The sequence below is a fragment of the Diadema antillarum genome, unplaced genomic scaffold, assembly GCF_040938485.1.
Source record: "Diadema antillarum isolate AM-2024a unplaced genomic scaffold, OU_Dant_1.0 seq00000460_RagTag, whole genome shotgun sequence".
Taxonomy (NCBI): Eukaryota; Metazoa; Echinodermata; class Echinoidea; order Diadematoida; family Diadematidae; genus Diadema; species Diadema antillarum.
This window is the reverse complement of record NW_027271431.1, coordinates 3,687,595-3,829,331: the sequence shown is the minus strand read 5'-3', so window position 1 is coordinate 3,829,331 and position 141,737 is coordinate 3,687,595. Positions and strand designations below refer to the sequence as shown.

Genomic DNA, 141,737 nt, shown 5'->3' with positions numbered 1-141,737 from the left:
TTTGAGGACTGTTCACTTGTGCATCTAGTAATGATCCGCCACCCCCCCCCCCCCCCCCCCCCATCCCCACCACCCCCATCTCGGGGCTTAGCAACGAGCTATTGAATTCACCTGTCACTACATTTGTATTGCAATTCAAAACATTTCAATACCGAGTGTCCCTTTTGCATGCTTCAGTTGTTGTTACATCACAGAAAAATGTTGGCATGTTTCCTGCTTGTTGTCCAATAATCTTGGCTTCTTGGAACTGTTTGCACAAATGGATTATGAATAGCAGCTAACAAAACTGGTGTATAGAACACAAAAGTGCCTTGAAAGAGATTTAAGGAGAGTTTAAAGGTACTGTTTTCCAATGGGAACACTCAGTGATTTGAAAAAAAAAAAAAAAAAATGTTGGAAATTTATCACGTTTGATGCATATAAATGTGTAGGTCCTTATATTTATATAATATTGACTGGCCCTGAGGGAGGTACCAGAAAATATTGCCCAAACTGAAAGCATATTGCCCGAGTCGAAGACGAGGGCAATATGTTTTCAGTGCGGGCAATATTTATCTGGTACCTCCCGAAAGAAAGGCCAGTCAATATCATAATTATTACCTATCCCTTCGGTAAATTCAGAAAATATGTGAATACGGCTATACACTGATACAGATCAAGCCACATTTGACTACCTGTTAGACCATCAACATGTTGAGTAATTGCAAGATTGTTCATCAACGTATATCATTCAACTCCAACTTCAAAGATACATGTAGTTGTAACAGGCAAACTTTAAACTTCTGAACGCTCTTACACTCTATTTTTACTTCTCTGTTTAAAGTTGGAGAGTTGTCACTGTGCAATTACTGAGCACAAATGGACTAGTCATTGCCTAGTGCTGCTGTAAGTGGTCGACCTTGTATGAGCTGATTTATCAGCGTTCTTCTGCGGTGCGTGTAACTGACACCCTGGACGTCCTGGAAAGTTTTCTTTTCGTGGTCGATCGGAATGTTTATGTTTAAAGCAGGGAGGTGGGGAGAGAGATTCCACTCTCTTCCAACCTCCCTAAACCGGATGACTGCACTGTTTGCACACATTGTTTTGTGTACGGTGCGGTGTGTGTAACCGACACGCAGCGACAGTGCGAAAAGCATATTGACTGCTGACCTCTAACCCTGCAAAATAACAACTGGAATTGCCTCGCAAAACTCCCTCGTATAGGTAATAATACGAAACATCCCACCATAAGAAAATTTTGCAATAATGCCTATTTATAAGGAGATACTATTTGCATGGCACGCAACACAACTCAACAGCTGTAAACTTTCGTCCTTCATTCATGATTTTAAATGAATGGATACTGTGTTAGATATCTCAAGCAGGGAATCACTAATGAACGTACTGTGGAGGGGTATACTATTATGTTCACTGTCCTTGGCAAAATCATTATGGGATATAAAGAACAACTACAAAGAAAATCCACAAAAATCGATCCACCAGTCTAGGACCTGTTACTGCCTGCACAGGTACTGTAAAAGTCGAAATTTTCTCGCATTTCGTGCTACCAGAAGCTAGCGCAAAAATAAAAGCATGCGAATATTTTTGCGTGCCATATGTTCCAGTAGCTGATGTCTTGATTTCACGGAATTAAAAACACACAAAACTCTTCTTACCTGGCCAAGCGCGAAAAATCCGTTGCGCAAAAATATTCGCTTTTACAGTACACCGATTTTACGGTACACCGACCACTACACACAAAGACACACAAACCACACACACACACACACACACACAAGCCTCTCCTGCCTGCGATCGCGATGAGTGGTTTGCACAAAATGCGATGGCTGTGGATGGATGAAGGAGGTATCAAAATAGAGGTCTATCGTATTTGATGTTTGATCGTAATTGATGTGGCTCGCTAGGATGTTCAAGGATTAAAGCTACTGTACTGTATTGCAGACTTCTTTACACTTTGCGCCATGATCATGGCAATTTTCTGCAATGCATGATATGCAATGTTATTTTAGTAAATAATGTAAAGCTCGATAATCCTGTAGTGGCGAGCAAAGACACGCGTTATCACACAGTGTTCGACACATCAAAATCGCAGGGTATGGAGGGCTGCCTTTAGGGATGTTATAATTTGTCAAACAGTGTTCCATAAGAGCAGCTCGCCGGCTGCTCAGTGCGTGGTGGTTCATCAGTTCATGGAATATTGTACGAGCTGAAATTTTCGCGGTGGTTTTATTTTCGCGAATTTCATGAATCGCCTTTGAACTGCGAAAAAAATGCGCCAATAAGTAAGTTCAGTTAGACCCTCGCAACCGCGAAATTAACAACACGCGAAAAAAACGTCCTCCAATAATCCAAGTAGCAATTCGCAAAAATATATCTGCAGACCTACGCAAAAATTTCAGCTCGTACAGTATGTGGTATCACTTTGGCACACGGGGAATACCGATAATATTGGGCCATACAGGCATGATCCAAAATAATGTTATTATGTTGACTGAACAACTTGACGGTTAATAAGATACTTGCTTCGATATGGCTATCACACTGAGATTATAATTGTGCAGCGCTCCCGGGCGGGCGCAGGCCCAGATTGGGGTAACGTTGACTGGATCAGACCGGGAGCGCAACCCCGAGGAGACAGCGACAGCAGGGGTCCACGGACCACGGTGGCTACCTTACAGTCACCCGACTGGAATGAAGACCCGCCTTTCGCTGTAGAGACTAGAGTGTTTTACCAATCCAGTTTGATCATTTCGTCTTACAATTTCGACACAAATCTCTTCAATCATTTATTGTTGAGTGAATGAGATAATAAATTAAAGATACTTACAGACAATTAACCTTCGATTTTGGCTTCGTTTGTTCCTCTCTTGTGTGTATGTTTAGGGATGGGCTGCTGCTGACCATTCCGGGGAACTTACCCTACATTGCGCACTTGCACTGTCAACGAGGGATACAAGGAGCGCAATCAGTGTGGGTCGTTCCGCCCGCATGTGTTTTCTGAATGACTTCCGTGTATTTGCTGAAGAGAATCGCGCATGTGATCTTGAAGTCATTCATTTTACGCCTCGGTCGGTCGACAGGAAAGTTCATTCTGTGTGTTCTTGTTGTTTGTACGTCAGAACGCGCGGAGGGAGGAGACATTTTTCGATTTGTGTCTGAGGTGGATTCAAGTTTGTGCTCTTTTTCGGTACCTTGCAGTAAATTCAGAGTGTGGTAAGCTTGAAATCATATTATGGAAAGTTAGTCGTTACACATGGTCAGACTAAGTGTAGTTTAAGATCTCCTATAATTGAAAACAACGCTCTCGCACGTGACAGACGGGTACAAGTGTCCCTGTAATAGTCCCATCCATTTCTGTCTGTGTATTCTTTACCATGGGCCTTTAATTTATAGGTCCTACTCCTACGTCCTAACGATACTAAGATTACTAGGTCTATAGCCCCGGAGACCGCGCCGCAAGGCGCGGTCCTGGGGCGGCTACCTCGCAGTTTAGCTGGAGCAAAAATCACGAATAACTTCCTATTGCCACATACGGCGACTTCACAAATAAAGCATGGCTAAATTTCTATCATAAACACAGTGGCAATAAAAAATGAAATATATTTTACATTAGTTTACCCCATTTGCCTTGGTTCTTCTCACCAATTAATGATCTGGAAACTGCAAAATTTTCCACATTTTTTAGGAGTAGGCCTAAGCGACCTGCCCTAGTGGAGAGCCTTGCTGTCATTTTGAACGTGTATATCCATCATTAGTACGCATCTACGCATGCGTGAACAATGATGTCAACGTTACGGAAGCTCAATGAATAATGCATCATCGCACAGTGCGTAATTACAAGGTGAAATGAATTATTATTATTATTTTGTAAGCGATTCAAGCAGCATTACTGGGTTCTGGGACACATTTCTTCGGCGCATTAAGGGTACGATATAAAATTGCAACACCATGTTGTTGTTGTTATTTAAATTTTTTTGGCGTGTATCATTCATTTATGAATATTTACGCCTGTAGCGAGTAATACAGTAGCTTTTTGTCAAGGCCCTCTCACTGTATGGTGTAGAGAGCCCAGCCAAGTGTGGTAGCACTGCGCACTTGGATGGACTCACTTCGCTCGTCCGTTCGCTCGTCCGTTACAGTGAGAGGGCCTTGACAAAAGGCTAGCAATACAGCTCATGCTGTGCGCATGTGCAAGTTATTGTGAGTTTAATGAGCATCGGTGAGCTGAAGATAATTCGCCTTATAAGACAACATTTTCTGCATCATAAGCAATGAAATGCATCAAACAGTCGCCGATTGGAATCATTTAGGTTTAATCGACCCATGTAAGTATTCCTAGTAGTTTTTGTTGAAAAATTAAGGAAATATAGCGCCGGAACGACACCCGTTTTGTATACAAAACATTAAGATCTGAATGCGAAAACGGCGCAGCCGCCACACTTCGTATGCCAGCTGTCGCAGTTAGGCCAAGTAAAAAAAGAAAGTAGTTTCTCGTCCGGGTTTTTTGAGCAAGGCGATGAGGGAGGTCCTTACTATTTGATATCTTACTATTTTTTCGAGGATTGTCAAAATGAAAGTAATATGTGTTTCTCGTCCGGTAATTCTGAGAAAGGTAACGAGAGAGGGCTTTACTATTTTCTATATCCAATTTATGAAATGAAATATCACTCTGGCAGCTGTGTTATGAGGGACCAGTTCCCAAGTGTATGTCTTGCCTGCACTCTGTGCATTTTCAAACAAATAGATATATGTACCATACTTGAAATGAAACTTCATGCTTGCAGAAATACATTTGCTTTTTCTTTCCACACAGATGTCAAGGGAAAATGACCATCTTAATACTGGTACAGTGTATTCAGTGTTGTAATGGCATTTCTGATACCAGTGTACTTGCAATTCTGATGTATTGTGTTATTAATTGAAACAGGTATAAAACATGTCTTTCAACAAATGTACGACTGAAATAAATTCCATGATATTCAAAACACTGCTTTATTTATCATTGGTGTTTGTGACTTTTTGTGTCCACACAGCTGGTATGTATCTGCATTTCTTCACAGTACAATTGTAGCACATTCAACTGGAAACTGGCTTGTACAATTGCAGATGGATGTCAAAAATGATACTGATATGGCATTGTAGCATTAAACATTTAAAGATGTCCCTTCATGTTCTAAAAAGGCATTTGATAATCACTCATCATTTAAATGATGAATGATTGTATACCACACTACAGATGATACGCCTCACGGCCGTGTCCGTGAATTTACATCGTAAAAAAAAAAGTATCCCGCAGAAATACGAGACAAACCAGAATCCGTGGAAAAGTTATTTATTTTGTAGATGTACACCCATTTAATAATTCTACATTTGCTGGAAAAGCGCATTCATTTTCTCTTCAAAATAGAACTATACATTGCCGTCAGATGCAACGTTACAGAGCAGAGTGTACGATCCTCTCCACATTCGAATGTGTTCATGCGTGCGTGCAGACAGCTGACAGACCAGGGGATGAGGACCCTGGGCCCTGTTTCATAAAGCTGTTCGTAAAGTTACGAACGACTTACGAGCGACTGGTGATCAGTTCTGTTGTGCTATACTTATCAGAATTTCCATAATTCAGCACAAGAACTGATCTCCAGTCGCTCATAAGTTGTTCGTAACTTTACGAGCAGCTTTATGAAACACCCCCCTGGACAGCTAGCTACAGCTGTACAGACACGCACACTTTGCCAATACGGTGCGGCACGACCAGCACCACTGCACTGGCACCGTACCTTCCGACATTGCACACACATGCACATAGTCACAATGACATGAAAATGTATACAAACTCGATACAATCCTCACAAGCATTTGTACAGTACAATTCATCCGCTTAAGATAGGAGAAACGGGGAAAAATACGAACAATGCGCGAAATAATTATGCGTGGAATAGCAGCGATTGTTCGCAATTATGTTGCCGCTATCGCGTTCACGACGTACCGAGTGCGCTGTACATCACAACCCAGGCCGGCCCGCGCCGCCCGCCCATCCAACTACAGTTCGACTGCTTTGTGGGTCATTCCTTCTTGCCAAGCTCGCAGTGTGAAATGCATGCGTTATTACATACGCACTACAGAAGCTACACCTGTACTACAGCGAAGTAGAGGACGCAAGGCGTAATTAGAAATGAGACATCATCACGATCGGTAGGTGTTTCGGCGGCCGAAAAAATAGTAAATATCAAAAAAGTCGATGCGGCAACTGAAAATCGATGCGGGCGGGGAGCGGGCTGGGACGAGAATTATGAATTTCTTGGTATTTTCAGCGCCATTTTGAAAATAGTTAATAGTAAAAAAATCGACGCGGCGGCCAAAATCGATGCGCGCGAGGACGAGAAACTGGTTTCTTTTTTTACTTGGCCTTATAGATCCTAGTGCTCGTGCTCCTCGCTCAGCTCACACGCTGCACTGCGGCAAGATCAAACCAAAACCCTTGGTCTTATACAGAACCTTAGGTACTCCATAGTAAATCTTAATCTTAATGAGCCATGCATGTATGATGATACATGCCCACATGCCACAATCAACTCCGTCGCGTTGCTGATTATATTGTCGCTCTTCATTTTTTTTGGGGGGGGGGTCCCTCTAACTTTCTAAGTTAAATTTATGCGAGTCTTCAAAGGGTTCAAGTAGTTGCAGAAATAATTATCTTTCAAATGAATGCATAAATGAATAATCAATAAACTGACAAGTCCATTAACGATAGTAATTATGATAACAATCTTAATTATAAATGAAAAATGAGTTGTAAGCAACTACTCCTATGATCCTATGTACAATATGTAGGCCAAGGCTCGCAACACAAATGGGCCGATGTGATGGTATTGCCAACTGGCCTCAACCACCTCCTGGGGTCATCTGTTCCAGTCTTTGATGGTTCTTGGTAAGGAGGAGTTTTGGTGATAAAGAGTTCTGCTTGGTACATATTGGTGGGACCAGGTATTAATGGTTGTGAGTTCTTCTTGGACGTGTTTGGGAGTCGTTGAAGTTGTTCTTTAATCATATGTGCAAAATTACTGTAGGGTATGTGTTATCTTGTACAGCATTGCTAGTCTGCAAGAGAGGGCCACTAGACTGCAGTTCCTCTAGTATTGCTGTTACAGTGGATGTATTGTGGTATTGTGTGTCTTCTTCTTTTTGATTATTCTTCCTCCGGTAGTCCAAGATCAGCAGTTTTCCACGTCAAGCTGTTTTACCAAGGTGTAACAAAGATAATGTTGGGACGACCAGCAAAGATGTATTTGAGGAATGTATCGGAGCTACGGAGGAGGCAGCTAGTTGGACATAATGTTGGTAGAAAGAGAGGTGGATATTGGTAGAAAAGGGAACAAATTCCTAGTGGCAAGGATGGAGATGCCATGTGTAGTGAATGCCTGGGTAATCTGATCTGGAGTGAGTGCAGCATGATAGTTTGGAGGGCTGGGCAAGAGGCAACAAAGTGGATCACTGGATGGTGTTCTCTTCCTCAATGCTGCAGAGTCTACAGATGAAGGTTGAAGACTTGCCTATGAATATTTATTATCATCAGTTGGTACTGCGTGGGATAAGTCAGGGCCACACACTAACCCATTTTTTCTACTGGTCCGACATGTCTGTTGTACCAGTGTAGTAGGTACCCAGTTTTTCCATTAATACTGATCCATACCTGAAAAAGTTACTGGTTTGACAGTGATTTTTACAGGTCCTGGACCATCGGACCAGTGCCAGTGTGCAGCATTGGGTAAGTGCAAGTTGCTAGCTGGGAGCGGAGTCTTGAGGTACTACAGAGGGAGATGTGGGGGCAGGGCAGCTGGGAACATTCAAGGGCTGGAAGGCTGCTAGTGCTACATTGCTTCCATGGAGCAAGGGTGCACTTATTTTCTATGGCGTCGCAAGCCGGTATAGCATTGTGGTGGTCGTGGATAACCGACGACACAACCTTTTCCAGTTAGGGTAGTCAAAGCCTTAAGGTGCCAGAGAGTATTAAACAGGCTTAAATTGAGCTTGGCAAGAAGCCGCTTCCAGTAGGGGATAGAGGGAGTGTTGTTTGCCAGTGCATGAAGGAGGATCCTGTGCTCGAATCTGTCTGAGGGCAGTGTGACTAGTTGTCCCAAGGAGAGAATAGTACAGAGATCTACTTGAAGGGAGAGAGGAAGCTTGCCTATTAAGAGGAAGACAGCTTCATTCACCGCACTTTTCAGGAGACCAAGATGTTTCTTGAACAGGTCCTGTGCAGAGTCAAGCTTTTCCTGCGACCTTTTGTCGAACTTCACAATGGCAACCTCGCACAACATCCTGTGGATACAGTATGCAGACCACAACTTTGTGATGGTGGGAGGCCAAAAGTTGTTCCGTGAGGCTGGTCCTCCAGTTAGGGAGAACAGGATGTCATGTGACAATGTTTGGAGCTGAGTCTTTACGGTTGCATTGGCTTGGTGACACCTAGGTGAGGATCTGGGTCAACTTCTTGATTTGTTCTTTGTTCAGATGCTAGGTGTGTGTATTACTTCCTATTTGTGGCTGTAGACTAGGATGGCACTCTTCGCTGGATTTATCCTGTATTTCCTGGTGGTAGCATACAGTGTAGGTGTGGGTGATGTTGAGCATCAATTGCAGCTCCTCCGCTGATGAAGCAATTAGGGCAATGTCATCTGCCAAGACAATTACTCCAGCAAGTAGATTTAATATGAAAGTGGCAACCCAAGTCTTCAACTTTCAGCATCTTTATCAGTCCGTCAATGAAGATGTTGTAGAGGAGAGGGGAGAGGATTCCTCCATGCCTAACTCCATTCTGAAGTGGGAAAGTGGAGTTAAAAACACCTTTCCACAGAACCCGACTAGCAGCTCTGTTGTGCATTTCTTAGAGACTGTTATGGTATGGTATGGTATGGTTTATTAGATAAAACGTTCTCGCAGCCAAATGGCTGAATTGTAACATTTCCTCACAAAGACATAATACTACAATGTACAAGTTTGATTAAAAAACAAAGTATTTATGAATTTCAAATTATTCATCACTTAAAAAAAAGAATATCAATTAATATCATTCACAATATAATTCATTGTAGAGTGCTTTGAGGTTCACTTGGGATTGGTGTGGTGGAGAGCTTCTGGAATAAGCCAGAATGCCACACACAGTAAAAAGCTTTGGCTGCATCTTGGAGTGCTAGGTATATGTTGATTTTCTTTTCTGGGAAGAGTTGAGTTCAATGATCAACTGGGGTCATTAATATTAGCAGGCAGGAACTGGTGGCTTGAAATCCAAACTGAGGTTCATCTGGAATACTGGTTTCTGTTTGAGAGTCTTCTCTCTTAGGCTGCAGAGCTGTTTCCAGTAGCTTAGACAGAGTTGGGGTCAGCGAGATTCCTCTGTAGCTGGATGGGTCATTAACTGGCTTGTTTCCTCCTTTGTGCAGTGGGATGATAAGAGCCTCTTTCAGAGATACAGGAAGATGTGCAAGTGTAATAGAGTTCTGGGGCAGGAGAAGCAGCCTGCGGAGGATCGGTCCTGAGTGGACCAGGTGCTGTGTCGTAATGTTGTCGAGGCCCCAAACTTTGCGTGGCTTCTTTTCTTCTTCCAGTCTGGTTTTGTACAGTCCGCCTCTGGCATATCATTGTACCTTGTGCTTGTCAAGTGCTGGGTGTACAATGTGCAGGTAAAAATCCTGTACAATTTTCTATGTGCAGCTAAAAACAAGACAAAAGCTCATCGGAGCTTTACAAGTTGCACCTTCTTTTTTGAAGATCTCCAAGGAGGTGCAGCTAATGGTGGAAGGTGGTGGGGAGTTCCACAGCCAAACAGCATCTGGGTAGAACGTGGCTGGAGTTTCTGAGTGGTATCATCAACATGGTGTAAAGTGAGAGTATAATCTCCTGTGAGAGTATGATTTCCTGTGCCTTGTCTGTTGTAACTGAGATGTGATGCATTGGAATGCTGAGCACAGGATTGTAGTTGGATATCTGTGCCCTCCTGATGGTGTGTGGATGGAGATGGTAGAGCATCCCTACTGGCACCAGATGAGAGGTCTTGGAAGTAGGCCTGCCAACCCTCCATGATATTCTTACCATGAAAGGTGATGTCCTTGTATGTCAGGAAGGGGAGGTCTTGTGTCAGAGATCTGCCACACCTATTCAACTTTTTTCAGCTCAAAGTGTAGAATAAGGTGTCATTTCTTTCACTGGTAAGCTCTAACTTCCCCTGTGTAGCTAAATTTTAGGATGCTTCTGATTGCCTGAGAGATCTTCTAAAGGACTGTTTGACCTCCAAGTATGACTTCCACAGAAGGTACCCATCTTTTAGTTTCTCGGCCAGCTTCCATTTTTTCCAGGTTGATATTCCAGGAGAGTGAGTAAGCGCTCTTCACCTTCTGCAGGACTGCACGATAACCCTGTTTTTCTATTGGTCCGACCTGTCTGTCGGACCAGTAAGTACCCAGTTTTTTCTATTTTTTACTAGTCCATTCCTGAAAAAGGTTACTGGTCCAAGAATAATTCTTACTGGTCCTGGACCATCAGACCAGTGCCAGTGTGCAGTGTTGCCTTCTGTGTCCACTGGGGTTTGCCTTGCTTCCTGTCTTTGTGGACTCTGTAGGGAAGCTTAGGTGAGTGTTCTAGCATCTGCTCTTGAAGATGTATTGATAGACGATCTATGCCATCCTGGTCCAGTGGCAAATCAAATGGAATGAATTAACCTGCAAAACAGCTCTCAATATTAATAAATCTTAGTGTCATCATGCATGTTCTTTGCTTGTCATGAGGAGAAGTAACTACCAACTACAGAGTATGGTAGGTAGTACTAGTAGTCACTAGTACAAGCACTTTTCATCAAGCAAACACAATGCATGATGTCTGTATTTCTTCTTCTTTTTCCCCAGAACATGGCAGACACCACAAGTGGACGCTTTGATGCTAATCTTGGAGACATTATGCAGAATGTGAGACAGATAGATTCTTTCTTGGATGTTGTCTTTGAATTCTTATATAGGAGGTAAGCAGTTTGGCGCTAATGTACTTCTGTATCCATGAATATCTCAAATTCTCCTTAACCAAATTACACCAAACTCACAGCACTTACTATGTAGCTTATTTCCAATCATTCACCTGAATCTGAACCAAAGCAGTTGCTGGAAAGCATCAATAATATCAATGTTGACTTTCGTGTCATTGCTCAAAACAACTCTTGAGAGATTGTGGTGTACACTGCCTACACAATCTGAAACTGAAGTTGGCCATATAATATTGTGCAATGTACCATATTTCAGGGCCAGGACTCTACATGTTAGCTAGATATCAATGTACAATGATTATGGTAAGTTGAAAGAAGTCAGTTGAGAAATATGCACACGCATAAATTTGTCTGTCTATCTTTGTTTGTTTGTCTGTTTGTGGTTGTGTGCTCTCTATAATCTAGGAAATGCATTTCTCAAGGCACTTCATTCATCTTGCTGTAAATCATTTGAACACTGATTATTAGCCCCTGGCTACTTGAAAGATTTGTCACATAATATTAGATGACTATTAAACTTCTACTTCAGATTGTGCAGACAATCATAATTTCTCTCAAAACAGGGTAAAATAGCTCTTCTTCTTGATTTAATGAATTTAATGACAGGGGGTTATATACCGGTACAAATTTCAAAAGAACATTATTTTCCATTGGTGTTGAAGTTTTTATTCCTTTATTCCTTCTTATTTGCACAGGACTGACTTCTACCACATAATGAAGCGTGAGGATGATACGATTGGATTGCCGCCAGGTATAGCTCGCAAATATGTGATGCAGGTAACATTTCCATCATACTCTTCTTGGGTCGGATTGTCATAGAACAAACTAGTATGTGGTAGCCTTCATCGGTTGGTAGCATTTTTTGCATCAGACAACAAACCTTGGCAGTGTTTGTAACTCCTGCATACTAGGCATGGTTATCTTTAGCTGTGATTGTCCTGAATAATTTCTCTGAAGTCATATTCTATCATTGAAATTTTTGGAAAATACAAAATATGGCTCTCCATGCACTGTATTGCAAGAGCAATAGCAGGTGTAGCTTTTTATATCTTGTTCATTTACTATGTCATTATTAATGGTGTTATATTTGGATACATTTTTTCCCACCCTTGCCTAATGTTTTGAAATGTTGTCTTACTCCAGTACTGATATGGCTAACATTTTATGAACCTGTTTATTCACAATGCTTCTGGTCATACTATTTGTTGTACAGGCAACTCCCATTATAACAAAGTCCTCAGGACCAGCAGTTTTGTTGTTGTTGTTGTTGTTGTTGTTTTTGTTGTTGTTGTTGTTGTTGTTGTTGTTGTTGTTGTTGTTGTTGTTGTTGCTGTTGTTGTTGTTGTTGTTGTTGCTGTTGTTGTTGTTTTGGGTTTTTTTTGGTTATATCGAAATTTCATTATAGCCATACAGTAAAGTACACATTCTAAGACACATTAATATTTTGGGGGGACCTGAATTTTTACCTTGTAACAAGAATTTTGTCATAACTGCGTTTGTTTTAACAAGAGTACACTGTACACTGTACAAAGCAATGAGTCTGAGTGTTGTACAATGTTTTCCCCTCCCATCTTTTCTTGACATGCATCTAGGCGTATATGAAGTATGAACGCATGTCACAGGAAATAGAGAAGAAAGTGTTATCCAAGGGGGAGAGAAAAGGCACTGCTGCTGAGAATGTGGATGGTGAGTCAGCCTCTCTATCTTCTATCTTTTGCTACTTTACACTCTGTATACTTTAGATGATGCCCCTCCAAATGATCATATCAGCAATTAAAAAAAAAATGATATGTGTCAACATTAGGCAGAGACTAGTAAATGTAAATGTTGACACCAGATAACATCTTCAGATGAAATGGGTAGTACAACACACCTCTAGAATTTAGAAAATGTAAGATTTTTTTCTTTTCTGTTTCTTTTTTTTAAGGAACTGGACAGTTATCCCATTGCAGTCTTTATAGTCGCACTCTGTGTGCAAAGACATTTGACTTTTATAAACAGTTCATATTGTATTTCGAAACAATTATTATCATTGAATAAATGTATGAATTGAATTGAATTGAAGACTCATTTCTATGTATATGTTATCCCAGAGCCAGTAAGCAAGACTAGGAGATGAAGTTGTAATAAGAATTTAAGACATTGGTGACAAGAGAGTTATGACTGATGATGTGAACAAAGGCTTCTGCCATATGAAGCAATCACTAAACTGTCATTCAATATCTGCCTCCAATACAAAGAGCCACCTCCTGCATTGGAGACAGTGGAAGTGGCCACCACGGACACCTCAGAGCTTCCGGGTGGTCCCAGGCCAGTTGGCGCTACCTGTGCAGAGACAGGGGCCAGTACTGATGGCCCGCAGCCAGTGATGACCAACCCAGACACCGGTGAGGTCATTCAGGGGTGTGGTGGAGCAACTGGAGGTCAGAGGTCAACAACAACAACAACAACAACAAAGGATAAGACTTCAACTTCCAAAGGGTATGTCATTGAATTCATTTGATGTGAACTCAGTCCTGGTAGTAGAGCAAAGATTCTTTGTCTGTAAATAGGAAAGTTGTTGTTGTTGTTGTTGTTGTTGTTGTTGTTGTTGTTGTTGCTGTTGCTGTTGTTGTTGTTGTTGTTGTTGTTGTTGTTGTTGTTGTTGTTGTTGTTGTTGTTGCTGTTGCTGTTGCTGTTGTTGTATTGAAATGAGAATTTATGAAGGCCTGTTGGATGAAGAGGGAACTTGTCTGCATTTGGTTGTGCCAAAGTCCAACAGATAGAAAGGTGTTGCTTAATGAAGCTTTAAATATATGTATCAAAAGTGGCTATGTATGATATCAAGGACATTTTATCCATGGGCATAGGTCTTCTGGGAGGTAGTTTAAACAGTGATGAAAGTTAGTTTTAGTGAAAGCACTTCCCGAAATGATATTGCTAAATATTGCTGGTTGTGGTAAACCATGAACACTCTTCAGATTTCTAAGATTTACATAGACTTAATATGTATACTCTTTCAGTTTCCAGTGGGTAAATTTCCAATATTTCCAATGGTGCTTTCTTTTGGGTATTTGCCAATGAGGAAATAACAATGATTTGAAGTGATTTGTTTTACATCACCACCAGGAAAGCAATAAATGCTTGTAAACCAAGCAGCCATGAAACCAATAGCTTTAAGTCCCTCTGAAAGACAAAACAAAAGTATGAAGCACCATGCCTAGCCATAAACCATAGCCTGTTTATTACCACTTGGTCAACTCTCAGATGGTCTACTTCCCAGTTTGGCTTCTTATTGCATCGTCTAATGACCAGATGGTCTAACTGCAGTTTTGTCTCCTTGGACTTTTTCCCATTTTGTCTAATAAACTGAGGGTATTAGACGAAGTGGGCATAGCCCATCTGGAAGTAGACCAACTGGTACAGTTATTAGGTTAAATTGGACTAAATGGTCAATAGATGAACTGGTTGTAGATGGAATGGGATTAGACTATGTGGGTTGAGACCAAATGGCTATTAGACCAAGTGGGAGTAGACCAACTGATAGATTACCGCATAGCCACTGCAGCCAGAGAACTTGAACCAGGAACCTTATGATTTCAGGACTACGACAGTTTTGCGCTTTTGCAGTAATACAGATTTTAAAATTAGTTATCTTTGTTATCATCTTGTCACACATTGATGGAACATCCACTTCTTCTTGTGTATGCAGCAGCTAAGTAATGTCTCTCAGTTGTTCTAGCCAAGTTACAGTCTCTGGAGTAGGGTGTGTTAGGTCCATGTGGTTAGGTGGTCGGAGATCAGGGCACTTACTCAAGATGTGTGGAGCAGTCTGTTCTGGTGCACCACACTGGCAAGCTGCTGACAAGCGCAGCCCCCTCCGATGCATGGCTACGTTGAAACGCCCAACTCCCGTTCAAATCCGATTCAATGGCACTCACTCCCTCCTTGGGAGGTTCGGACCTGGGGGACAGATGTATTGGGCTTGATAATGAGTTGGGCAGGTCGTGGAGTGTCTTGCCAGCTTGCTCTCCACGCCATGCCCGGCAGATGTTGAAGTCTGATCCCCTCAGCGTTGTTGCATGGCGGGAGAAAGGACGACGGGACTTCAGTCGCTGCTGCTTGCCCAGAGATAGAGAGCCCTCAACTACGTCGTGGAGGATGTTGTTCGGGTGGCTGGAGGCCTTGGTGACCAGCTTTATGGGTATGGAGTTCTCGACGTGTGGGAGCGGGAGCAATGCCTTAAAGAATAGGGAGAAATTCTGTTGGTGTTGGCCGGAGACATCCTGTAATGAGCCTCATGGTGTCATTCAGGACCGTGTCAAGTTTCTTGGTGTGAGAGCTCATACACCACGCAGGGGAGGCGTATTCCGTGGCACTGTATACCAGTGCTAGCGCACTGGTGCGAAGAGTGGTTGCACTGGCACCCCACTTTGAGCCTGCAAGTCGGCAAAGGGGGTTGTTCCTTGAGGACACTTATGGACTTACAGCCTTGAGGTGCTCCTTGTAGATCAACTGCCTATCCAACTTCACTCCAAGGTAGGTTGGTGTGGCATTCTAAGGGAGAAGTTTGCCAACATCCACTGACCCAACTGACCAGTTTCCACTCTATTAATTTATACAACTTTTTATCTTCTCCTGTATGCTTGATCACAGAGTGCTGATTTACTATGCTCTACCAATTTTATCTGCTATTTCATGAATGTAGGCTGCAGCTGAACAAAGCCGACACATACAACGGTGCGCTGAGAGAAAACTATGCATGGTCACAGACACTAAAGGATGTGGACATCAAAGTATTTGTGCCGTCAAACGTTACCAAAGCCAAGCAGGTCACCGTCGACGTCAAGAATGATCAGATAAAGGTTGGTGTTCCCCCTTCTGTGAATATATGATCATTGCCTTTTCTTTATTGGTGTGGTCAAACTGAAAGACATGATTTGATTTCATATTAACTTCACTCAAGCCATGAGCTGTTGTCATTAATTGTATAAATCACTCATCGTCCAAGGGTTGTTGTGCATAATGTCTGATTTTCCTCTGTTATGTATGCATGAATCATTTTGCAATCAATTCTATAACAAGTAACGATAATTGGCTAAGTAACACAATTCTAGTACTTCTAGAACTGAGTTTCTTTAGTCGATAACTGCGTTGGTTGTCAATTTTTTGAAATATGTAGTGGTTGCTTTTCATTTTGTATTTTTGTAGAGGGGGTTCATAGTATGGAGGAGAAAATTCAGCTCATATTCAAAACCTTCTAGTGTCAGTTCAGAAGTGATACAGTCAAGAATGCGCAATGTGAATATGTTTAAGTGCAAAGGTGTTCATTGGATGAAATTCAAGAGGTTTTTGTTTTTGTTTTTGTTTTTTTTTGGGGGGGTCTGGATCTATTTGCCTCGTTGATAAATATTGTCTTATTCACATTTATATACTTATGCATATTTCATGAACGTGAAGCACATGATAAATGTTTGTGCCCTTGACCTAGGTATCCATGAAGGGTTCCTCGAGTGACGGCCAAGGAGAAAAGGTTCTTGTTGAGGGTCAACTTGTAGAGAAGGTCAAAGGTGAAGAGTCAATATGGAGCCTGGAGCGCGGCAAATGCATACAGGTGGTTATTATTGATTTTTTTCTGCCATATGTGATGACATTTCAAAGTTAATGTACTTATATGTAAATACAGGCCACCTGTCGTGTACAGCCACAAAATAGATTCCCCCCTTCAATAAATTGTCAAACCTTCAAGCAACACATAAATCCCCCCACCCCCCTCGAAAATCCACTTAAAGGGATAGTACAGTATTGGTGGAGATGAAAATTTGGCTTAAACTTTTTTTATGCCTCCGCAACGAAGTGGCCGGAGGCATTATGTTTTCGGGTCGTCCGTCCGTCCGTCCGTCCGTACGTCCGTACGTCCGTACGTCCGTACGTCCGTACGTCCGTCCGTACGTCCGTACGTCCCGTTTTGTTTTTGTCGATATCTCAAGAACCGTGTGGTGGTTTTACATCAAACTTGGTATGAGGGTATATCCTTGGGGGATAATACTTTGTGTGGATTTTAGGGTCACAGGGTCAAAGGTCAAAGGTCACAGGTTTATTTTGTGAAAAAAAATTGAAATTTCATGTTTTTCTCCATATCTCGCAAATGGTTCAAGGTATCTTCGTGGAACTTAGTATATATGCTTGTGCCGATGGGCAGTGATTATCTAGGGAAGTTGGGGGTCATGGGTCAAAGGTCAGGGGGTCAAAGGTCAAGGTCAACTCCTCAAAATATCACTACTTTCCTTAAAATGCAATAGGCTGAAGGTTTTTTTTTTAAAACTTGATGTATGGCATGTATTACCCAATATATATTTTTTGGGAAGTTCCTTGCCAAAAGGTCAAAGGTCAAAAGGTAAAAGGTCAGTGAAAGTGCTAAATTGCACTTTTTCCTCCATATCTCGAAAGTAACTCAAGGTATCATCATGAAACTTACATATTTATGCATGTTCAACCTAACAGTGATTCTCTTTGGAACTGTGAGGTCAAAGGTCAAAGGCCAGGTTTAGATAATGCTATTTTCCCATGTGATACTGAAATTATACTTTTTCTCAATACCTTGAAAATTACTAAATGCATAAACTTATAAAAGGGTCAAAAGTCAAGTAAAAATCATCAGTTCCCCAAATACCTGCACTCTGACATTTTAATCATTCATCCAATTGAACCTAGTTCTAGGAAAGTGAACATTCAGCACATTTGTGTCAAACCTGTCATTTTAATATTTTGCCAATTGTGTGAAACTGTCATCACACATTGTCAAGGCAGTGTACTATAGACCTATTAGGAGAACCATGCATTATGGCGGAGGCATATCAGTAGCCGTAGCGATATATCTAGTTAGAGATACCAAGAAAACACTTATGATATAGTACAGAGCATACCATTTTAAGAGGAATTCAAAGTTGATTTAATGAAAATCGGGTTTGGAATGGCTGAGACATTCAAAAACAAAGTAAAACAAAGCGATCGTAATAAAGTGTGGGTCCCACACTTTATTAGAATTGCTCTTTTTTGGATATCTCAGCCATTTCAAAACCAATTTTCATCAAATAAACATTGAATTCCTCATAGAATTACATGCTCTTTCATATTTCATAAGAGGTGTCTCATTATTTCACCAAAAAATGTTAGAAACCTGAAATTAGGTCTCAACCAAAACTGTATGATCCCTTTAAAAAACCCTGTCCAGAAAGCGACCACCTGTCTATTATGGCCACTTTTTTGTTTCCCTTGGGTGCTGCTATAGATAGGTTTGACTGTGTGTATGTATTACTATGTATATACAGGGCTTGACATCCGTGGCCCAGGGCCACTAAAAATTAATGTTGGGCCATCAAATTTCCAAAAGCGCTATATTTCAGTAACCAGATAGGGCAGCTAAGATTGAAATGAGATTTTGATATTTCCTTCATAATGGGCCAGTACATTTCTTTTTCGGCCACCAGAATTTCAATTTCAAAGATTTTAGTGGCCCGAAAGAGCCACCAGAGAAAAAAGTTAGTGCTGAGCCCTGGTATAGGTTGTATGTGTATATGCACAAACTACGGGACACAACAAGAGGTTTGTCATCCCCAGAACCCGCACATCACTCCTTAGAGGGACGTTCTTCCCAGACACCATCCGCCTGTGGAACCACCTACCTCCAGATGTAGTGAACTCAACATCACTTGACATCTTAAAATAAAAAATCAAAGACGTCAACTTCAACTAAAAACTCGGGGCAACGCAGAAGGATTTTAACTTTGTAATTTTTTTTTTCTTGAGAAACATGTATATATTTTGGGGATTTTTATGCCTGGAGTCTCATGTCTGTCATGTAGGAGAGCCCACCAAGTGTGTGAGTATACTCTTGGGAGGTTCTGCACAGTATAGGAAGAAGGAAGAAGAAGATGCAATGCACATACGTATACAACAAAGCGTTTATGTATCTGATTTTTATCCGTTGTCAGCCATTGATATGATTCTGATTTGTATTGAAAACAGCTGAATTTGGAGAAGCGCAAGCAGACATGGTGGAAGGCGGTGTTTGTGGGAGAGCCAGAGATTGACCAGAAGAGCATCGACAACATCCAGTATGTCCATGAGATGGACGATGAGTCTCAGCTGGACTACCAGAGAGTCATGTACGACATGGAGCGCAAGAGACAAGGCTTGCCATCGAGCAAAGAGCAGGTAACGAAGGATCACCAACCAACTTTTATTGTTCATAACTTGTGAAGAGTTATGTTGACTATTTTGTCCTGCTATTTTATCTCGTAATGTACGGTAGAGAATTCAGCCATTGGCTGCGCATTAGCCATTGGCTGAATTTGCGTAATATGAGAGGCCGTTCCGCGCGCAATCGCCATCTTCGTTCCAGCGCAATGTTCGATCGCGAAGCGATTTTTATCTGACCGAAAAATCGGAAAATATCATCGAAATCTGCGGAAATACGGAACTGAATTCGTGCTCTCTTACAAGCGTGATTATCGTTCTCAGCATGGATGAACCAGCTGACAAATCGGAGAAGGCAAAAGCCAAAAAAGATACCGAGCTGTGTGAGCCTAAGGCCAGCCCAGCTCCGGCAGCAAAGAAGAAGGCTGCAGGCAAAACTCTGTCTAGCGGCGGGAGGCCTAAGGCATCCCGCCCCGCGGCTTCGGGGAAGGCACAGCCGAACCCGCCCGCACCAGCTGCTACCGCTCCCAACCCGACTGTGACTACAGCGGAAAATAGCACGGAGGTTATGTCCCGCATTGGGAAACTCGAGTCAATGTTCGAAAAAATGATCGAGACTTTGAGTACTCCTCATCATGGAGAACAACATGCCAACACGCCGCGGGATTGTTTTAGTGAATATGGCGACTGCGACACACAAAGGGGAAGCAGCTCACCACCCGTCATAGAATTGGCGGATAATCGCAGCGTGGCTGATTTCCTATCGGCAAACCGCGATGACGCGGTCAGCTTGTTTTCGGACGTAGGCCTACAGGAGGCAGATAAAGACAAACGGCCAGAATTCAAGATACCACGAATGGCTCAGAAATTCGTGGCTCCGTCCGGGATAGGGGAACCACTAGATGAGGATGTCGCGGACACCATTGTGTATATGATGGGACAAAAACTTGACCAGAAATCTCTCGACGAAGCAGCAACTCGCTACCCCTGCCCATCTAACTGCACATGTCTAGAAACCCCTAAAGTGAACAGCACTATTTGGGAGAACATCTCGACGGGGACGAGACACAGGGATCTGAAACTACAAATGATCCAATCATCCCTCTTGAAAGGGATAAACGCGTTTGCTCGTACCCTTCCAGCAACTTTGTCTGAAGCTCAGCAGGATGCTATGGCTTTTCTCTGCGATGCAAACTTCTCCCTCAACTGCATGAGAAAGGACAGCATAAAGCCTGACATGAACTCAAATTTCCACCACCTGTGCAAGCCCTCTCACAAAGTGACAAAGTACTTGTTTGGAGATGACCTGGGGCGCCAAGTGAAAGAGATCCAAGAACAAAGGAAAACAATGTCAGGCATGATGAAATCACGCTTCACACGAGAGCAATCACGGTTCCAGCCGTACAAGAAACCGGATGTGACATCTCGCCGTCAATACACGTCGACTGGGTTCACCCGCCCGTTGGGGAGGGGTTATGACCGCCGAACATCACATTCCAACCCCATGGCCGGTTCATCTGCACAGCCTTTTTTAGGGAAGGCTTGGAGGGGGAGACCTCGAGATCCTCCTCACACTTACACACCGACAGCAGCAAGGGAGGGTGGCAACAAGCAGCCAACCTACCACAGGCAGAGCCAAAGCCAGGGGAGGAAATAGAACAGGTAGGTGACTATGAACACAACATAGACAACGATCTAGTTACAACACCAGCTGTCGTCGGAGGTCGTCTGAAGCCATTTTTCCCTGCTTGGGAAAATATCACGAGAGACTCACACATTATTCAAGCAGTTCAAGGCTATACAATAGAATTTGACCCAGAAAAATTTCCCCCTTCTCGAGAAAAACCTCTGCGTTCTTACAAGCGGAATGCTGAAGAAACAGCCAAGATTGACCATGAGATTCTTGTTCTGGAAGAAAAACAGGTCATTGAAAAATGTGCCCATGAAGAAGGGGAATTTATTTCAGAGGTTTTCACGAGACCAAAAAAGAACGGAGGAGTTCGATTAATTCTTGACCTGTCCGAACTCAACAAAAGTGTTCAGTACCAACACTTTAAAATGGATAATATTCAATCTGGTATTCTACTCCTCTCAAAAGGGTGTTATATGGCTTCAGTAGACCTCCGTGATGCATACTACACAATTCCCATTCACTTAGACTCTCGTAAATATCTCCGCTTCGTATGGAGAAACCAATTGTGGCAGTTCAAAGCTTTGCCAAATGGCTTATCTTCCGCCCCAAGACTGTTCACCAAAATACTGAAACCAGTGCTTGCCTTACTAAGACAACAGGGGCACACAGTTTTGTCGTACTTGGACGACACACTGATAATTGGGAACAATAAAGCAGACACTCGCTCAGCAGTGCAAGCCACCACTGACCTTTTGACTAGTCTAGGGTTCATTATTCACTCAGAGAAATCGGTACTTGAACCATCCCGTGAGATTGAATTTCTGGGTTTCCATTTAAATACATCTGAAATGAGAATCACCCTCCCAGCCAGTAAAAGCAATGACATTCAAGATGCATGTCGATCCTTGCTTGCTAATAACAAACCTAGTATCCGGGAGGTAGCTAAAGTCATTGGGAAGATTGTGGCTGCCTTACCAGCATCTCAGTACGGCCCCTTGCATTACAGGCAGCTGGAAAGGGAAAAAATCAGAGCCCTGAGAAAACAGAAAGGACATTTCGATAGACATATGAGCCTATCAAATAGAGCCAAGGCGGAACTAGTTTGGTGGTCATCCCATGCACATCTCGTGTCTAAACCCCTGTACCCAGGGAAAGTATCAAAAGAAATAAGAACAGATGCTAGTGGACAAGGTTGGGGTGCCACAGACCTGCAATCCAAGACAGGGGGTAGATGGAATGCTCAAGAATTAGCAAGAGCAGCAGGTAATGAAATAAACTATCTGGAAATGCTAGCAGCCGGTTTGGGACTCAAAAGCTTCTGTTCAAATGTCAGAGATGCACATATACTGTTGAGATTAGACAACACCACAGCGGTGACATACTTGAATAACATGGGCGGCGTCAAGTCTGAAGCATGTAACGAAATGGCGTTGCAAATTTGGGATTGGTGCAGTAGACGACAAATTTGGATAACAGCATCTCACTTGGCAGGCTCTAAGAACACAGAAGCTGATACGATGTCAAGGAAATTCAATGACAATATAGAATGGATGCTAGACAAGACAATATTCAATGAGATAGTGCAGAGGTATGGGTTACCAAATGTAGACCTTTTTGCCACCAGACTGAATGCCCAGCTCCCAACATACGTCTCCTGGAGACCAGATCCAGAGGCATGGGCAGTAGACGCATTCACTATTGACTGGGGACCCCTAGTATTTTATGCGTTTCCCCCATTTAGCTTGGTTGCAAAGTGTCTCCAAAAAATCAGACAAGATGGCGCTAGGGGAATTTTGATAGTGCCAAATTGGCCAACACAGCCCTGGTATACCGTACTACGTAACATGCTATTGGAGGAGCCCTGGGTATTGCGAAAACACCAGTTGTTAACCCAACCCATTACAGGTAGACCCCATCCACTTACACATCTCTCCCTCTTATGTTGCAGGGTTGGAGCAAACATTTCATAGCTCAAGGACTGACGGAGGAGACTGCTGATATAATGGCAGCGTCTTGGAGGAAATCCACCAAGGAGCAGTATATGGTGTATATTAGGAAGTGGCAAAGGTTTTGTCATGAGCGTCACTTATGTTGGACCCATACGAAGGTGGGAAATTTGTTTGCGTTTTTTAATTCTATGTACAAAAATGGAGCAAGCTACAGCACCTTGAATACATCAAGGAGCGCACTAGCATCAGTTGTTCTTCTACGGGACGAGAAATACACCATTTCTACACATCCTTGGATTTGCCGGTACTTCAGGGGCATTTTTAATCTCCGACCACCCACTCCGAGATACAGCTTCATATGGGATGTGGGCAAGGTGCTGAGCTACCTCAGACAAGTAACTCCAGCTCATAAGATTTCGCTGTGTCAACTGACACACAAAGTATGTTTTTTACTAGCGTTGACTTCTGCCCAAAGAGTGCAAACACTTTCATACCTAACCCTTGACAATGTGAAGGCGTCCAAAGATTGTGTGGAAATAGCAGTGGCTGATTTGATAAAGCAGAGTCAACCTGGGAATGTGGGAGTGAAAGTAACACTAAAAGCCTTTCCCGAGGATAAGAAACTCTGTGTTGTACACTATGTTAAAGAATACATTAACAGAACAAGCACATTGAGGAAGGAGGTGAATGCACTATTTGTCACCTACAAGCAACCCCATGGGAAGGCATCAAAGCAAACCATCGCTCGATGGATAAAAACTGTGTTGAGAGCATCAGGTATCGACACCGATCTCTTCAAAGCACATTCAACGAGATCGGCGGCAACCTCATCTGCCAAGAGGAATCATTTTCCAATAGCAGACATTCTCAAGCATGCTGGGTGGAAAAATGAATCCACGTTCAGGAATTTTTACCTGAAACCGGCATCCCAGGCAACATCTTTTGGACAAGCAGTTCTGGGACAACAGACCTCTAGGAAGGGACAAGATTCAGTCCTGTAAACATAGGTAAAGTTGCCCAAAAACTTTCTCTGACAATATATTCTGTGAAAAATGACTACTGTGAAAATCTTTGAAGTCTCATATTACGCAAATTCAGCCAATGGCTAATGCGCAGCCAATGGCTGAATTCTCTACCGTACATTACGAGATAAAATAGAAAATTAAATGAAAAACATTGAAATTTAATTTGTATTTTATGAGTAATGGGAGGATAGAGAATTCAGCACCCTCCGCTCCCTCCCTTACTCTGAACAGCCTTAAATGTGGCTTATACAAGATCTATTTTATCTCGAAATATTTTTTCACAGTAGTCATCAGCTTTTAAAGATGGCGATTGCGCGCGGAACGGCCTCTCATATTACGCAAATTCAGCCAATGGCTAATGCGCAGCCAATGGCTGAATTCTCTATCCTCCCATTACTCATAAAATACAAATTAAATTTCAATGTTTTTCATTTAATTTTCTATTCATAATGATCTTGTCTTAGGGAAAAAAAACCCAATTTAAAAGTTACAAACCCCCTAACTTCACTGCAAGAATCATGCCAATCTCATTCAAGTCAGATGTTTGATTTATAGTTTAACCCTATTCTAACTGGGGGGGGGGGGGTCAAATTGACCCCCCCTCGACATTTCGCGACACGATTCCGCAACGCGCAAAGATTTTGCCGCGTCGTTTCATGACTTTTTTCATTGAAGTCTCCCGCATATTTTGAGACCAAATTTGCGACGTCCGGGTACACCGTTCTGAAGTTACGCAATGTTTTGCATATGCATGTCAACCCAAAAACAGCTCAAATTCATGATTTCGTGTGCAAATCCAATGCAAATTGTGTTTTTTTGTTTAATTGATATAAATTAGATTATTTCAACTTTTGAACATTGAAATTAATCAATTCTAATGTAGATAAGCTTGAAAAAGTGCCTGCAACAAATTTTGGCAAAAAAACAATAGAAAACAAAAGGTCGAAAAAACAATAAAATACATAAGAAATTAACAAAACAATAAAAAACAAAAGAAATTGATTTTGATTGCGCTATTTTTCTACAAGAAAATTGTTTGATGTGTCTTGAGGAACTCTGACACAAAAATTTAGCAATCTTTCATTCTTTTTGATGGAGTTATAGGTGAAAATATGATTTCATGCATAAATTTGCATAATTAATTTATTAAAAAATATAAAATCAACATTTTTCTATTGTATGACCATGTAATCTTTTAGTTGACATCCGGCTCTATGTTCAGGCAAAATTTTGCGGCGATCGCGCGATCGGCGGCCGAGATCTGAAGGGGGGGTCAAATTGACCCCCCCAGTAAAAACTTGGTCTCAAATAGCCCAGTTAGAATAGGGTTAAGACAAGAAAGGGAGATTAATATTTCAGAACTCACAGGATTCTGGTACAGTATGTTCAGCAATCTGCTCAGTGATTTCAGTCGCATATGTTTGTGATATGGATGTCAATTAATTTTGTATAATTCATAGAATTGTTTGAAAAGTAGTTTATTCTCATGCTTATATGATCTGGTCGTGACAGAAAATTGTGAAATTTGGATGAAAATATGTGACCCGCTACAACAAAAGGATCCTAAAGTCGCTGACGGCTGACCAAAGAAAATCGAGTTTGAAGGCACATCATCAAAATTGGTCAAAACAATCGGATTTCTGTTTTTAGCATAATTTTGTAGTCTAAGCTTTTGTCTTTCATCTGCCAAAATTTCGAAGCTAGATGATCAAAGAAAAGGCAAGAAATCAGCGTTTTTCTGGGCCATGATTTTACGACTTTCGACGTAACAGAAATGTGTCCGAAGATTTGGATTTAGCGCCGCAGCTAGACTCCGCCCTTAGCAACGTGGGAGTGATCTTATTGGTCATTGCATGGCATCCTGATTACTGATTGGTCGTGCTTAGACCGCTGGCGCTAAGCTTGAATGAACATCGCGGAGGTCGCTTGGAGCATACCTTCAATTGTCTAGTGGTGAAAACTGTCTCGCCTCCCCTTGATCATGATAGCGTCGGAAGTGAAAACTTGGAAGCCGTTTTTCTCGAAACTCTGATTTCCACAACCACTTGACATATGCTAGTAAAATCATCGATATCTCCGCAAACGTGTACTTTTATGAGTTGTGCTATATATGAAATTAAAGTAGAAGCGTCCGGGAAAAATGTCATGCCTTTTTCAGAAAATTGTCCTGCCTCGATTTTCGGATCCTTTTGTTGTAGCGGGTCACATATGTTCCATGGAAAATATAGAGGTCTCTTATCTGTCAGTATTTTCTTGTCACCTTCCCAACCCTCCCACCAGAGTCCCACCCAAGTGAATAACCGTACATACCACGGAATGTATAAAGAATCTCAGTGTCACAAAAGTACTGAAAACCAATAAACTCTCATCCTAATCTCAGTGTTACTTTATATTCCGTACCATTATAAGAATGATGTACCACTTCCCGTCCCATTCACTTTTGATTGGAGGATAGTGCACCCTTTGCTGGGCTTTATTCAGCATATCCACCTGCTAGCTTTGTTGTCTAATCTGCATGGCTGCATGGATGTCGGAATTTGTCGTGAAGTCCAGAATTCCTGGTCAATAACCCAATAAAACTGGACTTCATGATTCCATGACATTTGCTCCTGCGACCATTGCTCCGGTCGTATTTTCTACAAGGACTGAGGATTATGGTTAGGGTTATATTTGTGGGTAGAATTAATGTTTGGCTTTGCGCACAGATATTTCATGGGAGCAATTGTCACAGGAGCAAATGTCATGGAATCGTGAAGTCCAGTTTAATTGAGTTATTGACCAGGAATTAACAAAATAGCTTGACAAGTTGCATCTAAGGTCACAGGCACATTAAGAGTTTATGGTGAATTGGCTCAGTGGTCAGAGCTCTCTCTCTCTTTCTTTCTCTTTTCCAGGAAACCCACAACATGCTGAGAAAGGCTTGGGATGCCGAAGGGTCACCGTTCAAAGGGACCGAGTTTGACCCTTCAAAGGTCAACATCTCTGCATCCTGAGTGGACCTTCGGCATCGTATGACATTCCAAGTTATGGCCGACCCTTGACCTGTTCCATGAACTGTGATTTGTACGTCACCCTCTTGGGGTGTACATGGTGTAACTGTGGAAGTGGAATTACAGGGTGAAGTTGCTACATCTGGAAAATGAAGAGTGACTTATCTGATAGCAGCCATCATATGGCTGTCAATAGTGGCAATAACTGTCTTGAGTTAAGTGCATGTGCATGAAATGAACTATACGAGGCTGCCCAGAGGACTTCTGTACACTCACATCAACACAGTCATGTGTACTGCAGAAATGAAGGCACATTTAATGAACTACATGTAGAGATACCTGCAGGTGCCAGCTGTGTTCATTTCATAGCTCTTTCAAAGAATGATCCAAATGTTGGCATGATCATATTGATGTATTCTTCTAATGGCTCATTTACATACTGTAAAACATGTTATTTTAGCAGCATGAAATTTTCACAAATTGGAGCTGACGGCCTTTTTCACAGCATGAAATTTTCGCGAAGTCCCTCTGGCATTCAATGCATATAGTGTAGACAAGAGCCTTCGCGTGCATTTTGATATCGTGAATCTTGGCTCTCGCGAAATTCGCGAAATTAAAATGCATGCGAACATTCCTCATTTTACAGTACATGCAACGGAATGCTAATGTTGATACTGCTTGTACGTAACTCTGCCACTTTTGTTGTAAAGGCCATTGCGTTTTGACGAAGCGAAATGACAAGGGCTTGGTCCTTGGTGAGATCTCTAGTCTGCAACAGACATTAGCAGATGTTGACTTTGTCTGCTTGTTTTACAATTTGTACACATTTGGGCATTATTTGTCTACAGAAAGTATACTCAGTTTTGTATGTGTGATATGAACTGTCTTCTGAAAATTCTGTTGAATTAGAAATGTGTGAAAAGGTAGTATTTCTGAGCCATTTTCTTCATTTCCTATTCTTTTACTTCAAGTTTCAGTGAAGACAGAAGTCCTTGTTCTTTTAATCTTTTCTGATTCTTCATCATCCTTATCTTCATCTTGTCTTCTTCATCTTAATAGCATTGTTGCCGTAAAGTATTATTAATGTACATGTAAGGTAAAAATCACCATTCCTTGACCTTGGTCTGAAAGTGACATGTGCAATTTACTAAGTATTTATAATTTAAAGGGATGGTATAGTATTGGTAGAGATGAGAATTGGGCTTTTAGCTTTTTGCAAGATACCAAGAAACCACTTATGAAATAGTACAGAACATTCTATTCTAAGAGGCATTCAAAGTTTATTTGATGAAAATCGGTTTTGGACTGGCTGAGACATCCAAAATCAAAGTAAAACAAAGCGACCGTAATAAAGGGTTGGTCCCACCTTTTATTAGGATTGCTCTGTTTTGGATATCTCTACCATTTCAAAGCCAATTTTCATCGAATAAATGTTCAATTCCTCTTAAAATTACATGCTCTTTCACATTTCATAAGAGGTTTCTCATTATCTCAACAGAAAATGTTAGAAACCTGAACTTAGGTCTCAACCAAAACTATACAATCCCTTTAAATACATTTGCGAGTACAAGTAGGGATTAAAGAGACATGCAGTTTGCTCTTTTTAACACTAAATGATATTCATTGCTCTATCTCTTTGTTTTAGTTTTGTAAATCAAACTGATCAATTTTTATGTCAATTTCGGTTATCAGAAGACAATACAATGTATGACTTTGTTGTAAAGACATAATTGTATTCATATTGCACAAAGCTGGAGTCTTAGTACATCTGTCCTAAATAGGTACAGATATTATATTTGTGAAACTGTACATGAAGCAAATGATGGTAATTACAATGAATTAAAATAGCTACATATAGTGCCTGACTTGCCAGAATTGTGAGTTTGATCCACCTAATCTGTTTAATTCCACTGATAATTCAGCAGCATTTCATGCTTTTCAGCCTGGATGCTATGAAGCTGCACAAGCAATCATTGAATTCATGCCGCAATTTAAACCAACCAGAGTCAAGAATTAATCAAATGATGTACAATATATAAACGTATGTTCCTACATTTGTTGCATCAAAGGATAATTTGGTTACTCCGCATGTTGAATATGCATGATGAAAATGTATCAAAATTGTATAAAAAAGACCCAAACATAATAATTGCTAAATGGTATGAGAAAAAGAGAATGAATAGCTTTTGCATGGTACACGTGGTGCATCTATGGATTCCTTCACTCGAGTATAGAGTGTTGAAATGAAGGTAAGCATGTTTCTGCATTCCAACTACGTATTATTGTATTCAGTTCAATAAAAACAAACAAATAAAACTTATTCGTATTTCACCACTTCTTTTCTTTGCTTTTGTGAAAGGAAATATTACTAGATAGCCGACTAACTTGTGGAGTCGGTATTATATGCCTAGTCTTGCCAAGAATAAAGACTGTTTTCAGGTTAACTAGCAGTTACATCTGCTAGAACAAGTAACAACCGAGAATACATGTATGTGTGTATATGTGTGCATCAGATATTTGTGTGTAATAACAGTAAGACATTGTCATGTAATTGCATGAAAAAGACTTGCTGAATGTACATAATATTGTACATATGACATTGTATTCAGATTCAGTACACAAGATGACTTCATTTAAAAGACAACAAGAATGAAATTAGGATATCAAGTATTCATGATTTAATTGAACATACATGTACAAAATTATCATACCTTCCATTGTGCATGCCATGTGATATGGTATACAACTTTCTTTCTTTTCTTCTTTTTTTGACACACTTCAAATACATATACCACATGTAATTTCCCATCACATTTTTTTTTTCAACTAGAGCAACAATCATAACATTGCAGTTACCATGGTGGCAGCAGGATAATGACCAATCAGCTGTATTGATCTTACCATGTACCTGTGTGGAATTGGGTCTAGATGCTTCTTCAGACTTTTTATGAAATATTTGTTGAATGTGCCACAACCGAGTAGGAGTATGACAATGGAAAGTAGTATTCTAGCCCTCTGAGGTGACATCTAAACCCAGCAACATGATAGGATGAGACTAGAAGACTGCCAAAGATGCTATCTTGAGCCAGACACCTCTACAATGAAGGTTTCATCTTCTTGGCTGTCAACTCTGTTGTGGTAGATTACACACTGCCCCATTCTACCTCCCTCATCCCTTTAAAAAAAATGAAAACAAATGGGTAATAAACAGGAACGATTGAAATAAAAGAAATATCTGATTACAAACCTTAGGCCATTATCATTAACACCTTGTGAGATTCATTCATAAAGAAAATAACAATAATAATATATGAAATGGAAACATATCACTTTGAGATGTCATGAATGAATTTCTCATTCTCAGAATTTTGATCCGGAACATGCTTTTATTAACCTTGACTTTATTGTAAGTGAAACTCACACTCAGTCTCTAATTTAGGTGCTCATACAATTGTACATTTATCTATGGAACACATTGTTTTGTGGATTGAGTACATTTAATCCAGATAACCTATAATGTGTAAATCAATAATGAAATGATATTGATTAATCTATTCATAAACCAGTATGTCTGACTGTCAGATCAATACATAGTCCATTAGACAGAACAATTATGGTACATGTTGCCAGGAACCGCAAACTCTGTATGTTCATTCCACATGAATGTTTACACAAAATGATGACAACTGCTAACATTGAAGTGTTCACGTGTGCCGTAAGTTGCCAGACCAGAGTGTATTTAATGTAGACAGTACCCACCTTTTGGGTCTTATTTTCATTACATTCCCAGAAAGATGACACTTTGTTTCATTTAGAATACAGTGCACTCCCGTTACAACGAACACGGTTATAACAAAATTTTGTTATAACGAAGTAAAACTTCTGGTCCCAAAATTAACACCATTAAAGTCTATGGTACAAAATTCGCTTATAACGAACACGGTTATAGCGAAATTCTCGTTATAACGAAGTCTTTTCCGGGCGCCACTGACAAAGAAAAACAAAAGAAATGTGCTCTGTTATAACAAAATGCGAATTGCTTTCGAAAATATGTAACGGAACGAGCATGATAGCGTCTCTGCACGGGCGAACGCTTCAAATCACTGTGTTCCCTCCTTTTGTCACGCACAGTTTCTGAGGGGAACTTACGTTTTAATATTGTAATAATTCCATTCCATTTCACATAGCTTTTCAGTGTATGATGAGTATTCAGCAAACATAATATATATATATATATTTGTTTCCTTGCTTATCATTATATATTGTATTTGTTCGGTTATAACGAAATTTCGTTATAACGAAAGAAAACTGCCGGTCCCAAGCATTTCGTTATAACGGGAGTGCACTGTAATAACATGGTCTTAGTTGTCTGGATGACTGGATGTCAAAGTTAACCCATTGAAGACGGGCTGATTTTGCTATAACACACATTTCCCATAAACACCTGCCCGAGAATATTCTGCACTACTCTTCAACAGGTTAATACATGCTACCTACAATATTTCCCTGTATCTCCACAGGGAATTCCTGGATTTATCACTATCGCTGAGGTTTACTTATAATTTTCTGTACCGGTATTCCAAAACACGGTATCAAAAGAGCATGAACACTGAACATTATGTCCAAAAACTTAGGCATAAACAGAGCTGCTTAGACTTAATTATCTCATAGAATGTCACATCAAATTTTTGCACACGTTCTTCCTTACACACCAGCCACAAAAATCTGCAGCTTGACAAATATGAACACTTCGGTTGAAACTTGAAAACAGAGGAATTTTTGACAACATATGTTTATGAACCTTGGAAAAAAAGTTTAATTACTTCTTATTACCTGTAAAAAATATTCCTTTCAATTAGGGACATTTGGCAGATGGTAGGCGTATCTTGAGGATTACAATTCCATCAAAACTGCTACTATATAGCAGCAAAAATGAGGGTTCCCAGACACACCCGACCACACCCAGCATTAGGGAGTGCATCCTACAAGGGATTTCAGTTCAACCAACACGGAAGATTCAGTAACAACCAGTCTAGTCTTATTATAAGACATGATTAATGTACAAAATAAATGATATGCATTGATGGAAGTAGCGTCATGATTTAGGGTGTTGTCTCATTGACTTCAAGCTGCTCTTCTTCTCCGCCTTCTTGTCTCGGTTGACCTCCAACTCTTGGATCTCCTCTGCAAAGAGGTGCTTAAGGACCGGTAGAAAGACTGGGAGTACCTCCAGCTCTGAGAAGGAGACCTGGAGACAGACAGTCCAAAAGTTGGTACAAAGAATACTGAATGAATAGAGTTTCTCAATGGTCCTCCTCAATTGACACTACAGCTTTCAGTTTTGTGGATATTTTTCTTTTGGAGCCTTGCATCGAGCTACAATGTATTCTATTGCAAGTTCCCATTAAATACATTTGAAAGCTCGGATTCTAGTAAGCATGGGGTACTCACTTCTACAGTGCACTCCTGTTATAATGAACATGGTTATAACAAAATTCTGGTTACAACGAAGTGAAAATCCAGGTCCCAAAATTATCAGCTCTATGTTCTTTCATTGTTTATTTGTTCGGTTGCAACAAAATTTTGATATAACAAAAGAAAACTGCCGGTCCCTGGGACTTCGTTATAACAGGAGTCCATTGCACAGTACACTCCCATTTGCTTTTATAACAAACATGGTTCTATCGAAATTCTCATTACTATGAAGCAAAAATCCAAGTACAAAAATTATCATCTACATTTCTTTACATAGTACTTTACTGTTCGGCTATAACAAAATTTTGTTATAATGAAGGAAAACTGCCGGGCCCAAGGACTTTACTGTAATGGAAGCCGCCTGTGGTAAATAGTCCTGAAGTCCTAACTCACCCTCATGTTGTCGAAGGCGATGCCAACCCGGCTAGAGGTGGAGGAGGAGTCGATGAGGGGTACCTTGGGGTAGCGCTGGCTGAAGTGTGTCAGGAGGAGAAACTTGGCCTCCATGGACTGGCCTACCTGGATGGCTTCGGATATCATACTGGAATCAAACAATGATGGACACACAGGCATTTAGACTTCAAGCAGAAGGCATGGCTGAATACCAGGACGGTTCTATCAGTGTACAATATCTGTGGATTTAGCTTCCTTCTGGTTATAAAGAAATGATATACCAGCTAATTTTGATATCTCTCTTTGAAATCATTCAAATCTCTTGCATGATTCGATGACAATTGTTTAAACGTGACCATCCCACGGCTTGCCTAACGAATGTTTGCTTAAAATATGCACTCAGATTTGCCTTAGACAAGAGAATTTCAAATGTATACAGTTGGCAAGAAAATGATTGTCTGCTTGGATGTCAAGATTGAAAATGCATACACTTGAATACAAATTGAAATGCACATACAACTGTATTCCTTATATTTCTCCCTCCATACAGTGTTTGTCTGAAAAGAAACTCTTAAAACATTATATGAATGACTTCCACTAGAACCTGCATTCACGAGGAAGCTTCATATACATAATTTTACAAAATATTGCCTTTAGTCTATTTCATAGCACTATGGCTGATATGTTAGACCTTTCAACGATGCCACATTGAACATGCCAGATACGTAATCGTTACAATTAAGTATTCACATCTGCAAAATAACCCTTATTTTTTATTTTAACAGCAGGACAGGAATCTCACGAAAACTAATAAACCAAACGCAAACCTCCCCAAACAACATAACAATATTTTAATTTTGCTTCAAGTTGTTTACATTCAACTTCATGCCACATTAGATATGCCAATAGATCTTAAACACATTTGGCAATGTAAAAAAACAAACAAACAAAAAAACAAAAGTACATTGACATCCTATCAAGGAATATCTGAAGTAGGGAATTTGGGAATGACAATTTCTTCTGTACCTGTGTCTTTTCTTCTTTGCTTCTTCATTCATTCCATCTTCCAGAGTGGCTTCATGAATCAGAAGATCTGCTCCCTTGCCTGGAACCAACCAAAAATACATTTACATTGTATGCATAATTTTTGTAGAATTGTGGCAGCCATATCTGTAGGTTTCCATGGACTAGGAAGCATAAAACCATAATCACAGCTATCCTGAGATTTAGACGCAATCATTCTTATAATGGGCAAATATAAGTTTGATAACAGTAACACACAGTTTACTGCATATCCAGGCAATTACCCCCAGAGGGTTAGGGTTAGGTTTAGGGTTAGGAGTTTGAGTAAGGGTTAGGATTACGTTCAGGATTAGGATTTTAGGATTAGGATTAGGGCCAGGGGAAGGGTTCACGGTAATTGCCCAGGGGGTAATCGCCCTCGACCCAGTTTACTGACATACATGTATCTACATGTATGTGATGCATAACCATACTACAAAGTGTTCCAGGCAACTGCACCTTGCAAAAGGCTTGTCCATCATGGCAACATGTAATTTTCCTAGTGGACCACAAGTTTGCAGTGTGTTAGTCAGAAAACATGGACTACAAATGATATAATTTGGTCCTAAAGGAAAAAATACAAACAAATATAAAAAAAAAGTAAACCAGCCTACAATAGCAGTCCCAGGCAGGAAGAAGGAGAAAAACAAATAATCACTCATAATAACTGGCCTTGTTTTTTTTCAGTATGTTTACACATGATCAAGCATAAAAGTCATACTGGTATAACTCATACAACCATCAACACATAAAACCAAAATCACAGATTTTCCTCAGATACATCCTGTGGAAGAGTCCTGAAGTGGTTTCTAACATGTCTTTGACAAAATTGATTCCAGCACCAAGATTTGAAAAGCATATACGCCATATATCTAGCGAGTCTAAGTTTTCAGGAATCAGGACTTCCCGACGATTTCATGAGTGGTTAAATATGTGATTGTGGAGTACAGGACTGAATGAAGAAATGTATGCGTGTGGGTCACATTCATGTCTGGATTGGAGTTTATATCATCATGTGTTTTTAAATTCGCGAATGGCACAAGACTCACAAAATTCACAAAAAATAAAACCCTTATACAGTAATTTCTGCCAAAGGTGTAAAATCAGTGAATACCTGCTTCAATAAGAGCATCAGAGGGCATGGTATCTCCAGAGTAAACCACCTTCCATCCATCCTGGTGTGTAAAGGTCAATCCATGGGCATTAGGGCAGTGACGCACATACACAGAGTTAAACTGTAATGGGAAGCAGGGACAGAATGACAATGAAGCTAACGCTTGAAGTAGTAGGCATGAAGTTTGTTTGTTTGTTCGTTCATTTTCCATCTGAGAAGATGGCTGGATAGCCCATATTCAGCTACACTAAGCGGGGTCTTCCATGGGGTCCAGTTGGATGTGAGATGGGACCACTTCACCAGGTTAAAGATGTTACTACCATTGCATCAGGATTACAATCTATATTCATCATTTTTTTCCTCTATCAATCGATAAACACATGTACAATTCCTATGAAGTGTGAGCTACCTCCTTCAAACATTTCTTGATTGCGAAAGAATCCACTGAAATGTTCTGTGTAACCAACAGTGGATATGAGCCTCTCTGACAACTATGATAGCAACATCTCTCGCCTATTCTTTGACTCTCACATTTCATTGCCCTTTCGTCGTCAGTACTACGTAAATGATGACATAAAATTGTCAAGTTTCTGTCAGTTTGATATATCCCGAATTACCAATCGTGGCAAATATTTGTTCTTTTTTTCAGGGAACAAAGATCAAATAGGTCTTCACAAAAGTTGATCACATCATTACAGACGAGTGTATTGCAACAGCCTATATAAAGGTTTGAAAGCTAAAAGATAAAAAGATAGAGAGAAGTTTCCCATACTTTTCAACAAGCTTCAAGGAACAAGGGCTCCACTATAAATTAAAGCTGATGATTTCAGAATATCCTTTCTCCTCGAGACAGTGTTTTTCCCTAGTACTGCCTGCTTTGGGAAACATAATCTTCTGGGGAAAATATACAATGTAAATCCCGCATTGATGTCAAGCGTTACATTTCAACTCTGAAAAGTATTAAATATCTGTATAATATTACCTCCTGGAGATTGAGCCTGGAGAGGAGAGATGATTCATGCTTGGATCTCTCTTCCACAGGAGTCTTCACATTGATGTCTCCCAGTTCTATAAACCTGCACACAATCAAATAAAAAACAAACAAAAACATATGAGTGGCTTCATGCCTCAAGTATTGCATACAGTGCTTTCCACTGATATAACTAGCATCAAATAGTATGTTCCCTAACTTTCTCATTTCCTCACTTTTTCTCTTTTTTAGGGGGGGGGGGGGTAAATGAACAGTGGTACACATTATCTGAAATGATCTGTAAACAGTGTAAGACTCGACCTTATTCTACAAAGGAAACTAGAAATGTGTCATTTTATCAAAATATCATTACTGAAGCATGGTGTTGTCACTCTGCTACTTTGGCTGTAATCTAATGAAGCCAATATGACATCAAGTAAGTTCTTGATTAATTAATATTCTAATCATCCAATCATCCTCACAGCATTTGTATTTGTGGGTGCAAATTCCTACCAAGCTTCCCTTGTTGCAAGTGCCCTGTTATGAATGCGTTTGTATGTCATTACAATAGACTTGTAACTAATGCATTCACTTCATCAATACAAAGTCAGTGCAATTCAAGTAGGAGAGGAGTGACAAGTGTGTACTCTGGTCCATGATGTCTGAAACAAGTTAATTCGTTTTGCAGCTTTAAAGGTACTGTTTACCATTGGGAGCAGCAGGGGCGGATCTAGCTTTTTATAAAAGGGGGGGGGGGGGGGGTTGGGGCAGTATGCAAGGGAGCGTAGCGACCGAGCCCGAGCGAGCGGAGCAAGCGAGGGGGGGGGGGGGAGGGTGTGGGAAGGGGGTGTCCCCCCTCCCACAGTAGGGAGAATTTTTGAAAATATGTGTGTGAAAATGGCATTTTCTTGCATCTAAAACACCACTATTTTTGGTATAGAGGTCATTGCCAAATTAACCCCCCATGAAAATTAAAAAAAGATAAGATTTTAAAAAAAATGGTCCCCGGATTTTTTTATTTTTTTATTTTTTTATTTTTTTTTTGGGGGGGGGGGGTTGCAACCCCCCCCCCCCCCCCCCCTAGATCCGCTTCTGAGCAGTGATTTAAAAAAAAATTTGAGATATCACATTTGATGCATTGTATGTGTAGGTCAGGCGTATCACAAAACATTATACCATATACAATTTTCGCAATAAAGCCTAAAATGTACAGAAATATCACTATTTTTCTCAATAAACCATAACTGAAGACGGTTTAGTCTAGAAACATTTTTATTATGACTATTGTTGACATTTTGTATACTTAACAATACTTTAATAGCATAGATTCTACTGATTCTGATTTTTACATTGATTGTTTCTGTTCCTAACTCACATTTTAGAACTATTTTGAAGCACTAAAGCTGTGTTTTTGTTTCATCTGCAAATAGTAAATAATGCCTTTTAAAAGACTTGCTGTCTGAGTGATAAGAGTCACAGATCAGGGTTCCGTTTCAAAAGACCTGTTATCAGTGACAACTGCCACATTTCAATGACAGATTTGCTCTTATTTGCTCTTGGCCAATCAGATGCAAGGATTTCAGTAGCTTATAATACCTATGACAACTTGTCACTGACAACAAGTTTTGTGAACAGGGCCCAGGAGGAATCATCACCTGAGTCTGTTGATGAAGCTCTCACAGTGATTGTGGTATTCATTGAGCCAGATGAACATCCTCTTTGGCCCCACCAGGAGGAGGTTAGTACTAGCATCAGCTCCCTGTGGGTGGATGAGGGATAATAGAGACATTAGAGTCACACCAAACAAAATATGAAAATATGATCCCATCTTTATTTCTAGTCATCTTACATAAAACAACTGTCAGTCATGTATCTACACACATTGTACAATAAACAAAAATATCATAAGGATATATACTAGTATAACAGTGATCATAGAAGGGATGATCAAAGAGAATAAAAAACAAATGAGATCATGAGAATGGGGTCAATAAGAAGAGCAATATGCCATACAAGTAATTGACCCCTATCAACATCAAGTTTCTCTTCCTCCTAATGCACAGATATAATTCCCATGTTTTTTAATACATCAAGTACATTGCAACATTGACCTTGTCCATATTCTACTACAAATTTCTACAAAGAATGTTTTTGTGCAGTTTGCTTTAGGATGCTAGTTTTTCAATATGGAAGCCAGTCAATGATGTCTTTGATTTGAGACGTAACCTTTGACCTTGCAATGTAATTTATACTCCATAAAACTTCAGGAAGAAACTTGGCAAAATGCCAAGGACATAACTGTCAGTGCTCTCTCAATAACACTAGACAACTGGAACGATACTGTCATGTGATTATCTAAAAAAAAGCCCAGAAAATTAGACTGAAGTATACTCACTGTCACTTTATTCCAATGCCTCAACAGGTTTATAAGACCCTGAAAAAAAATAGATGAAAATAGTTTTATTCTCCCATACCCACAACATCTCAATGCACAAATCACACACACACACACACACACACATACACACACAAGCAAAACAAACAAAAAACAAACAAACAAACAAACAAGTAAGGAAATGAACATATGATGCTGCGATTACCATATGAGGCAGGTATGTTTTGAAACTGAATTCACATGCCTATATCTCAATTATAGCCAAAAGTAAGGTATTTACACAAAATCCACTCCATTCATTCATTTCATGTTGTCATTTCTTTATTTGAAATACATGTCTCAGTGACTAGTTGACTGCACAAGTTTCTATATGAAGCAAATCCACTGCAACTAACTCAAGAATTCATGACCTTTGACACAACTTACTGCATGGTGATCTGCGTGAATGTGGGAAATGAAGATGCACTGGACGCGGGAAATGATGTCATCCACCTTGTCGCCGTAGTAACGACAAAGTTGACCAAAAGTCCCCTCACCACAGTCCATGATCAATGATCTGGTCTCACTGTGAGACAAGTTATAGTACAGTAACATAAAGTAGGCACAAAGGTTAAAGAACTTAACCTATTTTTACTGAGGTTACTTCATAAAAACTGTAATTTGCACATTCTTGACTACATTGCAATGAAACGTCTCACAAAATAATCTATCTTTCAATCAAAATATAAGAACACATACAAAAAATAAATGTGAATTCTCTTTCACATTACTTATCACTATTGCTGTAAGCAAATTCTAGGTAACTGTCAAATGTGAATCTATTTTCTCAGATAGAATTATATCAAGACCATGAATGAAACAAACAAATGAATACAATTTTTCAGTTGTCATGATGGTGCCTGTGCTTCAATTCTAGTTTCTGAGATCACTTTATACTAAGCGAGTTCTGACTGACAAGAAAACAGGGAGAATACACAAAAAAGGGGAAAGGAGGGAACGAGAAAAGGGGGCAAAAAGACAAAAAGTTAAAAGGACAGAAAAACAGCAATCACAAAGAAATCAAAGGGCAGCAGAGGAAAAGACAGGAAAAGACAAACACTAACCTTGTATTGAGGAGAATTCCTGAGACATTTCTGGCCTTGTTTGGCATGGCTGACCCTGTGCCAAGGAACACAACTTCAGGGTACTTCCCCCTTTCTGTCAGAGGTCCTTGACCTTTGAACCCTTCCAATGACGCCCTCATGGACGTTAGGCTGGTCTGAAAGTCTTGAAGTGAGGCTAGCTCATCCAGGAATCTCTGCCTGTCTTCACTGACGATATAGTCCCTGTAAGTATACCGGGGCGAGGCAACAGGGGACTTACAATAATATTGCTGCACACTACAATTTAGCTTAAAGGGTGTGTACAGTTCTGGTTGAGGTGAGGATTAAGCTTTTAACGTTTTGCGAGATATTCAGCAACCACTCTATGAGATGTCAAAGAGCATGGGGTATCAAAAGTTCACTTGATGAAAATCGGTTTTGAAATGGCTGAGATATCCAAAAACAAGGTGAACCAAAGAGATCCTAATAAAAGGCGTGGCCTGTCGCCATTTATTATTAGCACTTTTTTGAATATCTCAGCCATTTGAAAACCAATTTTAATCAAATGAATGTTGAATCCTTCTTAAAATTACATGCTTTGTCATATTTCATAAAAGGTTTTTCATTATCTCAAAATGTTCAAAACATGAATACCCACCTCAACCAGTACTGTACAGTCCCTTTAAGAGGTTTAACTAATCTATCTGCCCTCTAATTCCTACAGTTCATCTCACAGCTACCAGAGGTTTAGCATTATTGGCTCAAAATTTGAGTGAAAGGGCCATATCATTCTCTTTAAACCTAAACAAGACCCATTAGCTCCATTGTTCATTATTACCTTTCCTAATCTTTTTGTTTCTCTTTGAAAACCTTTTTATACTTAATCCATGTAAACTTGACCACATCATTTGAAAGAGCAGCTTAAAAAGACAAACAAAACAAAACTGAGTAACTTACTCTTTATAGCATTCTGTTGAGATGCAATATTTTGCAGGGTGGAAATCTGTGCCAATTTTGCATCCAATAAATCATAAAAAACAGCCTGTAAATATATTACATGAATACTCCCATTCATTAGATCATCTACAAGTAAACTGAAATTGAAAAAAAAAATGAGAAAAATTAGCTCAATGCAAAAGTTTCTACCGTTACTGTATTGTAATATTTGACAAGATCAAACTGTAAGAAATTAAAAGATCTACTAGAAGAAAATATTGCAGATCTAGTAGATAAGAAATGATGGCCTTACCTCTCCCATCCCTTGGCAGGCTTCATATGATATTTGTTGTAAATCTCAGCAAACATCAGCTTGGCCTGCTGTTCACCGTCAATCTATATTTACAGAAAGAGGTAAATTGAAACAAATTAATCAATTTTGCCTGTCACAGAATCATCTGCAGATTTATACTAGGCAATACTATATGGCGAACATCAAACCCATTGATTTTTTTCCTTTAAATGAAGAAGTTGATGATTTAATTTTTACTGTGAAGTAAACACACAACAATCGCTGGTATGATTTTTTATATAAATGAACCATTATGCTGCAAAGATTTGGTCTAATTATTATTAATGTGTCAATTAAGGACCAAATGACACGAATGCCAAGGAAGCAATGTCAGTCTTTTTCATGATGGTGATCCCAATTCATATTCACTCAGAATTTCATCAATTTGAATAATCACATCTTTGCATGACTGCCTTCCATGGTTCTCCAATCACAAAGTCTAAACTCTTGCCACTAATCTTCTCCATCTAAATCTTCAACATAAAGAGATTCAGTAACTCGCATTGATTGAAGGCAGAGACTGAGGACGTCTGAGAGAATGGCTTGGAAGTACTGGGAAGATGTCGGTGTGAAGTTGATTCAGGAATGTCTGCTGCCCTCTACTGGCATCAAACTTCAGACTCTGGCACGATCGGTTGAAGACGACATGTTCTGTGGAGGGTCCAAACCTGTGCATGATGTGAAATGAGAGTGATGTTAAAGATCCAAAAGCGTGGGGAATCATGGGTGGCCAAATCCATTTGCTGTCCACCAGGTTACATTCGAAAATCACAAATAGCACCAGTCAGCAATGATATGTGCATCGCAGCATATGTTCATTGGTAACGATAAACTGCAGTCGAGATTCTTCTGCTGCTTGTGTACTAACATACCCTAGAGATCAGTGATAAATCTGTATACAGTTTGTTACGGGGATTCTCTGATATATCTGAACCGGGCCAGCCTTCCCACTCCATGATACAGTACCAGGTCTTTAAGAACTAGTATTTCAAACAGACTGACAAATATTTTCATAAAATCCTGAAATTCATATAAATCCTCTTCAGTGAATATATCCAAATATGGGACATTTTTTTTAGTTTTCTGCCTGCAAATACATGTATGTATTTGAATTTTCATGGTATAAAGAATGTTTCTGGCAAGTGGACTAAAGAACAGTGAATAGAATTGTCTGATAAGACTACACTGACCAAGACTTCCTGTTATCACAGAGAAGAGGGTGAATTCATTGGTTAAAAGTTCTGATGTTTCTGAGTCAGATATGTTCATTAAATGTGTCTTTAATAGCAAACTGAAGTCAGCTAAAAGTTTCGTGATCGTCAGTAGTTGTAGTTTAATGATCAAGGATTCGGCTAATGTCCATCTCTCTATCTGCTAACACAAGTCTGATATCTACTGTCACCAGTGCCTTTAATCATCAACAGACCAGTTCTCATCAAATACCATAACTATTGCACAAAGCAGAGTTGTATCTGGTAATGGCACTACAGTGCACTCCCAATACAACAAAACTCTAATTACAACAAAGTAAAAATTCAGGTCTCACAATTATCATCTATACACCTTTATATATTTTATTGTTTGGCTGTAACAGAATTCTGATATAATGAAAGGAAACTGCCAGTCTTGAGGGCTTCATTTGACTGAAATTTGCCTGTATTAACACACATTAATGGCATCACAAGCTACGCATACATTCACCATTAAGATGAGGATTGCAAGAAATCTTGATAAACGATAAAAACTACAAGAAACTCATTTCACACCAAGATGACAGGTTGATACCTTGAGATCCATTCCTGGTATCTGGTATCACCCAGGACCTCCTCAGGACACATGTGGAGTACCAGCGCTGCCGTCTCATCACCACAGTCAGCAAAATGTCTGCCAAAGTCCAACATGAAAAATGCATCCAGTGAATTTCTGCCTCATCCTTTACTGCCAAAGTGACAGGGTATGATTCATAACCTGCACATCATCCACATGGGACTAAATACAAGTTTGTTTCCCCCCCCCCCCCCCAACTTTCATACTGTGCACTGGGTATCTCACTGTAATTCTCACATAACACATAACATTTGAGCTTTTGCTAGAATACAGGGGTAGCACAAAGATGACATGTTTATCAATAAACACTGAAGGAAACATATCAAAGGTGATCCTTAGATATCAATTTCATCAAACACTTCCATATTTCTGATTATATACAATCATGCCTTCACTCACACACACACACACACACACACACACACACACACACACACACACACACACACACACACACACATACACACACAAACACACACACACAAACACCATTCAAAAAGTTTTGAAAATATATGACAGTTATTGAATGAAATCAGGTATGAAATTATGGTACTATGTATTTGCAATACTGCAAGGCATTGTCTGCACCAATGTATAGACTGGAATATAGCTGAAACCAAAGTAAAATTCTCTTTGATTCTATTTTTTTTAACATAAAAACAAACAGACAAACAGAGCTAGAATGATGGAAGAAAAGTATATCAATCACAGCATTGTCTGCTCAGGAAATACAAAGTTACAAACAAAGAGAGACATACAAACACACACACACATCCCCTTCACATACCTTGGAAATGTTTCATTAGTAATGACAGGTTCAATGTATTCCAATGATGGACATTCCAAAACTGTAACAGAAAAATAAAGATGAAATGATCATAGGTTATGCATTATGATATGAACAAGAATGAAAAGTTTTAACCAATCACCTGTTAGAAACTATGTGAGAGAATATTACTTTTTATAAAGAGTTATAAAGAGAGAAAATATTTATACAAACATGTGACTACATTAGTACAGACTACTCTCTGAGAATATGAAACATATCAAAATATATTTGCCTCCTTATTACAAATTTTCTATTCTTTAAAGGAAAAAAAAATGCAAAATTACCAATTTTACTGGGCTTAAAAAAGATTTTAACCACATCACTGCCCTAACACACTATACCCCCCCAAAAAAAAAACAACAACAACAACAAAAAACAAGGAGGAAAGAGAGAAAAACTACCTTGAATGGTGATCCACCATGTAAGCAAAAAGTGTCTCATGAACACTAAAATTCACAACTGATTTTGATCAAAAGATGGTGTGTCTAAACACTACTGGCACCTGAGAGGTCCTCTGCATCCTTTCATAAACCCGTTCCATACGGGAACCTGGTGGCCTGTGTATTAAGTCTATGGGCATTTCAGAATTCAGTATGGAACAGGTTAACCCACTCACCAATGAAGACTTGGCCAGGAATCTTTGGTCCAAGAACATCCTGTGGTCCCACCTGTTGGAATATGTGTAAGTTGACAACTTTGTATCTGAACAGTCCCATGTATCAAGAGTGGGGTCAAACTGTTATCAGCTGTAGATGGCAAATTACCTCCTGCCGGCCATCTGTTTACTGTTAATGCTTTGATGATAATGATGACAGAAATAACAATTAATATGCCTATCAAGCCGATACACAAGCAATATAATTTCATATTTTTTGTTGACTTTGTAGCTTGACTTCCTCTTATTTAAACAAACAGAAAAAAGAAGAAGAATGGACAAGGTATAAAACACATCTAAGCATCAATTTACACCATCACAATACAAATTGTCTTTTGGATTAACATTGCAATAAATTTTCTTTCCTTATTTACTATAGCTTATAATGGTCAGTAAATGTTTGATACATATCTGTCTCTTTAACATGTATTTGATTCTGTTTGCAAACACACAAACAAAGTAGAGGTATCTAATATATCAGTTTATGTTTTGACTGAAGAGAAAATAAATTAGTTTGCTTACCGTCCTGCCATCATCCAGTGTGATGGTCTCCCCAGCCTTGGCTCTCTCAAAGTGTAAGCTTCTGAAAAGGTAATCAATCACAATGACAAAGATAACTTCCTAATCATTCAATAAAGGAATGAAGGTTGACATTAAACCAACATGGAAACAGTGCATTATTGCACGCAATTCAATAAATGACTGTTGACTTTAATAGTAAACTTAGTAATGAGAGTTTACCTGACACCAACCTACATGTATGGAATATATTCTTTCTGAAAAAGTCAACATAACCCCTGATCATGAAGTCATGATGCACCTAAGCATTTTTTTAAATCAACAACAAGAGCTACTAATGGCTGAATCTCATGCAAATCACATACAGTATGCCATTGTAAAAATCCATACATTCATTAATTCACCAAGATAAACATACAATAAGATGATTTTGCAGGGCATGCTCAAAAGGCAGTTGATATGCTTTACTGGTTCATAGGCAGAACCATTTGCATACGTATAATGCTAATTCAGTCCACAAATCATTTGTCAGTTTCACTTCTTGCTTTTAACCCTAACTTACCTGGGGTATTTAGCGAGCTTGAATTCCTTGGGGGGGGGGGGCATTATGGCCCCCCCTTCAGATCTCGGCCGTTGATCGCGCGATCGCCGCAAAATTTTGCATGAACATAAAGCCGGATGTAATCTACAAGACTGTTAAGTTAAATTTTCAAAAAATTTTCATTTTCTATTTTAAATTAATATATTGTGCAAATATATGCAAAAAAATCTAATTTTCGTCTGTAATTGGCTTATAAGAGCTTATGGAATGCTGACTTTTGATGTAAATATTCCTAGTGACATTCTGAACATTTGTGCGTAAAAAAAAATTCGGTATCAAAATTAATTTCTTATGTTTTTTATTGTTTTATCAATTTTTTATGTATTTCATTGTTTTTTCAAACTTTTGTTTTTGTTTTTTTCAGCAGGATTTGTCATACACATTTTTTGAAGCATAATTATACTAAAATAAATTGATTTCAGCCATTAAAATTAAAAATATGAATCTTTATATGAATTAATTGAAAAAACACAATTTGCATTGACTTTGTACACAAAATCACGTTTTTGAGCAATTTTGGGGTTGACGAAAATTTTTTGAAGGGGCGTGGCTTCGTAACGGTATGCCCGGGCGTGACAAATTTGGTCTCAAAAGTTGCGCGAGACTTTAAAGTAAAAAGTCAGCGAGCGGCGCGGTCAAAAAATTTTGCGCGCCAGAATGGTCGCGGAATTTGTCGAGGGGGGGGGGCCATCATGGCCCCCCCCACCCCCAGGTAAGTTAGGGTTAATAGAGCAATTCAAAAATAAATTATGCAAAATCTAGGAATGAGAGAAATTTAGGGGTTAGACAATGTCATAACTTTCGCATCCATTTTGATTGTTTCTATAGTTTCCAGTCCTGAGGATTCATGACCATAACTCCAAAATATCTGTTGTAAATCACTTGTTTTTCCATTGTTGTGACTGACAATTGAATTGAAATAGATTTGAATATCTGTGTCAGTAATGTTCTCTCCCAATGTTGTGTCTGTTAAACAATAGAATGACACACACACACACACACACACACACATACATACAAACAAAAAAAAACTAAATCAAGCAGAGTTGTGTAAGAGCGGTGTTTTTGGAAATGGTCACTAGTACTTGCCACAGAGAACAGTTTTGGCACCCAATTTAACATCATCACATTAACTTACGGCTTCAGTCCCAATTCTGTTGCTCTCTTTGCTAGCAGCTTGCCTGGTTTGTCATGAAGCTGGGATTCAGAACAAATACAGATAAACAAAATAAAAAGAATAATGGTATTAGAAATATCAAAATACTAGGTAGACAGACATTTTATTTCCCCCATTATATGTGCCGGAATAGTGCCTTCTTATCATAGATAGTAGTAAACAACTACATACACTACAATACAAGGGCCAAACTTTACAATGACACATGCAATTGTAGAAAGCAAAACAGATGACAAACAAGGATAAAATGTGACTTAAACTACAAAGAACATACACAACCTACAAAGAATAAACATGACAAAATTCTGAGTAAATAAGAATATAGAGGACTTCAGAGCTAATAGAGAATTGAGACAGTTTAGTATAACACTAATTTTCTTTCTAAGAATATGTGATTTTCATACAACAAATTATTTCATGGACGGTACTTGTTCATCTTCTGCCTTTGATTTGATCCTTATGTCCATGACTGTATATAAACTATACACACTCTCACAAAACTAGGTTTAGTGGAATATACAAATGCTAGAAACCATGATGTCATTGTGTCACCCACCTTGCAGATATATGCTATGCTGAAATCAGATAATCTCTCTTTCTTCCTCTTCTTTGCACCTGTGAAAAAAATCAACAAAATGCTGTTAAGACTCTTTGGACTGCACATCATTTGCACTCTTCACATATTTTTCCTTTTCTTCTCAGTATGAATATGATTTCATGTTCCCACAATTACATGAGATTTGTCAATACTATGACAATGTAAGACAGATATCAGACTCCTACATTTTCCAAGACTGTAAAAAAATTACACACAAACAAATGAGGAGCTTTAGTACTTTACATTCGGCATTTAATGAACACAGAGCTAGCTAGTGACCTATGACCTACCATTTCTTCTCTGACACAAGGTGAATGTGCCATCTTGAAAAGTAGACAAAAGGTTAACCCATTAAAGACCAGTCCAGAGTATACTTGGGCAGGTGTCTATGGGAAATGCATGTGATAGCAAAATCAGTCCATCCTAAACAGGTTAAAGTATGATATCGAATGACATGATTCAACAGCTGCTTCATCCACATTACAAAAACACAATTAAAATATTGACAAGGATTTCTTTCTTTTCAATCCGTAAAGTTTTATGCATGAAAAAAAAAAAAAAAAAAACTACTCAGGAAAATAATCATGCACGTTATGAGTTATTAATACATTTCTAATATTGTCTTCATATATGAGCTTCCAATACCTGTGTGCTGGGATTTGACAGCCATTTCTGAAATCACATCCAAGGGGGTGGACAACTTCCTCTTGGAGCCTGAGTCTTCCTCCATTGGAAGAGTGCCTTCTTCAGAATCATTCTCATCAGAGGTTTGGTCATCAGTCACATCATCTCCTGAAGCAGCAGCTTCTCCGCTGGAGACAGCTACAGGGGGAAATAAAAGAGATAGAGGGATTACAGCACACATCTTGAATACATATGCTCTTGACTGAATTCATAATCATTCCAACTCTATGAAAATTAAGCTCATGCAATGGCACTTATTTGAATTTTCATATCAATTTCATAACTATTACTTTGGAAGGTAAGGGTAGTATGACGACTAATCAACAGAGAGACTGTGGTCATAAAAATTGATTGCAGAAAGTGATAGACTTCAGATTTGACCAAATACAATGTACAGCTCTTGATTCCATGGCTGCATACAATTTCACTGTTGCTTTGTGACCTCAGCCCCTGACCTTTCACCCACAAAACCCAATGCAGGCAAGGCTTACATTTTGTTTGTCAAACTAATATTTTCAAAATGTTATTGTGATGCTTTCCTTCATCCTCCATATAATCAAATGATGGTAATGAAAATATTCATTCACAGATGGACGAGGGGCATCCTAAACCACTACTCATTAGTTTGTGGTGGCATGAAAATAAAATGTATACAAGTATTTTAGAAAAGTATAGACATCAGCCTTATGAAACTATTCATCAAACGACTTTCTTTAAAAAGAAAACTCCTTCTCAAAAAAAGTTTCAACTGTAAATAAATATGGCATCTTTTCTTGACAAGCAAGCATACACACAGACACAAAGCTGTAGGCATGGTACGTACATACACTGGGTGACTTACGCAAGAGTGGAATTGGTGTAACCACCATGGTATCATTCTTGAAGGGACCATCAGTGTACGGCTTGATGTCTACAGGGAAATACCACATTAAAGGACAAGTTCACCTTTATAAACATAAGGATTGAGAGAATGTAGCAACATTAGTAGAACACATCATTGAAAGTTTGAGGAAAATCAGACAATCCGTTCAAAAGTTATGAATTTTTAAAATTTTTGTGCAGCAACCGCTGGATGAGGAGACTACTACAGCTTGTGAGTCATATGCGTACAACAGTATAAAGAAAATGTAAAAGAGAATTCAACATATTTTCACTTTTTTGGCACAATAAAAGTGCACTTGACTTGCCTCTTTCTAAAGGCAGGGGGAATAATATTACCCATAACATTTGTCGGTAACGAGTCAGGGGAATGTGTACTTTTTTCAAAAGATGGAATTTTGTGAAATTCTCTTTATATTTTCCTTATATTGTTGTACGCATGTGACATCTAAGTTATTCATACACTGCAGTAGTCTTCTCATCCAGCGGGTACTGCACAAAAACTTCAAAAATTCATAACTTTTGAACGGATTGTCTGATTTTCCTCAAACTTTCAATGGTGTGTTCTACTAATATTGCTACATTCTCTCAATCCTTATGTTTATGAAGGTGAACTTGTCCTTTAAATTCAAAGTTAACATCAAGCACATATCTACTGAGTTTGTCAATATGCCAAGAAGGAATGAATAAAAAAATCAAAACATTAACACACACTGCTGTAATGTGATGTGCCATCACATTCCCTCTGTGCCAGTATGATATGCAATATCTGATAATAGCAAAATTATGATTCTCTGTCGGCTGGTCACAATACAGAACGTCTGCCTCATTTCAAATATTCAAATGGAAAAAATAAACAACAATCAAATGATACCATAATGTCAGATATTTTGTTTTCAGTGTTTTTATCAATTTCAGTATCCTTTTTATGCTTATCGATATGAATTAAAAAATAATGAAAACTGTGAGGTAATGTACTGCCATGGTCAAATTTAAGTTTATAAAACAAATAATGATCATCTTACTAATATCAATGGCCTCCTGCTTGGCAAATATCTGTAGTGCCTTCTTGAAGTCTTCCTGTATAAGAGTAAACACAAGAAAAGTACATAAATTTGATGCACAATATTCAGCCAGTCAAAAGAGATCTTAAACAGTTCTATGGACAGTTCGTATGAAAACACTTCATGCAAGTATACAGTGTATCTGCCTTCAATGTGAAACTATAATTACATTAATTTACTTCTTTTCTTTTCTTTTTTTGAGGGGGTAGAAAGATGGCAATCAAAGGCAAGAAAGAAAACAACTTTTCAAATAGACTCGAGTGAAGTCAGAGCATTATCCAATTAATTTGGAAGAAGATAGGAGCAAAATTGTCTTCTGGACATAATAATTTCACAAATGGAACCTGAAGAGACCGAAGAATTCTAGATCTTTATTTAAGGTGTTTTAGACATGAACTTGACCACTAGGTGACTGTTAAAATGACACCTATGAAACAGGATGGCTAATAGTGGGTAATGATTGCCTCTCAGAATTTAAAGACGAAGGTTCTACACAAGAATGTGCTAATTTCATCACTGGAAGAGAAATGAACAGAAAGAAATACTGAGTGAAATTGATACTTTGTCACTAAAATACATTATCCCATATTGTCATGACAGATGGATAGAAAAGGAAATGAATTACAGAAATGACTTCATAAATCAACATTCTGGTGACACAACAGTCTGAGTCTCTACAAAAAAAAAAAAAATAAATACTGATACACTACAACAGCCACCAGGTAATACTGTTTGAAGAAATATGTAGTTACTGTTAGAAGAAATATGATTTTCAAACAATTTGCAACATTGATATTTTACTTTTAATGCACATTTAGAGAAGCTACCTACAGCTGTAGAGCTTTTGAAATGTATGAGAGTTACTAACCAGACTCTGGGGTCCATACATGGTGACTCGTGGAAGACCAATGTTCTTCAAGGTTATTGTCATCCCTATATAGAGTAAAAATATGTAAGGCTTACACTGCATACAAACACATGTTGAGGAATCATTCCACACACACTTAACAATCTTTATAATGAAGTTGCAACAAGCTACAGTATAGCAAATCACAAAAGGCTTGCAAATAGTGTTCTTCAGATCACAGTAGAATTTAAGCATGACACCTTTTGCAATCAGATGTTTCTGTTCCCATAACTTTCTTCATCAAAATGATTACTGTTTAAAGTCATTTCATAAATGAAGTCTGTCATAAAGGCAGAAAGGAGCATTTGTGAACTTAATATTGTAATTACATTCCATAGGTACTATGCGTTCATAGAAAAAATTCACAATTTGATATGCCCATATCGCTGACTTAAAGAGTCCATGGGCTGGCTGAAAGATGAACACAAAAAAGTGATTACCGATTGACCCGCCAATGTTCTCCCAAGACATTCGGGTGAAGAAAATATGCTCCAACTTGGACAGATTTCTTGTGCTGTAGTAAAAGAAAGAAAACAAGACAATAACATACAGTGCATGAACGAGAGACTATAATTCATTGTTGTAGATTTAACAATTTATAGGAATGCTTAAAACAGGTGTTTTACAACCATTATTTTTCGGTTCTGCTAAATGCAGACGGTCAATTCTCCATTTGTATCAGGTTATCAGAAATACTTGACATCTTAGCAGACCATTTGCTGGGCTATGTTCACTTGAAGAGTTTTATTAACTAGGAATTGTCACCTTCTCACAAATTGTACACTCATACAATACCATACCAGTACTCAAAACTGATCTTCTACAGTTAGCCCAGTATGATAGGGACTAAAAATTTCAGCCCAGAGTTGTCATTATGGACTAACAAGTGAGTCAAAGGACTAGTTGAAACAAGACAAGTCCTTAACCCTAATCAGGCTGGGCTTTTTTGGCTATGCTATATCTGGGGGGGGGGGGGGGGGGGGGGGGGGGGGGGGGGGGGCGGATTCCGCCCCCCTTCAGATCTCGCCTATGGAACGCGTGATCGCGCCGAAAATCGGCACAAGCGACGCTCGCGACGTGTACTATCAAAATGTATGGTTGCTTTCTCCGAAAAATTTTTCTTATATTTTATATTAATTAATTATTGTAAAATATGCATAAAATCAGTTTTAGGCTCTAAATCACTTATTAATGCTCTAATTAAGCTAATTTCTTTTTTAAAATGTTTCTTGTATCATTCTCCTGAGACATAGGATAAAAAAAGATCTGTATCGAAATTAATTTCTGATGTATTTTATTGTTTTTTTGAATTTATGTATTTCTCTGTTTTTCGACCTTTTGTTTTTGCTTGTTTTTTGGCCAAAATTTGTCACAGACATTTTTCGAAGGTTTATTATGCTAAAATAAATTAATTTCGTCCATTCTAAGTCAAGATATGAATTTTTATGTGAATTAATTGAAAAAACACAATTTGCATTGGATTTGTACACAAAATCACGTTTTGGAGCAATTTTGGGGTTGACAAATTTTTTTCGAACGGGCGTCAAAACGGTACGCGCGGGCGCAACAATTTTGGTCTCAAAAGTTGCGCGATACTTGAAAGAAAAACGTCATGAAACATCGCGGCGGGAGCTTATCGCGCTGCGAAGATATTGCGCGAAACATCGAGGGGGGGGGCGAATTCTGCCCCCCCCCAGCCTGATTAGGGTTAAAGTTTAAAGGACAAGTTCACCTTCATAAACATAAGGATTGAGAGAATGCAACAATATTAGTAGAACATATCAGTGAAAGTTTGAGGAAAAATGGACAATCAATGCAAAAGTTATGAATTTTTTAAATTTTTGTGTTGGAACCGCTGGATGAGGAGACTACTACAGCTTGTGAGTCATATGCGTACAACAGTATAAAGAAAATGTAAAAGAAAATTCAACATATTTTCACTTTTTTCGCATAATAAAAGAGCACTTGACTTGCGTCTTTCTAAAGACGGGGAATAATATTACCCATAACATTTGTCGGTAACGAGTCAAGGGAAAGTGTACTTTTTTCAAAAGATAGAATTTTGTGAAATTCTCTGTATATTTTCCTTATATTGTTGTACGCATGTGACATCTCAGTTATTCATATACTGCAGTTAGTCTTCTCATCCAGCGGTTACTGCATAAAAACTTCAAAAATTCATAACTTTTGAACGGATTGTCTGATTTTCCTCAAACTTTCAATGATGTGTTCTACTAATATTGCTACATTCTCTCAATCCTTATGTTTATGAAGGTGAACTTGTCCTTTAAGCTTGTGACTATACTATGCTTCTCCTTTTGTCATTCTGTTTGTCTGCTTGTAAACTTGTCTGTTTGTCAACTTTTGACAGGGTGAAAAAAACATATCACTAGATGACTCCAAGATACTGACAACTGATGTGATGCTGTAATCTGAATACATGCAGTTAAAAACCTTTAAGATTCAGAAGATGACACTCACCCACATTCCATCAGGAGTCTCTGTGTACCTTCACCACAGTTGAACAAGTATCTAAAAAAAAAAAATGAAAATGAAAATGACACCACATACTTGTACATTCACTTATCACCATGTTGTTATACATGAGAAACAAAACAAAACAAAAAACCCATTAGCCTCCATTGTACTTTTTACTAAATTTGCATTATCTAAATTTATCAATCATTTCCATGTTATTGTGCATTCAGGACTTGAGATGATAAACACATGCAACCACAAATAGGGGCTGCTTGTACATGTAATGCCATAAACCAAAGGTATCAAAGCTCAGTCCCAATCTAGAGTATTGACCATCACTATCACCACACTTCAGACATCCTAAAATCAGTTTCAACGCAAAACATAGCCAATAATAAACTTTGTCTGAGGCCTGAGCACATGACACTCCCTATCAATGTAAAATGAAAGTACACTGTATGTCAACTAATATTCACTGCAACACTCTCATTGCACCATCTATTCCAGTCTACAGCATGTAGATTATCATACATGCTGCTGCAAGGATATACTTCATCATAACTAAGGCTAAAGGCAAGAAAAAAAAAAAGAAAATGTACAGTCTTGCACTATTCTATTCATCGCCATAAATTCAATAATCAATGGCAAATGCAGGGAGGGACATTGTACAGTGATGATTTTTGGTTAACAATCAAAGAGGGCAATGAAAGATACAAACTGTACATCCACATGTTTACAAAAGAGATCCTAGACTTCACAGGAAATGTAACTCAGCATACCGAGACATGTCAGTGATGATCAGAAGAGACTGTGGACTGTCCAAAGATCCATCCCCAATGATCTGCAGTGATACCACAGAGCTCTGCTGGGGACCCTTGTCCAGCTGAGCTCGTTTCTCCCTATTCTTCAGGAACCTCAGTTTCGCCTTCTCCGCCGCCATCTCCCAATGTGACGAGCGCCTCTTCAGGAAAACTTGTGACGAACCACACGCAGACTTGCCACTGCGTAAGGCAGGATGAACCCTTAGTCTTTGACAATGTTTTGAATTCTGCCTTGATTCAAAACCATACGAAATGCTACGATTCACATGATTATGGCATCGATAAGTTCGAAGAACAGTCAGGCCATTTTTCCAAAAAGCATTTCCCAGAGCGACAATACCCCTATTCTGTTTGCACAAACTGAAAATGCCAGACGTGAGAGGCATGTAGGATGGTCATAGACAAGTAGGTATTGTAAACACTGGTAAAGCAATCACTAATGACATCAAAAAGAACGTTTCATTGTATTGGAATTGTGTTGTATATATAGGGTAGTACTAGTACTGAAGTGTTGTTACATAGCTATTGCATCACCGACCAGATGGCAGACGACAGCGGTTCTCTAATCACGATCACTCTCAGCCTTTCTCAGCCTTTCTAATTCTATAAACCTCACAGGCTCAGGTTGATTATCAGGGTAGCTTCCTGCATTAAGGAACCCCTTTTTCTCCTCATCCATTCACCAAACGCTTACATTTACTTGTCTTTAGCTCTCGACTTCAATTCAGAATCATCTCACTCGTTGATCTCTTCTGTAGGCCGACACACACCACACGTGAAGCGATGTATTACGCAATATGGTGACCCTCTCAATCTCAGTTCCCTGGACCTGGTGAGTGCCCCTTCTTCACCACCTTTAGATAACCGTAAAATTCGCAGTTTCTGCTGTGAAACCAGCCAGGAAGAATCTGATAACGACTTTGTGGGAGGTAATTGGTTTCACGTGTAAGATATCCGTCAAGAACTAATTTTCCACGAGAACTGGAAGCTCCGCTCTCGAATCTTGTGACGATCCCACAGCACACACAGCGTGTATCGTATGCATATGAACCGTATGTATTGTGCATGCCGCATATCGGCGCGGCCCTAGCTAGCTACACTAGGAGCGAAGCGAAGCGAAGCGAAGCGAAGCGAAGCGAAGGTGTATGGCAAGCCATACGGCTCACTGCGTCAGGTCACTACACGTACCTCGAAACACCTACGCGTGCCTGACCACACGTAACGCGTGGGTACACGTCACGTTACGTGTACCCACACGTCGCGTAACGCGTGCCCACGCCACACGTAACGTGTAGTGTGGGCACGCGTAACGCCAGGTCAGGCTTCACTGTACAAATTCCATAGGCGAGCCCGACCTGGCGTTACGCGTGCCCCCACCACACGTTACGTGTGGTGGGGGCACGCGTTACGCGACGCGTGGGTACACGTAACGTGACGTGTACCCACGCGTTACGTGTGGTCAGGCACGCGTAAGGTTTTGGAAGTACGTGAGGTTTCTCAAACACCTCGTGTGGTCCAAAACAACTACACGTGCCTAACCTGACGTTACGTGTACCCACGCGTCACGTTACGCGTACCCACACGTCACGTAACGCGTGGTCAAGCACGCGTAACGCGACGCGTGGGTACACGTTACGCGACGTGTACCCTGGCGTAACGCGTGGTTGTACCTGGCGCTACGCGTAGTCCACCACGCGTTACGCGTGGGGTAGGCACACGTAACGTCAGGTTGACTACACGTAGTCAAGTGTACACAACGCCACGCCAGGCGCCTGAAAAATTAGCCTTGTTTCAGGATATGTTTTTGTTTTTTAATCTGCTATAGTCGATACGTGTCTAAATATTTTTGATGAGCTGAGATAACTTGTGTAGGGGAAAAATACGTGTCTAAATAATTTTGATGAGCTGAGATATCTTGTGTAGGGGATGAATATCTAAGTTATTGAATTATGATTTCATTATTTCATTTGGAATGAGAGTGTTTTGCTTTTTTACTTTGTGTCTTCTAAAATGAAATCGATACTTTTTAGTGTAGTCTGTTGAATTTTAATGAATAGGCCTATGGCGTTGATTTCACAGATTATGATTTTTGTGATTGTTTCTTATTTTTTATGTTATATATCCTATATGTGTAGGCATTTGTTTCATGTTACTTTCATTTGTTTTTACCGCTTCTTCAGTATACTGTTCTTCAGTATTACTTTGCACTGTTCCTTACAGTACCTGTACAGTATTTGGTCTACATAATGGTGATGAACATAGATGCCAGTTACGTTATTGTTTAATTTAGGTCGTTGGCTGAGCAATTAAATTTTTCCGTTTTAACCACAACTGGAAACTGATTGTTTGAGGAGAAAATGAAACAACCGGAGAGGGTCAGTTTAGCCACAGAGAGACTGAGAAAAAAAGAGCAGGAAAAAGAAAGGGAGAGGGAGATCGGAAAGGAGAGGAGAGAAGAGAGCTTGTGGAGCAGAGAAAGGCAGAGAAAATTTGAGCTGCTACACACTGATGGACACAGTCACTCACACCTTACATACACACATAAACACACACACACACACACACACACACACAAACGATCACATACATACAATTCAGTTTTTTATATTACTTGATTACTACTTTCACTTTAACTTGTGGATCTAAGGAATATGGAATCTATCAGAAAAATTTGCCAGTTTCCAAGATTCCCCCTTTTATCACAATCACATGCATCAGATAACCATCACTGTCTTTCATGCAATCATTTCAACTCACAACAACAAAACAATTGTTCTCCTATCAAATTTTACAATGCTTTTTTTAATCATATTTTTAATGAAATCCCCATTTTAATTATGTAATGCACATATCAATAAAATACAGTAATGCAATTACTGCCATGGTCCATATACTCATGCCACTTCTAGTATGTACCAATGAACATGCTTCTGATTCTTGGTCCAATTTCAGTTATATGTATTACAATGTGTACTTGAAATGTTGGTTTTGTTGCAATAACCTAATACAAGGCTGAACATTATCCTTGGTCTAGGGACAACAGTAATAGATGAACGGCCGGGTCACTGAAAATTTGTGAGTATTTCCATTGTTCTTACATGTCTTCCTTGCCTAGAAAATGGAAGTAGATCTCACGGCTCACTAATTGCGTGTATTTGAGCTATCGTCAAGTGTTGGCAGATCACTATTACTATTCACAGTTATTGAAAGTTATTTCTAAATTGCTTTGTTACAGTCATTGTGTGCATGTCGCAGTCTGTAAACAGTGAAGGATAAACATGTCACTCAAGGAACCTGGCACACCATTGCATTGTTCCCCAAAATCATCCAATTGGAAACAATGAAAACAAACATATATTTGGAGAATGAAACTATTCATTAGCACCACCAAACAAAATCTGGTGAAATTTTGTCACAGCTCTTAACCTTGCGACGAATGTCCATATCTGCGACAACTTTTACTCATTAATCAAACTGCTATACTTCTGCATTGAAAATCTTTTTATTAGTATTTTTGCAGTGGTTGTTTACTTTTCTTTTAAAGATTGAATGTATCCGACATAAGCTATCTATACACACACACACACACACACACACATGTATATATATATATATATATATATATATATATATATATGTGGATGTATAACACATGTACACAAAATATAGATATATGCAGTGGCAGATCCAGGGTGCGCAACTGGCCTACACCACCCCCCCCCCCTTTATTTTTCGTTAAAAACACAAGATGTAAAAAGAAAAAAATGAAATGAAACCTGAAATTGGCACCAGGAATATTAGTTGTGCCCCCTCCCCTTTTACAGAATTCCTGGATCCACCCCTGATATGTATATTGACACATACATATCTAACCCTCCTCCCCCCCCCCCCCCCCACAAACCCCAAATTGTGGCAAGGGGGTGACCAATGTTGTACAGAGGCGGATAAATGTTGGTCTGGTCTGTTAGCTTCTCTCTCTACTGGTCGGGGGTTAGGTAATTACATAGACACCAATCATCATCAACTTTCAATCCCAAAATTTTAAAAGGGGCCTAATATTTCTCCACAGGGGTGAGGACAAAATATAAACAAGGGTTCAATTTTATATAATTAACTCTAATGCTTCAAACAGCATATTTATTCACCGGCCTTCCCGTAGGCCTGAAATAATGAATGGCTCACAAACAATTTCCTTTTTACAACTCATGACACATTTTCTGCAAATGTATACGGAACGACCTTTTGTCACCCTAGCAACACTAATCAATAATACATAATATAACTGGACCTCTCTCTCGCACTCATCTCTTTAATACTCATTAACAGGAGACTCTTTACGACCATTTTACTCTACGGAAGGGGAAGGGGTTTGGTTAGTTGGGTAAATGAAATGAGTGGGGGTGTGGCCATTTAGCTCGACGTCTGTTTGGTCGACTCATGAAGACCTCCGCATGTCGATCTCGTCATCGTCGATGAGCTGGGGTGTCCAGTCGGAAATCTGCCCTTATCACAAACTCATCAGCCGGTTCATCACCAGGGGCGTGGGGAGTCCAGCATCAACACAGTCGCTGTTACTTTACTTTGCCCATGGACCTACTACAATAGGTCCATGCTTTGCCTCAGTCGGATGGAACGCTCCAACCATCATGACCATGACGCCAACAAACCAGTTGTCGCTCGAGTTCATTACACTCTGACTTTGGGCGAGCCGAATGAAATCATGTGAACAGTCCGATTAACATCATCGTGATGACGCTCACAGTTCTATGTCAGCGAGGTACACAGTGTCAGTGCAGGTTAATAATTAGTTTGGAGAGGACATGGTGGGTGAAGGAAGGGGGTTTCCAACTCTATCTGAGTGGTCTCCAACCAAAAATCTGCTCCTGTCTCCTCAAGCTTCACACAACTCTCAAAGTTCCAAAATTCTCTGACGCTCTTAATTGCTTCTCTACATAATGTGTAGGAGCTCGGTCAAATTTTGCTTGCCACTTCTCTCCTCTCAGCTCAGTCATTCACTAAGCTTGACACTCACCAAGTTTTGACACTCACCAAGTTTTGACACTCACAACTCTCAAACATGCTCTTTTATACCTAATTAACTATTCACATTTTCTTTTCCTACCACTATTTCATTTGGTTAAATCTGATCTTTGGGAGTGGTCTCCACAAAATAATTAAACCCCCATTGGTGACATGTCCCATTAGCTCCTCCCATTATTTTCTATGCAAAATCTTCTGTAGTGTTTCCTGTCAATTTCCGCTTGAATAATTATAATTAACGATATCAAACAAGGGGCAGGAGACAAAGAGCCAGTGCCCGCATTGCTCACCAATGGTCTCTAATTTGTTTGACTACTTCTTAAGACACCGGAATCAGTGCACATGAAAATTAGGGTGTGAGGCGCCTCCTCACACTAGTTACGTTCAGTTATTTGGAGTGGGGCTCTGGTGCTGAAGATTATGGACCTGTTATGGGGGAGTTGATTGCTAAACTCATAAACTGCTGTTAATCACTCTTTTCTTGGGAAGGGGCATTGACGACGAGAAAACAAAGGTAGTCTGACAGGAAGCAAAACAAAGGATTTCATCAGGGACCTCCCTGATTGCATAAACTCAAAGAAGGGGGCTGTATAGGGCTGTGTACTTTTGCGTCACCGGGCAATTTTGTGCGCTAGTAGCCACTGGGCTACACATACATGCACATATAAACATTCTTATTCACATAATTATGTCATTTGTTATCTGTGGCTTTCGCCATGTACAAAGCACAACCACAGTCTGCATATTTGATGCAGTCACATCATTAGTCATAAAAGCACATGATTTCATTACACTACTAGTATATGAGAAATGCATTATGCCCCACTAAAAAAATCTACTTGTTGCCAAACAATCATCTTGTCCTTTCCATACTGAATGCTTATATACATTTTACACTGTAGACCAAGAACAAAGCTGCGTGCACAATCACCATTTTATACACCGTCCCTTTAGTTAATGCTCTCAAAGTGAAAGAAATCGTCAGTTTTGAGTTATATTAAAGAGTAAATTCCAGAATGAAAGCACATCGTAAATTTGAAAAGGTAGATAATGAGAATGCATGCCTTGCTGAGTTTTGAAGAGACAGTCATATTATGTTACTCCTCAGAGATAATATGAAAGAGTTGTTCAATGTAAAATAGCAGAGCCTGTGAAAAAGTGCTAAAATTGAAATTATTTGCAAGACCTCTAGGACAGTTGGAGTTTCAGAACTGTAGTATACAATTTCACTTGCAGAGACAAACAACAACAACAACAGAAATCGATATTGACCTGCTATTGTGATTAGTTGCATGGTCAGATTATTCAATATAAGGAGCCATTACCGTCACTAAACTCTCAAGAAATGTTGAAACTAAGGCTCCCATTTCTGTGCATCAACATACCCTGGACATAGGGCACAGTTAAGTGATGAGATCATTTCTTGCCACAGAAATGAACAAAGCATGGCGCTGTAACATATATTCTATGTGGATGCTCCACACCATTCCTTGACTACTGGCTTAACCACACAAAGAATGACATTGTGCCTCATCATCTGTGTACTATACAAAGAATGAGCTCTTCCAGAAGGGAAATATCCACAAGATTCTTTGCGTGCTTAAATAGTACCACCTTCCAAGTTCAAGCTTGTCGAGTATGATGATTGAGTCAACTGAGTTATACCTTCAAAAGAGACAAGAAATTTCAAAAAAAAAAGTGGAAAAAGAGAATGAGATTATACTTCACACATAAAACATCTCCCAAGAATCTAACACATGTCTTGTGTTAAGATATATGCACTGAGATGTTAACCTCCCCATATTAAAGAAAAAAACAAACAAACAAATAAACAGGAAGATTTGACATAGCAAATATGAAAACTCTTGTGAAGGCCTATTTCATGCATTACAATAGGCCAAAAGATATCTGAATTATGTAGACTGCTGTAGTTGATCATTATCAGAAAATGAAGAACATTTTCATCTTTTAAGCAAAGTGAGACTTAATATGAGATGATGTCTCACCTCTTTATACACAGAATATGAAATAGATTTTTTAAAAAATGTCCTTTCAATGGAGTAAATCATTATTCATAGTCAAACTGCATTGCAAAATTCCTGCATATGAACTGCCATAAAGTGTTATTGTCTCATCATTATGTTATGCATTATTATTCTTATGTATTGTAAATAGTCTGTGCAGCTCTGCATTCATTTGTAGACACGTGTGCATTTCTGCCACCATATATCTGAAATTAAAATTTGCTTACCAGTAATTCATACCTATTGTGAGAATACCAATTGGGAAGTAAAAATTGGTATACACATGTTCTTGTGAGTTGGTTTGTGTGTGAATTCATTAAAATTATGATACGGGTCAATCCACGTCAAATCATCCAATTTTCGGAAAAGTTGTCACCCGACCCCCTCCGATTTTCTTTAAAATCGCACCAAATGTTCCCCAAAGTGTCTGACGGAAAATCCCAAAATATTTTGCCCCAAGGTCAATTGGTTGCTAAGATACAGCCTCACATAGCAACCGGTGCGCATTCAGAAAAATTAGTTAAAAGAAAATTAGGCATTTTTGATTGATTGTGGTGGCATGGATATTTATGCAAAAGTGTTCATTTTCAGGAAATTGAGAGAACTTTATAGTCTTTGCAAGAAAAACTGACTGTGACGTGAAATTGACTTTTCGTTAACGCGCACGAGGTCACCGAAAATGGTGTTAAATGTTAATTTCCAAAATTTTGATGCATATTTAGAGGCTAGTATCTTCCACATTTTATCACCTTAGGTTCTAATATATTATGCTGTTGAAGGCTTTGACTTGCTCAGTAATTTTGAAAAAAATCGGCGCATTCATGCCCACCGTTTTTACGGAGAGCGCCCTCAAAGTTGACAAAAATGAAAAATGTGCCAAATTCAAGGTCACGGATCACCCTTCGTCCCACCTAGGAATGGCACCAATTTTTGTGTATTGATAGACATTTACCTATATTATCTTGGGTTACCAAAGAAATTTTGCTCCCAAAATGTTCAATGGCAAATTTACCCTACCGAAAATGGTCGTAAATGGCCAAATTCCCATGTAATATCACATATTGGGTTTAGAGGACATTTCAAATGTCCAGGCTTTCAAGATAAAAAGGCCTAGCCCTGTGATATTTGCAGTAGGGATAGTCTGTTATACATATTTTAGTAATATACACCACAAAACACTTTCATTACATAATAATGACCTTGAAATTTAATCCAAATTTTGATAAAAACAATAAATTGCTCCATTTCCCTCATTGCTCTGCATACAATATTATGTAATACGTGTTTTGTAACACTTTTCACAGAGCAATATTTCAAGAATTATGAAAGCTGACAGCCTACCACATTAAGGTTCTAAAGTATTTGTGCTCTTCTTTCAGATTTTGTGTCAATTTGATCATGAATGTTATACCCTTGACCTTGAAGTGCTTCTAAAAATAGCTGTAAATTTGTTAACTACAAACCTACACACAATCATGACAGGTGTATTATGGCATGCTGTACTAAGCTGTGATTCTTTCACAAACACAAAAACTTTTTGTGGTGTAAATGTATATACTGGAATTAATCTATACATGCTTGCAAGATATGTTACAATGAATTACTTTGTTCTGACAATGACCCTCAATTTCAATCAAAAAAGGGGACAGTAATATTTTGTGATTTTGTGTGCATTTCCTATGGAAAACAGTGCTTTGTGGTGAAACTCATAAAAACTTGACCATTTTTACTATCTATCACTTTGATTGATTAATTCTATTGTAGTTATGTTAGAAAAGTGGGCTGTGACAATTTCCAATAAAAAAAAAAACATGGTTATGATGTAGAAAACAGAAAAACAAAGAAATACATAAGAAATTCCAAAAACAAGAAAATACATAAGAATTGAAATGATTTTGGAAGTTTTCATTATGGTACAGAACAAATCCCCCGAAAAAGAAGACTCTCAGTCCTTTTAATGTGCGTTTCACAGGCTAGAATAAGAGTCTCATTATGTTGGGCGCAATGTCCATAATTATCAACTATTATTACGTACTTAAATACAGGTCTTTATGGAGAGGAATAGGCATTTCTCATGATTTTGAAGGTCATAAATCGAGGGTCATTATCAGAACAAAGTAATAGACTGTAACATATCTTGCAAGCATGTATAGATTAATTCCAGTATATACATTTACACCATAAAAAGCTTTTGTGTTTGTGAAAGAATCACAGCTTAGTATAGCATGCCATAATACACCTGTCATGATTGTGTGTAGGTTTGTAGTTAACAAATTTACAGCTATTTTTAGAAGCACTTCAAGGTCAAGGGTATAACATTCATGATCAAATTGACACAAAATCTGAAAGAAGAGCACAAATACTTTAGAACCTTAATGTGGTAGGCTGTCAGCTTTCATAATTCTTGAAATATTGCTCTGTGAAAAGTGTTACAAAACACGTATTACATAATATTGTATGCAGAGCAATGAGGGAAATGGAGCAATTTATTGTTTTTATCAAAATTTGGATTAAATTTCAAGGTCATTATTATGTAATGAAAGTGTTTTGTGGTGTATATTACTAAAATATGTATAACAGACTATCCCTACTGCAAATATCACAGGGCTAGGCCTTTTTATCTTGAAAGACTGGACATTTGAAATGTCCTCTAAACCCAATATGTGATATTACATGGGAATTTGGCCATTTACGACCATTTTCGGTAGGGTAAATTTGCCATTGAACATTTTGGGAGCAAAATTTCTTTGGTAACCCAAGATAATATAGGTAAATGTCTATCAATACACAAAAATTGGTGCCATTCCTAGGTGGGACGAAGGGTGATCCGTGACCTTGAATTTGGCACATTTTTCATTTTTGTCAACTTTGAGGGCGCTCTCCGTAAAAACGGTGGGCATGAATGCGCCGATTTTTTTCAAAATTACTGAGCAAGTCAAAGCCTTCAACAGCATAATATATTAGAACCTAAGGTGATAAAATGTGGAAGATACTAGCCTCTAAATATGCATCAAAATTTTGGAAATTAACATTTAACACCATTTTCGGTGACCTCGTGCGCGTTAACGAAAAGTCAATTTCGCGTCACAGTCAGTTTTTCTTGCAAAGACTATAAAGTTCTCTCAATTTCCTGAAAATGAACACTTTTGCATAAATATCCATGCCACCACAATCAATCAAAAATGCCTAATTTTCTTTTAACTAATTTTTCTGAATGCGCACCGGTTGCTATGTGAGGCTGTATCTTAGCAACCAATTGACCTTGGGGCAAAATATTTTGGGATTTTCCGTCAGACACTTTGGGGAACATTTGGTGCGATTTTAAAGAAAATCGGAGGGGGTCGGGTGACAAGCACTGGATGATTTGACATGGATTGACCCATACATTTCCATAGCGTTGTACACTCATTCAATCATATTTCAACAGTTTAATGTATATGGCTTTCTCAACATCTTTAGATCAATAATAAATAATTACCAAGTGGCTAAATTCTTGTATGCAAGACAAATCCAATGCTCCAATAACCTAATGTTGCTATCAGTGCAAGTTCTTTTTTCTTACCTAATTGGTTAAGACACCAATAGGTCCTTTTAAAAAAAATAATAACTTCAAATGCCAAACTGACACTAGCTCGTGTTCTTGCATGACACAGGTAAGAACCCAGAATATGATATAAAGTATTGGTTTTAACCCTCACTATAAACTGTCAAGGAGGGGGCTAGAAGGTCCCCCTCGGCATTCCTAGCACTGTCGTCTTTGCAGAAAAACTATGGCTGTGATGTTTCACAACTTCTTCATTTCAAGTGTCTGCCGCATTCTCCCTTTAGAGACCAAATTTTAGATACCCAGGAGGAAATTGCATATAAAATATGTACATGCATGTCAGACCAAGATATGCTCAAAAACGTGATACAGTTGGAAAGAAATTTGTGCTTTCAGTCAAATTTCACAACAGCATGATTATTTTTGCTTATCTCGATTAAAATCAATGAATAACATCTTTTCATGCTCCGAATACTGTCAACTACAAATTGCAATCACACTGTTGAGATCTGGAGGGGGGGGGGGGGGCCTGGGAGGAGCCTAACTAAGATTACCCCCATCCATCCCTTCCCCCTCTTTTATCTTCCTAAACAGTTGAGGTTAACACAATGATAGTACTTTGGATGAGTTCACGTACTCAATGAAACACTCACCACATAACTCCTTGTTTTTCCAGCTACAGAAGAGCAAATGCACGTCAAGGAGATTGGCACTGTCTTGTTGAAGTATGGCTTGGCAATGGGTGGACTGATAGTCTCCCTCTGAATGTCGATCAATTCCCCAGCTGATGCATTTCTTGAGCTAATTCATAGTAATAAACACAAGAGTCAACCTTTCATAACTTCATTACACTCAACTTCAGCACAGTGGCAGGTGACAGATCACCCCCCCCCCCCCCCACAACAACAACAAATAAAATACTAAACCCAGGACAATGATATTCCCTGAAAGTATGAAATAGTCAACATCCCCAAGCATCTATGACTTGAAAGCCTGAAATTCATCAAACAAATCATATTTGTAGGGGTTTTAGTGCCCTCAAGCACTCAATAAAGGAGCCTGAAGATAGAGTAATGTCTCAACCTCATTCACACACTTTGAGTCATTTCTGTCACGAATATTATTTTCAATGAGGTAATATTCAGTAAACATCACATCACAAAATGTCTGCATATGAAATTTCAGAGTTCATATGCTGATTCATTAAACACTATACATGTACATGAGTACATGAGAATGTAATGTGCATTACATTCTCACGTACTGCAACTATGCCTTAAACCCATAAACTGCACACATGAAATTTGTAAACATGTATGCATTTCTGTCACAAGATTTGGAAATTGGTATTTGCTTAATTCATGCCTAATGAGAGATTACCAACTGGAAAGTGAAAACTTAATGTAAGCATGTACTTGTGTATTTCTTATTATTTTTTTATAAATTTTAATTTATTATCATTCATACAACATAAAGTTTTGACTGAATCTTAACACAAGTAATAAACAATACTGAGTGGCTAACTCTTCCACTCAAGACAAATCTCATGGTGTAACAACAGTTCATATTTCCAGGGAGATGGGACTCACTATTGCAGGTTTCACTTTTGACCTATTTCTTTGGTAAAGGCGTCAAAAGGTGGTAAAAACAAACGAAGAAAAAAATGTTATCTCAAATGTTAAACTGTTTCTTACACTGTAGCTGTTTGCTCTGAACAGAAATATCCTCCCATATTCCATGTACAAGAACCCTGAACCTCGTGTAAATTTACAGGTTTACTTACTGTATAAATTCATTAGAAATTGTGACTCATAATACATTATATCAGTTGATGTACTTGATGACATACTCACCACTTAGCTACTTGCTTTTCTAGATTTTAATGAGCAAAACACACATGAGGAAGATTGGCAATGTCTGGGTGAAGCATGGACTGACAGTCTTCCTCTCAAGTCATGTCAATACAGTCCCAGGCACTTCTTGAGCTACATCATGGTGATAAGACACAATAGAAACTTTGATAATTCGATTGGACACAACTTCAGGACAGTGGTAAATGACAGATCACAACCCTTTGCCCAAACAAAAAAATAACAATCACTGTGGAAACTGAAATTCCATGAAAGTATGAAATAGTCAACATCCTCAGACAGCAACAACTTGACGTCCAAAAAATCATCAAGGCAAAGGATTTTGAGGAGTTAAGTGATTTAGAATAAGGGTAAAAGATCTAGATTAACCTTACAAAGTAGCATTCAAGGTTTATTGGCTTTGACTTGTGCCTACTGACTTAAGGATCACACACTACTCAGTCAACCTGAATGAAAAAGAAAAGCTTGTTTACTTGCCCATAACCGTCTATGATCACCTGTCATATGACATTTTTGTGTGAGTGGGAGAGGGTTGTGGGGAGAAGGAATGATCACAGATTGTTTTGTTACGAGAAATAGGAATGGGAAAGTGAAATTTGATGACCAAGAGGAGTATGATATTAGTTACTGACCAATGATAAACTTCCAATTGGGACACACATACATAATACGTCTACATTCATATCCACATTAGATATTCTGCAGACACAACATACTGTTTATAGTTTAAGAACTGATTCAGCCAGCAAAGTGAAGAAAAATAAAACATGTTACAAATATGCCACCTGACAGAAATTTGAACACCTCAAGATCCAATTTCATCATCTTGTGAGTAAATGCAGTTCACTGTATATTTTGATTTTCTGATTTTTCCTTTTTAATGGCATACATATTGGTAACACACTAACAACTGTTGTCAGCCCAAGATATCTTTAACATTTATCTTATCTTTTCTGACATGACGTACTGCTGCTATGGTCCAGGCTAACATCACAATCTTCTTTGACTTTATTACAGCAAAGTGGTTCCCAACCCTTTCTAATGTATTGATTTTAACTTCACATTTTTTTAAATGTGATCATACACAGCCATGTCGCTGTAAATGAAGTTGCGATGCCATATAATGCTTTGCACGGCGTCTGTTCAGGCTAGTGATCAGTAAAATAGTCTAGTCTAGGAAGATTACAGTGCTTATCAATAGATATTCTTTGCCTAAGAATTCAAAACATAAGTGAACTGGGGGGGGGGGGGGGGAGTAACGTGGCCCATGTGCATTGTATGTCATTAATTATGTGAAAATAAGCAATGTGTGAAGAATTTAAAAAAACAAAATATTATGCCTTTGCTAGTAATACAGTATGCTGGGGAAATACTCCATGTCTATTACATTCGTGTTCCACGAATCTCCAACGTACTGATCAACATACCTATATCATACATATTTACATATATATATATATATATACATGGATTCTATGATTCCAAAATATTACAGAATGACTATCCCAGTGACCTGTCATTAGCCAATTTTCCATGTCCAACCATAGATACGGCCAACATAATTTGTACTGGTGCCTCTGTTCCTTTTCATCATTGTTTAGCCTTGCATTGACTATAATTTTCAAGTCTCACCTTAAATATGCACTTTACAAATTTGATAATTTTCAGAATTATGAGGGTAAATACTACGTATAGATTCTACTGTACTGTCCAATTAGTCTTTTGCATACTCTTATACTGTATGAGTGTAACGTTAAACAGAATAGACTCTAGCAATATTTAGGCATATTCCTAGTCCTACTTGTTCACAATAAGTAGGTCTAACGCTAGGTCTACTAGTCTATTCATAGGAGCCTACTATTAGTACAAAATAAGGCGCTAATGTAGTTTGGTTCTGTGTAATTATTGAGATTTGGTCATGGATACGACGGTAGATCATCAGCGTCTATAGTATAACCCACAAGGTCACATATTCATTCATGGCAATCACGACGGGCGCGCTCCCCCAGAGCTTCGGCGGGCCACTCCGTCAGGAAAAGTGAAAGTACAACTACTACAAGGCTGGAACTTGGAAGACGGACAAGTCGAGTAATTTTGGAGTGTATTTTCTAATCGTGTACCTACAGTTTTCCTATTAACTGCAGTTCTGTATGACATGAGACACATTAGTGTAGTAGACAAATAGTTTGTATTGCTATTAATCAATATCAAAAAATCAAATGAACTTACTGTCACAGAGGGGTGCAATTCAATGTCGAGTACATTCAGAGTAGGCCTAGCTAGGTCGGATACTTCGCGTGCGGTGGTGCGGTACAGGGTACGTCTACATTCTTCAATGGGCATGCAGTCTGCCACAGCCAACGTTAGCTTACTGTATATCATATGAAAGGTAATTTATTGTCAATGGTGATGAAAATTATAAAAAGGCACGATTTGTAACAATGATAGATAAAAGATAATGATAATGTACTGTAGTCTGTAGACTGACTACTAAAGTATAGACCTGTATTACAATTTTTATTTTATTATTTTTTAAAGGATATAAAGCCTTGCGCACGGCTAACTTTCCAGTAGCCTGGCGGCCCCTTAGGGTACACTTGACTACGTGTAGTAACAAGCCGTTACGTGTGCCTACACCTCGCGTAACGCGTGGTGGAGTACGTGTAGTGCCAGGTACAACCACACGTTACGCCAGGGTACGCGTCGCGTAACGTGTACCCACACGTCGCGTAACGCGTGCCTCACCACACGTAACGTGTGGTATGGGTACGCGTAACGCCAGGTCGAGCTCGCCTATGGGCTTTGCACAGTGAAGCCTGACCTGGCGTTACGCGTGCCCCCACCACACGTTACGTGTGGTGAGGCACGCGTTACGCGACGTGTGGGTACACGTTACGCGACGTGTACCCTGGCGTAACGTGTGGTTGTACCTGGCACTACACGTACTCCACCACGCGTTACGCGAGGTGTAGGCACACGTAACGTCTGGTTACTACACGTAGTTAAGTGTACATTAACGCCACGCCAGGTTACTGGAAAGTTAGCCTTGTTTCAGGCTAAAAGTCTCAGTGCATATCTATTTAAAATAATGTTTTCACCAGAGCAGATATTCTGTCGGATAGGGGTGATATGATTGCTGGAAATCTGTTCATTCCGATTATGGCATGGTAACGGCAGGCCTCAGGGGCATAAAGAAAGGATGGGGGCCGGGGTGTTTTTATGAAAATCTGTTGATCCATGATCTATAAATAATAGGAAAACTTAAAAACAGTTTAACAAAAGCAATACCAGTTTGCCATGGTGACTTGTATATTGTCATTTAATTGTTTTAACAGACTGCAATTCTCCCACAGTAGTAATTACCAAGTAAATGAGAAATAATTCTACCACAAACATTTATTTATAAAAGTATCATACTTTACAAAGCTTCCTGAATTCCCATGCACAATAAATATGACAAGTCGTCTTTGTTATAGGCCCTATATACCTCCTTGCTTTATATGACAAAGTAATGCCTACCACAAGCCCTATGCTATCACAGTGTGATTGTAGTTCCTTTATCGAAGTGAGTAAAAAAAAAAGGAAAATGAACATAAAATGACATAATATTAAATGAAAAGTAAGAATTTAGGCTAAGCTTCTGCCCGCGGTCTATACAATCGGGATCGGAAATTATACAGGATTACTCTCTAAAAAAAAATCGAGTGAAAATATTCACTCTTAAAGGAGTGAATACAAAAAAAGAGTGAATTTAGAGTGAAATTGGAGTGAATTTTGAGTGAAAATGTTCATTTTCACTCATTTTGGAGTGACCACAGGGATCACTCGAAGATTTTGGAGTGATCCCTGAGGTCACTCTAAAACGAGTGAAAATGAACGTTTTCACTCAAAATTCACTCCAATTTCACTCTCAATTCACTCATTTTTGTATTCACTCCTTTAAGAGTGAATATTTTCACTCGATTTTTTTTAGAGAGTAAATGGGGAAACTAGATATAACCAGACATAATATATGCCATGACAATGTAAAGGGCTCGTGCTTATTACACCATGATCAGGGCGTGGACAGAAGGCTTGCACTCAAACATACACTAGGCAGGGATGCCAAGTTAAAAAAAAAAAAAACCAAAAAATTATGAGTGAGATATTCATTAATCGGCATCTCGGCATGCGAATATGCGCGCGAGCAAGGGTGTGGGAGGGGATTTGCCCCGGCCCCTCTGTGGCCAGAGTAGGGAGCTTTTTCAATTTCATCAGCTAGGTGCATACTTATAAGTGACTATCTTTTACTTATTTTGAAAGACAAAAGGGAAATATACCTTCATTTGCAACTATCACTTTAATCTTTTGAGCTATACTCATTATTATAGGCCCAAGTTCCAGACTTGGCCCGATGCGTGAGAAAAATGGGTGCCATGCGTGAGATTGTGAGATTGCCCCTAAATGATTGAGTCTCACGCATGCTTGAGACTTGATGGTAGCTCTGCATATAGGCCTAACATAACCGCATTATTCAAGATGGCACAACCAAAGAGTTTAGTCAGGAGAGATTACACATTACATTCGTATATGGAATCAGAGTGTATACTCTTTGGGCACAATTTAACACACTGATTCCATGTACGAATGCAATGTGTATGCGTTAGGCTGCGTTCACATAGAACTATTCGGTATTCGATATTCGCTATTCGCTATTCGCTATTCGCTATTCGAGCACCGAATATACACCATCACCCGCACCGTCAACTCACCATCCCATGTAGTGAGGATTTCTTCCTCCTACATCGCAGCAAATCTTATTAACAATTTCTAAACTGCATCAGAATGTCAGTCTACATGCTTATTTTTGCTAAAGGGCAAATCCAGACCAAAACTGTCATTATTTTATAAACGAGAGACGGTATACGCTGCAAGAAAATCGAACAAGCTCGATTCCCACTTTGCTATACTTTTCGCAGCTATTCGTACTTTCGAATAGTGCCCTCTTATGTGAACCGGTGTGAGGAAATCCTATCGTTGGATTCAAGCTATTCGCGTGCCCTCGAAAAAAGAGCCCGAATACCGGAATAGTATACTTCTATGTGAACGCAGCCTTAGACCTGACTGCATAGCAGATCACAATACAGTAATACAACGTAACGTCTTGTGAATAGCACCCTCTTGTGGCCACAGACGCATGATTGTACGCATACGGACTGTTATGCCATGAACCAGACACAGGCAGTGCAGTAAGGATATGCATAACCTTTCCAAAACATCACATTCTGGACACATGGACAATCGCACAACATCCGCTATTGACCTGGACATACAAATAAAACTTTACATATGGCTTTATTCCTATATACTTTCACCACCTGTTGTGGGTATATTAAATTACTAATAATTGGGGAATTCATCAGAATAATATGCCTGTATTCGAAATTCTCCCTCTCATCTACCTCACGCTTAGATTATCAGAACTGGGATGTAATAAATCACCATAATCACGTGCATCATAATTATATCAGTAGCTATCTGTCTTTTTTCTTCTTTTTTTTTTTTTGTTGCAATCACATCCGCTCACAGCAAACAACACTAAAACGAAAGATTTTTTTCTCTCAACACTGACAACGTATAGTTTTACTTTGAAGGCGTTTATGTGTGAGAATGTACTTGAGAAATGCAATATGTGGTACACGTCCTAAGAATAGAGTAATACAATAATTACCTGAAAGTTCATAATGCTAAATGACAGTAGTTGCATGCTGGAGCCCATCCTTAAACTGCAGTCTAACTATTGTTGGTCCAACTTTATCTATTTTATTCTTCTAAACTGGTGCAACGCGTCATACAAGGCTGGACATTACATTTTCGCCGTGGCCCCGGTACAACAGAGAAAGGTGATCGGGTCACAGGAATCTGTGAGAGTGTATTTGCACATCTTCCTTGCAAAGAAAAAGTGAAGAACAACACATAGGTCACATACTGCATGCATTCCAGCTAGATGCTTCTCGACAAGACCAATGTTACCAGAGCACCATTAGTCTCCCATGGCCAACCTCGGTCTGTTGTGATACAGCCAAACCCGCTATTCCTTTTTTCTCTAATGGCCAAATTGGACAATAAAATTATCTATTAATGACAAAAATGGACGTATGTATACCCCCAACGTTAATAATTTTCATGAACATAATGTGTCATGGGGGAAAAAAACTGTTCATATCTCAGTTCATCATATTGATGTGGTATGACTTTATGAACTTTGTCAAAGTGCATGTTATTCGAATTATGTTAATGACGCCATTTAAGCACTTTTTCATAGTAATATACTTATACCATGGTACCTGCCAAATTTGACATTATTATCATGGTCCATAAATTGCATTATTTCTTCATGAATTTCACTTCGTAGGTATGGCTTTCTTTCTATCTTCAAACTCACAAAACATTTATGAAACCCTTTGCTATACCTGCAGTCTCTTCACCTAATTTTTATGACTTTTGACTGTTATTGACCGATATTTGATGACATTTTGTTTTCTTCCTGTTTAGGGGCATTCAAAATATTAAATTTGATGCAACAAGAAACATTTATGTTCAGCCTTCCCTAATGGACGCACAGTCATTGTGTACTGTGTACTTGTAGAAAATAAAATGATGTGACCGTGCATCACAAAACCAACAAAAGGTCGCAACCCTTAATTTTACATTAGGACTCAATGAAACGCTCATCTGTTTCACCATTCAGTGCTGAAACATGCAGGCAAACCAGATCAATCTTAAGTCTTTCACATACACTATTTCTCATAAGTTTGGGGTCATTATACATGCATGGTAAAGTGTGTTTTCAGCAGTTTTTCTACAACCTCTTTTTTGTTGTAAAGTGAGGGAGATCATTTAGTATGTTTCAGCATGGAAATCCCATAGCATCTTCCAAACCCTTAGACACACTCTTCGCTTTGAACTGTAACAAGGAATGCTACTGCTTGTAAAGTTGGCATCAATATACAATAGCCTGGACAGAATATGTTACTAGAGCATGCTCTATTTCAGCTTAATCTGATAATGCCTTCGTTGTTGTTGATCCTGTGGTTTAGATCCCGTTTTGTCCCATTCCACGGCACAGCTATGTATACTGTTTGGTGAAGATTTAAAAAGCGCATGAATACACCCATTACTTCAGATCTTCTTTCCTCAGTTCACACTTTTCAACAATGTGTGATTTCTTTCCAATAGTTAGATTAGTTAGGAGAGTCCATTTGAATTGAATACATCATTTAAAGCTCAGAGTGTGTTCTTTTAGAATTTGCCCTAAACCTAAGAAATTCATGTCTTGTGACTTTTTGTCGGTTTTGAGATTCAGGGTCTCAAAAAGATAAATGAAAGAGAAACACAAAAGAAAACCGATATCATTATCTATGTCTCGTATTTATCGCATTTGAATTGTGCTTCGATATCGTATATCATTCCTGCTTAATGAAAATAAAGAATATGTCATTGTTTTTCTTCGATGGATAGATTCATGTTTGGTAGACATGCCGATATCAATGTACACAGGAGCGGATCCAAGAATTCCATAAAAAGGGGGGTCCATTGGCTGACGTTGTCTTTTCATTTCTATCGTTTTAACAAAAACAAAATAAAAGAGGCGGGACACGCTCGGTGCGCCCACCTCTGCTGGATCCCTAACAGGTACATTAATGTAGATTGAATTGATGAAAATGTTCGGTTCTTTCCAAGTGCTAGTAGAAAACCTGCAAGGGCTTCAATCTCTTTGGGCCTGTTTTTACAAAGCTAAAGCCCTCACTATGATAATACAACTGCTATACAGATGACATAAGCAGATGCCACTGTCGGCATCTAATGACAAGAATTCGCCATGATAGGATGGAGTGGTATGAAAGAAGCTTTCTGAATAGCCAGCATCAACGCAGACTCTGTTATGGTGCGTGTGTTAAAAACGGAAGACTGAGTGATTTTTCAGCACCATCGTCGAAATTATGGATTGTTTTGTCCACTTTTTTTTTTTCGTATATACGGAGCCCAGGGAGAGACATGTGAAAAAATATTTCTATTTCATCAAAGCAAGATATAATTATCTCTTATCAGATGAGATATTGTGTCATTTTGATGAGATATTTTCTTAATTTCATGAGAGTAGCAAGTCAGTTCTTTTTAAATGCGATTATTGACAATACCGGTATTAAGCTACACAGAAATTGAGTAGTTCCATGACATGGGTCCAAAAAGAAAGAATTTCGACCTTCTGCCGGAATTAAACTGACCTGAAAGAAAAACAACAATAACTAGCAATCTGCCAAATAGAGATTCAAATTGGCAAGTGTTTATTATGTTAGTTATGATTAGGACGTATACAGAAAACTTCAGTTGATTGTTGTTCACATGTATACCACATAATACATGTACATGACGGCACAACTCAAATTTATTACCAAAAAATATACACAAAAATGAACGAATGCAAATCATAATCTCTGCAGGCAGCACATGCAGCATACATAATAATATTACAACTTGAATTTCTACAGTGCATTTAGAATAAAACTTTCATGTTATCATTTTCATCAACAAATATTTGTGGAAGAAGAATTTGTAAATGGCTTTATAATTATTATTGTGCGTGAATTACAATCCAAAAATACTGAATGATAGACGTGCCACTCCATGGTACCGTTTCATGAAAGTTGTCAGAGCTGACAAGTTGTTAAGTCTAACTAAATTGATGAAACATCCCCCAGGAACCCATACCATAATTATGTTTTTTTTTTTCTTTATCATCCAATTAGAAACAATAATACAAAATTAAATGGTTCAAAGACAGAATCTCCCGCATCACATCACCTACACAGGATATCTCAGCTCATGAAAAATAATTAGACACGTATAGTCTATAGCAAATAAAAAAAAAAGACATGTCCTGAAACAAGGCTAATTTTTCAGGAGCCTGGCGTGGCGAAGTGTACACTTGACTACGTGTAGTCAACTTGACGTTACGTGTGCCTACACCTCGCGTAACGCGTGGTGGACTACGTGTAGTGCCAGGTACAACCACACGTTACGCCAGGGTACACGTCGCGTAACGTGTACCCACACGTCGCGTAACGCGTGCCCACACCACACGTAACGTGTGATGTGGGTACGCGTAACGCCAGGTCGGGCTCGCCTATGGGTTTTGCACAGTGAAGCCTGATCTGGCGTTACGCGTACCCACACCACACGTTACGTGTGGTGTGGGCACGCGTTACGCGACGTGTGGGTACACGTTACGCGACGTGTACCCTGGCGTAACGTGTGGTTGTACCTGGCGCTACACGTAGTCCACCACGCGTTACGCGAGGTGCAGGCACACGTAACGTCAGGTTAACTACACGTAGTCAAGTGTACACGACGCCACGCCAGGCTACTGGAAAGTTAGCCGTGCGTAAGGCTTATAGCCTTTTAAAAAATAATAAAATGAAAATTGTAATACAGGTCTATACTTTAGTAGTCAGTCTACAGACAACAGTACATTATCATAATCTTTTATCTATCATTCTTACAAATCGTGCCTTATTATCATTTTTATCACCATTGACAAATTACCTTTCATATGAAATAAGCTAACGTTGGCTGTGGCGGACTAGACTGCCGATTGAAGACACGTATAACGTAACTACAGACAGACGTATGGCAGGATTGTACCGCACGAATTGCGAAGTAACGGATCTACTCTGGGCAGTGTACTCGACATTGCACCCTTCTGTGACAGTAAGTTCATTTGATTATTTTTCGCCCATGATATTTATTAATAGCAATACAAACTATTGGTCTACCACACTAATGTGTCTCATGTCATACAGAATTGCAGTTAATACGAAAACTGTAGGTACACGATTAGAAAATGCACTCCAAAATTACTCGACTTGTCCGTCTTCCAGCCCTGTACTTTCACTTTTCCTGACTGTGTAGCCCGCCGAAGCTCTGGGGGAGCACGCCCGTCGTGATTGCCATGAATGGATATGTGGCCTTGTGGGTTGTGTATAGGTAGCCTATAGGCGCTGATGATGTACCGTCGTATCCATGACCAAATCTCAATAATTACACAGAACCAAACTACATCAGCGCCTTATTTTGTACTAGTACTGTAGTAGGCTCCTATATAAATAGACCTAGACCTACTTATTGTGAACAAGTAGGAATAGGCCTAAATATTGTTATTCTGTTTTCAGCAAGTGTAATACAATGTAACGTTAGATCTACATGTTTGACGTACGACAGTATGCAAAAGACAAATTAGACAGTACAGTAGAATCTATACCTAGTATTTACCCTCATAATTCTCAAAATTATCAAATTTGTAAAGTGCATATTTAAGGTGAGACTTGAAAATTATAGTCAATGCAAGGCCAAACAATGATGAAAAGGAACAGAGGCACCGGTACAGATTATGTTGGCCATCTATGGTTGGACATGGAAAATTGACAGGTCATTGGGATAGTCATTCTGTGATTTTTTTTTTCTTTTTTGGTAATTTCCATGATCATGGAATCCATGCATATATATGTATATATGTATGATATAGAGTTCTAGGTAATGTATGTTGATCAGTACGTTGGGGATTCTTGGAACAGCAGAACAATTTACTTATCAACTGATAGACATGGAGTATTTCCCCAGCATACTAGCAAAGGCATAATATTTTGCTTTTTTTTTAAATTCTTCACACATTGCTTATCTTCACATAATGACATACAATGCACATGGGGCATGTTACTTTTTCCCCCCAGTTCACTTATGTTTTGAATTCTTAGGCAAAGAATATCTATTGATAAGTACTGTAATCTTCCTAGACTTATTTTACTGATCACTAGCCTGAACAGACGCCGTGCAAGAATGCAAAGCATATGGCATCGCAACTTCATTTACAGCGGCATGGCTGTGTATGATCACATTAAAAAAATGTGAAGTTAAATTCAATACAGTAGAAAGGGTTGGGAACCACTTTGCTGTAATAAAGTCAAAGAAAGATTGTGATGTCAGCCTGGACCATAGCAGCAGTATATCATTTCAGAAAAGATAAGATAAATATAATGATATCTTGGGCTGACAACAGTTATTAGTGTATTGCCAATATGTATGCCATTAAAAAGGAAAAATCAAAAAATTAAAATATACAGTGAACTGCATTTACTCAAAGATAAGGAAATTTGATCTTGAGGTGTTCAAATTTCTGTCAGGTGGCATATATGTAACATGTTTTATTTTTCTTCACTTTGCTGACTGAATCAGTTCTTAAACTATAAACAGTATGTTGTGTCTGCAGAATATCTAATGTGGATATGAATGTAGAGGTATTATGTATGTGTGTCCCAATTGGAAGTTTATCATTGGTCAGTAACTAATATCATACTCCTCTTGGTCATCACATTTCACTTTCCCATTCCTATTTCTCGTAACAAAACAATATGTGATCATTCCTTCTCCCCACAACCCTCTCCCATCACTCACACAAAAATGTCATATGACAGGTGATCATAGACGGTTATGGGCAAGTAAACAAGCTTTTCTTTTTAATTCAGGTTGACTGAGTAGTGTGTGATCCTTAAGTCAGTGGGCACAAGTCAAAGCCAATAAACCTTGAATGCTACTTTGTAAGGTTAATCTAGATCTTTTACCCTTATTCTAAATTACTTAACTCCTCAAAATCCTTTGCCTTGATGAATTTTTTGGACGTCAAGTTATTGCTGTCTGAGGATCTTGACTTTTTCATATTTTCATTGAATTTCAGTTTCCACAGTGATTGTTGTTGTTGTTGTTGTTGTTTTTTTTTTTTTTTGGGGGGGGGGGGGCAAAGGGTTGTGATCTGCCATTTACCACTGTCCTGAAGTTGTGTACAATCAAATTATCAAAGTTACTGTTGTGTCTTATCACCATGATGTAGCTCAAGAAGTGACTGGGACTGTATTGACATGAATTGAGAGGAAGACTGTCAGTCCATGCTTCACCCAGACAGTGCCAATCTTACCGATGTGTGTTTTGCTCATTAAAATCTGGAAAAGCAAGTGATAGCTTAGTGGTGAGTATATCATCAAGTACATCAACCGCTATAATGTATTATGAATCACAATTTCTAATGAAGTTATACAGTAGGTAAAACTGTATTTTTACGAGGTTCAGGGTTCTTGTACATGGAATATGGGAGGATGTTTCTGTTCAGAGCAAACAGCTACAGTGTAAGAATCAGTTTAACATTTGAGATAATTTTTTTTTTATTTCTTTTTTTTTAGCACCTTTTGGTGCCTTTACCAAAGAAATGGATCAAAAGCCAAGCCTGCAATACTGAGTCCCACCTCCCTGGAAATGTCAACTGTAGGTTGTTACACCATGAGATTTGTCTTGTGTGGGAGAGTTAGCCACTCAGTATTGTTTGTGACTTGTGTAAGGATTCAGTCAAAACTTTATGTTGTAGGAATAATAATAAATTAAAATATAAGAAATAATAAGGAATACATAAGTATATGCCTACATTAAGTTTTCACTTTCCAGTTGGTAATCTTGCAGTAGGCATGAATTAAGCAAATATCAATTTGCAAATCTGGTGACAGAAATGCACACATATTTACAAATTTCATGTGCGCAGTTTAAATGGGTTTAAGGCATAGTTGCAGTACATGAGAATGAAATGCACATTACATTCTCATGTACTCATGCACATGCATTGTGTGGAATGAATCAGCATATGAACTTTATGAAAGTTCATACGCAGACATTTTGTGATGTGATGTTTACTGAATATCAACTTACCTCGTTTAAAATGATATTCTTGACAGTAATGAATCATAGTGTGTGAATGAGGTTGAGACATTACTACATCTTCAGGCTCCTTTTCATGTTCAGGCTCCTTTATTGAGTGCTTGAGTGCACTAAAACCCCTACAAATATGATTTGTTTGATGAATTTCAGGCCTTCAAGTCATAGATGCTTGGGGATGTTGACTATTTCATACTTTCAGGGAATTTCATTGTCCTGGGTTTAGTATTTTATTTGTTGTTGCTGTGGGGGGGGGGGGGGGGGGGAGGGGAAGGGGGTTGATCTGTCACCTGCCACTGTACAATCAAGTTATGAAAGGTTGACTCTTGTGTTTATTACCATGAATTAGCTGAAGAAATGCATCAGCTGGGGAATTGATCGACATTAAGAGGGAGACTATCAGTCCACCCATTGCCAAGCTACGCTGCAACAAGACAGTGCCAATCTCCTTGACATGCATTTTGCTCTTCTGTAGCTGGAAAAACAAGGAGTTATGTGGTGAGTGTTTCACTGAGTACGTGAACTCATCCAAACTACTATCATTGTATTAACCTCAACTGTTTAGGAAGATAAAAGATAGGGAAGGGAGGGATGGAGGTAATCTTAGTTAGGCTCCTCCCAGGCCCCCTCCCCCTTCCAGATCTCAACAGTGCGATTGCAATTTGTAGTTGACAGTATTCGGAGCATGAAAAGATGTTATTCATTGATTTTAATCAAGAAAAGAAAAAATAATCATGCTGTTGTAAAATTTGACTGAAAGCACAAATTTCATTGCAACTGTACCACGTTTTCGAGCATATCTTGGTCTGACATGCATGTACATATATTTTATATGCAATTTCCTCCTGGGTGTCTAAAATTTGGTCTCTATAGGGAGAATGCGGCAGACACTTGAAATGAAGAAGTTGTGAAACATCACAGCCATAGTTTTTTTGCGAAGACGACATTGCTAGGAATGCCGAGGGGGACCTTCCAGCCCCCTCCTCGACAGCTTATAGTGAGGGTTAAAAGCAATGCTTTATATCATATTCTGGGTTCTTGTGTATGTCATGCAAGAACACCAGCTAGTGTCAGTTTGACATTTGAAATTATTATTTTTTTAAAAGCAGCTATTGGTGTCTTAACCAATTAAGAAATAAAAAACTTGCACTGATATCAACATTATGTTATTGGAGCACTGGACATGTCTTGCATACAAGAATTTAACCACTTAGTAATTGTTTATTATTGATCGTAAGATATTGTGAAAGCCATATATACATTAAACTGTTGAAATATGATTGAATGATTGTACAACGCTTAATAGAAATGTATCACACAATTTTAATGAATTCACACACAAACAAACTCACAAGAACATGTGTATGCCGATTTTTACTTCCCAATTGGTATTCTCACAATAGGTATTGGTAAGCAAATATTAATTACAGATATATGGTGGCAGAAATGCACACGTGTCTACAAATGAATGCAGAGCTGCACAGACATATTTACAATACATAAGAATAATAATGCATAACATTAACAACTTTATGGCAGTTCATAGGCAGGAATTTTGCAATGCAGTTTGATTATAGATAATAATTCACTCCAATGAAAGGACATTTTTTTTAAATTTCATATTCTGTGTATAAAGAGGTCAGACATCATCTCATATTAAGTCTCACTTTCCTTAAAAAATGGAAATTTTCTTCATTTTCTGATAATGATCGATTACAGCAGTCTACATAATTCAGATGTCTTTTGGCGTATTGTAATGCATGAAATTGGCCTTCACAAGAGTCTTCATGTTTGCTATGTCAAATCTTCCTGTTTGTTTGTTTGTTTGTTTGTTTGTTTGTTTGTTTGTTTTCTTTAATATGGGGAGGTTAACATCTCAGTGCATATATCTTAACACAAGACACATGTTAGATTCTTGGGAGATGTTTTATGTGTGAAGTATAATCTCATTTTCTTTGTCCACTTTCTTTTTCTGAAATTTCTTGTCTCTTATGAAGGTATAACTCAGTTGACTCAATCATCATACTCGGCAAGCTTGAAGTTGGAAGATGGTACTATTTAAGCACGCAAAGGATGAGTAGCTCGCTGTCGACAGTCAGTGGAGATAAAAGAAGGCAGTAATCTTTCTGAAGACATTTCATCAGGCTGCCGGGGTCATCACTCTCTGCAAGCAAGGGAAGAAAGTCATGAGCAGACAGTGGTCACAGGCTGCAACACTCACAAATTCATCACAACTCATCGAAGTATTGGTGCTTGACTATGATTTCAATTAGAAACTTGTGGATATTTCCCTTCTGGAAGAGCTCATTCTTTGTACAGTACACAGATGATGAGGCACAATGTCATTCTTTGTGTGGTTAAGCCAGTAGTCAAGCACTGGTGTGGAGCATCCACATAGAATATATGTTACAGAGCCATGCTTTGTTCATTTCTGTGGCAAGAAATGATCTCATCACTTAACCGTGCCCTATGTCCACGGCATCTTGATGCACAGAAATGGGAGCCTTAGTTTCAACATTTCTTGAGAGTTTAGTGACAGTAATGGCTCCTTATATTGAATAATCTGACCATGCAACTCATCACAATAGCAGGTCAATATCGATTTCTGTTGTTGTTGTTGTTGTTGTTGGTCTCTGCAACTGAAATCGTGTACTGCAGTTCTGAAATTCCAACTGTCCTAGAGGTATTGCAAATAATCTCATTTTTAGCACTTATTCACATGCTCTGCTATTTTACATTAAACAACTCTTTCATGTTATCTCTGAGGAGTAAGATAAGATGACTGGCTCTTCAAAACTCAGCAAGGCATGCATTTTCAATATCTGCCTTTTCAAATTTACAATGTGCTTTCATTCTGGAATTTACTCTTTAGCATAACTCAAAACTGACAATTTCTTTCACTTTGAGAGCATTAACTAAAGGGACGGTGTATAAAATGGTGACTGTGCACGGAGCTTTGTTCTTGGTCTACAGTGTAAAATGTATACAAGCATTCAGTATGAAAAGGACAAGATGATTGTTTTGCAACAAGTAGATTTTAGTGGGGCATAATGCATTTCTCATATAGTATATGAAATCATGTGCTTTTATGATTAATGGTGTGACCGCATCAAATATGCAGACCGTGAAAGTGTTTTTTACATGGTGAAAGCCACAGATAACAAATGACATATGTGAATAAGAATGTTTACTAGTATATGTGCGTGTATGTATGTGTCAATATACATATCAGGGGTGGATCCAGAAATTCTGTAAAGGGGGGGGGGGGGGCAACTAATATTCCTGGTGCCACTTCCAGGTTTCATTTCATTTTTTTCTTTTTATATCTATTGTTTTTAACCTAAAATAAAGGGGGGGGGGTGGTGTGGGCCATTTGCGCCCCCCTAGATCCGCCACTGCATATCTATATTTCGTGTACATATATATATATTATATATATATGTATATATATATATATATATATATATATATATATATATATATATATGTATATGTGTGTGTGTGTGTATATAGATAGCTTATGTCGGATACATTCAAACTTTAAAAGAAAGGTAAACAACCACTGCACAAATACTAGTAAAAAGATTTTCAATGCAGAAGTATAGCAGTTTGATTAATGAGTAAAAGTTGTCGCAGATATGGACATTTGTCGCAAGGTTAAGAGCTGTGACAAAATTTCACCAGATTTTGTTTGGTGGTGCTTATGAATACTTTCATTCTCAAAATATGTTTGTTTTCATTGTTTCCAATTGGATGATTTTGGGGAACAATGCAATGGTGTGCCAGGTTCCTTGAGTGATATGTTTATCCTTCACTGTTTACAGACTGCGATATGCACACAATGACTGTAACAAAGCAATTTAGAAATAAATTTCAATAGCTGTGAAGAGTAATGGTGATCTGCCATCACGTGACGATAGCTCAAATACATGCAATTAGTGAGCCGTGAGATCTTCTTCCATTTTCTAGGCAAGGAAGACATGTAAGAACAATGGAAATGCTCACAAATTTTCAGTGACCCGTTCATCTCTTACTGTTGTCCCTAGACCAAGGATAATGTTCAGCCTTGTATTAGGTTATTGTAACAAAACCAACATTTCAAGTACACACTGTAATACATATAACTGAAATTGGACCAAGAATCAGAAGCATGTTCATTGGTACATACTAGAAGTGGCATGAGCATATGGACCATGGCGGCAATTGCATTACTGTATTTTATTGATATGTGCATTACATAATTAAAATTGTGATTTCATTGAAAATATGATTCTCAAAACAAAAGATTGTAAAATTTGATGGGAAAACAATTGTTTTGTTGTTGTGAGCCGAAATGATTGCATGAATGACAGATGATGGTTATCTGATGCTTGTGATTGTGATAAAGAGCAAGGTAGATAAAAAGGGGGAATCTTTAAAAACTGGCAAATTATTCTGATAAATTCCATATTCCATAGATCCACAAGTTAAAAGTGAAAGTAGTAATAAAGTTATAGAAAAAACTGAATTGTATGTATGTGATCGTTTGTGCGTGTGTGTGTGTGTTTATGTGTGTATGTAAGGTGTGAGTGACTGTGTCCATCAGTGTTTAGCAGCTCAAATTTTCTCTGCCTTTTTCTGCTCCACAAGCTCTCTTCTCTCCTCTCCTTTCCGATCTCCCTCTCCCTTTCTTTTTCCTGTTTTTTTTTTCTCTCTCTCTGTGGCTAAACTGACCCTCTCCGGTTGTTTCATTTTCTCCTCAAATAATCAGTTTCCAGTTGTGGTTGAAAAGGAAGAATTTAATTGCTCAGCCAACGACCTAAATTAAACAATAACGTAACTGGCATCTATGTTCATCACCATTATGTAGACCAAATACTGTACAGGTACTGTAAGGATCAGTGCAAAGTAATACTGAAGAACAGTATACTGAAGAAGCGGTAAAAACAAATGAAAGTAACATGAAACAAATGCCTACACATATAGGATATATAACATAAGAAAAAATAAGAAACAATCACAAAAATCATAATCCGTGAAATCAACGCCATAGGCCTATTCATTAAAAGTCAACAGACTGTACTAAAAAGTATCGATTTCATTTTAGCAGACACAAAGTAAAAAAACAAAACACTCTCATTCCAAATGAAATAATGAAATCATAATTCCGTAACTTAGATATTCTTCCCCTACACAAGATATCTCAGCTCATCAAAATTATTTAGACACGTATTTTTCCCCTACACAAGATATCTCAGCTCATTAAAAATATTTAGACACGGATCGACTATAGCAGATTAAAAAACAAAAACATATCCTGAAACAAGGCTAATTTTTCAGGAGCCTGGCGTGGCGTCGTGTACACTTGACTACGTGTAGTCAACCTGACGTTACGTGTGCCTACCCCACGCGTAACGCGTGGTGGACTACGTGTAGCGCCAGGTACAACCACGCGTTACGCCAGGGTACACGTCGCGTAACGCGTACCCACACGTCGCGTTACGCGTGCTTAAGTACACGTTACGTGACGTGTGGGTACACGTAACGTGACGTGTACCCACGCGTTACGTGTGGTCAGGCACGCGTAGGTGTTTCGAGGTACGTGTAGTGACCTGACGCATTGACCCGAACGGCTTGCCATAATGGAACGGCGAGTTAGCGTGTGTGAGTTGATACACGTGGATGTAGGCACTATACACGAATACACCACGTGCGTTACGCGCGAATGTATACACCGAGTGAGTGGGAGTGGCGGGGGCTCGTTATTACACGGTATGCCAGAAATGAAAAGATGGAAAAATGACAAACAATCAGCTGCTGCAGTAGACCGGTGCAGTATCACAATTATTTGTGATTGTAAATCACAAATATTTATTACAGATCCTAATCAAATGATTGGTTGAGAGCGTACACGCCACCAGGCATTTATTCAGCCTAACAAACATGTATGATTTTGCAAGAATTCCAGTGCAGTTGAAAGTCATTATGAAAAAGAGTACAATTTCTTTGCACATGAACAGCTGAAATTTATTGAAAATTAGATACCAAGATCAGCAAGTTATTGTGACATTTTGAAGTTTCATTAATTTTCAGGAAACACTTCTTGAACAATCAATATGAGCACGAAAAATATTAAACTGATGACGATGCCATGCCCCTCACAACTTGCCATATAGGGCCTACAGTTGGCCTTCATAATTTTGAAATTTGTAGATTTTCATTCAAACGCAAGTACGCCCAAATATCAAATCTTGACATAGCCTATCCAACTATTAATCATTCTGAAGTTATTCAAACAGGAATGGCATTGTGTTTTACACTTAAATAACAGAAACACTTGACATTTCGTCATTATTTTTTGTACATAATCAATAGAAAATTGCGAGTCATTTGCATATCAATATTAACTGTAGGCCTATGTTATGAGAACTGTTATGCAAAAATTAGTGAAACTTCGCTATTCTATCACTTCCCACATTTTAATCCGATTTTGATATTTTTTCTTCTGTTGCAAAGTCCTACTCGTATCGTAAGTGTTTTTGTGTTTTCTTGTTGTTGATTTTTTTTATCAGACTATATATATAACTTATAACAGGACCTGCATATACCAGTGATTTTTGTTCACGTTGCGTATTGACAGTGGACGGGCAAGATTTTGATTTACTCGCAAAAATTCTACATGCATTTAAGATTCTTTGACGGGACTTTGAGCTGGGGGTGATTTGTCAAACGACAAGGATCCCGCATCATCATTTCAACATAACAAATGTACATGTGTATAGTACACATCACATTGTAATAATAGGCCAATTATGGACCCTTTAATAAAGTCATTATGGACAACAGCAATCAACAAAATAGCACACAGGCATATACACAACAAGTATAAGCCCTATGATATGTACATGTCTACTCGACGTGCTTCTTGTTGATCTCCAGTAATATCATAGACCTATAGTATTAAACACATTTTACCAGCGTTCCCACTTCAAGATTTCATTGGCTGACAAAAAGAGAATCGCTCTGATGGTACAACTTGCAATCTGCAGTTAACCATATATATATATATATATATATATATATATATATATATATATATATATATATATTTCCGGGTGGTGCCTTTTCCGGGTCAAAAAAGTGTGTGTGTGTGGGGGGGGGGGGGCACAGTGGTTACACCCTATATTCCTGTGTGTTGTGCAAGAAAAAAAAAAGTGGGGGCCGAGTCCCCTCACCCCCACCCGCCCGGTTCCGCCGGCCCTGAAATTGCCCATTTTTGTGTATGTTTGTTTTTGTTTGTTTGTTTGTTTGTCTGTCTGTCTGTTTGTTTGTTTGTTTGTTTGATTGTTTGTTTGTTTTCTCAGGCTACCATCACAAAGCGGCTTTAAGAACAAGTACTCTCCGAGTGAAAATATTCACTCTTAAAAGAGTCAACACAAAAAAGAGTGAATTTCGAGTGAAATTGGAGTGAATTTTGAGTGAAAATGTTCATTTTCACTCATTTTGGAGTGACATCAGGGATCACTCCAAAATCTTCGGATGATCCCTGACGTCACTCCAAAATGAGTGAAAATGAGTGAAAATGTTCATTTTCACTCATTTTGGAGTGACGTCAGGGATCACTCCAAAATCTTTGAGTGATCCCTGATGTCACTCCAAAATGAGTGAAAATGAGCATTTTCACTCAAAATTCACTCCAATTTCACTCGAAATTCACTCTTTTTTGTATTCACTCTTTTTAGAGTGAAAATTTTCACTCGATTTTTTTTAGAGAGTACCTTTTTAGTACTTTTTTTCATTCATTTCAATTGTAATCTATTTATAATGTTCTCATAAAAGCAGGGTTATAGTCCCATTCAAGCCGCATGGCCTATACTTTTCAAGAAAGCCCTGCTATAGCAAATCACATTTATAATACAAATGATAATAATATAACTAATACTTGAACATAATAAATATTATCATAAAAGTGCATGGAGAATCAATGTAGGCCTAGATAGATAAAGGGAGAGAGAAAAAAAGAGAGAAAGAAGTGTGACAGAAAGAATACATGTATATGCAACTTTCAAAGACACAAGAAATCAACTAACCATTTCGATGATGCGGGCAATGAGGCGGAGGACTTGATAGATACGTACCCTTGTGAGTTGAATAGCTTCGTTTCTGTGTAGGACAAAGACAGTTTTTTTGCACTCGGTCTCACACTTGGGTTTAGCTAGATACAGTTGGTGCATGCCTCCGGAGACTGATCTTGTAGAATATGGATTAACTCGCTGGGGTAAAGCTCGTCTAAGTATTCAGGAGCAAGACTATTCGTAACTGGTTTTATATTATTACCGGTACATGGTACAATGTAATTGTATTCCAGTCTATGTTTGACAGATTGTAACTTTAAAGAATCTAACATATTAACTTGAACTGGGAGATATAAGCTACATCTTATTTTAATCGACAATAATGATTTGTTTTGACACCTCTGTATAGCCTTCTTAGATTTTTCTTCGACAGTGAACCCCACACAGTTGAACAATAATCAATATAAGAAAGTATCAAAGTGATTAATATAAATGAAGAAGTGAAGAGTCTGTTCACAAAAACCGATAAGTCCATATTTGCCAAATGGAGATATTTGCGATTAAAGGTCAAGAAAAATAACGAGAATAATAAGAAAAATGTTGCTTCTTTTGACCATAACTTCAAAAATGTACCTTTATGTGTAGTGACTAATATATCATTTAAAAGGTATTATTTTGTACTTTATGACAAAGACCGTTCTTCAAAATCTTCAAAAATGGACTTATCGGTTTTTGCGAACAAACTCTTCAAGTGTACTGGTTTTGTCAGACAGTGCTTAATCCTTATATACGTAAGAGAGTATAATCTTCTGAACAACAATATCATTGACTTGAAAAGACCAAGCTAAGTTCTATTACAATAACGCCTAATACTTAGATTTTGTTACATTTTCCAACAGAAATTTCGTTGTATTATCAAACAGTCTGTCTTCCACTCTAATTTGTAATGTAACTGAAATATATTTGTTCAAGACATTATCGTGATTATTAGCATATACTATTGATTTATACTGTAGGCCTACAGTTTTGTTCAAAATAGTGTACGGTCATGGAAAATGAATCGAACTGCACAAAATGAAACTCGACTACACTGAATTAATACACAAGTACAATATACAGGCAAGTGATTTAGCTCACTATTTATTATGTATAATGAATATTCTTCAGGATGTAAAAGTTAGTCATGATTATACATGTAACAGCATGATAAATTATCTAATTGTGTTGGGCTTGCGTCAAAGCCAGGTATAAAAATGGCAAAGGAGTAATGTAGAATTTCGTCAGCTACTTTCCTTTTTCTTTTCTTTTTTTAGATAATAAAACATGAAAAATAGTGTTAATGGGGAAACCTTGAAATTGTGTTGACTCACCCCATCACAGGGCCGGCGGAGCGTTTTCAAAAGTGTGTGTGTGGGGGGGGGGCACTTCCGGGTTTGATGAGCTAACAAGCAAAAAAGAGAGAGAGAGGGAGAGAGAGAGAGAGAGAGGGAGGGAGTGAAAGAAAAAAAAAAGGTCCTGATCAGCTCATCTCTCCCCTTCCACTTCTGGGTTTCTTCGGCTGACAAGCGAAAAAAAAAAAGCAAGAAAGGTCCTCAGCTTATCTCTATCTCTCCCCTTCCACTTCCGGGTTTCTTCAGCTGACAAGCAAAAAATAAATGAATAAATAAATAAATAAATAAATGGGGCCAAAGTGACGACAACTTATACAGGATGTAGGGTCCTATTCCCTTTGTATGGTGGACAATAAGTGTGGGGGCCCGAGCCCCCACTAAGGCCCCCGGTTCCGCCGGCCATGCTTCATACATTGAGGTAAGTGTTATTCTAATGTTTTTCTTTTGACAGTTAACCCTCTGGGTGCCTCGTGAATTACTTTTCCATAGTTAGGTTTACAAGTGCTGTGTGTAAAATTTGTGAACATCTTGCTCATCACACTTATATGGCACAGAAAGGGAAATTTCCCTTCACCTAGGCACACCTAGGCCTCTGTGATTGCGAGAATGATCATTTTGTGTGCTGCCCTCTACAGTTCATTACCGTGTTGTGGGGATCGGATCGCGCAGACATTTACTACATGTACAGTGTACGTATAAAGCGTAGAGCTAGCTAGCTAGCAGTACCGCCAAGCGTTTTAGCATTACGATTCGATTCTGTGTCTAGGGCCTACGTGCGTTTACCATTTTCGGTGTCTGGGAAGCAAAGTTCGTCCTCTAAACCTTCATCATTCTTCATAAAGCAGAAGTGGTCAGTAAACGTTACTGCAGCTGAGGAAGAAGAACATCTTGCAGCTGCGTGAAGAAGAACAACAATGCCTGAAAGTAAGTGGATATCAATCCGTGTCATATAAATATGATTATGAACAACACCATCAAACATCAGTGTCAGTGTGACAGTGAGGCTACAAATTTTCTTATCTTGGCAATAATTTGCAAGGGAACACCTCTCTCTCTTAGCTGATCCCTCCACTATTTTGGAGATTCCTGGAATCCAGATATGGAAATCCAGCAATTAATGGTATTAAACATAAGTAGAACGGCAAGTATGGATTTTATGAAGAAAGAAGAGGGATAGAAGAAGCAGGCTATTTTGGATTAGACCCTACAGATGGCAGGCAAGGTTGAAAGGTTAATAAGGTAGCACGAGAAAATTGCAGTGGGTAATCAGTGTCATACAAGTCCAGACAGTTCGGGTGATCAACAAGACATTCCTTGACTCTGCATATGAACTCTTGACGGAGATGAACAAGACTGGGACAAGATCCAACAAAGACAAAGTGTTCCACTGTCTCATCCTCAGATTCACATAGGGGGCAAGTACATATGGAAGACTTTCTAAGTATGTAGAGACGACGTTGTGTCAAGTATGTGGATGACAGAAGTTGGGCTCTAATTATTAAAGCATGACGGATGATAGGAGACGGGGGGTTCTTCGGATACAATAGGAGATTAGCAGAGGGTGGAACGTTATCTATCCAGAACTTGAGAGACGACTTGGAGCGGATTCCTTGTATGGTAAGATGTCTTACAGCCTGATAGACTCTGTATTTAGTCATCCTCTTCCAAGTTGAGTACGGGAGTGGTGTAGAGACAATGCTATGTAGATCTGGAAGATTATATTTCAACACAGTCTCTTGTAGGACTTGAACCGTAGGTGTACAAGCTTGGAGAGCTGCTAAAAATGTTCTGAACTCATAACGGCTATGGTCAAGGCTGGCGAGTTGGCCTAGAAGCAACAATCTGTCAAGATCTATCTGGGCAGAGAGAGGCAAGAGGTTGGTGAGCAGATAGACTATCTCGTCAGCAGCTGATTTTGGCACTCCAAGTACTTGCTTGAAGAGATGGGACTGTGCCCCATCCAACTTCTGCAGCATCAATTTTGTGAATTTAGTGGTCGATGAGCCATGCAACATTCTTGGGATACAAAAAATCCTCCATAACTGGGATGCAAGTGTAGGAATAAGCCCTCCCGTATAAGCTCCAGAGCCAGTCAAGGCATAAAAAGTACGGAGACCAGTTCCAATTATGTTGTCTGTAGGATCATACCGTGAGCCTGATTTAATGACCCCAAGATGAGGATGACTGGATTTCTCCTCAACAATGAATCCATTGACACACCAAGATGATCTTGTAGGTTGCTTAGCATTGTTGATAGCAATCACTGCACTTTTGGAGGGATTAATTTTGTAGTGCCAATACTCCGCATAGTTGAAGGTGACCTCTAACATCTGTTGCAGCTGATCTGGAGAGTTAGCGATGAGTGCTACATCATCAGCAAGAACTACCACACCCGAGAAACGGCCGTCTATTGAGCATCCAAGATTCTTCTCTCTTAGCTCCTTTATCAAGTCATCAACGAATGTAGTGTAGAGTAATGGAGACAAGACCCCGCCTTGTCTTACACCTTGGGTGACAGGGATCGGGTTGCTGACCTTACCCTTCCAGAATACTTTGCTTTCTAAGCCGTTGTACATTGATTGCAACATATCCAGAATACACGGTTCTAGCTTCGAAGACTTCAGCTTACAAAAGAGACCCCTATGCCAGACAGTGTTGAAAGCCTTTTCCGCCGTGTAGTGTTATCTGTGTACAGGTGTAGCTCATGTGTAAACAAGAATACAAAATGCTGTCCATGTTTGTTGTGTAAATTTGTAACCACAATTAGAGTCAACACTGCTGAGTCATGAACATGGTCCCATGGGCCATACATAGGCCATGCCATCGCATGGATGTTCACAAAGAAATTTTAACTGATAATTTTGGGTCATACTTTAAATACTAATAAACAGCCCTGATATTAGACCCCTAGCATTAACACGTTAGAACTCTAACATGTGTTATGCCTATGGGGAAACATGGAAGAACTGATTGAATTCGCTTCCCACCTACCGTACCAGGTCCAGAGCAATTTGAAAACCACAAATTTTCTATAACACCCGTCAGCTACATGCTGGCAAAGATGGGCGTTGAATTCAGCCGGAAAGTAAGGTCAGCTAATCAGTAATGATCAACTTCAGTGGCAATTCTTTGCCTTAACCCTAACCGCAACAGCGACCCCAACACATACTCGTAACAGTGCCCTGCAACGGGGTTCCTTAATCCTAACTAGAGTCAATACACGGCCCTGTCGCTGTACGCAAGTGTTGTGCTTCGCAACGGTGTCTGGTCGGGCTACAGCTACCTTAACCCCGGAGCGCTGTAGTGTAGCCCGACACAAACATGTTGTGGTTGCCGATGCGGTCACGTAACCTGTGTGTATCTATACCATAATCGCCATATCTGAATCAGCTGATCAGGGATATTATAAAATTGTACTAGTAGCGATTACACAATTCATTACGGGGCATTCTCTAATACTTCTATCTATATACCCAAATCAGGCCAGCCTTCCCACTACCAGGTACATGTACATGGTGTCCCAATGCTGTGAGAGGCGTTGAGTGAGGGCTTTGTTGTACTATAGTGCCATGCCACATGATACATGGTTTGTACTTATTTTTAATTTTATTTCTCATTCTTTCAGACGAGTTCTCCAACCCGTTGCCCCCGGGGGCAATGATGAGGCAGGTGTCAGCTGAAGAGGACTCTGGGTAAGTCCATACATTTGACTCAAACCAGTAGAGTAAACAACTTTGTTTGTGGCAGGGTGCCTATTTCAGGCAGGGGCACTTTCATTCATCAATAAAACAGCTAATGAACATCTGTTTAGTCCTACTGTAGCACACAAGCAGGAGTTACTCGCAAGTGTCAGGGGAAGTGGCATGTGATTGGGTCTTTTCATCAATGAATGAAATTGCCCTGGCTGCAAATAGGCACCCTGTACAATGCGTGCCGCAAACAGAGTTGTTTAAGTCTAAATGTTGGGAAGTTTTCAGATAAAACAGAGTGCAGTATTCTGCTCTCCTGCCATGGTCTTCTGGAACAAGCACTGAGACATCACTGTGCTAGTATGCATCCACGATGCTGCAAGTCTATCTCTTGTCAATTGGCACCCCGAGTGCCGCAAGTCAGTGTCTGGAGTACAATGTAAAATGACAGCTGTAATTTGAAGTACTACTCATATGACGCTAAACTACCCAGTACTTGTACATGTCAGCAGCCAGCAACCCACATTCTATGGAAAAAGAGTGAAAGCAAGAAAGAAAAAATAAGTATTTGACAAGCACATTTGGTAAGTTTGTTTTTTCCCATTCATTTCCCCACAACCACATATGGTCAGTTTGATCTACATGCTAAGTAGATTGATACTTGTTTTAGGACTTACTTCCTTATGTCCCACCACCCCCCCCCAACCCGCACTGATTTTGCTACACTACTCTACACTACCCTGCCCTTGTTAGCTTACACAAGAATGCATGCACGTACATACATTTGGGAAGTGGTGAGTACAGCGTGCATCCATAGTAAGCTAACAAGGGTGGGGTAGTGTGGAATGATATGGCAAAATGAGAGTGGGACATAAGGAAGTCTTTTGTTGTAATGAATGACACTGTTGGAGCCTTTACTCTATTTTCTTCTTCTTCTTTTTCAGGAAGGGTCATCGCTGTTTATTTTTGGCCATATGTCATTTACATTTACACATCTCAAGCTGTGTACCCCTTCAGTACCTCACTGCAGGGAGTATTACATGGTAACACTGTTCTCTAGATAATCACAAATTTACCCGATATTATGTATCTCTCACAAATTCCTTTAACATATTTACTAACTATCTTCTGAAAAGCAGTTGATTCCCTGTTTGCAAACAGAAAGAGCAAAAACAATGAATTCAGTCACTAACATGGTATACTTTTCTGTACCTTGTCTTGTGGTCTGTATTTGCTATTTTGCTGTATTGTGTACTCAGAAGCATTTGTCAGTTATCATTCATCTTGATGCTTTCTCAGACTCACCAAGCTGTCCAACGATGACTTCAGAAAGCTCCTGATGACTCCCAGGGCTACTCCAGGGGAGGCACCCCCATCAAAGCCAGCACAGCAGAAGCCGTAAGTAGTGTTCAGTCCCATAATAGCATGGGCCCAGTAAACCCAACATGAAATGTGGAACGAAATCAGCATGTCGCAACATTTCTGTTGCATTATTAAATGTCAAAAAATGTACTGTATAGTAGCCCAGATATGACTTTCAATTGGCATAAATGATTGTTACTCTGGTAAAAATGAATTATAAGTAAAGCTTTTCAACACAAACTTACTTTAAGTTGAAGTACATGCCTGTAGCTAGAGTAGTTGCTAAAAGTGTGTTTTGAGTTTTTTGAGGGAATACAAAGATGATAATTTTGCTGTTTTATGCACTCTGCATAAAGAGAGAGAGAGAGGGAAAAATAACTAAAGTTTCATTACAGAAGAAATCCTGCAACTGATTTCTCAACAGCTCTAGATTTTAGCCTGTTGTGGAACAGCCGAATAGGTAGCAAGAAAGCAGCCTGATAGAATTTGTAGAAATTTCTTTACGGTAAGTTTTCTATTCTTTTCTCTTTTGTTTTTTCCAGAGTCGTCAAGGAGTACAATGAGGAAGATGATCCAAGGGTTAGGAGGCGGAAGAAAAAGAGGTGAGTGATTTTGGTGGAGGACATTGCTATCATTTTCTCAACCATATGTATGGTTTGCACTTGGCACACAAGCCAGGGGATTTGGTTAGACTCTCATTGTTAGGGATGGGACTATTGTACGAAATAAAAATCTCCCACAAGTTTACACTCTACTCACAAGATCATCAAGATGTGGGGATATGTACCATGCAAAACTGTGTCAGGTGTCTTTGTTTGAACTATACTTGAAGCCAGGTTATTAATGTCTTGATTTCTTCATTAGACTGAATGCACCCTTTGGCGAAAATTTTGAGATATCATAAAGTGTTTAAATGCCAAGATGTGGGCATATGTATGGGATACAGGGTAATGGCATGATGAAAACCATGGCTTCATTGAGATCCCATTGTACTGCATAATGATAACTGTCAAGTAAGAAGAACAAATGCTCTCTTGTTTGATTGTTCCAGAAACAGAGGCCACTAAGGTAAACTAATATGCTACACAAAGAGTACCTGATGTATTACAAAGTTGTTGTCATGATGTCTTGAAACTGTTGTAATGCATTTAAAGGCTAAATGTTTATACATGTCAGGTTATTTTGATACCCCTTGTATTATTTGTCATAACCCTTTGTTGCCAGTTTTTATGCCAAGCTCAAGAAGCAAGAGATGGAGAGAGAAGCTGAGCTTGCAGAAAAGTATAGAGACAGAGTGAGTATTACCCACTACACCCTCCCCTCGAATCAAGCACTTTGTTATACATAGAGCTGACACCCCCAGAAAAAAAGATCATAACACCATGTGGCAACCATTTTCATCTTTACTGTGAAAAAGAAGTGTCTACCGGTATACCTTCTTCTTTTTCTTTTTTTTTCTGTAGTATACTGTACTGCATCATGAGATGAAATGAGTTGAAGAGTATCTTAGTTGACACTCTGAAGAGGTTTGATTGCTTACTTATTGCTTGATTGCTTACTGCTGTTATAGCATTTAAATGCTGACAGCACAAAAGGATAGAGCTTGAAAATAAAGAATTCAGTGAAATAGTTTCTGAAGAGGTGGGACACCCATCCTCCCCCCACCCAAAACAACAACAACAAAAAAAAAGACCCAGGATATAATGCATGTGAAATTTTTTGCATACGTTGGCAGATATATTTATTTTCGTATTTACGGATTCTTACCTTTCATATCTTTGTATTAGATATTCTTTCATACCCAGCCATAGAGATGTGATCGTAAAGAACACTTCAGAAATTGAGTAATATTGATATTATCATTATGATTATTGAAGTCATTATTATAATATCTTCATTATTTTTAATAGCATCTACAGTGGACTCCCGTTATAACAAAGTCCTCGGAACAGGCAGTTTTCTTTCGCTATATCGAAATTTTGTTATAACCGAACAAATAAACAATAGAAATACACAGAGCGGATAATGTTGCGGCCTAAATCTTTACTTTGTTGTAACCGGAATTTCGTTATAACCGTGTTCGTTATAAGGGGAGTGCACTGTACATTTACATTGAATGCAATTGGTAGGAATGCCCCTCATCAAGAGTACTTGCCCATTAGTGTTGTTGTCATTCCTGGGGTCTCCCCTTGACAAAATATTGCTGCAGTTCTACAAGTAGTTGTGTGCAATGATATATCTCTCAACAGGCTAAAGAGCGACGAGAAGGCAAGACTGACTATGAGGAGACAGAGATCGTCAGCACCACTGCCAATTACAAGGCTGTGGCTCCCAATGCTCCTGCGTGAGTTCAGCTTCATTTACTAGTTATATGTATACCGGTATATATTTAAAGGGATCGTATAGTATTGGTTCATTGGTTGAGACCTAATTTCAGGTTTCTAACATTTTTTGGTGAGATAATGAGAAACCTCTTATGAAATATGAAAGAGCATGTAATTTTATGAGGAATTCAATGTTTATTTGATGAAAACTGTGTTGAAATGGCTGAGATATCCAAAAAAAGAGCGATTCTAATAAAGTGTGGGACCCACACTTTATTACAATTGCTTTGTTTTACTTTGTTTTTGGATGTTTCAGTCATTCCAAACCCGATTTTCATCAAATAAACTTTGAATTCCTCTTAAAACGGTATGCTCTGTACTATATCATAAGTGTTTTCTTGGTATCTCGCAAAAAGTTAAAAGCCCAATTCTCATCTCCACCAATACTGTACCATCCCTTTAAACTCCACACACTACTTGTATGTTTGCCTCTCAGTGCATTTGCCAGCATGCTTTCTGTGCTGGTAAGGGCAGATGTCCTGGCCCTTGTTTAATGAAGAGGACTTGCCAGCTCCTTTTAATTCCTGTTTCATAGTAATATTTCATTCCATGTCTGATTCAACTATTCATTTATTTCATACTTATCTGTTTGTGGACACAGTGGATTTGATGTAATTACCTGTATGGCCAAATTTGTTAAGGCATTCATCAAATGATGTTAAGATACCTTTTTATGTGGAAGTTTTCCTGGTATTGACATTTTCTATGCATTTTGCTCAAAATGATACAAGTGCAGAGTTAATGACTCGGAGATAAATTGTTAACTATAGTATACTTTGTGTACATAAATTTGTACTATAGCTGGCAGCATGTTGACAGCCTGTGAAATTTAAAACACACAATGTTTGTCAATTTTTTTTTTTTATTAATCGTGCAAATAATTCCTCTGTTTAGAGTTGCATGGCATGGTGTGCTACAAAGCTATGTAGAATCTGCTGGTAAATTAGAGGTTGATGTCACATTTTATATACCTGCATTAATGTTACTAGTGCTACATACATGTAGCTACAAATATAATTAAAGTCATTGACAGATGAACACATTATGGCATAAAGTAATGTCTTTATCTCTCTTCTCTTTGTATTGTATTTGCAGAGACTCGGCAGCATCCAATAGGAGAAAGCAGCTTATCGAGGAGAGTAAATACCTTGGTGGTGACATGGAACATACTCACTTGGTGAAAGGGCTTGACTACGCCCTCTTACACAAGGTAGGAAACCAGCAAACACACTTTGCTCCAGCCAGACCAGACCCCCACCCACCTCTAGTCCTCTTTGGAAACAGAATTACAAATGGCTCAAGGAACTATTGTGCATTCTTTCCTACTGGTGTCAATGGACCAAGTCCAGACTCCAGTTCTCTGGTATACCTTCTTGAGAGGTTTGCATTATTAGAAATGCTCTAATAACCACCGATGATGTTGTCATTGGCACTGTGAACTTTTTTTTTGGCAACAGTGAAAGCAAGTGAAGGCAAGTCTTTTATTTCTAAGGAGCCATTTGATTCAGCCATTGCTGTAGGTACCAAGTATTAATTTCTGTTCATGTATGAGAAGCAGAAGGAATCAAGTCCATCTACTCTGTTAAGTATGTCCACCCTTTTATCTGTCTCCTAATCATATGAAATTTCACACAATAACTGGAATTTATGACAGCTTACAATGTTTGTTTGTTTGTATGTACTTTTTGTTGGTTTTTTTTTTTTTTTTGCAAGCAAGTTCTGTGCAAGGTACAGTGTATTAGCTACACAGTTGGAAATAAGCTTCTTCTTTTTCTACTGTGCACATAGACATACACATAAACAATGTGAACATACATGTTTAGGCCCGAATGCAGAAAGCTGAACACACTCATAGTTTGTGATACTACTTAGTATATATGTAATGTGTTGTTGCACATAATGTATGCTTTTCAAAGTATTTATCAAAGTATGTTGAGTTTGTTTTTTGGTTGGAAAAATGCAGAAATTATATCACAAATCAAGTGATGATTACAGAGCTGCTAAGTCTCCCTGATTCTGCAGGAGTCTGCCTGAAAATGTCAAAATCTGTTCATGTCTGAATAAGAGAATATCAAAATCTCCCTGATTTGAAAATTATTTTTGCCCACTGAAATGCATGTAACACACAGATATCTCCCTGATTATTGTGTGAAATCTTCCTGATTTGGATGTGGGAATGTTGGCAGACCTGTAATCAAAATCAAAATATGTAACTGCATGCCACAGAAATTGAAATGGTATCCTCATTTCTTTCCAGGTGCGGGCCGAGATCAACACCAAGGAGAGGGAGATGGAGGACACTCTAGAAACCACATACCAGAGCAAGTCCAAGGATGTGTAAGTTGCCCCTTTAAATGCAGGAATTTTCTCGCAATCTTGGCTAGCCAAAAGGGAGAGCTTGCTATTTTCTTTTGCACTTGTGGTTGATTTATGTTTGTTTCCTTTGTTAATTGTCAATATTCATTGGTGTTGCTATCTGTAAAGCATGTAGAAAATTTTTGTAATATGCCGTGTATAAATTTCTCATGTTATTATTATTTTTATCTTGTCAGTCTTTAACTATTTTGTTACTGACCATTTAAATGTGGAGTTAATTTTTCTGATTTGCTCCCCAAGTTGAAGGCGAGCCAATGTAGCCCTGTGATGATTTAGACTCTCTTGAGAGAAAGGGGAAAATAGAGCTGAACAGTTTTTGACCCATCGATTCTGTAGAGTAGATTTGTGGAACATGCTGGCCAGTTATTAATGAAAATAATGAAAACAACCTTTTCCATCATTGTTTTGTACTCAGCCAGTATCATGTCAACTTCGGTATGCATGGTTTGTATGTATTTAAGTTTGCATATAGAATAAGTAAACTATATATTGATTGTAGTTTGTAACAATCAATATGTAACTTGACACTTTGATTTGAATGCCTGTACATAAGTTTTATTTCTCATTGTCCCCGCCGAACGAGTTCGAGCAGGGGACTATGAAACGGGCTCCGTACGTGTGTGTGTCCGTGTGTCCGTCCGTCCGTCTGTCCGTCCGTGTGTCCGTGTGTCCGTGTGTGCGTCCGTGTGTGATCAAAATCTTCAATTTGCTACTTCTCTGTCATTTATTAGCCAATTTTGATTCTGTTTGCTTTATATGATAGCACTACATGGGAGCTTTGAAACTTCTACACAGAATTTCAGTCGTGACCTTTGACCTTGACCTTTGACCTATATTGTACATTTTGCTACAAAATGCTACTCCTTCGCCATTTCTAACCCGATTTCGATTCCGTTTGCTTTATGAGATGGCACTAGGTGAGGGCTTCAAAACTTCTACACAGAATTTTGACCTTTGACTTCTTTGACCTTTGACCTTGATTTTTGACCTGTATTGTACATTTTGCTACAAAATGCTACTCCTTCGCCATTTCTAACCCGATTTCGATTCCGTTTGCTTTATGTGATGGCACTAGGTGAGGGCTTCAAAACTTCTACACAGAATTTTGACCTTTGACTTCTTTGACCTTTGACCTTGATTTTTTTACCTATATTGTACATTTTGCTACAAAATGCTACTCCTTCGCCATTTCTAACCCGATTTCGATTCCGTTTGCTTTATGTGATGGCACTAGGTGAGGGCTTCAAAACTTGTACACAGAATTTTGACCTTTGACTTCTTTGACCTTTGACCTTGATTTTTGACCTATATTGTACATTTTGCTACGAAATGCTACTCCTTCGCCATTTTTAACCCGATTTCGATTCCGTTTGCTTTATATGATGGCACTAGTTGAGGGCTTCAAAACTTCTACACAGAATTTTGACCTTTGACTTCTTTGACCTTTGACCTTGATTTTTGACCTATATTGTGCATTTTGCTACAGAATGCTACTCCTTCGCCATTTCTAACCCGATTTCGATTCCGTTTGCTTTATGTGATGGCACTAGGTGAGGGCTTCAAAACTTGTACACAGAATTTTGACCTTTGTCTTCTTTGACCTTTGACCTTGATTTTTGACCTATATTGTACATTGGCTACAAAATGCTACTCCTTCGCCATTTCTAACCCAATTTCGATTCCATTTGCTTTATGTGATGGCACTAGGTGAGGGCTTCAAAACTTCTACACAGAATTTTGACCTTTGACTTCTTTGACCTTTGACCTTGATTTTTTACCTATATTGCACATTTTGTTACAAAATGCTACTTCCGGCGGGGACATATGTTACGCACCGCGTAATTTCTACTTTTCCTTGTTTGTCATTTGGAATTAAACCTTCTCTTCTTCTTTTATTTTGTTTCCTCTCCAGAGATCATGAAGAAAACATTCAGTTTAAGAGCCGCATGGGTAAGTTACAGCTGTATCTATGTTTTATACCTTGCTTATCACAACACGGAGGTTCTAGTTACTTTCATGTTATTACGCTTTGTGCTCCACTCATTTTGCAGCTACCCTCAGTATTTGTCCAAAAAAGGGTTATGTTGCCCCCTGAGATCTGCACATGTCAGTGTGAAGTGGTGGCAAAGACTGATCATCATATGAATTTGCCCATTCAAATCATGTATGGAATACTTTTTGTGTGTGTGTGTGGGGGGGGGGGGGTTTAGCATTGATCTGTCTTGTGAGACAGTGGTATGCACCCTGCATAAAAACACCAATTTATTTCTCGCTGGAGTACGTCCTGCTGTAACTAAACAGGCGAACTGTAATACTGTATACGGCAAATATTTGGTGACTTTTTATTTTTTCAAATTTCGTGAGTCAGGTGCTAATGGTGAATTTAAAAACACAAAAATAAACTGACTCTGATTCACGACATGAATGTGCCGTGCACTCCATTTAGTACTGCACTCAACAATCACAAATTTAACCACTCATGAAACTGTCATGAGTTCCAATTCGCAAAAACTTAGACTTGCTAGATATATGGCATATACAACATTATAGGAGAGGTAATATACTTGGTTGGTTTCTTTTGTCACCAAAAGTATATCTAATGTATTTTTAGTGCATGCTTTTTAAGTCATCCAAATTAATGACCCATATTTAAGATTATTTTTACTTTTAGAATATCAAACCCATTTGAGAAAGAAATCTACCATGAGTTCCAAAGCTATGGTGTTCTCTTTGTAAAATACAGTAATATTTCTTTGAAAGTTTCCCTTCATCATGCACGTAGATGTGCCAGTTTCTTGGGGTTTTTATACCTCCGCCAACGAAGTGGCCGGAGGCATTATGTTTTCGGGTCGTCCGTCCGTCCGTCCGTACGTCCGTCCCGTTTTGTTTTTGTCGATATCTCAAGAACTGTGGAGTGGTTTTGCATCAAACTTGGTATGAGGGTATATCCTGGGGGGATGATACTTTGTTTGGATTTTAGGGTCACGGGTTCAAAGGTTAAAGGTCACAGGTTATTTTGTGAAAAAAAGGTTGAAATTTCATGTTTTTCTCCATATCTCGCAAATGGTTCAAGGTATCTTCATGGAACTTAGTATATATGCATGTACCGATGGGCAGTGATTATCTAGGGAAGTTGGGGGTCATGGGTCAAAGGTCAGGGGGTCAAAGGTCAAGGTCAACTCCTCAAAATATCACTACTTTCCTTATATTTATGCAATGCCTGAAGGATTTTTTTTAAACTTGATGTATGCATGTATAACCCAATATATATTCTGTGGGAAGTTTCTTGCCAAAAGGTCAAAGGTCAAGTGAAAGTGCTAAATTGCACTTCTTCCTCCATATCTCAAAAGTAACTCAAGGTATTATCATGAAACTTACATATTTATGCATGTTCTACCTAACAGTGATTCTCTTTGGAACTGTTAGGTCAAAGGTCAAAGGCCAGGTTTAGATAATACTATTTTACCATTTGATACTGAAATTATACTTTTTCTCAATACCTTGAAAATTACTCAATGCATAAACTTATAAAAGGGTCAAAAGTCAAGTAAAAATCATCAGTTCCCCCAAATACCTGCACTCTGACATTTTAATCATTCATCCAATTGAACCTAGTTCTAGGAAAGTGAACATTCAGCACATTTGTGTCAAACCTGTCATTTTAATATTTTGCCAATTGTGTGAAACTGTCATCACACATTGTCAAGACATTGTACTATAGACCTATTAGGAGAACCATGCATTATGGTGGAGGCATACACCAGTCGCCGTAGCGACATTTCTAGTTTATTTTTTTATTCTGAAAGTGTATTTTCAGTATCTGTCTGTCTTTCCCCTCTCTTTCTCCCATATCACAGCTAGGAATGTCTACCGCATCGTGTTCAAGACACATCAGCCGCAGCGGAACGAGTCCTTCCTTCCTGGCCGCATGGCCTACCAAGTAGACCTGGACGACGAATACGCAGAGACGGACATCCCAACTACAGTCATGAGGAGTAAGGCTGACTGCCCAACTGTCGAGGTGAGATCTTCTTCTTTGCTTATTTCTAAGTCTGAACATTCTTTGATGTTGCAGATTCAGTTTACAACTGAAGAATTGCTCAACACAATGGCGAATATGCAGAAATCTCACGTGACACAAATGTTCGGCATGCACTTTGCTTGTGTACTGCATATTTTATTTTTTATTTTTTGTTTGGAACATCCTTTCTGATTCAAAAAGTGATTGAAAGAAGAGAGTTAGGAGGTGCATTTTCACAGAAACGGGAGCAAAGAGAATTTTAAGACTAGGGTCACTCAGTTGCGTTGTTTGGAAATATCAGTGAAACTATGTTCTATTTCCTAGTGAAAGAATGTGGTCCAAAAAACTGCTTTATCTCAGTTTTTGGTTTTGTTTTAAGCCACCAAATTTTGACAGTAGATGAAAGAAAGATTACTCTCTCAGGTAAGGCAAGCTTAAGAAATTTGAGTCAATTTACCAAAATGATATGTTTTGGTCCTTAGAGAACCCTAGTCTGCGACATTTTGTGGACTATGAACTAGACAGTTACATATACCAATGTAATTTTCAAAGGCTTGTAGCAACAAAATCATGTAAGCACTTGTGTGAGCCCCACATGTATAGAATAGCAGAAACGTACCAAATGTAAATCTAGCAACTTTTTGTTTTGCTTTTCTAAAAGTGCACTATATGATTTGTTCACATACAAGATCATGATGACATGGTATTGACTAAACGGTAATTTGTTGGGGTTTTTTTTTACATTCCAGTCACAAACAACATTGACAACCAACGACATTGTGATCAACAAACTGACCCAGATCTTGTCGTACCTCCGCCAAGGTCAGCGTGGAAGGAAATTGAAAAAGAAAGACAAGGGTAAGTACCAACCCATCACTTAATTTTCGAGTCAGCAAGGAAAAAATGACACAGGTGAAGCTGTGTCAGAGCCTCTTTTAGAGACAAACGCAGAGGTGATAAAGGAAAGAAATGGATGAGGATGGAGGCAAACTTATAATGTGTATGTGAGCATCTTATCTACTGAAACAACATCTGGGGCCTGCTTCATAAAGAGTTGCTATTGATCTTACGCTCAATTTATTGAGCGTAACTCAGTGAATCGAGCGTAAGTCCTGTTTCATGAAGACACTTACGCTTGATTTCAAGAAAAATCAGGTGTAACTTTCAGTAGATTGACAGTTACTTGCTGTTTATGAAATACAATATGCGATTGATTGCAACTTACCCTCAATCTTTATCAAACAAGCCCCAGATCTGGGAGTTGTCAGTCACCACAGAAAAGAAACTAAATCTGCCAGTGTCCACGCAGTAGTCACAGTAAAGAACTACCCTCCCTCCCTCTTCCTCTTCCCCTGTTAAGTCTTGCGTCCTCTAAAATCATACCTCTGAAACTGTCTCTTTTGTGAGGTACATGGTTTCTATTCTGTCTGTGTTTATATTGTAACATATCATGATTTGGTGTTGATTTTTATTCATTAGCAGTCAGAGTTGTGTGTTCTGTTTTCTTTGTATTTCTCACTGTATGACACTACACATTGTCGGCCTCTGTATTTCCTATATTTTGCCATGTGCCTTTTTCCTTATGTGCTTTCAGATGAGGCTAACATCCTTTGCCACAAAAAGAGGACTGAAATCGAATTAAATCAGTCAAATTTCAAGACTTCCCCATAATGAGAAATCTGAGCCCAGTTTGAGTCATCAGTAATCTGCATGGGACTCTTTCACAGAATTGATTAACTTGTTATTTTTTTTTTGCTGTTCATCAAACTTGCTTTCAGGTAAACTGAAAGATGACAAGCTGGACAAGATGCATGGTGCTGATGATAGGTAAGTAATGCTCTCCCTGTAAGGATTGTTAAATGTAGCATTCATTCAAGTTTGTAATGATAGAAAACAAAAGAGAACTTCCCTTTTTGATGCATACTCTTTCTTCTTTAAATTGCACTCATCTGATTGGGAGGGGGGGCATTTATCTGAGTTTGTTTTCATTCCAGTCTGATGAAGATGCTGCGACGAATGACGCTGACTGAAATAACTTGCAGGCCTTTTCACATGCCCTTTGTGACAAAGACTTTTTGAAAAAGTTTGAGGGAAATATCAAACTCATCCTTTCAAATATTAGAAATTTTAAAATTTTGGCTGGTTCCACATGTTGTCTTCTGTAGACTGAAACTCTACAACACTCTGTGATGTCACAGTAGAAAGGAATCTAACCAAAATCCATTTGTACAGGAAATCAAAGGAGCTGCAGAGGACATAGAGAATGATATTTACAGTAACCTATCTTGGTATGGATTTTAGCATGTGTACTTTTCACAAAGAAAATTAGAAGATTCATCAAAATTCTTAACTTTAATCTCTTACTATCGTGACATCATTGATTGTTTAAAGGTTCCCAGTGAGAGAGGACAGCACATGAAATTAACTAGAATTCATAACTCTTGAATGGGCTATCTGACTTTCCTCAAACTTTCACCGAGTGCTTTACTAATCTTTCTCCATTCACAGAATCCACATATATGTTCAGGGAAACTCCTTTTTAAGTCAACAGGAGTAACATGATTCCTTTTGTTTTCCGCAGTATTTTTGGTGAGCTGGGTGGCTACATGCCTTCTTACACAAAGCCCAAAGAACCCGTCAGGTCCAAGGAAAAGGAGAGAGACAGGGGCCGGGAAAGGGAACGTGACAGGGATCGGCCCCGGGACTATGAGAGACCCATTGAGCGACCCCGGGACTACGAGAGACCCAGCGAACGACCCCGGGACTACGAGAGACCCAGTGAGCGGGAGAATGAGAGGGAGCGGGAACGTGACCGGGACAGGGACAGGGAAAGGGACAGGGATAGGGACAGGGACAGGCAGAGGGGAGATCGGCGGGACTACCGGGACAGCGACAGAGAGAGAAGGCCCCGGGCCAGCTACTTTGAGAAGCCCAGGGAGGCAGATGAGGTGAGCACCCTTTTTCTTTTCTTCACAAAATACTGTAAAACGAGGAATTTTCGCGTGCATTTTAATTTCGCGAGCGCCGAAATTTGCGAAATTAAAATGCACGCGAAAGTTTTTGTCTACACCGCATGCATTGAACGCCAGTGGCAATTCGCGAAAATTTCATGCCACGAAAAAGGCTGTCGGCTCCAATTCGCGAAAATTTCATGCCGCGAATATATCATGTTTTACTTTTTATGTACTAGGTCTATCAATCAATTGATATTGTGTCAAGTTTGTTGATTGCTATCATGTTATATGCTCGGTATATTCTTTTATCTCAACTGTTAATGATTAAATAAAAAGTAATAGTTGCAACTTCCATTTCATCTTTCACTTCAGTCTGGAGATTACACTCTGATTGAAAATGGCTTATTTGTACAAACACTCTTAACATAAATCTATGCTGAATATGATATTCTTTTGACTGTGAACATTGTACACTGTAAGCACTACAGTGCACTCCTGTTATAACGAAATGCTTTGGACCGGCAGTTTTCTTTCGTTATAACGAAATTTCGTTATAACCGAACAAATACAATGTATAACGAAAACAAGAAAACCACGTATATATATCATTCTGTTTGCTGAATACTCATCATACACTGGAAAGCTATGTGAAATGTGATGGAATAACTGTATCACAATAATAAACGCAAGTTCCCCCCAGAAACTGTGCGTGACACAAAGAGCGAACACACAGTGGTGTGAAGCGTTCACCCATGCAGAGACGCTATAAATGCTTGTTCCGCTACGAAATTTCGAAAGCAATTCGCATTTCGTTATAACGGAGCACATTTCTTTTGTTTTTCTTTGTCTGTGGCGCTCGGAAAAGACTTCGTTATAACGGAAATTTCGCTATAACCGTGTTCGTTATAAGCGATTTTTTTTACCATAGACTTTAATGGTGATAATTTTGGGACCAGGAGATTTACTTCGTTATACCGAAATTTCGTTATAACCGTGTTCGTTATAATGGGAGTGCACTGTATTACACTTTATTGACATGAGCAGAATCTTCTTCCATTTCTAAATCTGATTAGCTTACTTGTGTGATTTTTAAATGTCTGTTACTTGTAGTAATGCATTTGTGTGATTGTGTGTGAACTGGCATGTATGATTTTCTCTTTTTTTTGCTCACCTGACTTTCACTATATTTTCACCTCACATTTGTAACACTGCAACAAAATTCCCACCTACACACACACACACACACACACACATTCATACATGAGCACATTTGTATCTTTGCCAATATCATAAAATCCTCACAAGCCACTAGAAGGAAAATGAGAATGAAGATACAGTCAACCTTGCCTAAGTCGAATCTACTTGGACTGAAGAAATAGCTTCAAAATATGAGGAATTAAAATCAATAGAATATAAAGAGAAGAGGACTTGAAAAGACCTTCGACTTCAGCAATTATTCGACTCATGCGAAGATGACTTTAAGCAAGGTTGTCTGCTTTGATGTTTACTGTCTATGGAAATACATGCAGTACCTTTCCATCTTCCCATTCCTACAAATCCTTCTTGTCTTTCGTCATCATTTCAGGACTTTGACAAGGCGCCCTCTGCTGATAAACTCCTGAAGAGTATAGCTGAAAAATTTGGAAAGGTGAGTTTTTCTGAAGATCTTATGTCTTTAAAAAAATCTATTTTAAAATCCAAATGCTAATGAAAATGATTCTAAATGAAACGCTCTTCCACTTACAGTAAGTGTCATGGCATTAATTTGATTGAAAAGGTGTACAGCAATACAATTTAGGGTAAATCCCTGTAATTTGTTTTCAGTAGTTTGTTGCTGCATCCAGGAAGTTTCATTTCATGTAATTTCGTAGCAGACAATTCCACTTCTTTTAGCCTCATTCCTAATTATTTTGCCTTAGAGGTAATGGCTGATGTACAAAGTGCAGTTTGCTTCATGTAGGAGATGAAGTAATTGTTCGCTGTGACTATTGAATATGTAATTTGAGAGATCGATGTCGTGAGATGATTTTGTAACTATGTGATGAAACAAAGTCCACGGACTCGTGCACTCCCATGGAGTGATTTGCTGGTTGTGCTTTTGTGTTATCTATCAAATTTTGCTTTTGTGTTATCTATCAAATTTTATATGTTTTGTTTGTGTCTTGACAGCCTCCGCCGCAAGAGGACGAGTCTCGATTCAGAGCAGGATGGGAAAACGGAGAGAAATATCCTTTTGCTCATGCTGTCTCTAACAGCTTTACATCCATTTGCTATAAGATAATTAATCCCCCTGGCATTTTTTTTTTTTCCTGTTAAAAGAATACAACACCACAAATGCATGGGTGTATAATGGTAACATGAGCACAGATCATGTGAAAAGATCTGAGCCACATTAGGGGAATTGTGAGTAAAGTCTGCTCATTGCTCTGTTCTCATTAAAGCAGGTCCAAACTCTTGTTTGGCAGCAAGCCACTTATCAGTTAAAAAAAAAAAAAAGAGAGAGAAAAATCATGATACTAAAACTTGAGATTGGCCCACCCCATCTGGGATTTATAATGAGGATCCTTTTCTTTTCTTGCTGTTTTTAAGGCATATGTGCCCTATTAGTTACCTTCACCTCTGCGCTCTTTTTGACCTATAAGATAGTTGATAGATAGGAAAGCAAGCAAACATAAACAGTTGTAAAACTCATGTATTGATTGCTTCTTTCGATTCATTTTGGTGTACTTCGGTCAATGTTTTATGTAGGTCACTCAAGATATTTATTGCAAGTGCGTACACCTTACTTTGTGTACACTGCAGAGGATCTTCAAAAGTTTGTGCATAGGATACACTGACCTTTGATTTCCTTTATCTGTGGATACTTTTCATACCGTACAACCGTTTGTGGCACATTTTGGTAGTGAAATTTTGAATTGTTTGAAAACTATCGTGTAGAGAATCTGAAATGATCAATATTGGGAACTCAATGTTTGGTAACTATATCAGACCTTTTGTAGTGACCCTGGTCTCGAAAGGTTCCCCATACATGATGCTGTTGTCACGCTTAAGTGATGATCCCTTCATTACTCTTGAGATACCATCAAGGTTTCCATGTGGGGGGTTGTGTCATTGCCACAAGCTCAGGGCATGTACTATGGCCTCATGTGATGTTTGACTATTCGAATGGGTTATCTCTACTCTCATTGTTGCTCTTGTATGTTACAAACCTTGACTGAGCACCTCACAGCGCAGTCTTCCAGGGATAGAGGGTAGGTCTCAAGTAGGATTACGCATTGTTTCTTGTATCAATAGGCAAACAACTCGAGTGTGCCAACGCAAAGGTTTCAAATTTGCACGACTCTTCAAAAACCCTCTGCACGTAAACTCATGTTTGATTTTACAGAGTAAACTTTGTTTGAAGTCATGTGACGTGTAAGGTTGGGCAGAAAGATTTGGAAGGAATTTATGTCAAATGATGATGTAATTTTAGAATAATCACAAACACATTGACAAAGCTCTGTAAAATAATGTTTCAAATGGCAGAGTGTCTGTCTATAGTGTATGTGAGTTTGTCTGCTTGCATGTGATGATCACATGCAGGCATAACAATTCTCAGTTTTCTGCATGAGTATTGTTTGGAGGGAAACCTCATAGACAATGCCATTTGGTGACAGAGAGACTGTATCTTTAATAGCTTGATGGAATTGCTAAAATCATTTTGAAGGCTACTGCATAGGCCATATATTTCACATGGTTTTAAATTTCATGAATTTATCAAGTCGGATGCTATTCGTGAATTTAAGAACATGCAAAAATATCAACTCTGATCCCGACATGCATATGATGTGCTTACATACATGTACTGTTACATAGTACACAAGACACGAATAAGATGCGTGGCGATAATGTACTCTGCGATCACATATTAAACCACTCGCAAAATTGTCAGAAATTCCCGATTTGCCAAAAATTAATCTTGCTAAGAATATGGCATATTTGTTACCTCGTTTGATGTCAGGAAGCATCTGTTCCATGGATGCATTCTAACTTTTAAGTTAAATCATCAGGTCCTGAGAAAGTTTGCCACTAAAATCATCATATCATCATCATCAAATAGGCACTTGTAAATTTTGCTGCCTGTCTTTACAGTTATATTGGAGAAAGATTGTAGGAACTGGTCAAGTTTATTAGATCTATACAGTATCAGTAAAGAAAATTGTTCCCTGTATTACTGTTGCCAGATTTAAGGTGTGTTGCTAAGTAATGAATCATTTACACGGTATGAATTGGTCAACTAAGAGACCTTTGAAAATTCTACAATACAGCTGATTACAACCGAGGGCTCAAATGAAAGGGCATTTTTCACTATACTGGGTGAAACACTCCCAAGGAATAGTAAAACAGTTGATAAAAGAGGTCAGCATGAATCGTATAAGTATGCTTTTAGGAACTAGATGGGTTAAAGTAGCCACACAGCATACCATCTAGAGTTTCAGAAATCTAGTTGATGGGTACAATAAGCCATCTCGTTTTATATCAAGTCTGTGTGGATCTTGTTGTTCATAGCCGTGTTGTTAATGCATCTGTTCAATGTGTCTGACCTAGTATCTCTTTTTTTTTTAATCATGTTCATCCGTTTGTGCTGTTCTATAGAATCGCTTTAACTGGAGATGGAGATCGCCAGAAGACACGACACAGCAAGAAGGAAGAAGCCGCTCTCGGGTTTGACAGTTACCTGGAATGCTACCCTGGGTGAGACAATGGGCCCAATAGTGTCCGAATTAAGTTTGACAGAATATCATCATTTATTTTATTCTTTTAAGTACAATCAAACCTGTCTATAGCGGCCACCCAAGGGAGACGGAAAAAGTGGCCGTTATAGACAGGTGGCTGCTATAGACAGGTAATCCAACTTTGTGTGCATTGTTTACATGTACACGTATCATTGTTGTATCCTTACATGTACATGTATGTGTGTACGTATGCACAGTAATGTGTACTATCATGAAGAAAGCTTAACACTAATACGTTATTATGACTGAATGAGGGATGAATGCAGCGGTGGCGATCACTGGACGTTGCCCGCACGGCTACAAAGCAGAACAACACGCTGAATTATTGGCTCGGCTAGGGCTCCATTGGGTTTTTGGCCACTATAGACAGGTTAAAATCTACCGCGGGAAACAAAATTTGTGGCTGCTGGCCGCGTGAGACAGGTGGCTGCTATACACAGGGTCTTTAACAGGGCTTCTTGGGGGGGATTTTTCAGTGGCCGCTATAGACAGGTGGTCGTTATAGACAGGTGGCCTCTAAGGCAGGTTTGACTGTATCTAACCTTACAATGAATTATTCACATTTACCGTTCAAATCAATCGCATGTTGAATGATTGTATTCATCATCGTATGGTTTTTGTACTTTGTATTTTTGAATTATACATTTATTACTTTCTTTGCACTCTGAAGAAAGCAGCAAACAATAAATTGAAAGAAAAAAAAAATGATTTGCTATCTTGTATACTGGTCTCTGTGAGTTATCCTTGTGAAATGAAAACATTTACAAATGGAATGAAACAATTAGCTGACCCATGTTATTGTTTCTTGTCATTTTCATATTTGAAGACAGGAATTGGGGGGGGGGGGGGAGAAAGATCAAACTTTGCACAATTTTGAAATTTTTATTGAAATAAAGGCTACCGCCAGGCAAGGACTATGATTTTGCTGTATGGCAGATACTAGTACACCACTCTTAAACATATATCACACCTATTTTCATCAATAAAACACACAAACAGACAAAAGTTGCACACAGGATTTGGTGAGCTTATGAAGTTCTCAAATGCCATCAATTATTTCTGTGTTTCCTCTTCACAGAAATCATAGCCATGCTATTTAAATTCTTTTGCATGTCTTTGTAAAGCAAAACACAAAAACAAAAAAATAGATAAACAAAAGTCTTCCATAGCGTGGTGGTCCCCATTATCTAACAGAACACACAGAAAAAGGATAATTGATCTGGGGACTTCCAGATTTCTCCTGATATTGTAAAGCTTTAGGAGTGTTGTATCAGAGTCCTTGTTGCATCTTGTCTTTCCAGCGCAATGGAAACAGCTGATGCCCTGGATGACTCTGACGATGAAGTGGATTACTCTAAGATGGACCAGGTGAGATCTAGTATTTGTGTTCATACTTACCGGAAACCTCTGGACAAGCCAAAGTCAGGGTTTGTCCGTGCAAATAAGTGCTCGCTCCCAGCAACATGATATTGAGTAATTCTGTTTTCCTATTTCACCCACTTTCTTTCTCTCACATGTTTTGATATGAATAAAATGCAGATTGGACTCCTTCAGATAGAAATGGAACTACTCATTTGTTGCCGTTGTTACATTTTCCATTCGACTGTGTATATGATTGATGAAAGATATCAAAATGCGCATATGTTGAAAGGGAGTTTTTGTTGTGAAACAAAGTGGGTAATCAGTTCATCAATCTAGATATACTGGTAGCTGAAGAGAGTGATCAGATTTGTGAGGTTTGAGTGAGCTTGTACCTGTGATTACTGTAAAAACCAGAGACATTCACGGCATGAAACTTTTTCAAATTTGTGCCAATGGCCTTTTTCACTACATGGAACTTTTTTGAGTTGTCACTGGCATTCAATGCACTGGATAGACAAGAACTTTTGTGCACATTTTACTTTTGCTAACCTTGGCTCCTGGCAAAATTCACGAAAGTTTTGTGCATGCAAAAATTTCTGGTTTTGCAGACCAAGTATGGACCTTTGTGCCAGCTGCGGTTGTGGTACCCATGTGGTATCCATTATATTGATATTCATCACCTTTTGAAATCCTGGTGTGTGAAAAGACATGTAGTCCCATAATGTCGTGTTCAAAGACCTTGGAGAAAGTGTGATGAAGACAGTAAAGGCCCTCCTGGAAGTAGAGATCGTACACATGGAGTAGATGTGTAAAGTGCTCACTCTCGTCAGACGTTGCATGGCATCTTATTCAGTATGAGAAAAACACATGCCAGTGACACGATGCAATTTATTCACACTTGTCTCCCACGTTCACCGTTGTCAGGGCAACAAGAAAGGACCGGTAGGGAGGTGGGACTTTGACACGGCAGAAGAGTACAGCGACTACATGAACCAGAAGGAGGCTCTCCCCAAGTAAGCTATGTCTCTGCCTTGTTTCTGAAGGCTTCCCTCTGACATATGTCTGGTCCCTCAAGAGACAAGCTATGGGTTCCTTCCCCTTTTTTTTAAAGCTTTTTATGAGTAGAGAATTTGTAGTAGCGTATGGTTATCATTGTACATACATTGTACATATCTGTGTTGTTATACTTTCTCTCTAGATTTTAAGATACTTTTTTTTTGTGTAAAAGTTTTTGATTGTTTCTGTTACTTGCATCTACTCATGTGAGTGAAGATAAGATCAGGAGTCAAAAGTAAAAGCAGGTCAATTTCAATCACTCACAAGACTCTAGATCAGATCTCCTATTTAGTATGGTTTTACAATATTGCATATGTATTCTTTTTTTTTAATTCATGAAATATAAGGGATTTCATTTTTAAGTGAGATTTTTTTTCTTATGTAATCTAGCATGGTTAGTGTGAACAGATATGATTGTTTGTACACCGAAAGACTTTGTTGTTGTTGGGGGTTTTTTTGCCTTCTTAAGTATATATGTGTTCACTGTGAATTGCTATGTCTTTAGATCTGCAGACGTCAACATCCCTGCTCTTAATGATCTCTCTAGCCCCAGTAGTCATGAAGAACAGCAAAAGACCCAATTTTCTCAGCATTTTTACACAGGAGCTTGTCATCATCTAACGTTATGTCTTGTCCCTGTCACATGGTGCATGAAGCACAAAGGGAAAAAAAAGAAAGAGAACAAATATCTTATTAAGCATTGGTATTTCTCTCCCCGACAGGGCTGCATTCCAGTTTGGTATCAAGATGTCAGAGGGGAGGAAGACACGAAGGGCTCACACAGAGAAGAATGAGAAGGCCGCACTGGATAGAGAGTGGCAGAAAATTAGCCAGGTTTGTCAATATATTACATTTGTTTGAGAAATAAGTATGATTACATAAGAGTCTCTGTGCATTTGTGTTTTTTTTTTCTTTGTTTTGTTTTGTTTTGTTAGTTTGTTTTGCTTTTTTTGTTGTTGCTTGAATTGTTTTGTTTTTATTGTGTAGTGTTCTATGTTATTTGTTTGTTTGTTTGGTGTTTTTTGCACTAAATAGCATCGTATCAGGGCACTTACCCCCTGAGGGCAATTACCCTCCCCCACCCTCAGGCTAGATACTGGTTCGTGATAAGGTTGAAATAAAGATTAGGATTAGGGTTAGGGTCAGGGGAAGGGTCTTGGGTAATTGCCCGAGACCCGAATAGCATATGTGGGACCGACTAGTGTATTCTGCAGTGGTAATGGTTTGATGGAATTTCACATCAGAATTTTTTTTTAGAAATATGGTGTGATTACCTATCCTAACCAAGGAGGTTTTATACATGGAGTTTCAACTGGCTGTAATTATTCAAACAGTTGTTAGATTTCTATTGATGTACAAAAGAATTCCACAGGTGCACTTGTGCCTTTGATGATCGATGTTCGACGCCACCGTCTTGCTGAGCAATCTGAAGATTCATTTTGAACGTTATCATGATGAGGCCATATTTTGCTTATTCATTTATTAAATGAAATGAAATTTCACTTAATGATAAAGCATGTAAAACAAAAGTCAATTCCATCCAGAAATTTGCGCAAAAGTGTAACTCAAAGCTGTGTCATGTGAAAATGTTTAAAAATGTACCATCTTGGAAAGCTGGTTTTATCACTTCCGGTTAATTTCCACAAATGAAACTAATATGAAATAATCTTCAAGTATAATTCTTTATTGATAGATATATCAGATTAGTGCCCGGGTATGCCCAGTCAAGTAATTTTTGTCCCCGCCGAACGAGTTCGAGCAGGGGACTATGAAACGGGCTCCGTACGTGTGTGTGTCCGTGTGTCTGTCCGTCCGTCCGTCCGTCTGTCTGTCTGTGCGTCCGTGTGTGATCAAAATGTTCAATTTGCTACTTCTCTGTCATTTATGAGCCAATTTTGATTCTGTTTGCTTTATATGATAGCACTACATGGGAGCTTTGAAACTTGTACACAGAATTTCAGTTGTGACCTTTGACCTTGACCTTTGACCTATATTGTACATTTTGCTTCAAAATGCTACTCCTTCGCCATTTCTAACCCGATTTCGATTCTGTTTGCTTTATGTGATGGCACTAGGTGAGGGCTTCAAAACTTCTACACAGAATTTTGACCTTTGACTTCTTTGACCTTTGACCTTGATTTTTGACCTTTATTGTACATTGGCTACAAAATGCTACTCCTTCGCCATTTCTAACCCGATTTCGATTCCGTTTGCTTCATGTGAAGGCACTAGGTGAGGGCTTCAAAACTTCTACACAGAATTTTGACCTTTGACTTCTTTGACCTTTGACCTTGATTTTTGACCTGCATTGTACATTTTGCTACAAAATGCTAAGTAAACACTCCTTTGCCATTTCTAACCCAATTTCATTTCCATTTGCTTTATGTGATGGCACTACAGTCTAGGTGAGGGCTTAAAACTTCTACACAGAATTTTGACCCTTGACTTCTTTGACCTTTGACCTTGATTTTTGACCTATGTTGTACATTGGCTACAAAATGCTCCTCCTTTGCCATTTCTAACCCGATTTCGATTCCGTTTTCTTTATGTGATGGCACTAGGTGAGCGCTTCAAAACTTCTACACAGAATTTTGACCTTTGACTTCTTTGACCTTTGACCTTGATTTTTGACCTATATTGTACATTGGCTACAAAATGCTACTCCTTCGCCATTTCTAACCCGATTTCGATTCCGTTTGCTTTTTGTGATGGCACTAGGTGAGGGCTTCAAAACTTCTACACAGAATTTTGACCGTTGACTTCTTTGACCTTTGACCTTGATTTTTGACCTATATTGTACATTGGCTACAAAATGCTACTCCTTTGCCATTTCTAACCCGATTTCGATTCCGTTTGCTTTTTGTGATGGCACTAGGTGAGGGCTTCAAAACTTCTACACAGAATTTTGACCTTTGACTTCTTTGACCTTTGACCTTGATTTTTTACCGATATTGTACATTTTGCTACTAAATGCTACTTCCGGCGGGGACATATTTTACGCACTGCGTAATTTCTACTTTTCCTTGTTATATTTATTTCAGCATTTCTTGCTCAATTTCTATTCGCGGATCCTCGTGTCTGTACCACCTACCTTTTATAAGAAGAGATAGCGAAAAGTAATCACCATCACAAAGACATATCGTTGGTGGGGTGACAAAACCTTGTATCTCAATATTTGGTGAAAATGAGTTTTCTTCATTATATTGAAGCTAGGAACCATTACTATGTAATTCCCAATCCTTATATGCCCATCTGCAAAAATAAGGTCACAAATGATAAATAAAAGTTGGCTGTTTCCATTGACTTACATGTTATGGCAGCCATGTTTTTTAGCTCTCCTGAACATTTGACATTTTTGAGATACGTGGTTTTGTCACCCCACCAATGATATCTTCCTTTGAAAGTGGCTGGTGATTATGCAATGAGACACGAGTCAATTGTCTTCGTATCTGCGCGGCAGATCCTGTTTGGCACATGCTTCAAATATTTTTGAGCGGCAGCTTCGAACATCTAGCAAAGGAAATAAGACGGTTGTGACTCCATTCTCTAGAACCTCCTTATCCTAACTACCACTGCATGAAAGTATTCCAGACCTCTGAGGAAATGAATGTCAGTGGATTCTGTTTACCTGTTTGTCTGTTTACATGTTGTGGAATGATGATTTATAACAGTTGTATTCAAAATGTTTGCCAGCTCTTCATTTTGAGATTGACTCGACAGATTGACTCAACAGATTGTTGTGCTTTTTGACACCCATTTTAGTCTAATTCTGTTAAAGTGGAAGATGGAATTTCAATGTGGAAAATGGTTCAGCTTTATGTTTAAATACACTTTAATGAAAAGCCCATCTGAGTTTGATGTCGTATAATGGTTGCAAAATTGCTTTTGTCGTGTGAATATTCGTACAGCAATATTTAGATTAACATAAGTGCCGAAGAACTTGCTTGATATATGCAGATATTTGAAAGTGTACTTGAGTTGAATATAGGCAAGTTTAGTTATGCATAATTTGGTTGTTGCGATTTTCTTTTGTATTTATTGTTTCATCAAATTATGTTTCCTTATATCTGACAGATTATTGCAAAGCGTAAAGCAACTGGAGAAGGAACAAGGTAAGTTCACTTGTAAATTGACTGAAACTCAAAGTAAAGTTTCTGAAAATGTATAGAAATATTTCAAAAATCATTTAATGCAGTCACATCAGTGAAATTTAAGAGATAAGACACTTTCCAAGATGTCTGAAACATTAAGATTTCAAATGAGTTGGGCCACAAGAAATTTCATGGTTCCGTGCATTGGGAATTCATTAACAAAGACAAGCGAAAAATGTTCTTGATATTTGATGGTTGCCTTGTTGACACCTGTTTTATGATGTGTGAATTCTCCTCTGCTAATACCTGTTCATTTCTCGTGTTGTTCCCTGCAGGGACGTCGAATACAAACGACCCAAGTACATGTGAGCTGACTGGGGCAGGAAACGGTCTCTTCAGCCATGGTGTGAGAGGGATTTTGGTGGACCGCACATCACACTTCGCGTCATGTGTTACTGTATGCTAGATATTTATCGAGTCTAATTTTTAACGAATCACGACTTTCCCACAATTTCGTGAGTGGTTAAATTCACAGTCGCAGAGTACAGTAATGAATGCAGCAATGTACTAGTATGCATGCATGTTGCATTCGTGTCGAGATTAGAGTTTATATTTTCGCATGTTTTTAAATGTGCAAATATCACCCTACTTGCGGAACTTGTGAAAATAAAACCTTTGCGAAATATACGGGGTATATGGTAAATGAATCTTGATCGTGGTTTAGTTGATTGTTTATGCAGACACTGCACATGTGTCATAATGTAGACACTTCTATAATTTGTGAAACTCTGCTGAGACGTGGGACTTGTTAAGGGTCCAGTCATGTTTGTTTGTTTGTTGGACTTATAAGTTATTGAAACAAACTTGTCCTCCAAGCAAAGTCATCATGATTTTTGAGAACTGCTCCTCGACCATCGTAGGAAATGAACTTAATTGCAACTGATTGACAAATTGTCCACCTCCCTGTCCTGACATAGATGTAAATAAACACAGATTATCATTGATGTAGTAGTAGCATTATAAATAAAACTTGGGCATGAGCTTTCCCCCTTACCAACCTGACCAAGAATTCTGCCACAAGCCTACTGTTTTGCGGCTTCTATTCCCTATTGTATTTACAGTGACAGGCTTTGCCACCATTCACATTCATTCATTTACTTCATTTATGGAAGGTTATTAGATAATCATTTATGTCGTGTTCTACTCCTGTCTATGTTATCAGCAAGTGTTGATGTACTTGTGCTCCACTTCAGTCAACATTACATTATGTGATAGATAGGGCTGTAGATTGTAGTCATGACATTGTCTAACACTCATGACATAAACATTGATAACATGTCATTAAGTGGCAATCATATCACATAGAATAAATGTGAGATGTTGGGTGGGTATATGTACAAAGGAGATATTAGCTGGAGTGTGTGTGTGTTTTTTTTTTAGACAGATGCCAAGCCTATTTCCATCAAATTTGATAACTCTTACAGGTATTCCATATCTGTGGGCTTGTTTGATTGTGATAATGTTCAAGAAACCCAAGTTTTACACGTCGACCAGGCACTGAATATTTTGTCTAGAGTGTGCTTGCTTGCTCTTGTCTTGATTCATGGCCTGTTTGATGTATGTGGCTTCACCCAAGTGACATGTAAGCAAAAGAAAATTAGAGAAAGATATTGAAATTGTGTATATCTTATAGATATGTCAGAAAAGATCAATGTAAATATATGCAAACATGGCTCTGTACAGAGGGATTGACGTACGTGGGAGTGGTTGAAGTCTCACTGAGTTACATTACATGTAACTGCCTCTGACTTTAATAGACGGTGTCAGTAGTGTATTCAAATTCTACGTGTGTGTTGTTTGCAAAAGTTGCCCTTGACAACTCTGAGGCTTGCCCTACCTAGCAACAACCAAGTGAATTCCTGCCAAAGGCACTCAATGGGAGGGAACAGGTGAATAAAATGCATCGTTACTAGGCTGTGTGAAAGGAAACATCAATGAATTGTAATACATTGCAGAAACAGTTTATTGCTACCCAGCTATTTGTACATGTACAGTACATGTAGTGGCTATTGAGTGCTTATAATGTTTTAGGTTGTGAAAGAGAGATAGAGCTGTATAAACATTTTCTTATGATTTTTCAAAAATCTATAGGCAGTGAAATTTGAAGAATAAGTTGTATAAGTATTAGTAGGAATTATTGATTGTCACTTCACTATGCACATGTGCTAGATTCTTTTCTTTTTTTCTTTTTTTCTTTTTTTGGATGATGATGGTGATAATTTCTGAGACATCCAGTTTTCATCTGTATTGCTTTCTAGGCTTCTGTCGATGGCCATTTACCTGTGTGAGGTACCATGTGTTCGTGTCACAATACAAAGAACAGAAATTGTTCATATTTGTATGAACATCACTGTCATCCTGCATTTCTCCCCCCCCCCCCCTCCTCTCTCTCTCTCTCTCTCTCTCTCTCAAAAAAAAAGAGAATGATAATGAATCAAACTGACAACGAATAAAACATTGCCCTTTATTGATCTGATTTAAGGAATTGGTAATGTGCTTGCATTGTTTTTGATTACCATGAGTTTAATGACCATGTGAGTAATTGATCATTAGATGTCATGTACATGTAGTCTTAACTCTTTGGGTCAACAACAGTCGGCTTCACACAAACAGCCTAGTGTATACATGTATAACGCACTGCACTGTCCTCCCTCAAAAAGTGTGGTCTTTACTCAGAAGCAATAAGCTGTATGGCTCTTTGCCAATTATACTGAATCTCCTCCTGCAACCCTGGGTTGTGCCAGGTTGAAGGACTGTTTCTGATAACATACCCACTTATCTTGCTTGAAAGTCTGCTACAGACTGAAACATTGTTTATCATGCTCTTGAGTAACATACTGTATTAACAAGACTGAGCATTAAGTTTGAAGGCATGCAGGTACATTAAATAGATATACACGTAGGCCCATTGCCACTTTTTGTTTTTCATCATTCAAACAAAACTAGTCATAGCAAAATCAAATATCTGTAGATACAATCTTCATAATTTTATAATGCTAGCCACTGTTTTGCTGCATAAAACTAGGACAAACATTTCCCCTCATCATCCCAGTTAGAGTAACATGGTAGCATGTCTGGTGCTATGTGGTGTGATGGTGATAATGGTGATGATGCTGATGTTGATGATGATGATGATGATGATGATGATGATGATGATGATGATGATGATGATGGTGATTTGCATCAAAATCATTATGAAATCAAAGCTAATGCATCGCAGCCAATTGGCCAAACTTGGTATTGGTTTACAGCTCCAATTTTACATAAGAATAATTCTTGTAGTTCATAAGCAAAGGGACATGGACATACACATACTGTATATCACTACATCCCCCCCCCCCCTCTATCTACACATACACATACACACACACATACACACACATTTATATATATATATATATATATATATATATATATATATACTGTATATACATATGCACATGGACTATATTATCAAACAGGTTACTCAGTTGACGAGAGCCTCGCAACCACACTCCTATCAGGTACCATATTCGAGAACTGAAACGCATCGCCATTCGTTCTTCCCAAGAACTGTAAGGAACTGTAATTCCCTGTCGTCAGAAATTGTTTCAGTGCCATCTGTGGGATCATTTTGAAACTGTGTAATGGTTGATCACAGTGGCTGGGTTATTTTTCGTCAAATTTTCTATGTGCTTGTAAATATCTGTAAATAAATTGAATTATAATGTAAATAGCAAGAAACAGCAAGAATATTCAGTCTTGAAGGAGGCAGACTTAATCAGAAGAAGAAGAAGAAGAAGAATATATATATATATATATATATATATATATATATATATATATATATATATATATACATACACGTATGGGTGTGTTTGTGTGTGTGCACGCGTGCGTGTGTAAGGTATGCATACATTAACAGCCTAAACGAACTTAGGTGGTAACAGAAATAAAAAAAAATGAGCACAATATTGTGTGCAACATATGTAATATCATAAGAGATATTATATGTTTAATTATGCGTTGGAATACGTCCGTCAATTCCTTGCCTTTGTCCTTTATACCTCTCTGTGTTGCATACACCTGTAGGGGTGTCTGAAAAAACTCACCTCCTCTTAGTGCCATTAAGGTTCCAAATAATTACTTTCAACCTCATTGCTCTATCGACATTTCCAAACCTCATCAAAAGTTAAGGTAGTTAAAACGATTTTCTCGGCGTGATCATAACCCGGGATCATGACTGGCATGGCATACAACGAGGGCTTATATTGTTGTAGTTCAGAGTCTGACACGATCGTTTATGTACCCATGACAACACAATAATGATGAAACCAAGCCCGACCAGACGCTGTTAGTATTCTGTGCGAATCCGCGCTACTTACAGCGACTGGGCTGTGTATGGTTAGATGAAACCGCGAAGTTTGGACTGTGTCTCATAGCGTTGCCCAGCGAATACATGGTGATGACCTTGTGAAATGAGTAATTCTTCAACATCAACGTTTCACCTTAATCAATCATTAACTTCTGCAAAAACCAACTGAGCCTTAGCTGCATTGACCATACGCAGGGTGCCAACCATGTGTGACGCTGCAGGTAGTTTCTTCAGGGACGCGCAAAAGAAAAAGAAAAAAAAAGAGGGAGGGGGACATATTTCCGAAGGCTTAACCGTTGAAGCCTGTTGTTATCAATACCAAGCAACAAATTATGTATGCGACCGTACTTTATTGTTATGGACATGCTGTACATACAGTAGCTCTCTCCCTCTCTTCCTTCTTTTTTTCCTTCTTCTTCATAATTATCTTCTTCTTCTTCTTCCCCTGCTCGTTTGAGAAGAGCAAAATATATTTTTTTTCCTATTTCACCCCTATTTTGCCAAATCATCACTATTTTTTCTTTATTTTGCCAAATAAATAGATAAAGAATAGTCTATTTTCAGGCTATTTCCCCATATATAGAAAATAGATAGACTACCTTTTTGCTATTTTCTGACATTAAATCCTTATACTCAAATATTTCTATCAAATATGTTTTTTCATATTATTATTTGCACTGTACTATTTTTTATCTATATTTTCAAAACATTAAAAACTGCGGCTTCTTCTTCTTCTTCTTTAATTCGTCTTCGTCAGGTTTCTATTTCAAACCCCACACACACATCTTGAAAAAAATACTTTGCGACTTTCTACTATTCATTTTTGTCCTTTTGGTAGATTTTTAAATTAAGTTTGTCATTAGTTTTATTGGGTTGACAACTTTGTCTTATGTGATTATTTTCCTTGCAAATGCACTGAAATAAAAATCTTAACTTGAACACTTCCCGAGAGAAAATTTCCTATCGAATGATGTTCATTACTTTTGATGTAATATTATATATATATATATATATATATATATGTGTGTGTGTGTGTGTGTGTGTGTGTGTGCGTATGTGTGTGTGTGTGTGTGTGTGTGTGTGTGTGTGTGTGTGTGTGTGTGTGTGTGTGTGTGTGTGTGTGTGTGTGTGTGTGTGTGTGTGTGTGTGTGTGTGTGTGTGTGTGTGTTGGGTATATATCCGTCGGGAATGTATAGTTTGTTGAGGATCGAAAAGTGCTCAATGCTGTAAAGTATAGCATATATTAGGCATACCTAGGCTATGTTTCGGTGCCTTGTCTGCTACCGGCGGTTTCACGCTGTCGCGATCTTCAGGCAGACCAGGGAGGTGAGACACCTCTCACCTCCCTGGGCAGACTGACAAAGTGGTGTGTTTCTGTGCTTATGTGGCGCGGTGGATCGGTTTGACGCATGGATTGTTTTTCTGTTCCGGTGTCTGCATTTGGATATAAGTTCGGACCTTTCATTGAGTGCATTTTTGTTTCGGATGACAATGGCCTTCTCATCGAGGCAGAGGTTGCACAGGTCACTCCTTCTTAGAGTTAAGTTTGACTTTTTTTTGGATGTCCCATGTTAGTGTGAAGTTTGCGCTTTTGTCTTTCAGGCTCCGGATGTATTTTGAGGGTTGGGTTTCATTTTTGTATTTCTCGTTCTTGATGGATTTAACATGGTTCCTATATCAGCCTTTGAAAGTGCCCCGCCAGTCCGTAATAGCACTTTTCCTCGTTGTCATGAGGTGGTTGCCTTATACAGAGCCGTTTCCATGCATCTTCCTCTCAACGGGCATTGGTCTTTTTTGGCGGCAGTTGCATTTGGGTTTGGGTTCGGTGTGACGTGACTTGGATTGTCTGATAACTCTTTGGATGTGGGATTTTATGACTGCATCCATGTTTTTCATGCAGCTATAGCTCACTTTTACCGTATTCTTATTGAATATTGGGTTCAGCTTGTGCCCTTTGGGAAGGTGTTTGTTTGTGAGCTTCAGAAATCTACCCCCCACATTTGTCTTAGTCGCTGCATTGTAAGGCGGGCTAAAACCATGTGATATTTCTGCTCCTGTTTTTCCTTTTTCTTCTCTTTCCCTCTTCACTCGGTTTGGAGTACTTAATGTTCTTCTCGTAACCGCTTTTTTCAGGGCTTCGTCTTACAGTGGCGCTGCGTTGTGGAATATGTCTTCGTTTGAAGACAATGCCGATATGGACTTTTCAACTATTTGTGTTGGTGTGGAGGGCGGGTGGTTGGAGTCCCTATTGACGTAGAGAGGGTGTCGTTTGGTTTCCTGTACGGTTGGAAGGTGCCAGTGTCTAGAGGCCTCACGCTCCTTTTCCGGGCTCCCATAGAAACCTGTGTTAAATGCAGCATATTCCATAAATCATAAAAAATCAATCGAATCATAGAATTTTTTTAAATTGAAGCAGATGAAGGGAAATTTTCTCTGCTTTCAAGCAAACAACATATTTTGGGATGTTGTCCAGCTCTAAAAAAAAAGTTAAGAGCCTCCATACGAGACTAGTCATCCAGTCACTCTCAAAAACAATAAAAATAGCAAATTACCTCATATATCAATAAAAATTCATTAAAAATACAAAAATCCTGATTCATCCACCTTCTTCATAGCATACAGAAGCTCCTGTCCTCAAGCAATGTCAAACACTACTAAATGTGGCAATTTTCTACTTGACTGATTTTTAATGATTTTTGGGTAAAAAATAACATTACCTCATCTTTGTACTGCCTTCCCTGTAGGCAATGCGCGAGTTGAATTAGGAACCTGAGGCCTAGATTGAGGGTGACATCTAGGTAGTCAACTACCTTAAGGTTGGTTTGGACAGTGATGCGTAGACCGAGCTCATCAAAAACTTTAATGAGGTCTTTTCGCGCCCTATCGTCTCTACTCCCAAAGGCTCTCCTGAGCACTACTAGCCCATCGTCTCGGTATAATCCTACGCTGTATGTGTTCATTTTTTTTTTAAGTGAGAGTGCATAATAATCCAACTAGTTCGCATATTTCGTCTCCGTCAAAAGCCCCCATAGAAACATCGAACTGTTTTCGTCCCTTTTGTTTTCCCCATGCTTTTTTGTTGTTGTCAAACAGGAGTGTCCTCCTCGCGTGCATTATGGTTTTTATCACATCCTCTTCTATGGTGGTGAATTTCTTGGCCCAGTTCAGACAGGTGGATAACAGCTCGATTGAGATGGAGGGGTAGAAGTCCTCTATGTCAAATACAATGAAAGTCAGAGACTCTTTGTCCGGGAGTTTGTTGAACCAATCGAGTACATCGGCTGTGTTGGTCCACTGGTTTGGGTTGATTTTGTCTCTTATTTTGGACCAACACAGCCGATGTGCTCGATTGATGCACTCGTGCATTTTCTTTATTGAAGGTGATATCCTGATCGTCAAACGCCATAATTTCCCGCCATAATTATCTTTGTTTGCGCCAATCATTTTTATTCTCTTTTATGTTTTGCTTCAGTATGACTTCATAACAGAAAACATTACTCTTTTTGGCTTAATTAATTTTTTGGCTTAATTAATGTGTGTGTACTTTTTCTTTAATTTTCTCGCGACTTGTTTCCTTTCTCATACGCGAGTAGGTCACCTTTCTTATTTCACTTTTTCTGTGAGTTGCTGTATGTTTCTGGTTTTGTTTTTTGTGTTATTCTTTATCGTGAAAAAAAAAAAACACTTTCATTTCTCCTCTCCATTCAGTGATTTTAAGAATGATTTAAATGCTATTCAGCATAAAGTTGTACACATCGATTACCCAATACCGTCATTCCTGCAGACTTCTCGCATTTTTTTCCATAATGGTTTCAGGACTATTGCTCTATCGGAACGTCATATCTCGTGCATAATGATTTTGATAAGTGGGCATGTACTTTGATATTAAACACGACACTCGAATTTCCACCAATCACATTCCTTTTCTCTGCCAGTATTATTTTGTGGGTGGGGTTGAGGGGGTGGAGCGATGACTTTAGCAGTGTTTTAAATATCTCCTGTATATTTTTTTATTTTCTATTTACTTTATCAATACTGTTGGAGGGTCTGAGAATGGGGCATCTATTGTACCACGGGTTAGCCATTAAATCACAAAGGTCGGTCCAGTAATGGCCAGTTTCGTTCACTATAATACCTCAGTTCGGTAACTACTACATCACACTTCACCATGGCTACCCGGCAATACACAAGAGACACGATATAAGACCGCAGGGAGTAGATTCTCGCACCATTTTCCAAAGTTCTCCACTCATCGCACCTCGTTTCGTTACTCACCTGTGATCACATCCATAGCCCACATCCTCAATTTCATCAACCACTCAAGGACCTTAACTATACCCGGATCAATACATTCGATTTGTACAAAGCAGTGAGGTAAGCTTTATAATCCCTTTTTATTTTCCTTTTTCATCAATGAGTATTAAGTCAAAGTGGAAACAATGGCTTCCACGTGCTTTACTGCCTTTTTCATTCACTGTTACTCTCCCTCTTTCTATCTCGCTTTCTCAATCTTTCTCTCTCTCCTAATCTGACAATTTTCTAAGAGTTTATACGATTCGTTGACGTATCAGTTTGTCATCAAATAATTAAACACAGACCTTTCACAAAAGAAAAGCGATATGAAGAAAATCGCATGAGTTAAGCAGGTGAAAATGTGTTGCTTAGTCTGAATTATAGCATAATTCTTCAACCTAAAATGATTGACCGTCCACTGACTGTTACTTATCAAAAAAGAACTTGATATTTGGATTTTTCATAAATGTGTATAACGAAATCAATTTACACCTACGAAATGATATAGAATATGTTACTCATATGCCCTGTCTCGTATATATCACTTCATTTTCGCGTACAATTTGAAAATAAAATACTAAATTGTTTCTGTGAAGCTCAGGCAGAAATGCGTCTCTAGAGATTTCATTTACTGAGATGCAGTATAAACTTATCTGTGCTCTAACGGCCTCTTTTAAAGATAAATGATTTTTCTTTTCTCCAACTTAATACTCTATTTACAATAATTATGACAGCTTCAATGAAACATTTCGCTCCCTATTGTAGAGAAAATGAAATTTTGCCTGTTACTGCACTTTGACAAGTCTGCTTTCTCAAAACTCTGTTGACTACTAAGGCACAAAGTAATGGGAAAAAATATGGCTGATGTCTGTATAAGGAGGACAATACATGTATTTGTTATCTTCAACAACAACAACTAAACACTACTGCGAAAATGTGTAGTAGGCTGATGTTATGATCAATCCGACTATATTTCCTCAAACAACCTTATGACAATGTTTTCACTATCTGTATACATACTCACGCCATTTCAATACGTGGAATACAATTTTGCGTGGACCAGTTCTTGCTATGTCTGACAGGCCTTCAGGTTAGTGATCACAATGCATGTATAAAACAAGTCCGAACAATGAAAATAAGCCAGTTCATTCTGGTCAAACGTGCGGCTTAAGTTTTTAACGTCGTTTGGAGGTTTTCAATCCGTATTATTCCATGATTACTGACGTCTTGTCTAGATATGTATAAAGATGGACATTTTTTGCAGCATCGGTTGAATAGTTGTGTCTTGCAGACACAAAGACTCACTTCAAGTCATGTTATAGAAGTACATTATATATATTTAAAAGATGGATGAGCTTTGATTAAGTAAGTGGAGGACAGGATAGAAATCAAGATTTTATCAGATATTTGGTTGCAATGACAGTTGGTAGTGAGAAGTAACAGTATATTCCTCGTAAATAATCAAATAAACCAGTCCTTTCTGTCAAATATTATATTATTTTTCCCTCGGCCACTTTATCTGTATATTGTACTTTTGTGTACTTACATTACACAAAAGTTTTATAAGAATTACCAATGGGTAAATTCGACTCCGGAAAACTTTGTAGTCATCTTCAACGAAATCCCGTCGTCTTTTAATCATACACGTTTTTAAGTTGTAACTGCATTATTGCAAAATTGAAATGCATTAAGTGGAAACGGTTACTCATACTATATGGTCATCCTTTCATGGCATAAGTCTAAATCAAATTAGCAAACTTATACTGTTATTTATCTACGGACATGAATCATTTATTGGTTGTATATCTATAGAGGAGGTATTGTTGTCAAAACATCTGGGCCCCATTTCATAAAAGATGTTAGGATGACAACTCTTGCTGGAATGACCACTTTCCACAGCAAACAGCCAATCAGGAAGCTGTATTCTTGTCGTTACCATGACAATAGTCATTCCAGCAGAGAGTTGTCATCAAATAAACTCTTTATGAAATGGGGCCCTGGTTAGAACGTAATGGCATGCTGTTCGTAAAAAGTATTCACCAGTGTGTCAGAAAAGACAAAGACAATGGTATCTTAATATTGTCGGGATTGGAATGTTTCTGAATAGCTGAAATCTCACTGAAAGGATGATTCTTGTGCAGTCATAAATTTGTCAGACCAGAACCCATATACTATCATATAGTCCCTCACAAGTGATAGGAATAAGACACAGTAAATGAGTACTAGTATAAGACGACTTGATTAGCCTATAAAGTGAAAATCATTGTTTGTAAAAAGATTTTGTCCGTCTCATTAGAAAATAAGACCTTTATCGAAACGCCCACATCTTTTTTATCATGATTATTTTGTTGGTCTTCTTGTTTCATACAGACTGAGCTTGGATATCAAAGGACATGGCATCCCGATCACATGTTTGCCGGTGGTTGCTGATAACAATCATAGCTTTTCTGTCGGTGATCCCCACAGCAACGGCACAAACTGGCACAATGTCATCAGTTGTTACGATGACACTTGGCACAACATCCCACGATACATCTATATTCACGAATCCTTCTACAATTACTGGAATGACAACAGAAACACCTACAATAGCGACATCGTCTTCGTCTGAAACAGCCGAGACCACTGCTCCTACAGAACCACCTTACACTGGGACGGGGACACCGCCGGGTGACGAGGGAACCCAGACGACCGCTACCTCGTATAATGGGGCAATGACGACAGAACCGGAAGACATATCTCCAGGATCATCAAGTTCTCAGCTGACGACGTTGGAAATGGTCACTGAGGATGCTGGTAATAATTCAACCTCTGGTGATGTAGGGAGTACAGCAACCAGAGAGAAAATGCGAACGGAGGGTGTGTCAACCACGTCGGGGGAATGCGAGGGCTGCACGGACGAGCCTGAAGAGCCGGGACTGTCTCCAGGCGAAATAGCGGGAATCGTCATCGGGTCCGTTGCGGGGGTGGCTATCATCGGTGGCGGTATTGGCTACGCCATCCATCACGTCAAGACCCCAACCAAAGTCACTCCTACCACGGACATTGAAATCCAAGACATGTCCGACTCCCCGGAAGCCAACTCGGACCAAGCGAAGCTCACAAACGCTAGTGATACACATAGAGATGGAGATGATTAATGTACTTTTCACGACAGCGAAAACATAAAGACTACGAGCAATACCATTATGTTCTTGGATGATGCGATCATGATTATGTGGAGTCTCCTTTAGCTTGTAGATCGTTTACTGCGAGGTTGAAGATTTTGGTGAAGAGGCCGTAATCAGATGACCCTGCGGAATAAGAAAACCTGATGAAGGGGTGAAGGGCGAAAATGTCGAGTCCACCAAGACAAGCTTCAGTGATTCTGAGAGTTTGCAACTACAACGAGCTGGACTTCTCCTTGGAACCACCAGTGTTTCTGAGACCTGATGTTTGTTAGGAAAGATATAGTGTGCCTTGAGGTGGGATTGGTTTTACCATCAGAAGAACGCATTTCTCGTTACACGAAACAGAGCATTTGCACAACCTTCTGAAGCGACCCCAGTTTCATAGACGTAATTCCCCCCCCCCCAAAAAAAAAGAAGAAGAAATGTTTAACTTCAGTAGAAGCTCTTCTCATCTTTCCATTTAAGGCTCGATGAGATGATAAAAATGAAATATTTGAAAACCTGTAAAATGGAACACCAATTTCATCGTGTTTCTCTTTCTCGATTCTTTTATCCATACGATCATTAAATAAGGTACAGTTTACTGTAACTTTTGGGACAATATTGAGAAGTGGTTTTGCATGTTGAACTGGTACGATTTAGCGAAATACTTTCCTCTTTTTATTCGGACATTGATTTATTGTTCAAACATTTCTTATATCATTATTTTGCACTCCGAAATAAGAAAGAAAAATTGTTCATCAAAAGACCTAATTCATTTGAAGGAAAAAATGGAATTAAAGTGTAAATGTTTGAAGGAAATTAGACAAATTCTCAAGAAGGCCGGGCAGATTTAAAGTCTCACATCAAGTCGCTTGTTGCATGCCTTCGATTATGTGCTTTTTTCCCTACAGAAAACATAGGTCTATTTTGAAGGTTGTGATGAATAATTTGAATATATGACATCAGCATTGCAAACATTGTTCAAATTATCATAGTGTAATGTGCACTGCTTTCAACGGCTGTTAACTGAAGGTAATAACAATGTATTCAATTTAAGTTTTCTCGAGAAACCATTTCAAGACTGTTAGGCAAACGAGAATGTTTAAGACATTACTCCAGTATCAGAGCTATGATAACATACATTCATTACCCTGTGCAGCTGTTTACACAGTACATAATATGATATACGTGTATATGAGACAAGATTTGATAAGTTGCGTCGTTATTTCATATTAGTTCCTTGGTTGTTGATCCTTCTTCTTACCACGAGCGAATTCAACCAACATCCATGATGAAATCATGGGCGTCACCAGGGGGGGTGCGTTGGGTGCGAACGCACCCCCCTTCAGACCCTAAAAAAAAAAAAAAAAAAAATTAAAATTAGTCTGCGAGCGACCTCAACGCCGGACCCTAAATGATTATTAATTTCTATTTTTTTTCTTTTTTTTTGCATCGGGGACAAAAAAAAAAAGAAAAGAAAAAAAATCGTGGGCAAAAACAATTCGCACCCCTGGTTCTGGCAGCACTGATTTTATACATATCTACTAGTACAAGTTGGTGTATTCTATACAGTGTTTACTATTTAGATAGATTTTGGACATCCTTCCCATGCTTGGTCACTTCGACGCCACCTCGCTGGTCATACCTCCCCCAGTCATGAACATAAACCGACACCCTTGACTACCAGTGGTGGATCCAGGGGGAAGGGCGCACCGGGCGTCCCCCCCCCCCCCCGCCCCCGCCCCTCTTAATTTCCAAAGCGAAAAAGTATAGCTACAAACGGCAGTTTTTGGAATGTAAAATGTCAAAATTTTCAAGCTCGCTCGCTCCGCTCGCTGGCATTTAGTCGTAATGCCATTCTCCTGAAGTTGCTGCCAGTAATTGCCGGCAGTTCCAGCCGGTGCGCCCCCCCCCCCTTACTGTAAAAAAATATAGCTACAAACGGCAGTTTTGGGACTGTAAAATGTCACAATTTTCAAGCTCGCTCACTCCGCTCGCTGGCATTTAGTCGTAATGCCATTCTCCTGAAGTTGCTGCCAGTAATTGCCGGCAGTTCCAGCCGGTGCGCCCCCCCCCCCCCATTACTGCAAAAAATATAGCTACAAACGGCAGTTTTGGGACTGTAAAATGTCACAATTTTCAAGCTCGCTCGCTCCGCTCGCTCGCATTTAAATTCTCCTGATATTGCTGCCAGTAATTGCCAGCAGTTGCGCCCGGTGCGCCCCCCTTAATTTCGAAAGCAAAAAAGATATAGCTTCACACGGCAGTTTGGGGACTGTAAAATGTCAAATTTTTCAAGCTCGTTCGCATTTAATCTTTATGCAATTCCTCTGATGTTACTGCCAGTAATTGTCTGCAGTTGCGCCCGATGCGCCCCCCCCCCTTAATTTCCAAAGCGAAAAATTATAGCTACAAACGGCAGTTTTTCTACTGTAAAATGTCAAAATTTTCAAGCTCGCTCTCTTCGCTCGCTCGCATTTAATCGTTATGCAATTCACCTGATGTTGCTGCCAGTAATTGCCAGCAGTTCCGCCCGGTGGGCCCCCCTCCCTTGATTTCTGAAGCGAAAAAATATGGCTAAGAACGGCAGCTTTTGGACTGTAAAATGTAAAATTTTCAAGCTCGCTCGCTCGCATGTAATCGTTATGCTCTCCTGATATTGCTGCCAGTAATTGCTAGGAGTTGCGCCCGATGCGCCCCCCTTAAATTCCAAAGCGAAAAAATATAGCAACAAACGGCAGGGTTTTTTTACTGTAAAATGTCAAAATATTCAAGCTCGCTTGCATTTAATTGTTATGCCTTTCTCCCGATGTTGCTGCCAGTAATTGCCGGCAGTTGCGCCCGGTGCGCCCTCCCCCCTTTCTTTCCAAACACGCCCCTGGGAGGCGGGGGTGCTGGGGGTGCTGCAGCACCCCTGACCTTTTGAAGCAGGGGGGCATAGCACCCCTGTGAAAAATAAAAGTTGGGGGTGCTTCTGCATCCCCAACTTTTATCTTTTTTACAGGGAAAATTGCTTGCTTTTTGATAGAAAATTGCATAAGTGTGCATCAGATTGCTGAATTTCACTTCTGAAAATGCGAAATCTCCATAGCGTGGGAGGGGTATCCCCCTCCCACACAGAACAAGCTAATAAGTGCAGACAGCACTATTAAGGCATTCCCATTGTCCCTGGATATTTTACTTTTCCTACTCTTCTATTGATTTTTTTTTTAATATGCTACCTGAAGGGCTCACTAGATTGTTGAATTTTAATTCTAAAAATGCAGAAGTTGCCTCATTTATGGGGAGGGTACCCCCTCCAGGGGAGCATCGATGGGGGTGGGGGCAGCATATCATTTTGCGCACCCTCCCCCCCCCCCCCCCTCCCCCTCAGTAATATCCAAGATGTAGATTTTTTTTTTTATTCGAAACTGTCCCAATCTTTCATCCCAACTGTGCACCAGACAATTCTGAAATGCGAAATCTCCCTCGTATTGGAGCGAAACACCCCCTCTCACGATATTTTCCTTTCAATTCTATAGAGTAATGCAAAAGCTCCCTCTAAATGCAGGGGTGCGGGACACTCGTTGCCATGATATTATCCCCCTCCCAATGATTTTCGGTATGTCGGAGATTTTCTTGCTTTTTTGATGGAAAACTGTCCAAATATTTTACCGAAACTGTGCAAGGAATTGTTGCAGTTCAATTCTGAAAATACAATGGGTTTATACCCCCTCCCACATCCTCCCCCTTTGGTCCTTTCCCATAAGATCTCCGAATGATTCTTTCATCAATAGATCAGTCATTTCAGTTAAAAAAATGCAAAAGTTTCCTCATGTGGGAATATAATATCCTCCTTTCATTTAGGCCCTAACCATTTCCCCGCTTAGTTCCCCTCCATAGACGTAGTAGTAGTACACTAATTCGTGGATTGATAATTTCCCAAATTCCACCAGAAGGTGTTTGTGAGATAATGTCAATTGGATTCTAAAAATGCCACAGTTTCCTCATATTAAATAGCGTCGATCCTGGAATAAAAACATTGGGTGGGAGCTATGCAAACACATCATTTTACCCCCACCCTCCCCAAACCCCCCCCCCCCCAAAAAAAAAAAAAAAATCTTACTTTTTAATGGAAACTGTCCAGATATTTCACCAAAAGTGCACAAGATCGTTTAATTTCAATTCTGAAAATGGAAAATGCCCCTAGTGTGGGAGGGATACCCCCTCCCACACCCTCCCCGTTAGGCCAACTTCAATTTTACACTTAGTAGACTTTTGAGATTGACACTTTCGGAATATTTCATCAAAAAGTGCGCCACATACCTGTCACTATAATTCAAACAAATTCAAAGTTCCATCATGTGGGAAGGGGATATTCTCTTTCAGTTGACCTTTATTCCCCCTCTATATTTAGTAGGCTTATGCTTCTTTGTTTGACAGTTTTTCAAATATTCTGTCATAAATGACTATATTGTGTAGAGACAATATATTTTCATTTCAATCCTTCAAATACAAAGGCTCTCTCGAATGGGAGGGATTAGGGGACACCCCTTCCTAAACCCTCCCCCTTGCTGTATTAGCTTCCAGGGCCCATGCATTGATTATGGCTAAATTACATTTCATATTAAATCAAAAGTGTGCGCCAGAAATTCCACATCTTTGAGTCGCAATCATATAGGTGCAAAAGCTCTCTCATGTAGGAGGGAGATACATCCTCCCACATCCTTCCCCCGCTTGGTCTCCCTCTATAGATGACTTACTACACTTGTCTGATACAAATTCCAGGATATTCCACCAAGATTTTGCATCAGATCGTTGTACATTGTATTTCAATTCTAAAAATGTAAAAGCTCTGTCGTGTGGGAGGGGGCTACCCCTCCCATCCCCGCCTCCTCAACTTCCATACAATTATTACATAGTGATGATGCACACACAGAACAAGTGCTGATTATACAAAGTGAAGATCCACACACATGAACTCTGATATAACTTTCGAGATATTCCACCAAAAGTGTGCATCAGATCATTGTATTTTAATTCTAAAAATGCAAAAGCTCAATCGTGTGGAAGGGGCCTGGCTACCCCTCCCATCGTCACCTCATCAACTTCCATACAGTTATTACACAGTGATGACGCACACACGGAACAAGAGCTGATCATACCCCGATTTCATGGACATTCACATTTCTGTGAATATTTATCTTTCATACTTTTTTCTTTATTTCACCAAAAGTGTGCACCAGATCTCTGAATTTCAGGTCTGAAAATCCAAAAACTCCCTTGTGTGGGAGGGGGATACCCTCTCCCACACCCTCCCCTTTTAGGTCCCCTTCCATTGACTTATACAAAGTGAAGACCCACACACAATTCTCTGACACAGTACAATATGGACATATTCCACCAAGAGTGTGCATCAAATCGTTGATAATTAAATTCTGCAAAAGCGAAAAGCTCCGTTGCATGGTACCCCCCCCCCCCCATCCCCGCCCCATCAACTCCATACAGTTTTTTTCACAGTGATGACGCACACACGGAACAAGAGTTGATTGTAACCCAATTTAAAGGTCATAAACACATTTCTGTTAATATATCCTTTCATACTTTTTAAAAATCTTACCAAAAGTGTGCACCAGATCGCTGAATTTCAGGCATGAAAATTCAAAATCTCTCTGTAGGTCCCCTTCCGTGGACTTATACAAAGTGAAGACCCACACACGGATCAAGAGATAACAGATACCTCGTTCAACAACATTTCATCCATGAACATAGTCCACGAGTATTCACTTTTCTTTCTGTTTAGATTGAAGAATTTCAAAATTTACATAGCAGAATGTGTTGAATTTCATAAAAAATGCAAACGTTTCCTTGTGTGGTAGGGGGCTTTCTCACCCTCGCTTCGATGTCCCTATCCCCTCCCTTCACCTCCCCCTGCCCCCCCCCCCCCCGAAATTGTCGACAGTGCTTGTTTGGCCTATGCATCCCCCCCCCCCCCAATATACTCAAACGTTGCTAATGGTCCGGCAACCGAACGGGTGGGTCAGGGGTTCAGCACCCCTGTGAAAAAAGTTGCTCCCAGGGGCCTGTTTCCAAAGCGAAAAAAATATAGCTCCAAATGGTAGTTTTTTTACTGTAAAATGTCAAAATTTTCAAGCTCGCTCTCTTCGCTTACTCGCATTTAATCGTTATGCCATTCACCTGATGTTGCTGCCAGTAATTGCCAGCAGTTGCGCCCGGTGCGCCCCCCCCCCCCTTAATTTCCAAAGAAAAAAATATGGCTACAAACGGCAGTTTTGGGATTGTAAAATGTCACAATTTTCAAGCTCGCTCGCTCCGCTCGCTCGCATGTAATCGTTAAGCCATTCTCCCGATATTGCTGCCAGTAATTTGTCGTTTCACACCGTCATTCCATAATCCATTTATAGGGGGACAAACCCCTCCCACAACCTCCCCCTTGCTCGTTCCGCTTGTTCGGGCTCGGTCGCGTTCATGACATCAGTGTAAGAATTATTACTAGAAGTTTATTTGAATTATACCTTTTATAGGCAAATTGTTCAGTAACAATTTACTTCAAAATGTACTGATACCTTAAACAAGTGGGACTGTTTGTCGATAAAACACGCAAAATACCTGCATCAAATTGCACCATTTACAACATCAAAATGCAAAAAGTGCTCACCGTGGGAGGAGGACACTCCCTCCCACATCCTCCCCCTCGCTCACTCCTCTCGCTCTTGCTTGGCCGCGTTCATGATATTCAGTGTAAATATTAAAACAAGAAGTTTATTTGGATGATACCATTTTATAGGCAAATTGTTCGATAATAATCTACATCAAAATATACTGCTTTACTTTAAACAAGTGGGACTGTTTCAAGTCGATAAAACAAGCAAAACATGCATCAAATCCCCCTCGCTCTCTCCGCTTGCTCGGGCTCGGTCGCGTTCATGACATAAGTGTAAGAATCAATGCAAGAAGTTTATTGAAATGATATAGTTTATAGGCACATTGTTCAACAACAAATTCCATCAAAATGTACTGCTACCTTAAACAAGTGGGACTGTTTCAAGTCGATAAAAACAGGCAAAGAGCCTGCATCAAATTGCACCATTTACAACATCAAAATGCAAAAAGTTCTCACCGTGGGAGGGGGGGGGACAACAGGCACTTCCACACCCTCCCCCCACCCTTGCTCGCTCCCTCGCATACTAACACCCCCCCCCCCCCCCCTCACACACACACACCCCCAAGATGAAATCCTAGCTACGCCGGTGTCCTTTCCCCGCTTGGTTTCCCTCAAAAACAGTAAAAGTCTAGGGATTGAGAGCTTCCTATATTCCAAATGTCTGTCCAAAAAAAAAAAAAAATCTCGTTACATTAAGGTCAAAACGCACCCCCCTTGAAAAAAAGCTGGTGACGCCCCTGTGAAATGGAATTCGATTTCCTCTGATCTCGTGAACAAATTAAGCAATGAATAAGACACGGGCTCAATGACATCTGCTATGTTTGAAAGATTGACGCAGACCCGAAGGTTTCTTCCGATAAATGGCAAATTACATTTTGTGGAACTACAATGACAGTTAGTTCTTGAACAAGATGAAAGTATTCAGATTACTCTGTTCTGAAGGTTTTCCCATAGATACACTGAAGCAATTTGTATTCTAAGGTAAAAATTGATAGTAATTTTAGACATGTTAGTCCGCTCAGTTTGTTGAAATTGCTAGATACATCATTCCCTTCTTTTTTAGTTATATGTTATTAGTTGTATTAGGTTGACAATGTTTTCCTTATGTGAATATTTTCCTTGTTAATGCACTGAAATAAAACTTCTTAACTTCCTGAAGGAAAATTCCCTATCGATTGGCGTTCACATCGGGGAATATACATCAAAAAGTGTACTCGTGCATTTCCTTTTTTGAAGATGATATCCTGATAGTCAAACACCATAATTTCCCGTCATAATTATCTTTATTTGCGCCAATTATTTTTATTCTCTTTTATGTTTTGCTTCATTATGACTTCACAGCTGAAAATATTACTCTTTTTGGCGTAATTCATCTTTTTTTTTTCTTATGTGTGTGTACTTTTTCTGTAATTTCTCGCGACTTGTTTCCTTTCTCATACGCGAGTAGGTCACCTTTCTTATTTCACTTTTTCTGTAAGTTGCTGACTGTTTCTGATTTGTTTTTGTGTTATTCTTTCTCGTAAAAAAAAAAAAAAAAACTTTCAGTGCTCTTCTCCACGCAGTGTTTTTAAGACTGATTAAAATGCTATTCATCATAAAGTTGTTCATATCGATATACTTGCATTGTATATATATATATATATATATATATATATATATATATGTATATATATATATATATATGTATGTATATATGTATATATATATATATATATATATATATATATATACATATATATATATAAATATAAATTAATTAACCCATTGTCTGTTTTTCTCTACCATAACTCCTGTAGACTCATTATGGTTTCAGGACAATATATCTATCGGAATGTCATATCTCGTGCATAATGATTTTGATACGTGGGCATGCACTTTGAAATTAAACACGACACTCGAAGTCCAACCAATCATATTTGCTTTCTCTTCCATTATTGTTTTTTTTTTGGGGGGGTGGGATTGAGGGGAGCGATGACTTTAGCAGTGTTTTAATTATCTCCTGTAGTTTTTGTATTTTTTAATTACTTGATTAAAACTGTCGGAGGGTCTGAGGATGTGGCATTTATTGTACCACAGGTTAGGCATTAAATCATAAAGTTCGGTCCAGTAAAGATCAGCATCGTTCACTGTAATACCTCAGTTCGGTAACTATTACATCACACTTCACCATGGCTACCCGGCAATACACAAGAGACACGATATAAGACCGCAGGGAGTAGATTCTGGCACCATTTTCCAAAGTTCTCCACTCATCGCGCCTCGATCATTTCTTTCCTCACCTGTGATCACAACAATTATTTCCTCAATTTCATCAACCATTCAAGGACCTTAACTATACCCGGATATACATTCGATTTGTACAAAGCAGTGAGGTAAGCTTCCGAATTTCCTTTTTTTTTTCCCCTTTTTATCAATGAGTATTAAGTCAAAGTGGAAAAAATGACTTCCACGAGCCTTATTGCCTTTTTCATTCACTGTCACTCTCTCTTTCTATCTCGCTTTCTCCATCTTTCCCTCCTAATTTTGACAATTTCGTAAGAGTTTTTTTTTTTTAACGATTAGTTCGTGAATATCAGTGCGTCATGAAAGTATGAAACACAGCCATTTCACAGCAGACGAGCGATATGAAGAAAATTGCCTCAGTTAAGCAGGTGAGAATATGCTACTTAGACTGATTACAGCATAAATTCTTCAAGCTAAAATGATTGACCGTCCACTGCATGACTGTTACTTATCAAATAAGAACTTGATATTTGGGTTTTCTGTATGTAATGTAACGAAATCAATAACACCTACGCGATGTAGAATTTGGTACTCATATACCCTGTCTCGTATATATTACTTCATTTTTGCGTACAATTTGAAAATAAAATACTAAATTGTCACTGTGAAGCTTAGGCAGAAATGCGTGTGTTTTTTTTTTATTTCATTTACTGAGATGCAGTATAAACGTCTGTGCTCTAACGGCCCCTTTTTAAAGAGAAATGATGTTCCTTTCTCCAACTTTCTACTCTATTTACAATTTATGACAGCTTCAATGAAACATTTTCGCTTCCTATTGTAGAAAAAATGAAATTTTGTCTGTTACCACACTTTGAAAAGTCTGCTTTCTCAATGCTCTGTTGGCTACTAAGGCTGGAAGTAATGAAAGAAAAATACATTATAGCTGATGTCTGCATAAAGAGGACAATATTTGTTATCTTAAACAACAACAACAACAAAAACACCTACTGCGAAACTGTATAGTAGGCTGATGTTACGATCAATCCGATATGTATGATATAAATATATGAATATTTCCTCGAACAACCTTATGGCAATGTTTTCCCCATCTTTCTCATTGCTCTGTTGGCTAGTAAGGCACAAAGTAATGAAAAGAAAACAAATTATGGATGATATCTGTATTAAGAGGACAATATTTGTTATCTTCAACAACAACAACATCATCAACAAAAGAACACGTGACTGCGAAAATGTATGTTAGGCCAATGTTATGATTAATCCGAACAACCTTATGGCAATGTTTTCACCATCTGTATACATACTCACGCCATTTCAATACTTGGGATACAATTTTGCGTGAACTAGTTGTGTCTATGTCTGGCAGGCCTTACGGTTACCAGGAATAACCTTTGTGATTAAGAAGGCATGTGTAAAACAAGTCGGAACAATAACAATAAACCGGTTTATTTTGTTTTGACGTGCGGCTTAAGTTTATAACGTCGTTTGGAGGTTTTCAATCCTTATTATTCCATGATTACTGACGTCTTGTCTAGATATGTATAAAGATGGACATTTTTTGCAGCATCGGTTGAATATGTTGCGTCTTGCAGACACAAAGACTCACAAAGACTCACTTCAAGTCATGTTATAGAAGTACATTATTATATTTTAAAAAATGGATGAGCTTTAATTAAGTGAATGGGGGACAGGATAAAAATCAAGATTTTATCAGATACTCGGTTGCAATGATAGCTGGCAGTGAGAAGTAAAAGTATATTCCTCGTCAATAATCAAATAAACCAGTCCTTTCTGTCAAATGATATTATTTTTCCCGTCGACAATGGTCGACCACTTTATCTGTATGCGGTACTTTTCCGTACGTTATACATTACATCAAAGTTTTATAAGAATTACCTATGGGTAAATTCGACTCCAGAATAATTTGTAGACATCTTCAACGAAATCCCGTCGTCTTTTAAGTTGTAACTGCATTATTGCAAATTGAAATGCACCAAGTGGAAACGGTTACTCATACGGTCATCCTTTCATGGCATAAAACTAAATCAAATTAGCAAAATTATACTGTTATTCATCTACGGGCATGAATCACTAAAAGTTGGTTCTGTATCTATAAATAGGTACATTGTTATCAAAATATCTGGTCAGAACGTAATGACATGTTGATCGTGAAAAGTATTCGCCAATGTGTCAGAAAAAGACAAATTACAATGGTATCTCAATGTTGTTGAGAGTGTAATCTTGTTGAGTAGCTGAGATCTCACTGGAAAGATGGTTCTTGTGCAGTCATAAATTTGTCAGACCAGAAACTATATACTATATACTTTAGTTCCTCACAAGTGATAGGAATAAGATAATGAGTACTGGTATAATGCGACTTAAGTAGCCTATAAAGTGAGAAATATTGTTTGTAAAAAGATGTTGTCCTTCTAATTAGAAAATAAGATCGACCTTAATCCAAACGCCCACATCTTTTTGATCATGATTATTTTGTTGGTTTTCTTGTATCATACAGACTGAGCTTGGATATCAATGGACATGGCATCCCAATCACAGGTTTGCCGGTGGTTGTTGGTAACAACTATGGCTTTTCTGTCGATGATCCCCACAGCAAAGACACAAATAACTGGCACAATGTCAACACTTGTTCCGATTTATACAGAAAACACATCTCCTGATATATCTACATTCACGACTCCTTCTACGAGTACTGGAATGACAACAGAAACACCTACAATAGCGACATCGCCTTCCAATACTCCTGACAGCATTTCAACTTCCACTGTGGCTACCACCAACCCTACAGAAATGGAAACAACGGAGGCATCCCCTCAGACCGACGCGACGTCGGTTGCCGGATCTGAGACAGCGGAGACCACAGCCCCTACAGAAACACTTACAATAGTGACATCGCCTTCCAATACTCCTGACAGCATTTCAACTTCCACTATAGCTACCACCAACCCTACAGAAATGGAAACAACGGAGACATCCCCTCAGACCGACGCGACGTCGGTTGCCGGATCTGAAACAGCGGAGACCACAGCCCCTATAGAAACACCTACAATAGCGACATCGCCTTCCAATACTCCTGACAGCATTTCAACTTCCACTGTGGCTACCACCAACCCTACAGAAATGGAAACAACGGAGGCATCCCCTCAGACCGACGCGACGTCGGTTGCCGGATCTGAGACAGCGGAGACCACAGCCCCTACAGAAACACTTACAATAGTGACATCGCCTTCCAATACTCCTGACAGCATTTCAACTTCCACTATAGCTACCACCAACCCTACAGAAATGGAAACAACGGAGACATCCCCTCAGACCGACGCGACGTCGGTTGCCGGATCTGAAACAGCGGAGACCACAGCCCCTATAGAAACACCTACAATAGCGACATCGCCTTCCAATACTCCTGACAGCATTTCAACTTCCACTGTGGCTACCACCAACCCTACAGAAATGGAAACAACGGAGGCATCCCCTCAGACCGACGCGACGTCGGTTGCCGGATCTGAGACAGCGGAGACCACAGCCCCTACAGAAACACTTACAATAGTGACATCGCCTTCCAATACTCCTGACAGCATTTCAACTTCCACTATAGCTACCACCAACCCTACAGAAATGGAAACAACGGAGACATCCCCTCAGACCGACGCGACGTCGGTTGCCGGATCTGAAACAGCGGAGACCACAGCCCCTATAGAAACACCTACAATAGCGACATCCCCTTCCAATACTCCTGGCGGCATTTCAAGTTCCACTATGGCTACCACCAACCCTACAGAAATGGAAATAACGGAGGCATCCCCTCAGACAGACGCGACGTCGGTTGCCGGATCTGAAACAGCGGAGGCCACAGCCCCTACAGAAACACCTACAATAGCGACATCGCCTTCCAATACTCCTGGCAGCATTTCAACTTCCACTATGGCTACCACCAACCCAACAGAAATGGAAGCAACGGAGGAATCCCCTCAGACCGACGCGACGTCGGTTGCCGGACCTGTAACAGCCGAGACCACTGCTCCTACAGAACCACCTTACACTTGGACGGAGACATCGCCAGGTACTGAGGGAACCCAGACGACCGCTACCTCGTATAATGGGGCAATGACGACAGAACCGGAAGACATATCTCCAGGACCATCAAGTTCTCAGCTGACGACGTTGGAAATTGTTACTGAGGATGTTGGTGATAATTTTACCTCTGGTGATGTAGGGAGTACAGCAACCCGAGAGAAAATGCGAACGGAGGGTGTGTCAACCACGTCGGGGGAATGCAAGGACTGTACGGACGAGCCTGAAGAGCCGGGACTGTCTCCAGGCGAAATAGCGGGAATCGTCATCGGGTCCGTTGCGGGGGTGGCTATCATCGGTGGCGGTATTGGCTTCGCCATCTATCACGTCAAGGCTCCAACCAAAGTCACTCCCACAACGGACTTCGAAATCCAAGACATGTCTGACTCCCCGGAAGCCAACTCGGACCGAGCGAAGCTTGCAAACGCTAGTGACACACATAAAGGCGGAGATGATTAATGTACTTACTGGCGAAA

At 39.0% G+C, this 141,737-nt stretch overlaps 5 protein-coding genes across 5 annotated transcripts; 4 read left to right on the top strand and 1 right to left on the bottom strand.

The window, feature by feature from the left end:
* The first annotated feature begins 3,138 nt into the window (after positions 1 to 3,138).
* On the top strand, positions 3,139 to 26,813 carry LOC139733100 (nudC domain-containing protein 3-like). Its single transcript, XM_071643942.1, has 9 exons — positions 3,139 to 3,213; positions 10,899 to 11,011; positions 11,725 to 11,806; positions 12,622 to 12,715; positions 13,270 to 13,510; positions 15,717 to 15,873; positions 16,500 to 16,622; positions 19,037 to 19,225; positions 26,709 to 26,813. Exons 2-9 carry the CDS (start codon positions 10,902 to 10,904, stop codon positions 26,805 to 26,807), a joined length of 1,095 nt encoding a protein of 364 aa, XP_071500043.1. The 5' UTR covers positions 3,139 to 3,213; positions 10,899 to 10,901; the 3' UTR covers positions 26,808 to 26,813.
* LOC139733112 (uncharacterized) lies at positions 19,335 to 22,924 on the top strand. Its single transcript, XM_071643959.1, has 2 exons — positions 19,335 to 20,869; positions 22,789 to 22,924. The coding sequence occupies exon 1, from the start codon at positions 19,533 to 19,535 to the stop codon at positions 20,862 to 20,864; it is 1,332 nt and encodes a 443-aa protein (XP_071500060.1). The 5' UTR covers positions 19,335 to 19,532; the 3' UTR covers positions 20,865 to 20,869; positions 22,789 to 22,924.
* On the top strand, positions 20,860 to 24,178 carry LOC139733113 (uncharacterized). Its single transcript, XM_071643960.1, has one exon. It carries the CDS (start codon positions 22,780 to 22,782, stop codon positions 23,788 to 23,790), a length of 1,011 nt encoding a protein of 336 aa, XP_071500061.1. The 5' UTR covers positions 20,860 to 22,779; the 3' UTR covers positions 23,791 to 24,178.
* Positions 26,814 to 31,899: 5,086 nt separating the features above from the next.
* LOC139733098 (zinc phosphodiesterase ELAC protein 2-like) lies at positions 31,900 to 90,926 on the bottom strand. Its single transcript, XM_071643941.1, has 25 exons — positions 90,487 to 90,926; positions 53,581 to 53,853; positions 52,805 to 52,855; positions 50,764 to 50,837; positions 50,285 to 50,349; positions 49,378 to 49,432; positions 48,297 to 48,383; positions 47,426 to 47,611; positions 46,748 to 46,806; positions 46,153 to 46,211; positions 44,417 to 44,477; positions 43,856 to 43,907; positions 43,198 to 43,258; positions 42,369 to 42,467; positions 41,086 to 41,251; positions 40,545 to 40,627; positions 39,317 to 39,538; positions 38,640 to 38,778; positions 38,214 to 38,252; positions 37,474 to 37,577; positions 35,831 to 35,924; positions 34,849 to 34,969; positions 33,699 to 33,777; positions 32,673 to 32,820; positions 31,900 to 32,052 (listed from the first exon to the last, which is right to left on the bottom strand). The coding sequence occupies exons 1-25, from the start codon at positions 90,924 to 90,926 to the stop codon at positions 31,900 to 31,902; spliced, it is 2,970 nt and encodes a 989-aa protein (XP_071500042.1).
* Positions 90,927 to 91,295: 369 nt separating this feature from the next.
* LOC139733097 (protein Red-like) lies at positions 91,296 to 118,070 on the top strand. Its single transcript, XM_071643940.1, has 22 exons — positions 91,296 to 91,344; positions 91,964 to 92,030; positions 93,327 to 93,425; positions 93,932 to 93,991; positions 94,614 to 94,683; positions 95,639 to 95,733; positions 96,869 to 96,983; positions 98,031 to 98,110; positions 100,062 to 100,099; positions 102,007 to 102,170; positions 102,920 to 103,028; positions 103,949 to 103,997; positions 104,752 to 105,118; positions 106,710 to 106,772; positions 107,294 to 107,349; positions 108,352 to 108,375; positions 109,760 to 109,858; positions 111,201 to 111,267; positions 112,186 to 112,274; positions 113,040 to 113,151; positions 116,392 to 116,429; positions 116,744 to 118,070. Exons 1-22 carry the CDS (start codon positions 91,296 to 91,298, stop codon positions 116,775 to 116,777), a joined length of 1,944 nt encoding a protein of 647 aa, XP_071500041.1. The 3' UTR covers positions 116,778 to 118,070.
* The last annotated feature ends 23,667 nt before the right edge of the window (positions 118,071 to 141,737 follow it).

Bases quoted from the DNA above. Each gene is read 5' to 3' on its own strand.
- LOC139733100 (XM_071643942.1), top strand. From the start codon at position 10,902: ATGGCAGACACCACAAGTGGACGCTTTGATGCTAATCTTGGAGACATT. The intron at 11,012-11,724 runs GTAAGCAGTTTG...TTATTTGCACAG, and splicing joins TTTGAATTCTTATATAGGAG to GACTGACTTCTACCACATAA. The intron at 16,623-19,036 runs GTGGTTATTATT...TATTGAAAACAG, and splicing joins AGCGCGGCAAATGCATACAG to CTGAATTTGGAGAAGCGCAA.
- LOC139733113 (XM_071643960.1), top strand. From the start codon at position 22,780: ATGTTGCAGGGTTGGAGCAAACATTTCATAGCTCAAGGACTGACGGAG.
- LOC139733112 (XM_071643959.1), top strand. From the start codon at position 19,533: ATGGATGAACCAGCTGACAAATCGGAGAAGGCAAAAGCCAAAAAAGAT.
- LOC139733098 (XM_071643941.1), bottom strand. From the start codon at position 90,926: ATGTTGCAATCAATGTACAACGGCTTAGAAAGCAAAGTATTCTGGAAG. The intron at 50,838-52,804 runs GTGAGTGTCATC...CTTTTACTACAG, and splicing joins AGACTCCTGATGGAATGTGG to CACAAGAAATCTGTCCAAGT. The intron at 50,350-50,763 runs GTAATCACTTTT...TACTCTATATAG, and splicing joins GAACATTGGCGGGTCAATCG to GGATGACAATAACCTTGAAG.
- LOC139733097 (XM_071643940.1), top strand. From the start codon at position 91,296: ATGGAAGAACTGATTGAATTCGCTTCCCACCTACCGTACCAGGTCCAG. The intron at 93,426-93,931 runs GTAAGTAGTGTT...TGTTTTTTCCAG, and splicing joins AAGCCAGCACAGCAGAAGCC to AGTCGTCAAGGAGTACAATG. The intron at 113,152-116,391 runs GTTTGTCAATAT...TATATCTGACAG, and splicing joins AGTGGCAGAAAATTAGCCAG to ATTATTGCAAAGCGTAAAGC.